At 40.6% G+C, this 117,905-nt stretch overlaps 10 protein-coding genes, 1 long non-coding RNA gene and 1 other non-coding gene across 16 annotated transcripts; 6 read left to right on the top strand and 6 right to left on the bottom strand.

The window, feature by feature from the left end:
- The first annotated feature begins 4,649 nt into the window (after positions 1–4,649).
- On the top strand, positions 4,650–4,756 carry LOC130709636 (small nucleolar RNA R71). The gene has a single exon (XR_009010115.1). It is a non-coding gene; the product is annotated as a small nucleolar RNA R71 (small nucleolar RNA).
- Positions 4,757–18,944: 14,188 nt separating this feature from the next.
- LOC130742718 (uncharacterized) lies at positions 18,945–21,753 on the top strand. Its single transcript, XR_009021251.1, has 3 exons — positions 18,945–19,352; positions 20,142–20,180; positions 21,334–21,753. It is a non-coding gene; the product is annotated as an uncharacterized LOC130742718 (long non-coding RNA).
- Positions 21,754–54,247: 32,494 nt separating this feature from the next.
- On the bottom strand, positions 54,248–54,748 carry LOC130744095 (uncharacterized). The gene has a single exon (XM_057596289.1). The coding sequence runs from the start codon at positions 54,746–54,748 to the stop codon at positions 54,248–54,250; it is 501 nt and encodes a 166-aa protein (XP_057452272.1).
- A 141-nt stretch (positions 54,749–54,889) lies between these two features.
- LOC130744094 (uncharacterized) lies at positions 54,890–55,972 on the bottom strand. The gene has a single exon (XM_057596288.1). The coding sequence runs from the start codon at positions 55,970–55,972 to the stop codon at positions 54,890–54,892; it is 1,083 nt and encodes a 360-aa protein (XP_057452271.1).
- A 3,385-nt stretch (positions 55,973–59,357) lies between these two features.
- LOC130742384 (COBRA-like protein 10) lies at positions 59,358–62,964 on the bottom strand. The gene is made up of 2 exons (XM_057594488.1): positions 62,260–62,964; positions 59,358–61,124 (listed from the first exon to the last, which is right to left on the bottom strand). Exons 1-2 carry the CDS (start codon positions 62,822–62,824, stop codon positions 59,725–59,727), a joined length of 1,965 nt encoding a protein of 654 aa, XP_057450471.1. The 5' UTR covers positions 62,825–62,964; the 3' UTR covers positions 59,358–59,724.
- An 8,553-nt stretch (positions 62,965–71,517) lies between these two features.
- LOC130744093 (uncharacterized) lies at positions 71,518–72,417 on the bottom strand. The gene has a single exon (XM_057596287.1). The coding sequence runs from the start codon at positions 72,415–72,417 to the stop codon at positions 71,518–71,520; it is 900 nt and encodes a 299-aa protein (XP_057452270.1).
- Positions 72,418–82,130: 9,713 nt separating this feature from the next.
- On the top strand, positions 82,131–82,902 carry LOC130742382 (uncharacterized). Its single transcript, XM_057594486.1, has one exon. It carries the CDS (start codon positions 82,204–82,206, stop codon positions 82,765–82,767), a length of 564 nt encoding a protein of 187 aa, XP_057450469.1. The 5' UTR covers positions 82,131–82,203; the 3' UTR covers positions 82,768–82,902.
- Positions 82,903–82,985: 83 nt separating this feature from the next.
- On the bottom strand, positions 82,986–87,054 carry LOC130742381 (DDRGK domain-containing protein 1). Of its 2 annotated transcripts, none has more exons than XM_057594483.1 (8): positions 86,796–87,054; positions 86,604–86,712; positions 86,144–86,250; positions 85,559–85,660; positions 85,301–85,459; positions 85,063–85,119; positions 84,330–84,366; positions 82,986–83,402 (listed from the first exon to the last, which is right to left on the bottom strand). In XM_057594483.1, the coding sequence occupies exons 1-8, from the start codon at positions 86,913–86,915 to the stop codon at positions 83,197–83,199; spliced, it is 897 nt and encodes a 298-aa protein (XP_057450466.1). In that variant the 5' UTR covers positions 86,916–87,054; the 3' UTR covers positions 82,986–83,196. The 2 variants fall into 2 exon arrangements, with proteins under 2 accessions (XP_057450466.1, XP_057450467.1); XM_057594484.1 differs by having other exon boundaries at positions 86,604–86,701; positions 86,796–86,935.
- Positions 87,055–92,767: 5,713 nt separating this feature from the next.
- Positions 92,768–95,737, bottom strand: LOC130742378 (protein translation factor SUI1 homolog). Of its 3 annotated transcripts, none has more exons than XM_057594480.1 (5): positions 95,578–95,737; positions 94,974–95,060; positions 93,843–94,051; positions 93,714–93,767; positions 92,768–93,051 (listed from the first exon to the last, which is right to left on the bottom strand). In XM_057594480.1, exons 2-5 carry the CDS (start codon positions 95,008–95,010, stop codon positions 92,953–92,955), a joined length of 399 nt encoding a protein of 132 aa, XP_057450463.1. In that variant the 5' UTR covers positions 95,011–95,060; positions 95,578–95,737; the 3' UTR covers positions 92,768–92,952. The 3 variants fall into 3 exon arrangements, with proteins under 3 accessions (XP_057450463.1, XP_057450464.1, XP_057450465.1); XM_057594481.1 differs by having other exon boundaries at positions 92,768–92,997; positions 95,578–95,736; XM_057594482.1 differs by lacking the exon at positions 95,578–95,737 and adding an exon at positions 95,485–95,508 and having other exon boundaries at positions 92,768–92,997.
- A 2,371-nt stretch (positions 95,738–98,108) lies between these two features.
- Positions 98,109–98,618, top strand: LOC130744092 (uncharacterized). The gene has a single exon (XM_057596286.1). It carries the CDS (start codon positions 98,109–98,111, stop codon positions 98,616–98,618), a length of 510 nt encoding a protein of 169 aa, XP_057452269.1.
- A 9,185-nt stretch (positions 98,619–107,803) lies between these two features.
- LOC130748903 (conglutin delta 2-like) lies at positions 107,804–108,452 on the top strand. The gene has a single exon (XM_057602154.1). The coding sequence runs from the start codon at positions 107,820–107,822 to the stop codon at positions 108,258–108,260; it is 441 nt and encodes a 146-aa protein (XP_057458137.1). The 5' UTR covers positions 107,804–107,819; the 3' UTR covers positions 108,261–108,452.
- Positions 108,453–110,873: 2,421 nt separating this feature from the next.
- On the top strand, positions 110,874–113,978 carry LOC130742377 (ER membrane protein complex subunit 8/9 homolog). Of its 2 annotated transcripts, XM_057594478.1 has the most exons (5): positions 110,876–111,157; positions 111,829–111,975; positions 112,062–112,121; positions 113,021–113,187; positions 113,615–113,978. In XM_057594478.1, the coding sequence occupies exons 1-5, from the start codon at positions 110,945–110,947 to the stop codon at positions 113,643–113,645; spliced, it is 618 nt and encodes a 205-aa protein (XP_057450461.1). In that variant the 5' UTR covers positions 110,876–110,944; the 3' UTR covers positions 113,646–113,978. The 2 variants fall into 2 exon arrangements, with proteins under 2 accessions (XP_057450462.1, XP_057450461.1); XM_057594479.1 differs by lacking the exon at positions 113,615–113,978 and having other exon boundaries at positions 110,874–111,157; positions 113,032–113,181.
- The last annotated feature ends 3,927 nt before the right edge of the window (positions 113,979–117,905 follow it).

Here is a 117,905-nt window from a genome sequence, read left to right as displayed (position 1 = left end):
TACTTGGCTACAATAAATTCTGCGATAAGGCTCAAGTGGGACAACTAAGGGCAATGTTCAACCAACAAACTCAGAATCTCAAGAAATCCTACAAGTCTCAAGAACGAAGCAAGAATCACAAAGCATGCTATGAGTGAAATTAACGCAGAACCAAGAATTGCAAGTGAGTCAGGATCCTCCAGGGAGTTTTTTTGGTGAAGGGTCAAAGATAGACCCTCAATGGACTCACCTCGACTTCTTTCTCAAGAAACACTCGGAAGACCGAAGTCTCCTCCTCTCTTCCCCAAACATGCAATCACTCATCCCCACAAACAGCAACAAGTATTCACAAAAGCATTTTCAAAAAAACAGCACAAGTAGGGAAGCAAAACTATAGCTAAAAGCATGTCATGTGAGTATAGGGAAGTAAAAGACCAAAAAACAAACACTCAAATAACAATGCATGATAAAAAGAAAAACAAAATGTACAAATTGAAAAATATGCTAAAGATGCATGACCTAAACTAAGAGTAGAAATACCTCAATAAACTCACTCAATGGGGTCATGGTCACCCCTTCCATCACCATAATCTGGATGAACACCGGCATCATGCATCAAGCTCAAATCGATCATCCCCTGCCCCAAGGTATTGAAATCCATGGGGCCATTGTACCTGGGGTCTAATGTGCTACCTCCCCTCCAATGGAGGTCAAGATCCCTGTGTAGGCGATCTTGCCTCAAAAACATCCGCCCGAAAGCGGCCTCCATCCAAGCTGGAGAAGGGTCAGCACGTGGTGGAGTAACCACCTCATTCACCACCTCAACATTTTCTTCTTCCTCTTCTTCTTCTTCTTCTTCATCTTCCTCTTCCACTGGCTCCTCAAGATCCTCTTCCTCTTCCTCCTCTTGAGGCATTCTGGCCGTCCATTCTTTATAAAGTTGAGTGATCCTCTCCTTACTGAGCAGAGGTGCAACAGCCAACCTCTTCTCAATAACATGGACTGGCCTCCTAGCTCTGTCCCTCACTGCATGAATCAAAGAGCAAATCAAGTGAGGAAAGATGGGTCGATGCTTGTCTTTACTCCCGTTGTAGAGGGAATAAATCCGACTAGCAATGATGGTGGCTACGTCCATAGGATGGCCTCTCACAATGCAGTAGATGGCAACCATTGTAACCTCTCTAAGTTCAGATTTGTTAGAGCTAGGAATGAGGGAATCCTGCAAAAATTCAGCCCAAACTCTAGCCAGCGGTGTCATATCCTTCCTCCGCACAAAAATGATCTCATCATCAACTGCTTCCCAGTCCCGCCCAGGCCTAACAATCACTGCCTTCATGTCTTCCAAGATCTCCGGTGACTTCTCCTTTAAGAGCTCATGATAGGTGGCCTTCTCGGGGAAAAGCTCCTTCTCTTGGTCCTCCGTGAGGAGACCGATATGCCTGCGAATGACTGCTGGATTGTAATCAATCACATCTCCCCTGAACCAAGATGAATTCACCGGTGGCCTGGACTTGTCCTCTTGATTGTCACAGTAGGTGTTCACGAAGAACTCCCTAACCATGACCTCACAAGCAAACGGAATGGGGTTGACCCAATTCTTCCACCTCCTAATCTCCATGGCTTCTTGCATTCCCAAGAGGTCTCTCCTTCCCTCCCGATAAAGAACTCCCCGCTCCTTCACACACTCCTTGTGTGCTAGGTGAGATCGGTAAAACTCCTCCTTAATCGATGATAGGAAGCGGGAGCGATCAAAGCTCCGGGAGGTGGAGGAAGAAGCTGCAGCTCTTGTGTTGGTTCTTGATCTTTTTGCAGGCATCTGCAAAATTGTTAGCACATCCACAAGCCACAAACGTTAGAGATGTTAGTTCAAAAATAAAAAGAAATGAAAGAAGAAACTTTGTACAAAAATTAAACTTCCTAAGTGCACCCAACAAGTCTCTTAGTGACTTTGGCAAAGAAGAAAAGATCACCACTAAAGCACTTGCCAAAAATTGACTAAGAGAACTCATTGAGGCATTCTAACAAACACCTTGTAAGCAAAAGCTAAACTAAACTAAACCACAAAATCCTAACTACCCAACTCTCACAAATTCACAAACCCTTTCTAATTAAGCACAAAATCAACCCCAAATGAACAAATATAACCCAAATCCAACTTGCATAAACAACAAATCACTCACCCAAAACCCCCATAGAAGCATGCATTGCAAAGCCCATGAGCAAAAAAATGAAGGAAAGTGAAGTTTGGAACTTACCTTGACTTGAGAGTGAGTGGGTGCCAGTGAAAGAAACTTGAAGCAATGCAAAAATTGGAAGCAATTGGAAGAGCTAAAGTGTGTGCAAGTGAGAAATGAAGAGTAGAAATGGGGTATGGAGATAGTGGGATGCGTTTTTTATGAAGGAATGAGAGTTAAGAGTGGGAAAATGAAAAGGTTGGGGTTTTAAAACCCACAAAGTAGGCAAAAACCCGTACAGGAGCGCTTGAGGGGAGCGCTCAGGCGCTCAAGCCAGTTCCAGAGGCAGTGCCTCTGCCACTAATTGGCGCCTAGGCGCTCGTGAATTGGTGCCTAGGCGCTCAGCCCAGTTTTTTCAAAAAAAAAAAATTACTTTTTTTTTTTTGAAATTAAACACCTAAAATACTATAAAACTAAAAGATAGAAAAGAGCAAAATGAAAGAATGGGTTGTCTCCCATTTAGCCCTAGGTTATAGTCCTAGGTGGACTCTCCTTCCGATGGTGTTAGGAAGGAAATTCTTTTCCATTGATTAACTTACCACAAGTGCAAGGAAGAAACCTTGCACAAAATCTTTGAAGTAGGTCCTCCCATGAGGCTATGTCCTTTTGCTCATCAAACCATGCTCTAACTTCCCTTGTCAAAGAATGAGGGAAGAGTTTAATCTTCACTTCATCACTTGAAACACCCTCAATCTTAGCAAGGGAGCTAGCTTGAGTGAACTTCACCATGTGAGAATGCAAGTTCTCGTACTTAGACCCCCCATACTTGTTACCACTAACAAGCTTGATGAGAGCCGGATGGAACTCATCAACTGTTTCATTAGCCTTGGGGGTCTCTTCCGGAACTTTCGATTTGCTTCTAATCACATCATAAACAAAATTGTTATCATGGTTAGTCTCAATCATAGGATTAAAAACAGAAAACCGTACCTTTTCCTTACCAACACGGAGAATGAGGTGGCCATTGTCAACGTAGATCTTAGCTCTACAAGTAGCTAAGAAAGGTCGACCAAAAATGAGAGGAATCTTTTCATCCTCCTCCATATCAAGCACAACAAAGTCCACGGGGAACACATACTTGTCCACCCGCACCATGACATCCTCCACAATCCCATATGGAGTCTTGAGGGATCGATCCGCCATTTGCAAGGAGAGCATGGTTGGAGTAACCTCTCCTAGGTTCAGCCTCTCAAACATGGTGAGCGGCATCAAATTGATGCTTGCTCCTAGATCACATAAGGCTTCCACATCCGCCATGCCTTCAATTTCCACCGGAATAGTAAAACTTCCGGGGTCTCTTCTTTTCTTTGGCATTTTCCGCTGCAAAATGGCACTACATTCCTCCGTCATCAACACTGTCTCATCTACTCCCTTCAACCTTCTTCTCTTATGCAAAATATCCTTCATAAACTTAGCATATATAGGCATTTGTTCCAAAGCATCGGCAAAAAGAATACTAATGTGGAGCTTCTTGAAAACATCAACAAATTTTGAAAACTTTTTATCTAAGCTCTTCTTAGCCAATGCTTTAGGGAACGAAACCTTGCTAGTTTCAGGAGTAAGATCAACTTCCTCTCTCACCTTAATAGGCACAACTACTTCTCCTTCCACTATCTCCTCTCTTTTTTCTCCCTCTGTTTTTTTCTTCAATTCATTAATCACTCTCCCACTTCTAGTGGCTACAACAGAGGCATTTTCTTGCTTAGGATTAGGGATAATGTCGGAAGGAAACTTACCTTGAGGTATCTCGGCTATTTGCTTGGCCAGCTGGCCAAATTGATTCTCAAGATTCTTGATAGCCGCCTCTTGATTCTTGTAATTATTCTCCGTCCGGTTGATGAAAGTTTCCACCTACTCTTCTAAACTCTTCTTGGAACCACTACCTTCACCTTCTCCTCGCTCTTGAGGTTGTCTTGAGCGCCTTGAAATCCTTGGCTAGGAAACTACCTTTGAAAGCCATTTCCTTGCCCACTATTACCTTGCCTCCAAGAAAAATTGGGGTGATTCCTCCATCCTGGATTGTAAGTATTTGAAAATGGGTCATTCCGAGCTTGACCCATGGCCTTCACTTCCTCCTCCGATCTAGTCTCTGTGCATTCTTTGCTGTCATGTGGCCCTCCACAAGTCACACACTCCAATTTGGCAACTCGACCACCAATCTTAGTAGTCTTCATTTGATTTTGAATCTCATTCATTTGCTTGGAGAGTTGCTTGTTGGAGGCCATGAGCTGATCATAAGCCTCAACCTCTAGGACTCCTCTTCGGGCTTGGCGTTCATTACTTGAGTTCATGGCTCTTATAGCCATTTTTTCAATCAGCTCGTACCCCACTTGTGGAAGTAAGGCATCGAACTCACCGTTTGAAGCTGCATCCAAGCCAAACCTCTAAGAATATTGGAGACCATCATAGAACTTTGCTACTTGCTCAGCTTGGGTAAGGTTGTGTTGAGGACACCTCCTCAAGAGCTTTTTGAACCTTTCCCAAGCTTCATAAAGATTCTCATCGGTGGATTGAGCAAAAGTCATGATGTCGTTCTTGAGCTTTCTCAAGAGGGCTCTTGGAACAAACCTTGTGGTGAATTTCTCAGCCAAGTCTTCCCAAGATGTGATGCTACCTTGGGGCTGTGAATTCAACCATTCTTCAGCAGTGTCCCTCAACGAAAAAGGGAACAAACTCAAGCGGATGGTGTCCGCTGAAACATTCTGAACTCGATAAGTGTTGCAATTGCGGATAAACCGCTCCATGTGTGAATGAGGATCTTCAAGAGCACTTCCACCATACTGATTTTGGCTCACCAAATTAATGAATGCCGGCCTCAGCTCAAAATTTCCCGTGCCATCGGGGGAAACTATGCTGCCCGGATAATCGTAGCTCATGGCAGCCGAGGTGAGGTCTCTAAGAGAACAATTGGCATTCTCTGCTTCTTGCTCTTGAAGTCTTTGAGCAATAGCCTCATTCACTTTTTCTTCAATGTTGGCTTGCAATTCCTCCTCCGTCATATGGACAGCCCTGGTGGCTATCTCAGCAGCTCTTTGCTGAGCTCGACGACGATGGAGAGTACGCTCTGGCTCCGGATCAAACATCAATGGATCCGTGCCAAGTCTACCTTGCATAAACTGAAATCACACAAACAAAGAAAAGGTTAGTAGCACCTATTCAATTCAATGCTTAGTAAAACTAACAAACAAACTCTTTAACTTAAACCGAAAACCACAAACAATCCCTAGCAACGACGCCAAAAAGTTGTTGGTCAATTCACAAGTGTACGAATCTCCGGGTTTTAAAATATCGAAGCACAGGGATTGTGAGTGAGAATTGTTGATTTAAGCCTAAAGTTTGCAAGTTTCTAAAGCAATAAAATTCAGAAATTGATTTTGGATGTTTGTGACAAAAGTTTTGCAAAAGAGCAATGTTGATAATGTTGTAAATAACAATTGATAGAAAGTTGCCTTGGGTTTTTGATCATCTAATCCATTTTAGTCCACCTATCCTATGCATGTAACACCTTGATTTGTCTCTTGTTGTTATAGACTATGTACTTACTAGTTGATTCCTCACAAAAGTAATTCTCTCAAACTGAAAGTTAAGCCCAATTCCTTGTGTACTTAAACATTCATAAGAGGTTTATAAGCATGTTTATTCAGGCCAACAAAACCCTCCCCTCACTCTATGCCTAGAAGCAAGTATAGAAGGATCTATTTCAATTCGTGTCCCTAAATCATAACAAACTTCCGTTTGATTATAATCTAGCCTATAGCAAAGGTGAACCAAAGCTAAACATGCATAGTGGAAATGAAATACAAGATTAAATCAAGAACTCATGCATAGAGATAGGATTTAACAAACTAAAACTTCATAGAATCTCTTAAACCAAAGCAAAAAAGGAAACTTGCCACTCATGGCTAGTGAATTCATATAGAAAATGTAATGAAAACCTGAGAAAATACAAGTTGGAAGCCTTCCTACAGCCCCAAGGTTCTCCTCAGCTCTCAAACTTGATCCAAAATGAGTAAAAATGTCTAACTCCCCAAAGAAATTTGCCTAAACCTTATTTATACACAAAAAATACGAGTCCAGGCGCTCAGGTTCCAATTCAGAGCGCCTGAGCGCCAATTGCATGCCCAAAACATGCTCTCTGGAGCCTTATTGGCGCCTAAGCGCCAATTCCCAGCGCCTAGGCGCTCAAGCTCGCCTAGAAAAGACTTTTCAGCTTCTGTAACTCCTCTTTCAATCCTCTTTAAGTCCTCCTTCAATTCCATGCTTCTTGGCTTTCTTTTTCCTTCAGTTTCTGCTCTGCAAACCTAACCAACCAGTTAAGGAAGAATCTAGAAGCTCAAAGAGCTCATTAGAACAAGAGGTCCTTCATAAAACAAAAGAAAATCATGCAAGTCCTAAACTTAACTTAAAATGCAAGAAAAGTCCCTATAAAACTACAAAATTACTAAAACAAAGTAAAGATTCAAGAAAAGATAAAAATACATGATAATGCATGAAACACTACATGAGACTCAACAAAAAGACTCAAAACAAACAAAGAAATGACCCTAAAAACACTACTAAAATAGGGTCATCAGTAACCTAGAACTCATCAAAAACAAACAGCAACGAGTTCAAACTCGTGTGCCCAAAACCCTAGTGCTCTGGTTGAAGGTATGAAAAACGGTAGAAAGGGGGGTTTGAATAGCGTTTTCAGAATAAAACTTCCACCTTAAGATTTTAACAAATCTTTCGAGACACAAGTAAAGTGCTTAAGATAAGAGATGAGAAAAGCACACAAGGATTTTATCCTGGTTCACTTGATGAATCACTCAAGCTAGTCCAGTCTACCTGTGAAGGTGATTTCTTCCTTCTTAGAATGAAGGCAATCCACTAATCAGAGAATTGTTACAACTGCACTTGAAACCTACAAGTGACTAACAATACACTGACTTAGCTCACACTAAGATTCACTCTCTTAGTCTTCTCTAGGATCCGATCAACCTTGATCTCCTAAAGGTAAACTAAACAACTGTTTAAGAAATATTGTTTACAAAGAAATTGCTTCTTAAAAGCTTGTAGTAAACGCAATGAATTCGATGAAGAAAGATAGCTTAGAAGATTTGAATATTGCTTGCGCGTATAAGTTTCTTCCAACCACATCTTTCAGTCTTCAGCCTCTATATATACTCCAAGGATTAGGGTTTGCACACTGCATGGGAATGCTACCGTTAGAGGGCAGAACTGAGATTTCTAGCTTCTGCTGTGGTTGAGAATGTTAGGTTAGGTCGTCAAGATAGTACATTTGCTTTTTTACTTTAGATAGTGACTTGACCTTTAACCTTGTTGACTCCTGATCAGAGGAATGCTTCGTGTTGGAACTTGTGAAGCTTGTTGATCAGAGTCAGAGGGAAGCATGGATCCTCTGACCGTTGTACCTTCTGATTCTGAACTCAGAGGAGAAGTACTTGGTCTTCAGAGCCAGTTTGCTTCTGGACTTCAGAGTCTTCATTTTTTAGCTTCTGGATCTTCAGAGTCTTCTACACCATCAGAACATCTGAACCTTCAGAGTGTCTGGGTTATCAGAACGTCTGGATCCTCAGAACTTCAAGTGAGCTGAGTCCATATCAGAGCTTGATTAACTTCAGATCTTCTGAAGCTTTTCTACTGTTTAGATTGAACATAGAGATTGCGAAATCGTTGCTAGGGTCACTCTTTAAGCCAAGTGCTTCTGATTTGTGTGAGATTACATTAAGGTTAGAGCCTGTTAAGAGCACACTCAGAAAACACGTTAGAGTACCATAATTGTTCATACTAAAATGTTAACTTGTAATCATCAAAACATAGAGTTGTACTACACGGTCAAAATTTGATCTTACACTGGTTTCTCAACCGGAGCTCTGATACCACAATGTAACGCCCCGATTTCTCGAGTGTCACACAATAACCAATCACATGTATTTTCGTAAAGAGTTTTCGTCGATTCACTTATTAATCTTGCATTAATGATGAAGGTTCAATTATTGTGAAACTCTTGAAAACTTTACGTTTTTAAAACTTGCGGAATAAATAAATCATACATTTATGAATAAAGCAACTCTTTAATTAAAAGCAACAAATAATCCAACAGTACAAAAGTTGAAACCTTGGGCTAAAGCCCTAAACCAAAATACATCCATAATCTCTGAAAATGATACAAATAAATGATAGTTTAGAACTACGTGTCACTCGACCCCCAACAAGACAAACATCAATCACTCCTCGAGCCACCCACATTGTCTCTTCTTTGACGGAGCAGCGACATTAGGACCTGGAAGTGACTTGTAAGGCCCGAGTTTTAGGCTTATGTTAAGTGAATAAACTTTTTATTCACGATTAGGGTTGATGTAATGGGAAGGGAAACCTGAACGAAAGTTTATTAAATGAAATATATTTATGAAGGAGAAAGTTCAGGAAAAGTTCAAGGATTTCATTATGATCGATAAAAGTTATAGCACGAACGTTTTACGCTTAAACCTAGGTCAGAAACCCTAGTATATAGCTAATTTTCACTTTTAGGCACGCTGGCAGTTAATTCCAAAAATCTTCAGAGAAATGTTAGAATTTCTCTTCTTCCATATATAACAATCGTTTCGAGGCGAAACTCTAGGATCTACGAACGTCCGATTCCAATCATCGGAAGTTTGCCGAAACCGAATCCCTGGTATTTCAAAACCCTAGAATTTCCCGACTTTGAGGACTTTATCTATTCAGAGCTTCAAATGAATATTCCACACGCGTACACCCATTTCTCTTGATGATTTCAATCTTTCTTCAGAAGGAAGTTTTCCATTCCGACATTCGAGGCAAAAAGCAACTTATCGGGTAAAATAGTTTTACACCGACTTTGCACCGACTTTGCATTAGTTGCCAAAAATACAAGGAGACATCTTCTTAGCTTGGGAATTCCTTTGCCAAAACCTATCTTAGAATTCATGGTGAATGACGCCGGAAAAATCGGATTCGCGAAACTTTCATTTTCCCGCGAATTTCCACCTTCTATATATAGCAAACAAAGGAAGAAAAAACACAATTTTCCTCCATTTTCTCTCCTCTAAACCGCGGCCAAGAACAAGGAAGAAGGAAGAAGAGTTTTTCTTCATCGTTTGCTTGATCGTCGATCAATCAGTTGCTACTTCAAGGTTTCGAGGTATAGTCGCTAATCCTTACCTCCGATCGCTTTTTCCATAGCTTTTCTGTAGAGTTTTCTGAGTGGATAGTTTATGGGTTTTTGCAAAACTATCCTGAATCTTTCATTTCTGATTCTAAACCTCTTCTATGTATGCCCAAGATCACTTCTGCCGGATTAGATTTTCCGTTATGTCGCCGGAATTCCGCCGGAATCAATTTGAACCTAAAATACCCATTTTATGTAGTTTTTGAGTAAAGTTCCAATCTTTAGGCTGTAAACTATCGCCTTAGCTTAGTGCTAGTAGGATTAGTTGTCATAAACGTCGTTGGTGACGTCCCTGCAAAATTTTATTTTTGGGATTTCAGTTTTGAAAATCCTAAGTTAAAAATCATGACCAAAATACCCCTGCGACAGTTTTTGATCCGATAATTTTTCCGAGTTCAGAATACCCTTAGTTACGGCTTATGAAAGCATAGGAACCAAGTTTGATCGAAGAAAAATCGAACCCTACAATTACCTATAGTGGCCGAGAGCTATTAAGGGGGAGGAAGAAATTTCCTTTTCCGAAAACTTGTCTTTTCGCGCTAGATTATCGTACCTTAGAGTATAGATTACTTCGAGTAACCTTAGTAAGTATCGATAGCTTAGTTTCCGATAGATTCTGATTGATTTTTGTGGTTTTGTTCTAAAGGTGATTTTGAGGAATTTCCTGAGGATCAACACCTTGCTTGTGAAGAAGAGTTTGAAGTTTTTGCTGGAGAACCTTCAGGTGAGGGCTTCTCACTGAATCTCTAGTTAATGCTTAGGGTCGATGTTTCGACATTGTTTACTGTTTATGCACTGGGATTGTGTGTGATTGAAAATGTTTTCTGAGGCTTCGGCTGACAATGTAGATGATTCATCTACTGAATGTTTTTGAAGATTGACTTACATGCTATGTGCTATGTGGGTAATCTAGGATGTGTGGTGCATGCTTTATATGCTAAGTGCTAAGTGTTTATGATGCGATTTATTGATATATGACATGTTGTCGATTGTGATGATTTAAATATGCTTTACACTGAAAATCTGAGATTCTGAATGGTGAGAATAGCGGGCAGGTCATGCCGATTTTATTTTGAGAGTTTTGAGAAAGTTTGATAGGACGAACGAGGTTCGGGCCTTGTATAGGGTTTATGGATCGAGACATTCTCTGGAGTCATTTGGGGATTCGAAGATCCCGAGAACTTATAGGAATTGCGATAAGACTAAAAAGGATATTATTTTGAAAAGAAAATTCATAAGACATTAAACAACCTCTAAATCTTTAAGTAAGGGTAATAATCTCGAAAGGAGGCTTTGGATGAAAATCATAGTTTGGAAAACGAGAAGTGTCGTTGGATCCAAGTGTTGAGTCTGTTGTTGTTGTGCTGTTGGAGCAGCGTTGGTTGTTGTGCTGTTGGAGCAGCTATGTTGTGGGGCTATCCTGGGGATAAGTCCGGGGAACCGTTAGTTCCCGAGTATGTGATACTCTTGTGCTGTTGGAGCAGCGATGTGTGTTGTGAAGTGTGTCTTTTGTCGCAGAATCGACTTTGCCTTAGGGTAAGATTTTAGAGACTTTAATTTACCTAGAACACGTGGCGACGTGTCGAGTGAGGACGGAGACGTTGTTTGACTAATCATCCTGCATTCATGCAACATTAATGGGGTATTAACACAGGACGTACTCTGGACCTCGTCGGATTCCAAAATGGTCATAAGACCCGGATTTCCGTGATAGAGCGTCTGTAGACGTCTCTTGTAGCAGACCGAAATGGCAGACCTACGGGTTACGGCTGATCTGACTACCGTTGTTGTTGGAGTAAGAGGCACGCGGGCCGAAATGGCACCACCGTGGCTGGTGAAGGGCTGATCCGTTGATGTCCATCCGTTCCGGATTGCATATTGGTTGACTGGGTTAACCTGCATACATATCATGCAACATGCATACTAATTTAGTTGTTGAGTGTGATTGCTATTTGATTATCTTACTTGTAACATGCTAAGTGTTATTATTGCGTTCATGTTATTGTGGAACATGCAACCCTAGGAATGATATCTTTAGCTATAAGCCTAAGTGGCTATCTATTATTTGTACCTATTGGATTTATTATCTACATAGTTCTTTAGAGTTGACCCTCGCGTCTTCTGTGTGTGTTTTGGCGGACAACGCCTTTTGTCAGATGAACATTGCGGATTGGTTCGCAATGGTCCACCCTTCGGGGGGGATTAGGTACGAGATGATCGACCAGGACGACCCCGGGTCGTGGGTGGTTGACCCCGCGAGCCACCGAGCGACGTATTCGGGGCGTATCATGGAGGACCACGTGGATAGTGGAGGACTCTTGAGGTCAGGAGTGTTGAGGCGATGCTCTATCAGCTTCAACTTGCCACCGGGCGTTCACTGTGGACCAGGTCTTGGAGGAGCACCGCCGCCACCGTCATCTTCAGAGGAGGAGGATCCCTCAGAGGAGATTCCAGTGGGAGTGCCTTCGGCAGGGTCTAGTGCACCCTCCGTTGCGATCATTGATGATCAGGGTTCGGGCCCTAAGCCCGTGAGTCCAGCATCGGAGAGCGTTGCAGGAGCGAGGGGAGGACGGATAGGGTTGATAGACTTGGTCGTTCTGGATTCTGATTCAGACGACGATCATGCTAGCACATAGTTTTGAGTGTTGGTATGAGCTCCTCGAGTTAGGATTAGTGTAGGAGTAGAGTTTTAGCTCTGACAGTCTTGCTTCATTTGTTACTTAGGGGACAGGGTAGATCCGCCTATAGCTTTTTGTGTGGTTTCCTTACGGGAATCACAGAGAGTTGGTTGGACTTAGGAGGTCTTATTTTCAGGCCATTGGGTCAGCTGATTCTCAGTTTTGAGGGATGGTGTTGCGGGCACTTCACCCTTTTCATTTGGTTTGTATATATTGCCTACGGGCATTGCACTTTTCTTTCCGTCACTGGAGGTTACTCGTGACGAGGTTGTTACTTACAGCGGGGGCTGTTTATATATTGTATATTAGTTTTATTACTTTTCGCATTTGGGTTTTATTTAATTCAGTCTTGTCTTAGTTATTATCAAAAAAAAAATATTCACGTTTTTCCGCATTAAGTTTACTTTTGGTTACTAAAGTGACGCCACCGAAATCGGGGTGTTACATGACTCTAGAGGCGGGACTGGAAAGTCACCAATACGCCCCCAACTTGAGAGCTGAGGAGAACCTTGGGGCTGTAGGAAGGCTTCCAACTTGTATTTTTCTCAGGTTCTATTTACATTTTCTGTATGAATTCACTAGCCATGAGTGGCTAGTTCTTTTTTTTTTTCTTTGGGTTAAGAGATTCTATGAAGTTTTAGTTTATTAAATCCTATCTCTATGCATGAGTTCTTGATTTACCTTGTATCTCAATTTCATTATGCATGTTTAGCTTTGGTGCACCCTTGCTATAGTCTAGATTATAATCAAATGGAAGTTTGTTATGATTTAGGGACATGAATTGGAATAGGTCCTTCTATGCTTGGTTCTAGGAATAGAGTGAGGGTAGGATTTTGTTGGCCTGAATATGTATGCTTAAAAACCTCTTATGAATGATTAAGTACACAAGGAATTGGGCTTAACTTTCAATTTGAGAGAATTACTTTTGTGAGGAATCAATTAGTAAGTACATAGGCTAAAGCAACAAGGGAAAATCAAGGTTTCACATGCATAGGATAGGTGGACTAAAGTGGATTAGATGATCAACAACCCAAGGCAATTTTCCATCAATTGTTAAATTCAACATTTTCAACATTGCTCTTTTGCAAAACCTTTGTCTCCAACAATCAAAACCAATTTCCGAATTTTACTGTTTTAAGAACTTGCAAACTTTAGGCTTAAATCCACAATTCTCACTCACAATCCCTGTGGTTCGATATTCTAAAACCCGGAGGTTTCTATACACTTGCAGATTTACCAACAACACACGTACCCTGGATAAGGTCATCTGTCACTGCAGCTTGTTCGCCATAAATTGCAAACACCCGACCTGGAGCAGAAGGTCTCCTTCCTCTAGTCGTGTTCAGTAGCGGCTCGCCCTTTGCAGCATTGGGGCAATCCCTCTCAATGTGCCCTGGTTTCTGACACTTCCAGCAAACGATCTCCTTACTACATTAATACGCTAGTGCCCTTTCTGGTTGCACTTGAAGCAGACAACCTCCTCTTTAGGAACAGCTGCTCCACCCCTTCCAGCGAAAGGAACCTTGTCAGCAGGGCGTTGGTAAGGCTTCCTCATTGGTGCCTTGCCCCTGTCAAACCTACCAGCTGATCTCTGACCACTGTACGTTCCTGGTTGACTCTGTCCTGAGCGGACTGATCCCCCATTATCAGGTCGCCCTTTCTGTCTGTTTTCCATTGCTTCCACTTCCCGGGCTTTCTCGACTACCTGTTGATAAACCCTGATCCCAAGTGGCCTAACAGCTTTTTCAATCTCATTCTTCAGACCCTTCAAGAACCTGTTGCAAAGGTAACCCTCATCCACTTGCATCTGGAAGAAACGGAAATGCTTAGACAAAGCCTCCAACTTGGCAGCATATTCCCCTACAGTCATTGTCCCATATCTCAGCCTGAGGAATTGGTTCTCTATTTCTTCCTGAGCTCAGGGAAATACTTATCCATGAAAGCCTTCTTGAAAGACTCCTAGGTGATAGCCTCATTGTTGGCAGACATCAGCTGCTTAGCGCTCCTCCACCAATACTCGGCCTCACCTTTCAGGATAAAGGCGGCGAGGTTCACTTTTTTAGCATCAGGAGTGCAGAGAGTCTCAAATATCTTCTCAATCTCCTGGATCCATAAATCTGCTTTCTCCGGTTCAACCTCGCCTTGGAACCTAGGTGGTCCATGACGATTGAAATCGGTCCTCATGCGAATCTGGTCCTGTGTCAGCTCCCTCTCAACTCTTTGTGCCCTTCTGGCATCCTCTTCAGCCCTTCTTGCATTCTCTTCAGCTTCCCGCTGAAGCTGTGCCGTGGATTGGGCAGCAGCGGTGGTATCCTGATGGGTCATCACTTGAGCCATCTGTGCCATTGCTTGAGCAAGCTGAGCAATGGTTGGGTCCTGTCTCGGAGGCATGATGAAATCCTTCTTAGAAGTAGAACCACAACCCAATGTCCGTGCCCTCAAATTTAAAGAAATAACTAAATATGCAATAAATAATTAATCTCAAGTATCATGACAATGATACTAATTTCAGACAATCTCACAGCCAAGCAAACATCTTAGCAAACAAGTCTACCCAAATTCACCGCGGTAACCTAGAACTCATAAAAAACAAACAGCAACGAGTTCAAACTCGTGTGCCCAAAACCCTAGTGCTCTGGTTTCTCAACCGGAGCTCTGATACCACAATGTAACGCCCCGATTTCTCGAGTGTCACACAGTAACCAATCACATGTATTTTCGTAAAACGTTTTCATCGATTCACTTATTAATCTTGCATTAATGACGAAGGTTCAATTATTGTGAAACTCTTGAAAACTTTACGTTTTTAAAACTTGCGGAATAAATAAATCATACATTTATGAATAAAGCAACTCTTTAATTAAAAGCAACAAATAATCCAATAGTACAAAAGTTGAAACCTTGGGCTAAAGCCCTAAACCAAAATACATCCATAATCTCTGAAAATGAAATAAATAAATGATAGTTCAGAACTACGTGTCACTCGACCCCCAACAAGACAAACATCAATCACTCCTCGAGCCACCCACATTGTCTCTTCTTTGACGGAGCAGCGGCATCAGGATCTGGAAGTGACTCTAGAGGCGGGACTTGAAAGTCACCAATACGCCCCCACCAGGCTGGTACCTCATGCGCTCGTGAAGTATCCTTCTCTGCATCAGCCAACTGTGGAGAGTTCGAGCCGGAGCTCTCATCACCTGGGTGCAGAAAGCGGCATGGAGCAAAGGGCATCTTGACCTTGCCCCATTTCATCTTCTGACTCTCGATGATGTTCCCATGTCGGTCTCGTCCGGTGATCGTAGCACTGCCGACGTACAAGCGACGTACCTGGCTAGAGTCGGTCTGCCAGGCATTGTCCTTCCCCTGATCAGGGAGATCGATCGTCCATGAAGTCACCGCGCTCTTGATCTTCACCATCTGGGCCCCCCCCCAGAATAACACATAACAAACATTGCAAGGGTCAGATCTCATGTTCACATATAGCAAGATCATATATCACATAGATAATAAGATTTAAATGGAAAATCTTTAAGTCTCATCTCAGTTAGTCACCTAAGTTCAGTTAGACTAACGTCCTCACCATTCACACAACCACCTCAACACCTTGGCCAAATCACGATCATCCGCAGATGAATAATCACAAGGGGACACTCAGTACAACCCAAGTCACATGGGGACACACAGGACAACCCATAAATCTCGACGAGACTGCAGTCAACCTCATCACGTGGGGACACAGAGTACAACCCACAAACACCCTCACGTGCAAGTAACTGTTTGTCTCTAACGGTACCATCGTTCTCATGGTCCATAGTAATCACTAGACCTATGTTCCAATTACATCACATTTTACTTGCAAGCGATTAAGTTCTCATTTCTCTTTGTTCAAGGCTCTACTAAGTCAACCTAGAGTCTTAACAATTATAACTTCGAATAATGAAACATAAACGACAGAAATAATCACAGCACCAAAGGAATTACAGCTAGGTGAACGACCTTTTGGCAATATCCAAGTTAGGCAACATATAAGCTATACCAAAACACATAGTCGTATTCTCATGTATACGAATACTTAAATCATGGCAAACTCATCAATCAAGTTATCACATAAACGGGTGCATGAATCGAAAGAAAGAAAACTCGCCGACAACCACAAAAGTGGCTCGGCCGAACCCTAAAGGGCTCAAGGGTTTTCAAAACTCTTCCCTTCTTCCATTCCAACTGTACAAGCCAATGTCCAGCCAACAATATCAAGTATATTATCTCAAAAATCCAGAACTGAACATACATCATCTTTCATGCTAAATCATGTGAAAATCTAGTCAAAATCTAGTGAAAAATCATGGAATTCATACCTATGACATGGGGTCATTTGATAAGCATTAACATATTGATCATATCATTATACAAGCATCCCGAATTTGGTACAAATTCCAGTAGCAATCAGCCATAATCAATAGCATCAAAAACTAAAGAAAAATCCACCAAAACCCTTGTTTTGGGTGTAGCCGAGAGCACCATATGCTCTAGGCTTCTCTCTTTTTCTTTTAAAACGTTTTGGCCATTCTCTAGGCCAACATACAGCAGCAAACTCATCATGCTAATCATCATCATATTCAGCCCTTGACATACAATACAATACATAATTTGTTCTAGGCAAAAATATGGCAAAATAGTCGAGTTTGGCAACAATGGCAAGTAAGCATGACATCAAACTTTGATCATGCTTGTGGCTGCACATATCAAACTCCTAAAGCATGTGTTCTACCCTCATCCATCATACATCATGAACCAAACCCAACTTAGATCATAGACATGCTAATCAAGAAAACCTTCATCATGTAGAAACCTAGACTCTACCCACTAGATCCACCCCTTACCTTAGTTGTTGGGTTTGAAAAGATGAAAGAATGGTGATGGAAGTGATGAATGGAGAAGCCCTCTCCTTGCTGCACCTTCAGCATTGACTTGATCTTCTCCTTTCTCTCTTGCTTTCACTCCTTCTTCTTCCTCTTCTCCTCTCCTTTTCCGCCGCCCCTCTCTCACTCTCTCACTCTTTCTTTCTTTTCTGAAGTGTGTGGAAATATGAAGGTATCTGTTTGGGTTTCTCACTCAGCTCCTTTTTGTCTCTCAAAAGGTTGAAAACTCTCCCCCTTTTACCCCTATACCCGCGGCCACACTATGCCAAGCAAGAGCCTTCAAAATTTCACCAATTTGAAAGGAGTCCAAGCATTTATGGCTCATCATTTGCCTATAACTTCCTTGTCCCAAAACTGATCAGCACTTAACTAAGAGACATAACTCCCAAATTTCCCCTTAATTCATGCAATCCTAGTAAAAAACAAATCTTCTTTCTCCTCCTCTTCACATACTCGAGTATGGCCCTCCTTCTTGGCCCTCAAGCAACCCAAAATTACTTATCTTGGAGTCCTTGACCTTACACATAATCATTTCCTAACCCCCGAATATTATCACTTCAATATTAATAATATTATACACTCCAATGCATCAAGGAAAATTCACAATTCACAAGCAAGACACATTTTATCATTTATTCTAAAATAAATAATTTTATTCATCAAAGTAGGGTCTTACACCAAAGGTTGAGGTGAAGGAGGGGGAACTTCCACCACTACAAGGAGAGCCTTGGAACTTGAAGAACCCAAATGAAGACAAGTTGAAGACCCAGAGCTTCTTTAGACTGCTAGTAGACCAGTACTTCCAAGAGAAGGGACAAATCTACCAAAGTCTAAGGGACCATATGCTGAGGGAGTTCACCGACGAGCCACTACCAGATGACGACTACACTTCCGATGAAGAGGAAGACGAGAAAGAGGAAGAGGCCAAGGATAGGGTTGGGTTGAGAGTCATTCATTTTTCTTTTTGGGTTGAGAGTACCGAGTTTTGGAAGCATTGAACCATTACTTTATTTTTCGTTTGGATATTTTGAATTGATGTAATTTACTTTGATTCCAGACATATATTTCATACTATTTCAGTTGGTCAATTGGAAGGTTTTGCGATGTCGTTTATTTTCCCGCCTTTTGAAAAGGTTGAGTTTCAAGAGTTTCGTAAAATTGAACGTTTGTCATTAACTAATGATAATTGAATCGATGAAAATTCTTTATAAAACTTGTGACGTTTGGTTACTGTGTGACACTTGAGAAATCGGGGCGTTACACTATTCATTCTAGGAAACTGACCCCTAAATACCTTTATCCTTGTCAAATTCTAGATCGAATCGGCTCTGTAGCCTATCTTATTTCTCTACCTCTTCATTATCAAACCTCCATGCCGTTCTCATGTGTCACAATTGAAGAAATGTTAGCCTAACTCGTCACGTGTAATCAAGCCCAACAATATTGAGTTTAAAGAGAACCCCACTCAACTAATGGAGATTCTTGGAAAAGAGAGAAAAGCAACACCGTAGAAGGAAAGTTTCACTAATAAAGCTAGCTCGGAACAAGAACGATGATTAAGATGTAACTCGGAGATTAGAAGAGAACGTGAATAAGTAGTGTTCTTCACTCTTCGATAACTTTTTGGTAGAGAATTTCGGGGGCGAAATTCCTAAAAGGACGGATGAATGTCACATCCTGCTCTAAGACTTGCTAGCTTAGATTATAGAAGTAATATTGTATTTTGATTAATTATATGAAAATAGAAATGTATTCTTTTTAGATAGTCCAGATTTTAATAATAATATTTTAATACTTAGGTCCTTGCTTTTATAATAGAGACTTCTTTAGGATTAAAGTATGGAAGTATGACTTTTAAGGGTCCAAAATCATAATTCCCATGCTTTAAACCTCTATATAAGGGCAGGTGTGGGGCTGAATTCATCACACTTAATCAGAAACACTTTCCTTCCATCTCAAGCCTGATCATACCTCTCTTTTCTCTCACGCTCTCCGTCTCTCACGGCCTCACTTTCTCTCCCTCAAACCTCTCAATTTTCTCACCCAAAACCTGAAACAACTCGTCCATGTTGCCTCTGGTACCTTAAACATATGGTCTGGGCAAGAATATCACTGAAACCTGAACCAAAACGCCATGTTCAATGCCCTGTACGAACTCTGGCGAACATCTTGAACCTGTAACTGCCTCTTTCTCTCAGCTTGTGAAGACCCAGCTTGCAAAACCACCACTATCGAGTTCTTGAGGCCGAGACGAAGCCGTCCCAGTACCCATATCCACCCGCCGCCGCGCCTGCCGCCGCCTGCCACCATCTTCTCCGGCGAGCTTCGCCAGAGAAAGTTCCAGAACTCTGTAAAAATAGCACCTTCCGACTCTATTCTGAGTTCTCAGTTCGAATATCACGTTTGTTTCATAAAATTCAAAGTTTTTCATCATGAACTGGGAGCTTTAATAATTTTCGGTTATTGCTCTCTAGCATGCTCTTTTCTTCATGATCAAGAGGTTCTGGACCATCCTCTTCGTCCCTGGACATCTACTTATCATGAAAAAGAGGGATGAACACAAGTTCATCAACCTCTTGTCTCCTCCTTCTCGACAAGAGAGAAGAGGAGCACGAACCAGAGGCTTTAAAACTCTGGTAGCTTCACTTTGACAGCCCTGAATGACCATATTTTTCCTCTGGTGTTGTTAGTTTGTGAAATGAAAAAGAGGGATGAACACAAGTTCATCAACCTCTTGTCTCCTCCTTCTCGACAAGAGAGAAGAGGAGCACGAACCAGAGGCTTTAAAACTCTGGTAGCTTCACTTTGACAGCCCTGAATGACCATATTTTTCCTCTGGTGTTGTTAGTTTGTGAAAGATGATGAATTAGCAAGGTTAATCAAGTTTAAAATTGGTTAATTTTGACTTAAAAAGGCTTAACTTGATAATATGGTCTATGAGATGAAGTTGGACAGATTTAGATTGAGTTAATGAGACATTATTTGGGGTTAAGAATACTGATTATGAGACTTGGTTAATTGATTATGCTAAGAACTTGATGACTAACCTTTAATAACCTATAAAATTAAAGGACTTAATTTGGACTTAAACTTGAACATGAACCTAAAGTGTCTGTGATTGTGATTTGTATAATTGCAGATCAGGAGAATCGACCTTTGGCTTTTCTCTCAAGCATAGGTAAGGGGGGATACAACCTGCGAGGCTATGAATGAATATATAAGATTTTCTGACAGGAGGATTGCTTCTAATCATATTTGATTGTGAAAGTTGTTTGGCTATTGGATTGTTCTTTGTTTTGTGAATTTGGACAGGTTGTGTACAGGTTTATCTATGTTGTTGTGTGCTGCATTAGACAGGTGCAGGTTATAATCTGAAGATTCAGATTGGCAATGAAGGAGATATAATGACAGGTCCTTGAAGGCATTAATTGACAGGAACCAGGGAATGATTATTCAGTGATCAACAGGGCAATGAAGATCTTTTTGAAGAAGAGCTTTTGCATATAGGCAAATGAATTTAGAATCTAATTAGGTGGAAATGGACTTAGATAATTGCATGAACTGTTTATGCATATAACTGTGATTTCTGCTGTCAATCACTGAATAACAAGTATTCCAGGTTATGGTTTGAGTGAGGATTTATGGATGCCTTCAAGAAGATTACTCAGAGTTGAGTAATGTGAGCCTTGTGTGGTCCTGAGGAGTATGGGGGAGATGATTGATGAATACTGTATTATATGCTTGCATGCATCATTGTTTTATGGAGGGGGAATAAGGAGTAGGAACGTGCGACAACTTCCACAAAGCCCCCGGAGTGCACCCGACGTGGATGCCCGAGATACCTGAGGTGCAACTTCAGAGATGAGGTGACCTGGGGATGAACCAGTGGTGCCACTCAACACTAGTGCGTTGATTTTGGGTACCCCGTGTTCCGGCTAGTGGAGTGGGAAGGCCATGAGAGGCTGTGTCATCCCGACTGTAAACTGAAATGGTATTCATGACTCGGTAAAGAAAGTGGACCAGAGTTGGTGCCTATGTTCCCGAGTGACGTTCCGAAGTGAGATAGCTTTGTGTAGCCAATGGGCCCAGTATACATATGAGATATTTATTGGATGTCGTGGTGGCATGCATTACATAACTGCATAGTTATTTTACTTTATTGATTTATAGCTGTGTTTGCAGGTCTTAACTGTTCGTTGATTGCTTACTGTGTGAATATGGTTGATTGATTGCTATTTGAATATGATTGATTGCCTAACTTCTGACTGACTAACTTATATATTTATTTATGTCTGAGTTGTTCTGTATCTCACCCTTACACCTTTTTTTAGATGTCGACGCCTTACCCGACCAGGATGGACCTTCCAGTACGGACTATCGTTGAAGTGTTCGTGAGTCCCGATGGATGGAGTGTAACATTGGCAGCTAGTACGATTCAGCTGAGAGGAGATGGACCAGGAGTAGGACTGACACGACCATGACCAACCCACTGACACAACCATGACCAACCCAATGACACGACCATGACCAACCCTCTTCTAGATGACTCTATACCTGTTAATGATTCCCCATCCATTTTATCCTTGACCAGACTTGATGTTACCCCCTTTATGTATAAAATGAAGTGAAGACGTATCACTTGCTACTATGGGAGGTTCCCTGTAATATAGCTCAATCCTTATGATGTATGATATCGAATAAATAAGCGAGTGATGTAATATAAGTGAGTGTTTCTCAAACTATGACGCTATTCCCACTTACGCTACTATTTCTGCTACGCTTATTTCTTTTAGCGTCTTGAGAAAGAAAAGATAAGTCATGATGAGGTATAGATGAGTGCTAGGAAAGAAAAAGAAAAAGAAAGAAAAAAAATGGTGCAACAAAAGCATTAGTGTAGAGAAGTGACATGTATTAACGTGGGTAACCTCTAAGCAATGTGCTTAGTGTGGCCCACAATCCCTGTGGAGACGACTTAACCTGATACTATACTACGATTAAGTCTTGAAAAAGATTTAATAATAGTTAGCTGAGGACCCTTCTTTTCATCAAAATCCCTTTCATCAGTAAGCTATCAATTTGAACAATAGAGCATGTATACAAGCTAATTGAAACCAAAATTGTAGTTAAACCAACCTATAACTCAAAAGCTCAAGATTGAGGGTTGAATGGGTTGAGGAAAAAGAGCAAGTGTAACACCCCGATTTCGGTAGCGTCACTTTAGTAACAAAAAAGAAACTTAAAGCGGAAAAACGTGAATATTTTTTTTCGATAATGTGAACAAAAACTGAAAGAAATAAAGTCAACAATAAAAGATAACAGAACTAATATACAATAATATTTACAGCCCCCGCTGTAAGTAACAAACCACGTCACGAGTATCCTCCAGTGACGGGAAGTAGTAAAAAGTAGCGCCCGTAGGCAATATGTACAGTCCAAAGGAAAAGTTAAGTGTTCGCAACACCATCCCTCAAAAATGAGAATAAGTTAGCCCAAACAGCCTAAAACAAGACCCCCTAGTCCAACCAACTCTCTGTGATTTCCGTAGAAAAACCACACAAAAAGCTATCGGTAGGAAACTACCCTGTCCCCAACTAGAAGCATGACGGTCAGAGCTAAGACTCTACTCCTACACTAATCCTATCTCGAGGAGCTCACACCAGCACTCAATCCTACATGCTAGCGTGATCGACGTCCGAATCTGAATCCAGATCGACCAAGTCTATGTACACCATCCTACCCCCTCTCGCTACCCCGATGCGCTCCGGTGCTGGCCTCACGGGCTTAGGGCCAGAGCCAGAGCCAAGATCATCGATGACAGCGATGGTGGGTGAGCTAGACTTCGCAGAAGTCGCTCCCACAAGCTCCTCCTCTGAGGGGTCCTCATCATCAGAAGATGACGGTGGTGGTGGTGCTCCCACTCCTGGTCCGCAGTGCACGCCAGGGGGCAAGTTGAAGCTCACAGTGTACCTCCTCAGCACTCCCTCCGTCAGGTGTCCCAGTCGGTCGACGCGGTCCTCCATAATCCTCCCCGAATAAGTCGCACGGTGGCCGGCGGGGTCGACCACCCATGAACCGGGGTCATCCTGGTCCAACATCTCAAACCGGGTCCCCCCCGAAGGGTGGACCATCGTAAACCAGTCCGCCATAGACATCTGACAATGGGCGTAGTCCGCCAAAGCACACACAGAAGACGCGAGGGTCAACTCCAAAGAATTATGTAAATAATAAATCCAATAGGTAAAGATAAGGAGTAGCCACTTAGGCTTATAAGTTAGAGATAGCATCCTAGGGTTGTACAGTTCACAATGAATATAAAAGACGATAATAACAATTAGCATGCATCAAATAGATTTAACAAGTATCAATCACTCTTAGCGACTAAGTTAGTATGCGTGTTGAATGAAATGCAATGCTGGTTGACAAGATGCATTCCGGAAAGATGGGCATCAACGAGTCAGCCCTAACACCAGCCACAGTGGGACTATTTCTGCTCGCGTGTCTCTTACAGCACACAAAGCGTAGTCAGATCAGCAGTGAACCCGAAGGTCTGCCATTTCCTTCTGCTACTAAGAATCACCGCAGTGTTCTTATATGGAAATCCGGGTCTTATGACCATTTTGGAATCCACCGAGGTCCGGTATCCCGCCGTGTATTAACCTCAAAATTAGTGCATGAATGCAAAGTGATTAGCCAAACAACGTCTCCGACCTCACTCGACACGTCGCCACGTGTTCTAACTAACTTATTGTCTCTAGAAAGAATACCCTAAGGTAAATGTGGATTCTGCGACGAAATACAATTAATCATAAAGAAGAGTGCAATCACTCACGATAACTCTTCGAGTCATCAATGCTTTCATGAAGTCTCACGCTTCAGTGAAGTCTTATACAATCACGAAGTCTCACGCTCCAGTGAAGTTTTATGCTTTCACGAGGTCTCATGCCTCAGTGAATTTACACACTTGCACGAAGTCTCACGCTTCAGTGAAGTTTCATGCTGTTCACGAGGTCTCACGCCTCAGTGAAGATTCATGCTTTTCACGAGGTCTCACGCCTCAGTGAAGATTCACTCTTTCACAAGGTCTCACGCCTTAGTGAAGCTTCTCGGCTCACCCCTTGGATGGCTAAACAAACTGCTCAAAGAGCGAAGGAGTATCAACATACTCAGAACTTGCAATTTCTCTAAAACTTGGATTCGATGACATTTCTCATTTTTCAAAACTAAAAGTCAATCCTAAGCTTGCATCCGAGATTGTTATCATTATTTAAAGGTTTAGAGGTTGTTTAATGTCTTATGAGTTTTCCTTGTAAAAATAGTTTCCATTTAGTCTTATCGTATTTTCCTATGAGTTTCAAAGATCCCATAATCCCAAGTAATTCCCAGAGAATGTCTAGATCCACTAAAACATAACAAGGCCCGAACTCCGTTCGTCCCGTCAAACTTTCTCAAAATCTCATAAAAATTTGGCATGACTTGCCCGTTATCCTCACTCTCCAGTACCAGAGATATATGAGTAATAGCATAGTTAAATCAGCACAGTCCAACAATCATAGCTCATATATAAACACATCCTAGATTAACCACGTAGCACTTAGCATATAGAGCAGATATCACACATCCTAGATTAACCATTTAACACATAGCATGTGATTCAAACTCAAAAACAGTCAATAGATGAATAATCATCATTGTCAGCCGTAGCCTTAGAAAACATTTTCCCAGTCAAACACAAACAAGTCCATAAACAGTAAATCAAGTCGAATGCGTCGACACCTAAAGCATTAGCTAATAGTTCAGTGAGTAGCCCTCACCTGTAGCTCATCTAGTGTTCTCCTCACACGCTCCTTCACAATCAACTCCTTGTTCTTCGGGAAATTCCTCAAAAGAACCTTTAGAGCAAAACCACAGAAATCAATCACAATGATTCAGAAACTCAGCAAACAATAGATACTAGGGTTACACGAAGTAGCATATACTTTGACGTACGATAATCTAACAAAATCGGACAAGTTTTCGAAAAAGAAATTTCCCCCCCCCCCTTGATGTGGAGCTCTCGGCCACTATGCACAATTAGGTGGGCCGATTTTTCTTCGATCAAACTTGGTTCCTAGGTTATTATTAGTCGTAACTAAGGTGAATCTAAACTCGGAAAAATTATCGGATCGAAAACTGTCGCAGGGGTATTTTGGTCATTATTTTCAGCTCAGAATTTCAAAATTGAAATTTCGAAAAATAAATTTGATGGGGACGTCAACAATGACGTTTATGACGACTAATCCTACTAGCACTAAGCTAAGTCGATAGTTTTCAGCTTAAAGGTTGCAACTTTGCTTAAAATGGGTATTTCTCATAGAAATTGATTCCGGCGGCATTTCGGCGACATTCGGCAAAATGTAATCCGCTAGAAGTACTCTTAGGCACGTAGGGAAGATGTTTAGACACTAAAATCAAGCTATTTGGACAGTTTTACAAAAAGCTCCAAACTTTGAGCACAGAAAGACATAGAAGAAGTCGACAGAAATGACGATCAGAAGTGAGAGATAATAACTATACCTCGTAGTCTTCAAGTAGCAACGAACTGTGAAGTAATCGGGCAAGAAATGGCGAAAATCTTCTCTTCTCCCTCTCCTCTCAAACTCGCGGCCTCTATGGTGAAAATGGGGAAGTTTTTGCAAATTTTCTCATTTTCTTACTATTTATAGGTTTTGGAAAATGCGGAAAAATGAAAATTTCGCGATTCCGATTTTTCCTGCGCGTTCCTCCGTGAATTCTAAGATAGGTTTTGGCGACAGAATTCCAAAACTCAAAAGAGGTTTCTTGGAATTAAGGTAAACGATTCAAAGTCGATGTAAATCTATTTTACCCGAAAAACTACTTTTTGTAGTGAATGTCGGAAGAGAAAACTTCCTTCTGAAGAAAGATTGGAAACATCAAGAGAAATGGGTGTACGCGTGTGGAATCTTCATTTGAACTCCGAATAGAAAAAGTCTTCATCGTCGGTTGATTTTAGGTTTCTTGAACTATCAGGGTTTTGGTTTCGGCAAACCTCCGAGTAGTAGAATTTGACGTTCGTACATTCCGGGGTTTCGTATCGAAACGCTTGTTTATAGACGAATAAGAGAAGTTCTAACATTTCTCTGAAGAATTTTGGAATTAGTTTCCATCGTGTCTTAAAGTGTAAATTAGCTATTTACTAGGGTTCTTGACCTAGGTTTAAGCGAATATTAGTCGTGCTATAACTTTTATCGATTTTGATACAATACTTAGGCTTTTCCTGAACTTTCTCCTTCATAAAATTTATCTCATTTAATAAACTCTTGTTAAGGTTTCCCTTCACGATACATCAAACCTAATCGTGAATTAGAATTTTATTCACTTATCTTAAACTTAAAAAACTTGGGTCTTACATTACTACCCTCCAAAAAGAAAGTTTCGACCTCGAAACTTAGGGTTCAGTAAATAATTCTGGATACTATTCCTTGATCTTTTCCTTCAGCTCCCATGTCGCATCACCAGTGTCTTTGTTCCAAATGACCTTCACTAACTCGATCTCTTTTCCTCTCAACTGTTTTATCCTGGTGTCACCAATGCTAATTGGCGGCGTCTCGAAAGACAGATCATTCTTCAACTCAATGTCATCCAGCTCGATAACATGTGTCGGATCAGCAATATACTTCCTCAGTTGTGACACATGAAATACATCGTGAATGTTTGATAGAAATGGTGGTAGTGCAATCTGATAAGCTACCGGTCCTACACGACGAGTAATCTGATAAGGTCCAATGAACTTTGGCGTAAGCTTTCTTGACTTGATTGCTCGACCAACTCCTGTAGTTTGGGTAACTCGCATAAATACATGGTCTCCTTCTTCGAATTCTAGAGTTCTGCGCCTTTGATCTGCATAGCTCTTCTGTCTACTTTGAGAAGTCTTCATTTTCTCTCTAATCTGCTTGATCTTCTCGGTTGTCTGTTGCAGAAGTTCTGGTCCTACTAACAGATTCTCACCATTTTGGTACCAACATAAAGGTGTTCTACACTTGCGGCCATACAAAGCCTCATACGGTGCCATACCTATGCTCGTATGAAAACTGTTGTTGTATATGAACTCAATCAATGGCAATAGGTTATCCCAACTGCCCTTGTTGTCTAACACGCAAGCTCGTAGCAAATCCTCCAATGATTGGATAGTTCTCTCAGTCTGTCCATCAGTCTGTGGATGATAAGCAGAACTTAATCTCAGCCTTGTTCCCAAAGCCTCCTGAAGAGCTCCCCAAAAATGTGAAGTAAACTTTGGGTCTCTATCGGAAACAATACTTGTTGGCACTCCATGAAGTCATACAATCTCAGCTATATATATCTCTGATTGTTTCTCCACATTGTACGTAGTCCTCACAGGTATGAAATGAGCCGACTTAGTCAATCGATCTACTATTACCCAAATCGAATCATATCCCTTCTGAGTTCTTGGCAAAGCCACGACGAAATCCATCGATATACTATCCCATTTCCATTCTGGTACATCCAAGCATTGTAGCATACCTGAAGATTTCTAATGTTCCACCTTCGCTTTCTGACAGGTTAAACATGCAGCTACATACTCAGCCACTTGTCTTTTCATTCCTGGCCACCAAAAGTTCATCTTCAAGTCTTGGTACATCTTTTTCATTCCAGGATGAATGCTCAACTTGCTTTTGTGACCTTCGTCCATAATCAACCTCCTCAAGTCAGGGTTGTTAGGTACGCAAACTCTATCCTTACACCGTAGGATATTGTCACTTCCTACCTTGAATTCCGGGTCCTTACCCTGAATTACCAAGTTCCTTTTCCCGAGTAGGAATTCATCTTGTAACTGTTGGTCTCGGATTTCTTCCATCAATCCATTGGCGATTCTGATCATTCCGAACTTCAGTTCTCCTTCGGATAATCTCACATCGAAGCTCAAATCTCAAAATTGTTCCAGCAGTTGCAGCTCTTTAACCATCATTGACGAGATGTGCATCTTCCTGCTCAAGGCATCAGCAACAACATTAGCCTTCCCGGGATGATATTGTAGAGTAAACTCGTAATCCTTGAGAAATTCCATCCAACGTCGTTGTCTCATGTTCAGCTCCTTCTGCTCGAACAAGTACTTCAAGCTCTTGTGATCACTGAATATGGTAAAATTGCATCCATATAAGTGATGTCTCCAGATTTTCGGCGAAAATACGATGGCAGCGAGTTCTAAGTCATGAGTCGGATAGTTCTTCTCATGAACCTTCAGTTGTCGTGAAGCATAAGCCACCACTTTCCGATGTTGCATCAGCACACATTCCAAACCTTGATGTGACGCATCACAATACACTTCATACGGTTCATCTGGTTGCGGTAGGACGAGTACAGGTGACGTCGTCAAACGTTCCTTCATCGTCTGAAAGCTAGTTTCGCGCGCTTCGGTCCATCCAAAAGGTTGATCCTTCCTCGTAAGTTGAGTCAAAGGTCCAACAATCTTGACGAAATTCTCAATGAAACGACGATAATATCCCGTCAAACCGACAAAACTCCTGATCTCAGTCACAGTCCTTGGTCGTTCCCATGACAATACGGTCTCTACCTTTGCTGGGTCCACAGCTATTCCCTCCTTAGAGATCACATGGCCTAAGAATTTCACTTCTTCGAGCCAAAATTCGCACTTAGAAGGGTTGGCGTACAATTCCTTCTCCCTCAGCACTTGTAAAACCTGACGCAAGTGCCCCTCATGATCCTCAGCATTCTTTGAGTAGATTAGAATGTCGTCGATAAACACCACGACGAATCGATCTAAGAATGTATGGAAAGTCCTTTTCATGTAATCCATGAAAATGGCAGGTGCGTTTGTCACCCCAAATGGCATCACTAAATACTCATAGTGTCCATAACGAGTTCTGAATGCTGTCTTCTGGATATCCTCAGTCTTTACTCTGATCTGATGGTATCCCGACTTCAGGTCTATCTTTGAGAATATCGCAGCTCCTCGCAGTTGATCCATCAAATCATCAATTCTAGGTAACAGATACCTATTCTTGACAGTTACTTTGTTCAGTTGTCGGTAGTCGACACACAATCTAGATTTCCCGTCCTTCTTCTTCACCAATAAGACAGGCGCTCCCCAAGGTGAAACGCTTGGTCGGATAAATCCCTTCGACAAAAGATCCTCTAGTTGAGACTTCAATTCTACTAACTCCGCAGGTGCCATACGATATGGTGCAATCGAAATCGGCCCTGTTCCCGGTACGATGTCAATAGCAAACTCAATGTCGCGTACAGGCGGCAATCCAGGTACATCGCCAGGAAAAACATCCGTGAAGTCTCTCACAACTGGGATATTGTTAACTTCCGGATTCCCTTTACTCTCCAAGCTTAGCAATACGGAATACTCTTGAGATCCTTCATTCAAAGAGACGCTAATGTGATTGGCGGATAGATACTCGGAAAGATCCGAGTCATGAAATACCACTCTCTTTCGGTTGCAGTCCAAAAGACAATGATAGTGGGACAACCAGTCCATTCCTAGGATAACATCTAGGTTCTTGAGAGTTAGGTACACTAGGTTAGCATAGTATACTCTATCTCTATAGGTTACTGGACAATACATACATGCCGTATTAGCAAGTAGAGTCGGTGGTAACTATAAGATCAAAGCTCAAAGCATTAATAGGAAGTTTTAATCTGATCGCACATTCCCTAGAGATAAATGAGTGTGTTGCACCGGAATCGAAAAGTACAGTTAGGAGATTACCGTCAATTTCGCAGTCTCCCCTGATCAGACCGTCAACTCCTTCAGTATCTTCACCATCCATGGTGTAGACTCTTGCCTTAGCAGCAGGACGCTTGCCACGAGCAGTGTTGACAGTTGGTTCCGTTTTGGGTGCTCTGTACTGACCGGCAGTATGCCCCAATTTGTTACAATTAAAGCATTTGGGCCTCGTGTCGGGACAAACATTAGCATAGTGCCCCAGCTTCCCACATCTGAAACAGGTCGTCTCCCTGTTTAAAGTCTGACCTCCAGAACCACCAGCAGTACCCACCATGGGTCTGTAAGATCCTGAAGCAAATCCTCTACCAGCAGGACGTTGATACGGCCTCCTGCTCTGAAATTTCCCTCTGCCTTGAAAGTTTTGAGAGCCCGACCTCATCGGCCCTCTTGTTCCAGAACGATCCAGCCTCTTGTTCTTCATCAATTCCACTTCTGTGGCTTTCTCAACCAAAGACTGGAAGCGCATGATTCCCAATGGCCTCACTGAGTTCTCGATGTCAGGCCTCAGTCCATTAACAAAGCGCTTGCACATGTAGCGCTCATCAACATGATCGTTGAAAAATTGGAAATACTTCGCCAGAGATTCCAACTTGGAAGCAAATTCGGGTACAGACATACCTCCTTGACGAAGGGTCAGAAACTGTGCCTCCCGCTCATCCCGAGCACTTGTTGGAAAATACTTTTCCAAGAACACAGTCCGAAAGGAGTTCCAGTTGATCTCCTCATGATTGGCTTCCATAATCCCCCTGGTGCCTCTCCACCAGTACTCAGCATCACCAAGCAGCAGATAAGTTGCCATGCCCACCTTGGCACCCTCACAAGTTTGCAATACGCCAAATATCTTCTCGATTTCCTGGATCTAGAGATCCGCTTTGTCCGGGTCAGTACCAACCGAGAACTTTGGTGGATCTTGCCTCCTGAAGTCATTCAGGCCTTTGTTCTGGTCCAGTGTCACTTCTCTCTGACGTTGATGCTGATCACGTGCCTCCTCGGCAGCACGCCTCATAGCATTATCGTTCGCCTGTGCAGTCACAGCTTGGGCCATAGTGGCCATCATCTCAGCTAATTGGTTAGTGTTCACCATGTTCTGTTAAGTCAAACAAACAGTTAGTACTCATCATAAGATAGCATCTAACATAACTATACAATATGATTACGCAATAACTTCAATCAAATCTAAGCGAAGAATCGCTTGCAGACAATCAATTTTCACTCTTTGCAGAGTCACACAACCTAGCACAGAATACCTATTCCCCAAAGACTCCCGAAAGACTCGACAAGCTCTGATACCACAATGTAACACCCTGATTTCGGTAGCGTCGCTTTAGTAACCAAAAAGAAACTTAAAGTAGAAAAACGTGAATATTTTTTTTCGATAATGTGAACAAAAACTGAAAGAAATAAACTCAACAATAAAAGATAACAGAACTAATATACAATAATATTCACAGCCCCCGCTGTAAGTAACAAACCACGTCACGAGTATCCTCCAGTGACGGGAAGTAGTAAAAAGTAGCGCCCGTAGGCAATATGTACAGTCCAAAGGAAAAGTTAAGTGTTCGCAACACCATCCCTCAAAAATGAGAATAAGTTAGCCCAAACGGCCTAAAACAAGACCCCCTAGTCCAACCAACTCTCTGTGATTTCCGTAGAGAAACCACACAAAAAGCTATCGGCAGGAAACTACCCTGTCCCCAACTAGAAGCATGACGATTAGAGCTAAGACTCTACTCCTACACTAAGTCTATGTACACCATCCTACCCCCTCTCGCTACCCCGAGACGCTCCGGTGCTGGCCTCACGGGCTTAGGGCCTGAGCCAAGATCATCGATGACAGCGATGGTGGGTGAGCTAGACTCCGCAGAAGTCCCTCCCACAGGCTCCTCCTCTGAGGGGTCCTCATCATCAGAAGATGACGGTGGTGGTGGTGCTCCCACTCCTGGTCCGCAGTGCACGCCAGGTGGCAAGTTGAAGCTCACAGTGAACCTCCTCAGCACTCCCTCCGTCAGGTGTCCCAGTCGGTCGACGCGGTCCTCCATAATCCTCCCCGAATAAGTCGCACAGTGGCCGGCGGGGTCGACCACCCATGAACCGGGGTCATCCTGGTCCAGCATCTCAAACCGGGTCCCCCCCGAAGGGTGGACCATCGTAAACCAGTCCGCCATAGACATCTGACAATGGGCGTAGTCCGCCAAAGCACACACAGAAGACGAGAGGGTCAACTCCAAAGAATTATGTAAATAATAAATTCAATAGGTAAAGATAAGGAGTAGCCACTTTGGCTTATAAGTTAGAGATAGCATCCTAGGGTTGTACAGTTCACAATGAATATAAAAGACGATAATAACAATTAGCATGCATCAAATAGATTTAACAAGTATCAATCACACTCAGAGACTAAGTTAGTATGCGTGTTGCATGAAATGCAATGCTGGTTGACAAGATGCATTCCGGAAAGATGGGCATCAACGAGTCAGCCCTAACACCAGCCACGGTGGGACCATTTCTGCTCGCGTGTCTCTTACACCACACAAAGCGTAGTCAGATCAGCAGTGAACCCGAAGGTCTGCCATTTTCGTCTGCTACTAAGAATCACAACAGTGTTCTTATATGGAAATCCGATTCTTATGACCATTTTGGAATCCACCGAGGTTCGGTATCCCGCTGTGTATTAACCTCAAAATGAGTGCATGAATGCAAAGTGATTAGCCAAACAACGTCTCCGACCTCACTCGACACGTCGCCACGTGTTCTAACTAACTTATTGTCTCTAGAAAGAATACCCTAAGGTAAATGTGGATTCTGCGACAAAATACAATTAATCATAAAGAAGAGTGCAATCACTCACGATAACTCTTCGAGTCATCAATGCTTTCACGAAGTCTCACGCTTCAGTGAAGTCTTATACAATCACGAAGTCTCACGCTCCAGTGAAGTTTTATGCTTTCACGAGGTCTCATGCCTCAGTGAATTTACACACTTGCACGAAGTCTCACGCTTCAGTGAAGTTTCATGCTGTTCACGAGGCCTCACGCCTCAGTGAAGATCCATGTTTTTCACGAGGTCTCACGCCTCAGTGAAGATTCACTCTTTCATAAGGTCTCACGCCTTAGTGAAGCTTCTCGGCTCACCCCTTGGATGGCTAAACAAACTGCTCAAAGAGCGAAGGAGTATCAACATACTCAGAATTTGCAATTTCTCTAAAACTTGGATTCGATGACACTTCTCATTTTTCAAAACTAAAAGTCAATCCTAAGCTTGCATCCGAGATTGTTATCATTATTTAAAGGTTTAGAGGTTGTTTAATGTCTTATGAGTTTTCCTTGTAAAAATAGTTTCCATTTAGTCTTATCGTATTTTCCTATGAGTTTCAATGATCCCATAATCCAAAGTAATTCCCAGAGAATGTCTCGATCCACTAAAACATAACAAGGCCCGAACTTCGTTCGTCCCGTCAAACTTTCTCAAAATCTCATAAAAATTTGGCATGACTTGCCCGTTATCCTCACTCTCCAGTACCACAGATATTTGAGTAATAGCATAGTTAAATCAGCACAGTCCAACAATCATAGCTCATATATAAACACATCCTAGATTAACCACGTAGCACTTAGCATATAGAGCAGATATCACACATCCTAGATTAACCATTTAACACGTAGCATGTGATTCAAACTCAAAAACAGTCAATAGATGAATAATCATCATTGTCAACCGTAGTATCAGAAAACATTTTCCAAGTCAAACACAAACAAGTGCATAAACAGTAAATCAAGTCGAATGTGTCGACACCTAAAGCATTAGCTAATAGTTCAGTGAGTAGCCCTCACCTGTAGCTCCTCCAGGGTTCTCCTCACACGCTCCTTCACAATCAACTCCTTGTTCTTCGGGAAATTCGTCAAAAGAACCTTTAGAGCAAAACCACAGAAATCAATCACAATGAGTCAGAAACTCAGCAAACAATAGATACTAGGGTTACACGAAGTAGCATATACTCCAAGGTACGATAATCTAACAAAATCGGACAAGTTTTCGAAAAAGAAATTTTCCCCCCCTTGATGAGGAGCTCTCGGCCACTATGCACAATTAGGTGGGCCAATTTTTCTTCGATCAAACTTGGTTCCTAGGTTATTATTAGTCGTAACTAAGGTGAATCTAAACTCGGAAAAATTATCGGATCGAAAACAGTCGCAGGGGTATTTTGGTCATTATTTTCAGCTCAGAATTTCAAAATTGAAATTTCGAAAATTTTTTTTGATGGGGACGTCAACAACGACGTTTATGACGACTAATCCTACTAGCACTAAGCTAAGTCGATAGTTTTTAGCTTAATGGTTGCAACTTTGCTTAAAAATGGGTATTTCTCATAGAAATTGATTCCGGCGGCATTTCGGCGACATTCGGCAAAATGTAATCCGCTAGAAGTACTCTTGGGCACGTAGGGAAGATGTTTAGACACTAAAATCAAGCTATTTGGACAATTTTACAAAAAGCTCCAAACTTTGAGCACAGAAAGACATAGAAGAAGTCGACAGAAATGACGATCAAAAGTGAGGGATAATAACTATACCTCATAGTCTTCAAGTAGCAACGAACTGTGAAGCAATCAGACAAGAAATGGCGAAAATCTTCTCTTCTCCCTCTACTCTCAAACTCGCGGCCTCTATGGTGAAAATAGGGAAGTTTTGGCAAATTTTCTCATTTTCTTACTATTTATAGGTTTTGGAAAATGCGGAAAAATGAAAATTTCGCGATTCCGATTTTTCCTGCGCGTTCCTCCGTGAATTCTAAGATAGGTTTTGGCGACAGAATTCCAAAACTCAAAAGAGATTTCTTGGAATTAAGGTAAAAGATTCAAAGTCGGTGTAAATCTATTTTACCCGAAAAACTACTTTTCGCAGTGAATGTCGGAAGAGAAAACTTCCTTCTGAAGAAAGATTGGAAACATCAAGAGAAATGGCTGTAAGGGTGTGGAATCTTCATTTGAAGCTCCGAATAGAAAAAGTCTTCATCGTCGGTTGATTTTAGGTTTTTTGAACTATCAGGGTTTTGGTTTCGGCAAACCTCCGAGTATTGGAATTTGACGTTCGTACATTCCGGCGTTTCGTATCGAAACGCTTGTTTATAGACGAATAAGAGAAGTTCTAACATTTCTCTGAAGATTTTTGGAATTAGTTTCCATCGTGTCTTAAAGTGTAAATTAGCTATTTACTAGGGTTCTTGACCTAGGTTTAAGCGAATATTAGTCGTGCTATAACTTTTATCGATTTTGATACAATACTTAGGCTTTTCCTGAACTTTCTCCTTCATAAAATTTATCTCATTTAATAAACTCTTGTTCAGGTTTCCCTTCACGATACATCAAACCTAATCGTGAATAAGAATTTTATTCACTTATCCTAAACTTAAAAAACTTGGGTCTTACAGCAAGGAAAAGAGAAGATGATGATAGAAAAGGGTTCTCTAGGCCTACACCTTTCAAGCCCTCTAATATCACTCAAATCCTGAAAGCATCAAGCAAGAAATCAAGAAATTTATCTTCCTCCCTTTCTCCCTCCTTGGGCGTGGGCTTGGATGCAAGTTATATAGATGAATAATGTTTCTCCTCTTTAAATAGAGGAGAAGGGAAAAAGTTAAGTGGGTTCGGGTGTTTTGGTATTTTTGTCTACTCATTTAAGATGAGTATTCATCGGTAAAAGGTTGATACTGGCTCCGGGTTCACTTAAGTGAGAATACAATTTTATAAACAGTCTACTCCAAAATCTGACGCAAAACTGATTGAGGAATCTTCTCCGGGTGAGAAAACTTCCTTCGCGGAAAAGATTCTTTCCTGTAAAAGGATCAAGACAACGCGAACGGAATCTCTGGAAGGAGCCCCGAACACTTTGTATCGATGACTCAGAGGTCCACTTAAGTCTCTGCGGAGGTTAATTATAACCGCATCGGATTTCCAGAGTGTAAACCCAATCGATATTACCGCCAAAAGTTCCGGAATCGAACATACATCCACAACAAAAAACCCTGAGGGTCTTATTCTCGCGCCGATTTAGAATCGGGGCTCAAACAATGTTTTAGCAGTGAGATATCACTTTTCGAATAATCCGAATCGCAATCGGTTAAGAATATGACTCGGATTAGCATTCGAATGACTATGATTCCACATATATATTTATATAAAATATTTTACATCGTTTCACTTGTCAATTTTAACATACACTTTCTATATTTACTTTTGTTAAATAACACGGTGAAGCCCTGATAAAAAGGAATATTCTAAATTAAAATACTTTCATGTTAAATCTATTAGAAAAATAAATTTATAGTTATTATTTTAAAAAGCTCCCAGAAGAAGGAACATTAAAATAATTTTAATATTACACATACATCAAGTGAAACACAAGAGAAAGTCCTCCATGTATCTTTCAACACCTAGGTCGAGAACCTGATTCCTATGAGTTGCACCTTTAACCTTATTAATACTTTATATATTTTTTGAACTTTTTATAATGGTAAAGAAAGTATCTTTTAATCTTATTTTCTATTTTTTATACTAGAAAAGAACAACTACTATGAACAAATCTTGACACCGTATTTTAAATGATTTGTCATAATTATCTAAGATTTACCTATATTACTCCTTACACCTGACTTTTATTGTAGAAACAATCTTGGCTAATTTAGTAATGTAAATCTTGAGAAAATCTTGGCTAATTTGAAAATTTAAAATATGAGATTTTTTTCTTGACAAAAAATTATTTCCAAAACAAATCTTGAAACCGAATTTTAAAAGATTTGCCCTAATTATCTAAGATATATCTAGATCACTCCTTACTAAATTACCTTGGTTTTGTAATGTGTGATTTTTCTCACGAAGAAGTATTGTATCTTTGAACAAGTTGTAGAAAGTGAGGACGGATGCAATATGTGGTTCTCTCTCTGTATTTCTCTTTCGATGACCTCTACTCGCTGTGATTTGCAGAAGTTCTTTAGATATGCAATTCTTCCCTTTTCTAATTGTCTGAGAAAATAGATTTTGTTGGAATCTTTGTTTTTTCTGAGTGGGTTTGCTCGGTTTTTTTTTTCTACAAGAAAAGATAGGATGAAACCATATGGATTTGATTCACATTTTGTTTGAGGAAAGCATATTGGAAACTGAATTTGATTTTCGTTTTTGTTTAGTCCAACTACTCTGGCTTTACGGACTTGAAGAAATATTCTTAGTTTATTTGGGAGATGATTCCAATGCTGGTTTTGTTGGAGGAACTCTATCAGCTGGTCTAGATGTCCGCTAGATGTGGTAGAAACTCGAATGCAATAGTTGTTTGTTTCTGGAGATTTGGTGGGATCTGCTTTGTCCAAGTTTTTTTTACTTCTACGGATATCTAAAATGTCATCATATTTTCTATCTTTTAGAACTTGCCCATCTTAAGAGTAAACACTAAGAGTATTTATTTCTTTGAAGAAGGTCAAAGGACAAAGTAGAAGAAGCATAAGAGAAAACTTGCATTAACCTAAGGAGAAGCACACCACTCCTCAGTGCTAGCGTGGAGTTGGACATGTGTCATTCTATCTTACATCTGGTAGTAAAGAAGCATGTTGAGGTGAAAGAGAGCAAGTTGAGCTATGATTGAGATGAGACAAGAACTGGGAAGGTTGTGGATAAATATTTCTTTTATGAATATAAGTGCAAGTGAAATTTAGCATCTCAGATGATAGATTTTGGCCAATTTTGGTTTGTGACTGTCTGTAGATTTGGTAAATGTACAAACATTGACTTGGCTCTGATTTGTTGAGAATTATGATTCACTAGATTTTTGAGACATTCTTTGTAATGAAAATATGTTGAATTATAGGCGTAGGGAAAATATGTTGGCTTTTACTTTCTAAGTATTTGATACTAGATTATAATTTTTTTTACTTCATTTTTGTCCCTCTATTTTTCTTTTTGTTAGAGAGTTTGTATTGTCAGTGTTTAGCCTCCATGATGTTTTATTGTAATCCATGATTTGCTATAAATTTAATTAGTTAATCAATATGGTTTGCTATTAAAATTAACACTAAAAATGGTATGGCGGTGATACTGTTGATGTGTCTGATGAAGTTTGTGGGTGGTCAGGGCTATGACCTATGGGGATATGTGACCTAATTGAGTTTGTCTGAGCAAGACCACAACGATGACCGAGTGAGTATTGATTATCATGATTTTATAAAGATATCAAGTTGTATTATTATTTGGTTCTGTAGGTACCCTGCAATATTGACTCAAACTTGGATGACTTGGAATAAACACAATAATGTCATACTTTATGATTTATCTTTCACAATCATGATTTGTGCTACAAGCACATTCATTTTTTATTAAGATTAATATGTTGCTATTATCTTCCTTATATCTATGATTTGTGCTATTATCTTCATGTTCATGAAGAATGTGAAGGAGTTCATGTTGATCTAGATCAGACTTAGAAAATAAGTCTTTTTGTCCACTTTGCTTAGCATTTCAGACTCTTCTATTTCATCTGTTATTTAATATATTTTTAATAATTAAGGGATTGATTGATGTATCAAATACAATAAACATATTCCCCGTGCAACGCGCGGGTAAAAAAACACTAGTAATAATTATTAAAAAAAAGGGGTCTTACAAACATCTCCCACTAACTTCTTCTAGAGGATCACTTGATTCCTTTTAGTCCAAATTTCCTAACACATGGTATACAGAATAATATACGAAATCAATTTATAAATGCTAATCATTCCATTCCACAATTAAACCTATAATATCTCTAGAGATACAATCTTTAGGTATAATTTTCACCCACAATGTCCAAGACTTGAGCAAAGTAAATTCAAGTGATTAATAAATTCTAAAACTTCTCCATAAAGAGAGCCGCGTCCCTCATCCTCTAGCGACACTCCTCTAATTTGTAGATTCTGTTTTGAGGCCACTTTATCTATTCTTGCCATCCACAGAAACAATTTGACTTTAGGGGAAATAAAATTTACTAAATGAGAGGGAATTTGCCAATCCTTTTCAGAAAGAATTATGTCTTCAATTTTATAACGCAAACTTTTGCAATAAATTATTTTTAAGACTGAGTTTCGCATTAGATGGAAGATCACTTGGGTTCGGTTTCCCTTGTTACTATGGGAATGATGGAAGTAGGTCTAGCAACTCTGAGCTCACAGGGAGCTGGGAATGAGCATTTTAGATTTGTATATATTGAGAGGTAAATGATGTAATATCTTTTAAGAGATGCATTTCTTGTGCTCTTATAATATACCATAACAAAATTTATTAAAGGACTATTTTTCTGTTTAGAACGAGAATAAAGGTTCTCTTCTCCTCTGCTAGCTGCTCGTGATTCTTCCTCTTGGGATGTATACCAGCTTCAAAAATGTGTGTTGTAGCTCATTCTCTCTTCTTATGCTACATGTTGATTTCATGCTCTTCGCAGTTCGCTGGTCCTTGTTTCTGTTTTCTTTTGTTTAGTTTTGTGTCCTTAGTTTAATGTCTTTTGCTTAGTTTGTGTAGGCTTTAGCCTGAATTTCACCCTTTACCTTGAGAGGGTTGTTCTTTTGGATGCTTTTTGGTCTGATAAATTTTTCCCTTTTCAAAAAAAAATTTTCACACTAAAATCTCACACACACACAAAGGGATAAAAAAAAAGAGATAAATAAAAGATACAATGTGATAAAAAAATAATAATAAAAGGAAGTAAAAATTTGACGAATGAGAGAATATGGTGTCAATGAATGAATCAGAATCCTTAAAACAAATAATGAAATAAAACCATCGTGAAATTGATTCAACCTATTATTCACTCGAATTTCTGTAATATACACGAGTAAAAACTTGTGTATAGTTGCACAACCTCCTTTTTATCCTTTGTAGTAGTAGGTTAGTCATTTATATTGAGAATAGTTTAAATTAAAAAAATATATTTATCAGTGAATTAGTTAATGAAGAGTGTAGGTTAATTGCAATGGGTAAATGAACAGGTAAGAAATTAAGATCACTCATAACCAACCCATTCAACTTCCAACCAACCACCTCCACTCCACCTCCAAATCTCCCTTCTCCTCTAAATAATACTGAATTTTTTATAATTCAAAAAAAGAAAAAAATTCTGCTAATCGAGAAGATCACCCCGAAAGTTCTTCAACTGGTATTAGACCAGTTGCCAACAGTAAACGCAACCATGAACAACCATCTTCATCAATAGCCAATGCATAGGTCCTTTTGGTTGACACCCTTCTGCATCGCAAGAGGGAGAAAGAAGTTCCAATTGACCCTGAAGGTTAATATTTACTTCTCTAATGTGGGTTCTCCTCTGAATCTCTTCGTCTTTTTCCTTCAGTCTTTTCACCACTTCATTCCTCTGAATCTCAACGAAGATCTAGTTCTCCAGGACGACAAGGAGTTACATCAAGACAAGGAGGAGAACGTCGTGGTGGGTCTAGACCAAAACGTATAGTTCTTTACGCAAATCAAGTCTCCTCTGGCGGTTGTCGTGGGGGTGCGGCTGGATCTTGCCATCATAGCTGCACATGAACTTGACCTTGACGTTTTGATCGTCCCATGGTGGTGGGTTTTTAAATTCGATCTCTCTTGAACAAGGAGAAGTTTCACCTAAATCTAATTATGATGCATGGTATACAAACTTCTCCATTTCTTCTCTCTTCACAAACACTGCGTGCGAATGCGATTGCGAATGGGATGGATAATGATTGATGGGTTTGGTGTGTTTGGGTGGTGCTGTTGGATGTAGGTTTTTCGGATCTGGATTTTTCGCAGAAGGTTGAGGATGAACACAAATGTAATTAACCTAAACCTTCATTACATTTAATTAAAAAAAAATTATCAATGTACTAATCCACTGATAAATATTTTTTTAATTAAATTTATTTCCAAAATAACTGGTTAAGCCACAACAATAGGTCAAAAGTAGGTTGTGTAATTACACACAATTTTTACTTGTGTAGATTAAAGGATCCTATTTTGTCAGGGTGTGTATATGAGAAGCAGAACTATTGATAAAAAATGTTACTTCTCATTAATTATTAATTAATTATAAAAACTAATTGATGAGTATCAAAGAAACAAATGAAATTTGGTATAAATGATTAAATGGAATAGTAAAATATAACATTTCGTGCTTTTTTACAAAATTTCTAAAGTATAGCCATAGACACGAAAACATTTCCAAAACTTTACGCAACAGTTTCTAACGGTCTCATGTTCTAACGTTACCTATTCTCTTTGGTGACAATGATTCGTACTCTAAGGCAACATGGTGAGAAATGTAACCTGTTATATATAATATGCAAAAATTATCACTTAATAACTAATTCATATTATAAAATATGGAACACTTAGTTTAAGTTTTGTGAAAAGTGTGTTGCCTAAAACGAACTATTTATGGCAACAAACATGAATTGTTCTAGATGCATCTTTAGGCAATTTTTCCTATTGCATAACCAGTGTTGTAAAAAACATAAAATATTGTAGCTATATAAACTTATTAACCATGGAAAACTTTGCTTATTCATTATCATCTTATACTGAATTCTACATTCATTATTATTTAACAATGTATAATTCAAGACGGGGATTATTTTTTGCACACCCATTTTTATTATTTACACACCCTTTGTTTTAAAATTTTAAGAGAAAAGAAGGGTTGTAAAAAACAAAATAGTGATGTGTGTAAAATAAGCCCCATTCAAGTTTCCATCAAATTAAGTTTCACGACAACATATTCTGAGCTTCGACGGGCAGCAAGATGGAGGCCACGGGATGGTGAATTTTACATTCATTAGCGGAACACTTGTAATCCAGTGCGTATTTCCAACCCCACCTTGTGCATTTTCTATGTTGTAGTGTGCGCTTTCAGTCTCCTTTATGCTTCTCATCTCAGTACTTACAATGGCAGCAAGAAGAACCACCAACTTCAACATCATCCCCATAGAAACTTTCATCATTATAATTTCACTTTAGTTTCAAATAAAATCAAAGTGGTTAACCTATTGTTTGGTATACTAATGCAATTGGAACTTATTTATAGGCTAAGTGAGAACGATAAAAAATTGCTATGATTGAACAGATTCTTGGAATTAAGTGGCAATCAATAACAATATATAGTAATATTGAATTGACCTCTAAATTAATAATAAGATTTATTAGCTTTTAATAAATTTGTATATATTTCATTATTGGTTTTAGGAAACAGAATAATTTTATTTCATAAAGGGATTTATGTGGCTAGCCAATTACACAGGTGGATGCATTTGGACATCCCCTCTAAAATGCCATAAATTACCTTCCCTATAGCAACCTTTGATTAATATCTAGTAAATCTGATTGCATTCTCTAATTACATGTACCCCATCAGTGCAGATAATTACCCCCCACATATAGTCAATCATTATTCTGATATTTATCCACGCCAGCATAAGAGTGTAATCACTCTCAATGATGTTGTTCTTTTGATTGAAAATATCATGTCTTCAATTGTGAGGCAAAATGATTTCGTAGTGTAATTATCTTGAGTTGACAAGAAACCAAATCAAGAGATCTTCAGCATCCTTCCTAGGATCCACCGAATGAATCTCATGGAATTTTCGCCCAAATCCTATATTCCACACAAATAGTAACTTTTCTTCACAAAGCTTCCTTTTCTCTACCAAACCTCTAGACCCATGATACTTTTTTACTTCCTTCATCTTATCCTAGATAAAAGCCCTTGGCAGTTTTTTACTTTTGAAAGATGGCAACGCACTGACTTCTTGAAGTCACTTTAATAACCTTTTTCAAAAATGTAGGTGAATTTTCGCCGAAATAAAAATATTTTCAAAACATAAACTTAACAATAAAGAAGTAATTGAATAAAACTCATTTTATTTTTAGTAAAGCTTCGGAAGCGTACAATGATTCTATAAAATAATAACAAATTATTAAACTAGTGTTTGACCACCCGAGCCAACACAACAAGGACGTCTCTAGGTTAGGTTCGAACCCTATAAGCAAAGGACAGACTCAATCATCACTCCCCAACCCGACTCAGTCCACATGCAGCCAAAGGCACCTTCAAAGCTCGTAGCACGACATCCCGCTTCTTCCACTTTTGTTGACCCTATAGGTAAACCATCAGTCGCATGGTCGGCGCCCTAAGTCGTGTCTTTGTCCATGGCAGACAGGTACAAGGTCACATCTAGGCTGATTGCACGCACGTTCGTCATCTAGGCGTGAAGCGCCCCAAACAACAAAAAACAAACAAGCAGAGGTCAACTTCTAACACTCACATGTCACAAGTAAGGTATATTACCCTATCAACCACAAGTCTTTCCCTAAGCTAACATTCACAAATAGGGGAACTATATCAAGTTCTAAGATTCATTAATATGGCGAACTATCTCATAATTCTATGTTTAGTTATTCTATGCTCGTGCACATGCATGCAGACTCTTTCGGATATCCATAACGCCAGATACAATAAAGATGGATGGGACAAAATAAGACTCCACAATTGGGGTTAGCTGTAACACCCAATTTATTTTCCCGTAATTAGGCTATTTACTATTGTACTTTAATTATTATTATGATATATGGTAATTATGTGATTTTATTAATAATTAAGTGATTATGTGATATATGGAGTGAGTAATTTATTTAATTTGTATTTGAGTGAGATAAGATTAAATTAGATAAGGTTGTTGGGTTTAGGTGATATATGGAGTGGAGCCCACTAGTACTACTATATTAGGGGTTAGAAGTGAAATAGAAAAAAAAAGAAAGAAAAGAAAAATAAGGATTAGAAGAGCAGAACAGAACACGTGAAAAGGGAAGGAGAGGAGAAAAAGTGGAGAAAACCTAGAGTTGATCTACACGAGGTAAGGGTTTGAATTCATATTTTCTGGATTGGTATAGTAGTGGGTAGTGATAGAAAGCATGATTTATGAACCCTAGGATGTAGATTTTTCTAAACTGAAAGTGGATAGTTTGAATTTAGAGTTATGAATTTTGGGAGGAAGAGAGGGGGTAGCGCTCATGGTGCGCGCTTGATGTGCGGGTTGCGCATGGGTTGCGCGCGGGTGGCGCAGCGCGTGGAGCATGGCGCGGTTTTGAAAAGGAAAGCTCAGCAGAAATTTACGAGCTCTTGAACCCTTTTTCAAGCTGTGTTATTGACAGAATTTGAAGAAGTAGTCTTCATAAAAGTTGTAGCTCATTCTGTTATAAAACCTTTGTCGCTGGTGTCACATCGTTCCGACGTTTGTAGCTCAAGTTATATGCATTTTAGTAAGGATGGGTTAAGCTGTCCTGTTTCTCACGAACTGCTGCTAATGTTACATCTTTCCTAAATTTTATACTTTGAATTTCGACTTGAAAATTTACAGGTGTTTTGATTTATGTTTTTGGAGAATAAATGTGATACCCTCTGTGTTATGAATTTTACTTTGATTTTTGCTATAATATTTACGCGGGGTTTAGAATGTGTTACATTAGCCCACTGCTGACGCACCGCTGCACCACAACTCCACAACCGTGGTTTGCCCACTGCTAACGCACTCCCATCCTTCCGAAAACTCTACGATTGGGGTTAGTCTACACTAACGCACTGCTTCCCAGCTCCATAATCGGGGTTAGCCTATGCTAACGCACTATTGCTTCACGTTTTGCAACTGAACACCACAGATTAGCCCATCACGGTCACTAATCAAGGCCATCAAGCCCATCGGTGTCACCTGATGTTAGACTCATGCCATGCAAGTTAGTCATCATCACAAGGCTCTCAGCCTCACATGTTCATTCTCTTGAACATCATCACATAAGTTTCATTCATATAATAAATAAAGGCTAGCAACCTAACATAAGGCATGTTCATAATAACAAGGCTAGCTTTTATTGCATCAACAATCATATATCCTCTCTAGCATATACAATGAGTGATCAACCGACTATCATGTTCACTATCACAGTTCATAGCATAGCATGGCATACACAATCACAAACAATTATCTAGGCCGAGGCCGAAGTGCCCTTACCTTAAGGTACACTTTCTTAAAAGTCTCGGGTTGTTCCTTGAAGCTAGGTCTACACTCGGAAATGTCCTATCAATTAACATACAGAGTAACGTTACTATATAAGCGATAATATTCCTACACCCATGAATTTCAAAATCTCTTTTCTAAAAACCTTGAAAAACCAAACCTTTCTCTTTCACAAGATCAAAATGTGACTTAGGATTGAATCTTAAGTTTAAGAAGTTTAAGGATTTTATTATAAGTACTTGATTGTAGATGATTAAGATTTGAATCTTTGGAAGTTTGATGACTTCGACGTAGTTAAGCGATTAATCGAGGACTAGAATTTTATCATATATTTATATTGAATTTTACGTTGTTGCATTTCACTTGTGGTGTTTCAATTTATTGCATGCTTAAACTTGTGTATTTTATATACTTGATTTAATTTTTTAGTGACATGTTAGGGATTGTTCCAACCAAGAACATAGAAAGAAGGTATAGTACCTAGAGTGAGAGGATTGCAATGAGAGAATCTAGAGAGAGAGGGAGCGTATAACCGCTTAGAAAGAGAGTGTCACTGAATCTCAAGTTTGTTATTCATGAAATGAGGCAAGAGTCCATTACAATTGGTAACCGCTCACTATTTATAGGCGAGGGGTTGGGCCTGGCGTATCTAACTGTCCTTAGTGGGTCGGTTGGGCCTCTCGGAGAAGGCCCAGACCTTTGGCTTATGCGTCGCCTTTGGGTGAGCATCACTGGGCGAGGGCCTCTGTGGTCTCGCCCAGTCCACAAGACACCGAACTTGAAGCATGAGGGCTAAGAGTGTCTTTAAAACTAAGGCGACAATCATAAGAAAAACTAACTAATGTCAAGGCTGGTGAACAAGATAGGTCGCATAAATAGAGCTAAAGCTAAATTTTGACTCTCTTGATAGACTCCTTCGAGTCCACAAGTCCACGAGTGGGCTTGTGGCAACACCGATTGACTTGCTCGCCCAGTTGCTGCCGCGATCGCCGTGAATCACGGTGGCTTGACATGTGTAGGCCGTGTGTAATATTCTGAGGAAATGCAAATGTCAACGAATCCGCAGAATCCCAACCGCTGCCCTCGAAACATCCCCTCAAATCTTAATAAAGTATGCCAATCCAAATTTAAACCAATCAGTCGTTGTGACTTCCCATTTAATGCGCCGCTCCCACTTCCCCAAAATCCGCGTCTCTTTCCCCAAAGTAATCATTTCACCTTGTCATCATGAGGCACGATCTCCCACTATCCTTACAAGCGGACACGATCTCAACCACTACTTCCTTATAAGACCCCCTTCTTCCATCATCCATCACTTTCAGAACCTTTAAGCTCTGCTTCCTTACTTTGCCTCTCCAATTCTTTCAAATAGCTGATACCTTAACACTACTTCCTTCATCCTTGTGCCCACGCCCGCTTCCGTTTTACCTTCTGCAGTATGACTTCCCAACGCCGTGTCCAGAAATCTTCCCGTTCCCAGAACGTTGTCCCTGCATCTTCACCCTCGGTTGACCCTCCTCCTCCAGGAGGGCTTCCCCTCTGCGGGGAGGCCATCGAGGCCTTTTGGCGCCTGGTGATCGCCACCCTTCCTGATCCCACAGACCAGAGTCCCAATCAAGAGGCCATCTTCCAGCCCTCCGAGCAAGCCTCCGATGAATCCGTCGCCGAAACTTCCCTCCAGGCCGGCAGGCTCTGTTATGAAAAGTCCCTCGAGGACATTCTTGTTACTGGGAAGTGCTTAAATAGATACCGCCCTTGGCTGCGCCGCACGGTTGATCACGGCGTAAAGAAACCCCATTACTTTTACGTCTATGAGTACTTGTTCCACGATCTGGGGATCAAACTACCCTTCTCCCCATTCCCCTGCCAAGTGATGAGGGAGATCAATGTCGCTCCCTGCCAATTGCATCAAAACGCCTGGGCCTTCGCCAGGTGCTTTGAGATACTATGCGACGTCGTCGGATTAAGCCGAGGGTTGCGCACTTCTTTTATTTCTACGCCGTAGAGCCGAAGTCACTGAAGGCCCAAGGCTGGGTTTCTCTAAAATCCCGCACAGGTCGACAGCGCCTCCATCCATACAAAAGCAATGTCAAGATGGGGACCGGACGCCGGTACTTCCGGGTGGTTGTGCATCACACATACCCTGAAGTTTTCACCCTACGGGATGGGACTGCCCAGTTTCCTTTTTACTGGACTAAAGCCCCCTGCGTCGTTCTGCCGCCCTCGGATGCGTCGCTGAGTGATGAAGATAAAATCATCCTCAGCTTCTTTACCAAGCTCCCCATTCTCGAGTGCTCGCAACTGTTAGAGGCCGCTTGCGAAAACACCATCGGTCCACTCCTAGGTTGAATTCCTGCCTACCCCCTCTTTGCATCGCATCATCATGTTTTTTCTACTGTATCTATTGCTAACATTTGTTACGCATATCTCCTTTTATTCTCAGGGGAAATGAAGTTCACCAAGGCTGAATTGGAGAGTGCCCTTGCCGCCAAGGCGATTGAATTTCCCCCTATTTTCAACACCGGTGGGGGCAAGAGAAAATGCGTTGCCGCTTCGGGTGCTGACGACGGGACCGTCACCCCCTCTCCGAAAAAGAACACCAGGGAATCCACAAAGACTTTATCTGTTGGGCCAGCGCCGGTCACTGCCGGCGAGACCGTCCCTGTAACACCCCAACTTTCGGGTGTCACTTTAGTAACTCAAAAATAAAATAAAGCGGAAAAGCAGGTATTTTTTTTCGTTTTCTTTTTAAATAAAAAGACTTGTCGAAATCAAGACTCAACCCATTCGCGATTAACAACGACTAATATACAATAAAAGCACAGCCCTCGCTGCAGCCAAAATCATCGTCACGAGTGTCCTCAAGTGACAGAAAGTAACGTCAAGTAACTGAAAGTAGTGCCCGCAGGAAAACAAGTGCGACCCATAGCCAGAGTCATAAGTTTTATAAATACAGTCCTCCAAGAAAGTAAGTTAGCCCAGGACGGCTTCCAAAAGACCTCTTACGTCCGACAAACTTCTTGTGATCCTCATGGAAGAGAACCACACAAAAAGCTAATAGTCGAGGACCTACCCTGCCCCAAAAAGAGAAATTACAATCAGAGCTATGACACTAACACCCAACCTTAGTAGGCTCTAAACACCCATATCCAATACTTCCATCCTCGACCCTCATCTGGTCATGCATTCAGTCCGGGTCCTCGTCGAAACTTCAGTAATGGTCATTACGCTCCTAGTCCTCCCCGAGTGACAAATCATCACGAACCAGCTTTCGAACGTCTGGCAGCAGGCCGACCGCCCAAACACAGACATACAAACAAAGCCAAGGCGCTAGGGTCAACTTACAGAATACAGTAGATATACAACCAACATGCGATAAAGGGGTATATACTTATATAGGTTCTCAGTTGCCTATCCTAAGGTATATACTTAGCATGTTATGAAGGCTCAAATCAACAATTCAATATAAGCTATCTCGACAGTTAAATAAACAATGGCTCAACAATTCAATAAGCAATATCTCAACAATTCAAGTTAGGGTGCATGTATGCATGCAATATCAATTCAAAAGATGATCTCAATAAATAGGCATGTCAAGTCGATCCAACCCATTGGGTTGAACATACGGACTCGCACACGCAACAAATGACAACGCCAAGTCGGTTCACTCAATAGAGTCGAACATACGGACGTTGCGCGCGTCCAGTGACTATGGATGAATCGATCCAATACATTCGATTGAACATACGGATCCGCGCATTTCGAAAGGTTATCGCTGAATCGATCCAATCCATCGGATTGAACATACGGATTCACGCTTAAATGGCGATCGCTGAATCGATCCAATCTATTGAATTGAATGTACGGACTCACGCGTGCCTGAGTGACTACCGCCGAATCGATCCAATCCATCGGATTGAATTTACAAACTCGCGCGTTTCAAACAACTATTGCCGAATCGGTCCAACCCGTCGGTTTGAACACACAGATTCGCGCCCGCTATGCCGAAGATACACTCTTGGTGTTCTTCGTGAAGGCCCAGTCTTTCGACCGTCCCAACCTTCGTGAAGCCGACCGAAGCCGTCCCAACTTCACCGAGGCTCGATCTTTCGATCGTCCCAAACCCCGAACGTATGCATGATGCAATATGGTTAGCCAAACATCGAATCGTCCTCGCACGTACGTGTTTAACTACAATTTCGATTCAAAAGTACCCGAAGGTCAAAGTCGTCTTGTGACTAGGCTGTGAAAAGCCGGACTACATAAAGCACTCTGTGACATTTCCCTGGTCACTATGGTTCGCCCCCGTGGCGACCATCAAATCATCTCAGGTTCAAAGCTTTTCGACTATTTCCCGCTTTTCACAACCATTTCCAACTCTTAAGTTTCCCTAAAGGTCTCGTTAATTAATCAAAGCATTTCAAGATGAGTTAATCAAGGTATGAGGTTTATTATCGAAATCCAAGTTCCATAAGTTCCTGAGTTCCAAATTCTAACTATTCAAAGTTTCCCAAATCCCCCAAATATAATCCCCGGGAAAAGTCTAAGTGTTCGAAGAGGGCTAGACCTCAGACCTCAGGTCAGGACCTGCCTAGGGTTATTCTTTCAACCCGAATGATCAAAGAGAATCAATTCAAATGTCCTACACTCCGCAATTGCGTCAAAGCGCACGATTCGACAACAATATCAATATCTCAAGCTATAAGAAGCAATACGACAATAATTCTGTGCGGAAGTCATAAGACAGAAACCAGTAAACGACCGAAGCCTCTCAGAAAACGGAGACACACGTCTCATATAAGTTCACTCGGCCGAAGCCTCCAGAAAACATTTCCCAAGCAATATTCAATATCAAGCAATATTCAAGTCGAATTTATCGACGCCTATAAATCAATAGCTAGTAAGTAAGTTGCCCTAACCTCGAGTTGTTCTAGTCTCGCAGTGCAGGTCTCGCTCACAAGCTTGCTTAGTCAAACCCAAAGTTTCCACAACCAAACCTTGGAACAAACAAAGTAATAACCAATCAAAACAAGTCGATACCATCGAAACAATACAAACTAACGTTCGACAAAGCTCAAGAAGCTTCTGTGTACAACATTCTAACGCGAATGGAAGAGTTTCCCCGAATGGGTGAGTTTTGACTTGTGAAACCAAACAGAAATTCTAATATTTACCTTTGCTCACTAAAATGCGCATAACTCGAGCTATAGAACTCGGAATGACATGAAACCAAAGCCAAAATTTCGGCGACTCAAAGGGCTACAGTAAGCATAAGGCCAACCTTGCCCAGATTTGAGTTTCCCCGCTGTCCTAACACAAATAGGTCTCGGCCACTCTCCAATTTAGTGTTTCGGCGCTTTTTCTTTGATCTAGTTTAATCCTTAGGTAGTTTTAGGGTAAAACTAGGGCAAGGAAACTGTCGGAAAAATTTTAGAACGAGCGGGTCGATATACGACTAGTTAGGGGCACTTTGGTCCAAAATTAAAGCTCAAAAACTCAAAGTTAAAACTTTGAAAAAAAAAATTGATGGGGTCGTTCACAACGACATTTATAGCAACTAATCCTAAGGGCACAAAGTCGGATAGTGGCTTTTTAATCAAAAAGTTTCAATATGTGAGTAAATGGGTTTTTATACCATTTCAGATCTACGGCGACTCGATCGAAATCGGCGCGCATCGGCAAGAGATTTAGCTTGTTGGGTAGTCATAGAAGGTAGTTCAAAAGAAAAATCGGGAAAATCGGTTAATTTTACAAAAAGCTCAAAACTAGGAGCTCAGAAAAAGATAAAGAAACGCGATAAAAAGAATGATTAGAGGTAAGAAGTGAGTAGAATACCTCTGTGTCGTGAAGTAGAGAAAAACAGCTCGAAGATCCGTCAAGAAACGGCGAAGTTCTCCCTTTCCCTCTCTTCCTCCTTGCGCGGGCCACACACATGGGAAATGACAAGTTTTTTTGTTTTTTTTCTATTTATAGGAGAGAGAAATCGCGGGAAAATGAATATTTCGCGATTCTGATTTTTGCAGTACGTTCATCTGTGAATTCTAAGCGAGATTCTGGCGACAGAATTCCATAACTCAAAACAAGTCTCTTGAATTTGAAGAAAACGATCCAAAAGCGGTGTGAGTTAAAATACTCCAAAAAACTACTTTTTACTGTGAAAGTCGGATGACAAAACTTCCTTCTGAAGAAAGGGTGGAAACGTCGAAAGAAATCTGGCCACGCGGATGGAAACTTCGTTAGAAGCTCCGAATAGAATTTAGCGTCGTTGGACTTCCGAGAAGTGAAACCTATCGTGCGTACAGTCCAGAGTTCTGAAATGAAACGCTGGTCGAGGGAAAAATAAAGAGAACTTCTTATTTTTCCAAGGATTTTGAATTTCGATTAAACATTGCTTTAAGAGCGGAAATAGCCTTTTTAGGACATTCTCGACCTTAGTCGGGTGTGGAAATGGCTCGTGCTAACTCTTATACTGAACACAGTACTATCCTCAAGCAATTTCCTGAACGTTATTCTTCATCTCGTCCAAAACAGCATTATCCTTTACAAGGTCATTTTGCGGTTAAACCGGTTCTACTCTTGGGTTGGAAAAATAATTAAAAATAATTATTTAAATCCAAGTCTGAAATTTGGGTCTTACAGTCCCTCTCGAATGCGGCGAGCCAACTCCGAGCGCCGCCGGCGAGACTGTTGGTGAGACTGCTCTCCCTCCACTGAAGAAAAAACACCGAAAATCCAAAGTTGAATCTGGCGAACCATCAATAGATGGAAAAGATAAAACTGTCGCCCCCTTGATGAAAAAGAAACACAAAAAATCCAAAAAACCTAAAGTTGGCGAGACCATCGTTTCCCGCCAAGATCCAGTTGCAGGGGGCGAATCAAATCCAGAAGGCGGAGCGAATGCACCGTCCGCCCCTGAGGAGACCATCGCCAGCCAACCTGCGCCCGAGGGCACCACTACCATCACCCCTCAACCAGTCCATGTATCTGATCATTCAACTCAACAAGTTGAGGTGAGCTCACATCGGGCCTCCCCCGCTCGTTCAATGGGTTGCAATGATTAGGATCAGGTTCTTGTCATTCTGTCGTCGTCGCCTCCCTCGCCTTGTCACTCTTTCCCCGCCCCCGAACACTTGGACGCCGAGGAAAAAGAAGGTCCCACGGTGGACCGCCAACTTATCCCTGTCGACTTTATGTTGACCGATCCCTTCTTTGGGAATTTGAAGAAGGTAGAAGATCCTGATCTTGATGGCGTGGCTCAAGAAGTCGTCTTGAGCCTTCTCCGCGCTGGCTGCCTGTTTGCTAAGTTCTCCAAAGATTCGACCACCGCCACGCTTGAGGTTGAAGAGCATTGCCAGAAGGCGGAGGGGTACCGCACCGCCCCGCTTGAAGCGTATGGCGAGCGTGATAGGCTAGTGGCCAGGGTGGCGGACAAGGTGACCAGGCTGAAAAATTTGGGCATCGAAATGTGTGGACGCGAGTCGGACTTGTCCGACTGCGAGGCTAGAATTGAAGAATTGGAAGATGAGCTTGTCGACAAGCAGAAGGAATTGGACGCTCAGGCCCAGGCGATCGCTGCGGGTAGGGAAACCTGCGTCGCCAAGGATAAAGAGCTTGCGTTCCTGCGCGACGAACTATAATCGACAAGCGAGGCCCTTGCCACGGCCAAAATCCAATAGAGGCTAAAGACAAAGCTATCGCGGAGGCGGAGACCCGCGCATCCTCCGATGTCAAGGTCTTTGAGACGAGGCTGAAGATTGAAGCTGCTGCTGAAGTCGTGGAAGAGCGTGGTCGTGGCTTCTTCCTTGCGAAGGCCCAAGTCTTGCACCTCTACAAATAGTTGGATCTTAGCGAGATGGGGGCCTTCAAGAGAGTCACTCCCGAGGGTTTGGTTGGCCCAAACGACCCCCCAGGTTTTAACGTGGAGTACTTCCTGACTGCTGAAAATGAAAGGGAAAAAGAAGATAGCAATTCAGTTTGAGTATTTGTATTTATTTTCCTTACCGCTTATTGTAATTATGACCGCCCGGCGAGGCTGGCTGCTAATGAAAGTTTGACTATTTTTGTCTTATTTTGCTTTTCGTATCGCCATGTTCAATTTTGCATTTGTTTTCGATTTAAGTCTGAATTACGTTTAACGACTTGGAGGGTGTGCCGGGTTTAACTAGGACTTTTGCTCAGTTTTAAACTGAGGCTTTGTTCACACACTTTTTCCGTAAGATCAGGTGTGGCCTCGCCAGTTTTGCTTGGCGAGGGCTTATGGTGGCTTGGGTCACAATGGCCATGTGGGTTGCCAAGGCTTAGCCTAGATAGAAATGCTCGCCCATATTTCGGGGAGTCTTTTGCTCGCCCATATTTCGGGGAGGCTTTTGGGATAAGAAGCTTATCAGCACACGTCGCCAACGGGTAGCAACGTTTGCGCCGGACTTTCCGGAGCGATCCCCAGACATCAAGGTTGTGTTGGGATCGCCACCTTCAGGGAATTTTTCCCACCGAGCAACCGTTACAATTCAGTTTTGAGTTAGGAGTATTGCTGAGAATATCCTTTTGTATTTGATTGTAAAAAGAGGTTTTTAAATTTATTGAGGGACGCCTCATTAAAAAACTCTCGCGATGGAGAAAAAGAGTACATCTTTATTTTTTGTCCTAATTTTTGTTCCTTCCTGCCATACCATTGTTCCTGCCCTCCCAGTAGTCGTCCCCTCTAATTAGAGTATCACGCCCAGCACCTCATCTTTCATCCCCGACGTGCTCGCCACCCATTTCTCACACCTGTGAGGTCTGTCTCCCCACTCGGCCACCCTGCGGTGGAATGGTCTCTTGCCTAGCTTGTTCCCTTGCTTGACGTACCAGGCCTCCTTTGTAGGTCTCAAATTCGCGGCCCCCACTGGTTTCTCACACTCCACCTTCCTTTTCCCTTTGTTCCTGCGACGACGCGCTTGGCACCGTTCCTCCTCGGCCTTCGGCTCACCCCGTGACTGGTCAACCTTTCCCCATTTGCTTTGCTCGTCGAGGATTTGTTCTAGCTTCAACTGGACCGCACCATGTAGCACTGCCCCCTTCTCACCACTTTCTTCTTGACACATGCCCAAAAGGGTTGGCTTTTTTAACCTAGGCAGCCCCCAGAATGTTGCCTCGTTCTGACTCCAATTGAAGAGGTCAAAATTGTCTTCTACCAACTTCTCCAAGCGTCTTTCTTGATCAGTTGTGAGCCTGGACTGAATCGCCAATACTCCCCTACTGAATTTATACATTAACAGGTCCCCGATCACGTTTGCCCAGCGCTCCTCAACATGAGCATCGGTAAATTGTCCATCTTTCCCTGTCCTGCCGTCTGGCCTTTCCTGATTTCGGTTCCTTCTTGGTCCTCTGTACCTTTCACTGATCCACCATCCCTGTCTTCTCGCGCCGTTCTGATCTCGGCCTTAGACACTTCGCTGATCCTGATCGCCTTCCAAAATCTCAATCTTGTGACATCTATGCCCGGCGCCAGCTCCCTTCTTACCATACAAGCTCAAGCAGTTTTTATAGCATTCCCTCGCCCGACGATGGTCTACCGCGATCTTTCCTACCTTCCCGCAGGTCAGCGGGTATTTCACCGCCAGGTGGGCTGTCGATATTACCGCACAGAGGCGGTTCAGCGTGTTTCGACCAATGATGACATTATACGACGCGACTACCTGCAAAACCAAATACCTTACTCGCAAGAGCTTCGCGTTCTCATCAACGCCAAAAATTGTGTTCAAATCCAAGTAGTCGCGTTCCCAAACTTGTTCCCCCGAAAAACCTACCAAAGTCCCAGAATATGGCATCAGGTCTTGATCTGTTAACACCAATTGATCCAATGCGTCGCCATAGATGATATTCGCAGAACTACCCTGATCTAGAAGCACTCTCCGCACATTGTAATTGTTGATCCTCACCATTACCACCACGGGATCGTCCTTATGTGTCTTAATTCCTTCAAAGTCTGCTGACGATATCACTATGTCCGGGTGCTGAAAACCAAATGGAAATGAAAACGTTTGTACTGAACTTACCGCCCTAACATGCCTTCGTCTCGCCGCTTAGGTGTCGCCGCCCCCGCCGAAGCCCCCTGCAATTGTATTGATTGTCCCAACCGGCGGTTCGAGATCCTTGTTGAAGGTTTCTTCGGCTCTTTTCTTCCTTGTCGCCAATGTCTCTTTCTTATCCGCTGTTGGTGTCCGACGGCGGTCATCCCGCCTGCGGTCATCCTGCTGGCGGTTTCCCTTGTAGCGATTCCCCAGTTGGCGCTCGCCCTGCCAGCGATCACCGCGATCATTCATTTGTGAGCGTCCTGCCCTGACCAACCTCTCAATCTCACTTTTCAAAGTGAAGCAATCACCGGTGTCGTGGCCCGTCGAGCGATGATACTCGCACCACTTGGTTTTTTCCACTGCCACCCGCGGCGGGTTAACATCCTTCTCGCCCTCATCAACTGCATGCGTTGTCTTGACCTCCCGAAGTAGTTCTGTCAAATGTGCGTTCAGGTTTTTGCCTGACCCCTCGCGCTGGCGAGAATCAGTTTGCCACGGGCGCCGTCGCTCAAAGTTTTCCGTCTTCGGATAGAGTTGTTCCTTCGCTAGCTTCTCTGATGGTTTGATTTTCTTATCCCTTTGCTTGCTACTTTCTCCCTTCTCCCGACCTCGCCTGCTTGCTGGCGAAACGTCCCTCTGACCGCCATCTTTTTCCGTCTTGGCACGCCACCTTTTGAACGTGTCGTCTTCCTCATCCAGGATGTAAGTGTTCGCCCGAGCATGGACTTCCGCCATCGAACGAGCAGGCTTCAGACTTAGCTTACTGTTCAGCCTCCCCGACAGCAGTCCATTCTTAAAGGCGCGCGCACAGACTTGCGACTCCGACTCCTCGATCTTGACAGATGCTGCACTGTACCGTTTCACATACTGCTTGAAAGTTTCTTGCTCCAACTGGCGAACGTTATACAGATCATCAATCGTGACCTGCTTGATGTTGCTTGCGGAGAATTGAACAAGGAACTTCGAAGAGAAATCGCGGAAGTTCGTGATAGATCCGCGAGGCAAAGTCGTGAACCAAGCCATCGTCGTGCCTTTGAAAGTTGACACGAAGATTCTGTACTTCACCGCATCAGAAGCTGCACTTATCACCATCTTCGTGTTGAAGTAGAGCAGATGATCCTTCGGATCCGTCCTTTCGATGTATGTCTCCAGAATGAGATTTTTCATTTATCAGGAATTTCTACCTCCCTTACCGTCGCCGAGAGAGGCTCAAACTCCGCTACAGCCTCCGTCTCTCGTTCTCCCTTGTCTTGTTGCTCAAGGCGATAATAGTCATACTGCTATTGCAAGTAATCATTCCTCTGCCGTATGTTGTCAACGTTGTGGACCAAACGTCTCCAATATTTGTGAGTGATCGGAGCTTGAGGTAATGGCGATCCGCCTCCTGAAGCTTCCGGCGAGCGTGCTGGAGATCCTTGCTGCGAAGGTGAGCACGGTGGAGTAGGCAATGGAGGCGTCGGAGAAGGAGGAGGATGAGGCGGTGGAGGCGGAGGTGGAGTTGGTTGCTCAGGTTGCTCGCGATGAACCTCCTCACGACGAGGCCTTCCCCTCACACGACGCAATGGTGAACCACGCCTCTACTCCAACGGCTCGCTGCGTCGTCGACGACGAGTCTCCATCGAATTTCAACCGTGACCCAGAAATTCAACCAAAAACACGAAAATCAGAGGAAATTGCACAAAATTCCGAACTTCTCTCAACCAAAACAGCAATCCACGTAGTCTAGGAATCCAAATCTACCGATCCCCACAGACGGCGCCAAATGTTCCAGCCAAGAACATAGAAAGAAGGTATAGTACCTTGAGTGAGAGGATTCCAATGAGAGAGTCTAGAGAGAGAGAGAGCGTATAACCGCTTAGAGAGAGAGTGTAACTGAATCTCAAGTTTGTTATTCATGAAATGAGCAAAGAGTCCCTTACAATTGGTAACGGCCCCCTATTTATAGGCGAGGGGTTGGGCCTGGTGTATCTAATTGTCCTTAGTGGGCCGGTTGGGCCTCTCGGAGGAGGCCCATACCTTTGGCTTATGCATCGCCTTTGGGTGAGCATCACTGGGCGAGGGCCTCTGTGGTCTCGCCCAGTCCAGGGATCCCTGTGGAGATGCGTGGGGACCCGTGGGGAGATGGGGAACGGGAACGGGGTGAAAATCCCCCCACTGCAGGGAATGAGGATGGGGGTGGGGACAAAAAAGAGATGTGGGGACGAGGAGTGGGAAGGCTATCCCCGCGCGGGTGCCATCCCTAACCATTACAAATTAATTATAGAAAACAAAAACATAATATGTCTAACAAACATAAAAATTCTAAATTAGTAATATTTCTTCAAAAATTTCACACACACACACACACGCACACGCACACGCACACGCACACGCACACACATAGATATAGATATATATATATATATATATATATATATATATTTAATATTTTATAAATAAATATATGTCATCGGTTCGCTTCATCGGTTCATTGGTTTTTAATTTTTCAAACGTGAACTGAACAAATCTTTATTGGTTTTTATCGGTTTGGATCGGTTTTTAACTGAATAACAAAACAAACCAATCCAAATACTTTGATTCGGTTCGGTTCGTCGGTTTCATCGGCTCAATTCGAGATCGATCCAATGAACACCCCTAATAGAGATCCAAAGAAATGTGCAAGATTTGGTGAAGAAAAGATGGTATTTGAGGTTTCTAGTCAAAAGGTGCTAAGCATTGGCCAATAGTGCTAAGCACCATTTAGACAGTGAAGAATATCAAATCAGTTAAAATGGTGCTCATATAAGGGGTGCTGAGCACCTGAGGCGGTCTGGAGAGAATTTCAAATCTGTTGAAATGGTGCTGAGTACCATAGAATGGGTGTTGAGCACCTAAGGCGGTTTGGAAAACCTTTGTTTGACGAAAAGTGGGTTCTGAGCACCCAGACAAAGTGCTGAGCACTCAAACTAAGGTGTTGAGTACCCACACAAAGTGTTGAGCATCCAGAAAGTGGTGCTAAGCACCTTGTCCTGACATTTTCATATAAAAAGCCATTTCTCTCATCAGATTTGGGAAATAGACTAAAATTAGAGATTAGAACCAATACCAATCACTTGGGGAAAGGGAGAACTCAAAGGAAAGCATCAAAGAAGAGCTAGGAGGCTAGAGAGAAACTGTTGGAGCTGAATTCATCGTTGGGGGACCGTCACAAATTCAAATTTTCATTGTTCTTCGTCTCTTTATGATTGGAACTAGTTGTTTTGATGCTCATCTAATCTATTTGCAGATTTCCTTTCATACAAAATGCATGTTTCTATGTTAAAGAATCAATGATTTTCTCTTATGCTTCATATTATATCTTTGGTTAATCCCCTTGTGTATCAAACTCACACGTTCTTGAGTCCGAACTAGAGTTAATCATATGTTTCTTTCTCATGATTTAATGATTTTACCTTGTGTTTCATGCTACTCACTATTGTTAATCGATCAAGTGATTGAAGGTTAGTATATTTGAGTTGATAATCTTCTACACCGGGGACTGTGTTGTGAGATAAGAAATGGTGGAAGCAATCAATTTCATAGAACAATAGTTGTATGTGAATCAATATGATACATAGAGGTCAGCCAACGAAACTCTAATCCCATCAAAACTATCTACCTTGGTGAATCCAACTAATTTATCTCCTTTATTTATGTTTTTATGTTCTTAAACAAACAACTAATCTCTTTGTAAGCCATCATTTAAGTATTTTAACTATTGAACGACATAAGTATTACATCTCCTTGTGGATACGACAATTCCATTTACTATATTACAATTAAGTCTAATGAGATTCGAACGTAGAGTGGTAAAAAATCTTTCATCAATCACTAGTCATCTAGTTAATATCATATTTCTTCTAAGGGTTAAATATATGTTTGAGATCCTTGATTTACATGATTAATTCCTCCAATCATAATTATGAGAAATAATAATATAAATTTACATGTAACTTTGTCCTTATTCAATAGCTAAAAAATTTTGGGATGATTGATTCTGACTTGTTATTAGAGCATTTATGACTAAGTGGCTAGAGTTTGATTGTTACCTCCTCAATTCTTCTAATAAAAAAGTTGAATTTTAGCATATGTTATATGGACATGTGCATTGTCCACTCTTCAGGGTGGTTAGAAAATAAGAATATAAAAGCATTCATGCAGTTTTTTTGGGTTAACCTTTACAAAACCGTTTAGATTTTGGGATAATTAGTTTTTCAATAATAATCAAGTTGCCTCCATATATCAATTTACTTCAGAATTGATTTCATCGTTAGATTCAGATAATCAAATCCAATAGTACGTTCCTCCGGATCAAATAAACCCGAGAGAAGAACCAATACCGAGGTTTATAACCTGGCTTATTGCATCTCCCTCCCCCACCACACCCCAGTAATCTTAAACTCATATCAGATGTTGAAATCTGTGATAAGATTTTGGTGACAGTTAGAAAATGAGACAATGAATCAAAAGAGTAGACACTTTGAGAAACGTATCTACTACATGAACTAACAAAAAGGCCATCTAATTTGTAATATGAACTAGAAAAATGTACTGAACTTATAAGTTCCACACACATTCTTGTATCAGATAAACTGTTATGGTACTTTTACACAAAACAGGCTGCATCACTTATCCCTTGGTCTTATGCATTGTTAGCTAGCTATCTCTCCCATAGTTTGTGTAGTTGGCACCCCCATCCTTGATGAGACTGATATATGTATATATATAAAAGTAAGCTTTTGATCAATGCTGGTCTTTAGTCTTTACCAAAGCCAAATGCACTGCAGCAAATTCCAAGTTAGACAACAAAATGGTAACAGCTGAACTCAGATCATCATCAAAAAGGTCATCAAGGCTGTGAAAATGACTACAATGAAATTAATGGTAGATTGATGCCCTGAACTCTTGGTGGGTCTTACTGGAGGAAGAGCACACTCCATTCCATTGAAAAACACCTTAGAAGGGAACGCGTCACGCGTGACATCGAAATCCTTAATGTGCTTCTTATTGAATGAAACCACAGATTGCTGCTTCCCAGGCACTCTAGGATCATAAGTATGAGTCCCATTGGTCTCACCAGACAAGAAATTCAAACCTTTTAGCCCTTGCAAGAAAACAGTTTTGATGCCAGGAATTCTAGTCCCATTGAAGGAATACACATCATCAAACCCATCAAAAGCCCTCTTGAACTGCAAAGCAGTGAACCAATCCTCAAATGCAAATTCCTCCCAATTGAATAGCGTGATCCTCGCCGTCCACCCTTCTTTATGATCAGAGCTCACATGCCAGTTAATGCTCACAGGGCAATTATCCCCACAAGGCATCTTCGCAGGCACGTGAAGATGCTTAAGCTTCGCCCAAGCACGCGCTTTCATGGTCCTGTTCACGAAGGGGACCAGAAGCGCGTCGGGCGGAAGCAGCATCGGAGACACCTTAGAGCTGCATTTTGTAGTATCATGGCAGCCGCAAGCGCAGGTATTGCAAGGGATTGCAGATTCATTATAGAAAGCTGAGAACGACACACAGCAACGATTCTCCTGCGGTTTCGGCTTCGTTATGTTGCAAACCACTTGCCAGCTGGCGACGGCGGTGGAAATCGCCTTGAGCCCAGTAGGATCCGGAAACTCCTGCGGGTCAACCCGGATAGGTGGCCCACAGGTGTATTTAGGGTTTATCACGCCATCGATGTGCCATTTCATCGGTGGCGTGATAGCCGTGCGGTTATCATCCGGTGGCATTTTCCAGACCTGCATCTGGAAAATGGATCTGGCTTTGCTCTTGTCCATGACAGGGGGCAAAACGGTGCCGTTCTTGCAGCAATAGGGGAGTTTACCTACCTTTTCATCTTCCTTTTTCTCGGCGGGGAGGTCGGAGAGGATGGGCTTTTTCTGGCAATTGGCGACGTTTGAGAAATCAAGGTCCCTGTAGTATTTTCCGGCGGGGCCGTAGAGGCATTCTGATTGGTCCTTAATGCGAGCATAGGCGCCTTTCAAGGAGTAGATGAACTCTCCCTTTTGCCATTCCCATGTGAGGTTCCAGTGGTCGAGACGGCCGAGTGGGTGGTTGTTGTCGATGGTGAGTTGGACGGAGTAGCTCGTCTGGAAGGCTTGGAGGACGTCGTAGGCGATGGTTAGGTCGCCATAGCGGCGAGGGAGAAACTTGGTTTTCTTTGCTAGTTTTGCTTTGGCTTTTGGGTCCTTCCTGCAGCATACAAACATTCTCGAACCTGCATCATCATCATATACATGGAGTCATATACATGTCACGTATCAAGCACAAAAATCATATCATGTGTAACCAAAATCATTGTAGTGCACAAGGAAATTTGAATAAATCTAACACTTTCATCTAAATATCTAATCAAATCTTGCATGAATCATGAATGTAATCACTAAAGCTCGGAGATTAGTCTTATGATTAATTATGTGGATCCTTGGTAACTTTTCATCTTTTCTTTTATGAAACATGCAGGCTAAGAAACCGGGAAAAACAAAACACAAAAACTAGACGCCACTGCTATAAAAAGTAGAGGCATTCTCAAGTAAAATCTATTGAACATAACAAAAATTAGGCAAAACTCTGGTTATCTTTCTCATTTCTTTTATTCATCTATAGTAAATGATCATCCCTTGGGCTAGTCTTTAATATGCTTTGCTTATAAAAAAATGATCTTGGTGAATTTTGTTTTCTTTTTTTTTTAACATAGGAAGAGAGAATTTTGCTCTAATAGAAAATTGAAATCTCAATGTTAGGAAACGAATTTTCGTGGTAGTATATTACTCCCTCCGTTCCTAATCTTTTGTTGTTTTAACTTTTGGCCTAAATTCCAAAAATTTTGTTGTTTTACAAATCCAATGCATTTTTTCTCAATTTATTCCATGTTTACCCTCATTTAATATTATATCTCTCACCTACCACCACTTATTTTCACCAATCAAAACCATAACAAATTTTTTAACCAATAACTATCATTCTCTCTCTTCACTCTAACTCAACATTAAATAGGGGCGTTTATGTCAGCAAATATATCAATAATTGCACTCTTAAACAATGTGCATAACCTTAAACAACAAAAGATCAGGAACGGAGGGAGTAATGATTAACCCAATTTTAAAAGGTGTTATATAGTTACCAATCAAAAAACTCTCACGTCAGCATTCGTAAGTTTCTTGATTAATATTTTTCGGTTCATACATAACATAGCAATGCTCAGGGAATTTTTTTCAATTGTATTTCTATGATAAGAACTTTTCTTTTCTAACAAGAGGAAGGGAAAATAAAGAAGAAAGAAGCAAAAATTATGTGAGAAAAGCTACTTTCATCAACAAACATAAAATTTGCATGAGTGATCATATACATACCTTTACGAGAGGCTGCGGGGCATTTGAAGCCATCATTGACGAGCTTGATAGTCTTGGGCATCGGGGTGGCACCTTTGCCTAGTCCAAACTGTGTGCCACTCATTGCGACCGTCACCGCCATCTGCGTGTAATCCCCGGCAGTCTCTATGGCCGTCTTCAGGTCAGTCACAGGGTTCCCGGCTAACGTGGTACCGTTTCCAACCTCGGCCGGAAAGTCCTCCGAGTCAATGGGAACGGCCCCGTCGGCCGAGACCAGAATCTCCCTGTGCTGGAACCCGATGTACATCTTCCAATCCTTCAGCTCTTCGTCCCCAACATTCATCAATGACGCCTCCGCCTTGAACGCCCACGCCTGCTTCGATATGTTCTTCACGTGCGGGTACTCCATCTCACGTGCTGTCAGCGTGTACGTCAGGAATATCCCGTCGCAGCTGTCCATCTCCGTCGCCTTGGGCGGCCCCCCCACCGCGAAAACCTGTCCATTGCAAACCGACGACAACCACAGGATGGTCGTCGTTATTATTAATATTCTCCTGTACGAGGAAGCTGCCAAAGCCGCTTCCATGTCTCCTTCCAAACAACCAATGTGGTTGTGTTGTTTTACTATTTCCCTTCTTTTTCTTTTTGTATTTTGTGTGTGTTTAATTTTTATGTGGCTGCCGCGGCGGAACGCGGCGGAGGAGAGAGGGAAATTGAAGAGAGAAGAGAGGGGTGACATGGTTGTGGTATATATATGAATGGGAGGGAAATTTGGAAGAGAGGGTCAAGCTGGTAGTTGTGTTCCGCTAGTTTTAGCGGTGTTTTCGGAGGACAGGTTGGGGCGTGTGATATTTTTGGAAGAAAGAAATTGGTTGGAATGGAAACTGACATGCATGCAACATTAGCACTGATTGTTTTTTCGTTGTGAGAGGGAACTAATCATGAACGTGTGTTTATAAGGTTAATTGGGTGCAACTTTGTTTCCTAGTATCAGTTTTTCTTTGGCCGTTCGATTACCATCATGTTTGCGGAAAGAATTTGGTTATAATATTGTGGAATGTACCTTCAATTTCAGAGAGACGAATGTTATATAACTTATAGTCAATTAGTTAATATCGTTATAGAATTTTGTACTAGTATATGATGAATTTTTGTCAAAACGATTAACTAATCCCCTCGAGAAATAAGGTAACATCAGTTAATGCTTGTCGAAAAAATACGAATTAATTGAGCTAATATTAGTTAGTTAGTACTCCTATATGTAAATATTTTTTCCCTTGAAAAAAAAAACAAAACACATAATAGTGGAAGATACCTAACATTTGAAATTTGTTATAGTTTTTAAAAGGTGCAAATGCCGGATGTCAGTCACTATTTCATGCTACACGGAGCAACTGTTTTTTATTTATTCGTCTTATTTTTTCTCCTATTAAATTTTTTTTTATTGTCTTCTTTTTTTTCTTTTCTTATCACATTATTAATCATGATCTAACACTCTTTTTTTAACACTTTCTCATATTTCTGTTGAAATTCACGAACCTCACTAAATTAAAAATTGGACTAGGTAGTCTTGTGGGACAGTTGAGAAAACCAACGTAACGATTCCTTAATCCAACAATTATTCACGGAAGGGATTTTGTTCCTTAATACAAGTTCTTTAGACACTCTAAAAAGTTCTTAGTGATCACAGTACTGAGAAGTTTGTATTGGAAACAAAGCTATTGTACTAAGGTAAGAGCGAAAATGAATAAATAAAGGCTTAAAAGGCTTAAATTAAACGGCTGAAAGTTGAATAAGTAAAGCTCTGGAATGGTAAACGATTGAAATGTTGTAAAGAAACTTAAAGGTTGAAAAATAAAGGCATAAAAGTAAAAAGACAAGTTAATGCGCGAAATTTGTAGTTTGATTGATTGACGAGTTGTGTTGTGTACAAATGACTCTTCTTCAGTACCTTAGTTCCACGGTATTTATACAAATTTGGTTAACCTACGACATTTAAAAAACACTTGCCACTACCATATTTCTCAGTATTTACAAGCATTTACAGTTGTTGAGTATTGGCATCTACTTCTCCTAATCCTCCTGAAAGTTTGGTTTAAGCTGATCTCCCTCGCATCGACTGGTTTCTTAAGCAATAATCGTTTTCCTTATATCAAAGGGATGAACCACTTAGTGTATTCTAGTATGTGGGACCTCCAAGAAGCTTGTAAACATCTTCTATCATGGGCTGAGGTCTCTACACTTGTGCTCAAATCTTGTCCAAGTTCAAACCTTTTGTTGTTTCATTATGCGCCATTGGCTGGTCTCATTGTTTTGGCTCAACAACTAATTTGTCACGTTAATTGGGCAAAACGCTTCAATTGCCTCAGTAGTCGTTACGAAATTTCCGGTGCCCGTTAATCATAAGAAATTATATGAATTGAAAGTGTAATTTAATTACTATTCGTAGGAATAACTGGGTGTAATAGCAATTAGACTCTAAAAGGTTGACTAACAACTAACTTCACCTAAGAGTCTAACAACTAACTAACTCAAGTAGCTCAAGTCATAATTGACATGAACTAAGAATGTTATATGAATTTCAACTGGTAAAAGATATAGCGTTAAAATGAGTGTTTTTAATATTTTTTTATACAATTTCAATTTCTATTTGATCGAGTGTAAAATCAAAACGAAAAGTATTGATGGACATACATTTCTTTGAACATTTTTTAGACTTATCCCTTTGTGGTAGTTTTTAACTGTAAGAAAGTGTTGTAGTGGTTAAAAACCGCTACAAAGTGGTATGTCTAAATGACGTCTTAAAGAAAATACATGTTTATGTATCAATGTATCATTACTCTAAAATCTGACATAACTATGTGTTTACAGTGATATTTAGTAAACAAACATTCTCCAAATTCGATTGGAAAAAGTTTAAGAAGTTAAGAATTTTGCGAATTAAGGGCCCTTTTGGGAGAACGTCTTGCCAAAGTGTTGTGTGTGAAAGTTAGAAAACTCGACACCCGCGTGTCAAGGGTAAAATCGATAAGTTAACAAACTGCAAATTTAAAGGTACTGAAATTCCAATTGCATTAAACAAACTGAAGGGTACATCAGATAAGTCGAAAACGGCTAATTACATTAAACAAAAATAAATCGACAGAAACACAAAGTGAAGAAATAACAAGCTTAAAACACTTAAAGGCATGGAACATAAACGGCTGGTTCAGCAACATACTCCTCCATGATCACGTTAGGCTCTTTGAGTCTCTTTGATGCGGACATGTGAGCTTTTTAGTGAGTTTTTAAGAGTTGAGTTGAGAACCTTTTTTCTGAATCAGATTCTCCTATTTATAGAGCTCCATGTCCCGCGTGTCCTTGGCGGTTTTCTTCCTTACTGGATGGTGTTAGTGGGTCTGATTCCCCACGATCTGATGCTTGCCCCGGAAGTTCCATGCGTAGTGGTGTTCTTCAACTGCTTCCTGTCCACGTGGATAGCTATCGTGGGGAGAAGCACACGCTTTTCTAACTGATTCAATCAATGTCGCACGTGGTAAACATGCCCGTGTTTATAGCAACGGTTACCAGTGTCCCTTTGTCGAATTCTGCCACCCATTTAACTTAGCATTTTTTCTTGATTCTCCTGGTTCATTCTTTCGACAAACCCATACGTTTTGGGCCAAATATTTTGGGCCAACAGATGCCCCCCAAAAATGTTGATTCTCGACTACCAGGCCTTGGAGAGATCAAGCATTTTTTAATCTTGAATTTCGAACATAATTGTCATTTCTTGAAACTTCTGATGCTTCTGTAATCTCAACCTTTCATCTTCACGTCCAATCAGAATTCATAGCGTCTGACTTCGCCTGCTACTTTGCAGTCTCCTCACTAGGGTCATCATTGCTCCTTTTTAGCCTATATATTAGGACTCTACAGTTATAATAATAAAATAACCGTTTGGATTTCAAATTTTATGCAATGTCGTACAATGCAGCTTCACATCTGTTTCTTCTTTTGTCTATAAATACACCATTGTTGCTTCCTTGCAAGCTTTACACTTTTCAAATCTTTCAAGTTCTATCTGCAATCATCTAACTTTTGCTTCCCCATTTCTTTCTGGTGCATTCTCTGACTACTTTCATGGCTTCCGACTCTGACAACGTCATCCCATTGGCTGCTGCTCTTGACATGAATGAGGCTAAACGCGTTCCTATTCCGGACCCGCCGTATGAAGCGGAGAAGAGGGCTATCTGAAAATCTCAGGTACTCATTCCTATCTCTGTTAACTGTACATTGCGTGCCATACTAGGTCCCCTGAAGAAAGCGAGAAAGGATAGGAGTACTAGTCTTCCCGATGATTATGAGCAATTTCACCCTAGTATTCGAGGGGAGGAGCTTATCATTGCTTTTCGACCCTCTTATCGCTTGCCCTTCCTAAACGATCCCAAGAGGGCTTTTAGATCTGCCCCACCCAATCCGACTGCTAGTGACGGAGCCTATTTGAAATGGCTTGATAGGGTAGAAGCTAGTAAGTCTGGGCATTAGAAGGTTATTGGAATTTTCGACTTGATTCAATTGTCGAGATCACCCATCTCTTATAATCCTGCTATGCTCTTGAGCTCGCTCTATTTCTGGGAAAGGTCCACCAACAGCTTCCATGTTCCCTTTGGCATGATCACCCCCACTCTTCTTGATGTTGATGCCATCACTGGCCTTTGGGTCGTGGGTGATGATTATCATTCTACTGCTGCCCCAACGAAACCCATAGCAATTTCGACGGACAATATAGCCTTCAGCCGATTCATCAAGGATCATTATGTCGAAGACGGTGAAGTTTCTGATGCTAAGCATGTTGCGTTTCTCCTATATTGGCTCTCTGCTTATGTATTCTGCACCAAATCTCTGAGGATTCCCGCCAAGCTTCTTCCTTTGGCTAATTTACTGCATGAGGTTCGAAAAATCGCTTTGGCCAGACTCGTGCTTGGCAACCTCTATCAGGTGATTAATGAAGCAGTGGCCGATATTCAAGATCCCAAGGTCATGTCTCTGAATACAGCTGGTCCGTTGTGGTTGCTTCAACTTTGGATGAATGCGGTTTTCGAATCGTTCCTTCCGGCCAAGAAAACCCCTCCAGTGGTGTCTAACACGAGGATTGATGCTCACAGGCTGAAACCCTAACTCCTCCCTATGATGCTTCTACCTTCGAAGTCGACTTCAAGAAGTACTTTATCATGTTCTTTGAACTGAAACGCTATCGTTCCAGCTTTGCGCCATACAGCAAACCTACTTATGGCCCACGGTGGTTAAGAAATTCTTACCCCAATCTTCCTGGTTCAGAGGATCTCTCTCAACATCAGCTTGAACTCTGGCAAACCATATTATCCCCTCGGGTGTTAACCATCAATTTTGCCATCAATGATTTTACCCTATGTGGTTACAATCCTCAACTGGTTTCTCGACAATTTGGGTTAAGTCAAGACATGCCCAACACACTATTCGACGATTCTCTTATTCTTTACCCTGGCGCTGTTACCAAACGCAGTGTTTTCGACACGACTGTTAACTACTACAACGAGGAGCTGATCAATCTTAGTCATTTTCGCTTCGTTCCTTCTTTTTATATCACCAAAGCATTTAAAACTTGGTAGTCTGCTTATTGGGGCGACATTTCAATGCCGATCGAGGATTGTTTTCAGCGCATAACAAATGTTTTTCTTTTGCAGAAACAAGCTCCTAAGAAGATCATAGGTACGCACTTGGCCGAGATCAACGTTTTTCAGCAATTCTTCAGTGTAGTGTATTTTCCGGGTCCTCGACTTCGAGAAACTATTGCTAAAGCAGCTCAAGTTCTTAGGCAAATGTGGGAGTCTAAAGCCAGGAAAACTCGGTTGATCATCCCTCCCGATGAGGATGGTCTCTCTTTTATTATTCAAAAAACCGGCTTTAAATTCCCACCTATGCCTACTTGTCAGTATGCTTTGGCCTTTCCCGTGGTACTTCCTAAGTGGGTCGACCATGTAAGTATCAAGAATTTTTACCATAGTGCATTACCTCCTCGGAAGCGGGTGACCTGGACTAAACGCTACCTGTGGAATTATCCTTTCCATGTGCCGGTCGAAATCTTCAACCACATATTGATAAGAACGCTTATTGGTCAAGGTAATTATTTTGACCTGGCATTTTCGTGATATTTATGGCTTGATTCTTTTTCTTTCTACTTTTTACAGCTGGACCCATTCCTCGACAGACTCCTCAAGCCTCTCCCCGCGCGACCTCAGCCACCATTGAGCTTGATGATGATTATAATGTTAGCTTGGCCGACAAGCTTAAAGTACCAAAGGTCATATCTCGGTAGTGAAACTTTGTTCCTTCCTTGGTATATGCATTACGTAACCCTTTGCTTTTATTTCAGAGTCGAAAAAGAGGGGCTACACCTACTACTCCTGCAAGTCAGAAGAAGGCCAGAGGTGCTAGTGGGTCTGCTGTGAACAAGCCTTCCCCGGCTAAGTCTGCTAGCCATTATGAGGAGGTCCAAAAGGGCAGTGACCAGCCTGCTGATAAGGTTCGAAATAATGCTCGTACTCTGCTTTCGTGCGCTTTACGAGTTCACTGACGTTTTATCTCTTGGTCAGGTAGGAACACAAGAACATTCTGCTTCCAGTCCTCCTTCTCATGAGGACGTGCCTATCTTTGATCCTGCCAAGCACACAACTGATGAAAAGGCTTCGACCAAGAAGATTTCCAAGAAGAGATCTAAGTCTGGTCGCAAATCTGGCAGCCCTTCTTCTCCTCTTTCCAAGAGCTCGGCAAGTTCAAGTCCTCACAAAAAATCTGTTCCTAAGGTAACTTATCGTTAGCTATGGCTTAATTCGATTTGCTTTCCTTTTCTTCCCTCAAATATTTCGATTTTCATTCTTTAGAGGGTTGACATGTCTAAAATGGTCGAGCCTTGAGCCAAATTGTTACCTCGTAATCCTCCACGAGTCGTTCTGTTGCGTCCTTTGAGCAGTCAGGAGTCCTCGAGTTCGAGTTTAGACTCTAGCGAGTTAGACCCTATGTGGGATAAGTTGAACTTCTATTTCAATTCGAAACCAATTGCTTGGCAACATCCTGGTTGTGCACCTTATTATACCAAGGAGTGTCGAGATAATCTTTCTAATTTTCCCCCGCAGGATACTCCAAACACTTATCCTCTGGCCAATGAACAAAGCATGCCACATGTCGAAGTTCAACACGGCGAAGACCAAATGTCCCCAGTCACTCAGCCTGAACAAGTGATTGGTGTCATGCCTCCTCCAAAGCATCTTGTGGACGCTGATGCTGATGCTCTAAACTCGACACAAGCTGGCCCTTCTCCCAAGCCTCAACAAGACTCCGAAGCTGCTTTGCTTTCTCTGCATGCCAAAGGAGGTTCTGCTTCTTCAAGGACATCAGCGTCATCTCATGCTTCCGGTGAAAGGCTCAATGCCCTTTTGGTTCAAGACGCCCTCGCCACTATTCAAAGTTTCCTTGACGGCACTCTGAACCTCGACTCTCTGCCACCTCATGCTGAAACTACTGAGACTGCTCAGTCTAGAGGAGTAGCCAATTCTGGCCAGATTGAGGAAGCTTTGGCTAAACTGAAGGGCTTGGTCTTCGATGAGGGATTTGTCGATAAATTCCGGGCTAACCCTCAACCAGGCCATGATGTCAAGGAGCTGCTTACTTTCCTGTTGGGCTAGCGTCTTGACCAAGCTCAGGCTGATGCTCTTGTCGAACTCCAGACTTTCCTGGTTGATCTCTTGGCCACGCTTGACAAAGCTAATACTGTGGAGCAGCTCATCAAGACTAAGGAGGCGCAGGTGACTTCTAGCACTCAGGGGCTCTTGACTGCGAAGGATGAGATCCTCAAGTTGACTGCCAGGAAGACTCTTATAGCAACTGACCTGTCGAGTGTTAATACTCGGCTGGATGAGCTTCAGAGGGAGATGGCAAAGCTTGAAAAGGAGAAGGCAATGTTGGTCGGCGAAGGCCCTGTTGTGAATGCCCGGCTGACCACTCTAGCTGCTGAATGCACAAGCGTGATGTTGTCGACATCTCAGCTCTCCCAGGAGGTTGTAGTAGAGAAGCGTGTTAAGCAAAGCTTGGATGCAAGGATTGTTGCTGCTGGCGCTCAATTTGAGGCCTTTAAGTCGAAGATTTAGGACTTTTATACTTACTTCCCTTCGTTGTCTTGGGCTTGTAATAACTCTATGCGTGTATGGCCCTTGCTGCCAATGTTTGTGATGTTTGTACTTTGTGCCTTTCTCGACAATGCCTTTATTGATTAATTCACGTTAATGATGTCGACATAATTTGTCTACTATCCATTTATGTTTTATTGTCGAATTCACATAATTTTCTAAACACTCCCTCTTGCATGGCTTTTTGATTTCAATACCTTTTAACTTGGTATCTTTCGCAGAAATCTAAACTTCTATCTTCCAAGCCATTAATTAACTTCTTGAAAGTAGAGTAATTTATGACGCTCTTTTACCACGTTCTTGTTTAACAACGAAACAAATTCTTCCACTCACGGTAGTGGCTGACGTGGCTGACTGTGCTTGGGTAACGATTGGCAACTGCTTACCATGCATTAATGCAGCTGTTTGTTTTACTTCATTATAAATAAAGCCGTTTTTACCTTTTCTCATCAGTAACTCCTTTTCTCCATTCTCATCTTCTTCCTGCCATTGCACTCTTAATCTCTGATCATGGACAACAGACTCATTCTTTACCGCATCCGTGAGATGGCCTTTCAACACAACCTTTTTCACAATATGTTTGTGTCTCCCTCTCGCCTTGATGATCTTTTGGAACTTATTAATCAGCTGCTCCAGAGGTGTATCATTGCACGCGTCAGGGTCCCCCTTCAGGAGTTCCGAGAGTTACTCATCGAGGCCAAGCCTCTGTATGAAGAATATAGGGTGCTCTCCCTGATGGCATTCTTTCAAGATCACTAAATAGGTGATTTGAAGGAGAAGTTTGACCTTATCCAAGCTTCCTTGGACCAGCAAGATCCAGAAGGTCTTGTTCGACTAGCTGTCGAGATTGCTGCAGTCTCTTTTGATGACTCAACTGCTCGTCAGGAGAAGGCTCGACTTGAGGGCCAGATGGCAGTGCTGGTGGATCAACTAGATCCTCTGCAAGCTAGATATGATGCCTATAGGGCCAATCTTCCATTTTAGGCTTTTAGTTTCTTTTTGTATTTTGCCATTATTGTAATGTCCTATTTTGATTAATAAAACATTCTTGTTTTGGCAATCGTGACACCCTTGCTTATTTGATCTCGACTTCATGCAGCATTGGCTTATACGCTTTTAGGTACTTTCCATTTATTGTAACATGTCGACGTTGGCCGCTTAATTCTTTAATCAAGTAAGCATTATTAGACAATGATTTCTCGACTTTGAACGGTCCTTCCCAATTGGGGGCCCAATTTCCATAAGCTCTATCTTTTTTATCCATTGGCAAAATAACTTTCCAAACGTAATCCCCCGTGACAAAAGATCGATCTCTAACCTTCTTGTTGTAGGCTTTGGCTATGCGATCCTTTTGCCTGGTCAAGACGTCTAGCGCTAGGAGTCTCTCCTCGTCGAGATTCACCAATTCATCTAGCATCATGTTCCAGTAGTCTTCACTAGGAATCTCCTCTTGTCTTTGAATCCTACACGATTGCAAGTATACCTCTGCTGGTAATACCGCTTCTTGGCCATAGGCCAGTCGAAAAGGTGTTGCTCCTGTCGCTTCCCTTGGTGAATTCCTGTAAGCCCATAGGACTTGGCTTAAAGACTCATGCCAGCTTTTCGGTTTTCGACCCACGTGCTTTTTAATCAGGCTAATTAAAGTCTTATTGGCGGCCTCCACTTGGCCATTTTCCTGAGCGTAGTAAGGAGTCGAGGTCAAAAGCTTTATGCCCCAAGATTCTGCAAAAGTCGCTACTTTTCGTCCTACGAACACTGTACCTTGGTCCGTTGTGAGTGATTCAGGAAACCCAAAACGATACACAATGTGATTCTGTATGAACTCGATTACTGTTTCTTGTGTTACATTATGTAGTGGAATGGCTTCGACCCATTTAGTACAATAATCTATTGCTACGATTATATACTTGTGTTGCCTCGACGAGGCCGGGTGGATCTCGCCAATTAAATCTATAGCCCATCCCCTAAAGGGCATGGCTTAATAATAGAGTGCAACTCACTAGCCGGCACGTGTTGGATTCCTGAATGTTTCTGGCAATCTTGACAACCTTTTGCATATTCGATGCAATCTTTCATGATATTTGGCCAGTACATTCCTTGTCTAAAAAGAATCCATTTCATTTTCGCCCCTGCTTGTTGAGCTCCGCATAAGCCATCGTGAGCGGCTGAAACAGCTATGAATGCATCATCTTCGCTCAAGCACTTCAGCAATGTTCCGTCGACATTCTTCTTGAATAACTCATTGCCCATGATGGTTTAATTTAGAGCTCTATACTTGATCTTCCTGTCGGTTGATCCTACAGGGTTTTGCAAATACTCGACGATTGGCTTTCTCCAGTCATTAGGAGTGAGGCTATCGATAACCATAATGTCGAGATCTAAAGGACTCAGTTTTTCCTTGATCCTAATCAACTCTTTCAATTTCTGTTTATCTATCATGTACCCGGAAGCAATTTGTGCTAACTCATTAGCCTCTTGATTACTTATCCTAGGTATGTAGTTGATTTCTGCTTGGTCGAAATTGGCGAGTAAGCTCATTGCTTTCACATAATACTTTGCCAAATTTTCACTTATGCACTTATACTCTTTGGTAAGTTGTTTTACTACCAATTTTGAATCGCCTTTAATTTCGACGTTTTTTGCCCCCAAGGCCAACAATATTTCGAGGCCAGAGACTAAGGCCTCATATTCAGTTTCGTTATTAGAGCAACTCTCTTGAATTCGAAACATGAATTTGTTTGTGATGCCTTGTGGGGATACTATAAACATTCCAATTCCCGATCCTTCCTTATGGCTTGAGCCATCGAAAAACAACTTCCAGGGTTGTAATCCTACATAAGTTATCTCTTTAGGCAAAGTATGATCTGCCAAGAAATCAGCTACTGCTTGCCCCTTAATTGCTTTCAAAGGGGCATAAGTGAGCGAATATTCGGTTAATGCTAAAGACCATTTACCAATTCGACTATGCAAAATAGGCTTGGATAACATGTGCTTTAGTATATCAAAGTGAGAGAAAACCATTACATCAATTGGCTTTATATAATATTTCAGCTTGGTAAAAGAAAAGTACAGGCACAAACACAATTTCTCGATCATAGTGTATCGAGTTTCAGCATCGTTTAACACACGACTTAAATAAAATATGGCTCTTTCGATACCATCTTCGTCTTCTTGTGCCAACATACTCCCAATGGTTTCGTCTGTTGCTGAAATGTATAATCTCATTGGCCTTCCTTTTATGGGAGGAATCATCACTGGAGGATTTGCCAAATAGTCTTTGAGCTCATCAAATGCTTTTTGGTGCTCTGCTTCCCAGCGAAAAGTGTCTTCTTTCTTCAGTCGAAGAAGCGATGAAAAAGGTTTAGTTTTGTCGCTAAGATTGGCAATAAACCTTCTAAGGAAATTGACTTTGCCCAATAGCGACTGCAGTTGTTTCTTACTAGCTGGAGGACTTTTGTCGAGAATAGCTTTGGCTTTGTTCTTGTTGATTTCGATGCCTTTCTTGTGCACCACAAAACCCAAAAAAATCACCTGCAGTTACACCAAACACACATTTAAGAGGGTTCATTTTTAAGCCATGCATCCTCATTCTTTCGAATGACTTCCTCAAATGCGACAAATGTCCATCCCTGGATAGGGACTTAACCACTATGTCATCGATATAAACCTGCATAAAAGTTTTAATAAAATCATGGAAGATGGTGTTCATTACCCTTTGGTAGGTCGCGCCAGCGTTTTTCAAAACAAATGGCATGACCACCCACTCATATGTCATAAGGCACCAGGACATCGAAATGCTGTTTTAGACACATCCTCCTTGGCAATGAAAATCTGATTGTAGCCAGAATATCCATCCAATAAACTTAAGTATTCGTGGCCCGCTGCTGAATCCACCATCATTTCGGCTATGGGCATGTAATACTCATCTTTGGGTGTGGCAGCATTCAGGTCTCAAAAATCTATGCAGACTCTCATCTTACCATTTTTCTTGATAACTGGGACCACATTAGCTAGCCACTCAACATATCTGGCCGTTCTAATGAACTTGCATCTTAGCAATCTTTCGATTTCTTCTTTGATTTTTACCAGAACGTCTGGATGGAATCTTCTGGGCAGTTGTTTCACTGCTTTCTATCTTCTTTGATTGGCAATTGTAACTCTACCAAATCTCGACTTAAACCAGGCATCTCGTGGTAATCCCAAGCGAAACAATCCTTGAATTCTTTTAGCAACTCTATCATTCTGCCTGGGTCAATCAAGGAACTTATGTAGGTTGGCCTTTTAATAGAGATAATAAAGTGGTGACTCAAAGAAGTCTCACATTGCCAAGATTAGCAAGTGCACAAGTGCATATATAATAAAGAACACACACACCCATTGCCTTAAGCCTAAGGTTTTGTGGTGTGTGGTTCTATAGGATTTCTAACACCTTTTCTTCGAACCATCTCCCAGGTCTATCTCCTCCAAAGGGTCTTGAGCCTCCATTTTCGTGGCATCCACTAAGGGTTTTTCGAATCCCAGAGGGCCATCATCATAGATGCAATCTAACCTTAGATCACATATGTCTTCCATGACCTTCTCACTTGGCTCACCCAAACACAAGTTATCCTCTCCATTTCGAGCTAACATTTCGACAGGCAAAACTGAAGTTTCAATCTCTCCTTTGATGGCCAGGTTCTCGGCCATTTTATCGGCCTCTAGAGCCGTTCTTATCTTGTTTTCGGCTGCGTAAGCCGAAATTCGAGCCAAGCTCGAATTAATCATCATTATGTGGTGTTGCCACAATATTGGCAGTTTCATCACTTGCCACTTCCTTAGCGGCAGCTTCATCTTCTTCATTATGCCAACCACTCATGACATCCACTTTGCAGGACTCATTGAGATGCAGCCCTCGAATTGGGTCTAGTGTCACTGAGTATTCTGAGTAAGGATTAAAATACTGGTTAGCCACTGTATTAAACGAAGCAATCGTGGCCAAACTTTTCTCAAAGTTTTTCTTGTCGACATAGCCCGCTTCTGCCAAGTAGTAACTCTGGTCGGCTTGTACATTCTCGACAACTCTATCTGCTTTCCAGATGGATATTCTCTGATGTAAGGTAGAAGGAACTTCCCCTACTCCATGGATCCATTCCCTGCCAAGTAGCAGGTTGTAGTTGGCCTTTGAAGGCACCACAATGAACAATGTAGATCTGCTCACTGTCCCCACAGTTATATTTAGCATGATTGCACCCATGGAGGTGTTGGTCTTGCCTTCATAGTCCGACAGGACCATATCATGAGGAATCAAATTTGTCTCCGTCTTGCCCAACCTCTTCAACATGAACTTGGGCATTAGGTTAATAGCAGCACCATCGTCGACTAGTACCTTGTTGACCCCTTTGTCTTCCACTTTGGCCCACACGAATAAGGGTTTCAAGTGACTCTTCATATGCTCTGAAGGCCTTTGGAAAATGGCTCTTTCATATTCGACAGCTCCCCTCTGCATAACATAATAACATAAAGGGTTATCATCAGCTTCTTCTTCGACATAGTAATCTTCGTCGCCTTCAGCGACCTCAGATATCCTATCGAAATCGGCCAGGAGAATGGACACTATGCAGATGATGTTGAGGTCTTCTCCATCACTCTCGTCGAAGTCCTCCGGCATGTCTTCATCCTCATCTTCATCTTCAGCAGCCACCTTTACCTTCTCCTGAGTGGGGTTTGGCAGGGTCATTCCTTGTTTAATGGCTTGGTCCAGATGATTAATGATGGAAGCCACGCTTGGCTTGTCTTCTGGAGTATCTGATGGCTTGATATCCCACAGAGATCGAAATTTACCACCTCTTTCTCGTTCCGCCTTTCTTTTCCTTAGGAAACGTCGAAATTGGGTCCTGGTCATCTGCTCTGGCCCATAGTAGTTCCTCGAACCATAGGAATAGTTCCTCGATACCTGAGAGTTATTAAAGTATGAGGATCCTTGGCCTAAGTCGATTTTCTGCCACTTCTGTCTTGGCCTTGGTTTAGGGGGTGCTGACCTAAACCATTGGTTTTTGGGTACCTCAGCGTTGGGGAGGTAAGTTTTGCTTTTCCCCTTTTGGTCTTGGCCCCTATGGCCATAGTGCTCCTGGTGGGTCATCTCTTCATGAGGATAAGTCAATCTTCTGGCTACAGGTGCTTTCTGTTTATAATGCTTCTTCATCTCAAAGTCTTGGTAAGCCTTTGCTGCTGACTTGTTGAAAACAGCGCTGCATCTAGGGCATAGCATGACTTCCTTCTCTCCATCTTGGCTTCGAGATAGGAACTCGACCAGGGTTTCTCCAGCCTTGGGGTAGACTTCCTCCAGACTTGCATTTTCAACTGGTATTTCGACTGCCACTCCTTTGGTTTCCTCTCCAAGAGTCAAACCCAAGTCGAGTTTCTCGGCAATGTCTACCATGCAAATGTTGAGGGGTTCCACATAATTGGCTTCAACCTTCCTTGGTGGATCTGAGTCGACTTTTGCCTGGCCTTTAGTCTTTTCACCGTACTTGAGCCTACCAGAATCTAGCGCTCCTTGAACAAGGTCCCTGAAACGAACACATTGTGAGGTCCAATGGCCAAAAAAATTATGATACTTACAATATTTCTTGCATTTCTTCTGTTCAGAGGAAGGCAATTTTTGGTCTTTAGGGACCACAATTAAACCATCAAATACAAGTATATCATAAATTGCATCACATTTGGTCACATCAAAAGTATAAGTTTTAACAGTGGGAACACTGTCTTTGGGAGACTCTTCTCCCAACTTGTTTTCATAAGGCTTCAATGCCTTGCAAACGTAAGGGTCCCCTGGCTGGAATTCAGCCAAGTTGATGTCGTTAATGTCGACTTCGGGGGAGACCTCATGATATACACACTGGGTTGGACACACAGATTATGTATCTATGTAGGCCACTTTCTCTTTTTTAGGCCACCTGTGAGCTGTCTTAGCCTTCTCGTCGTTCTTTTCTGCTTTGAGTAATTCGACATGTCTTACTCTATCCGCGAGCTGAGACATATCTCGAATATACTGCGTATCGAGTTTCTTCCTGATCGAATACTCTAAACCACCTGCGGCCAAAACAACTAACTCATGTTCTGGGACATGGGTGAAGCGTCGAGATTTTAACATCATGAACCTATTCAAGTAATCGTCAATGGACTCCGCGTTCTTTCTTTTGACGCTAGCTAAGTCCTTCAGGCTCACCTTGCATTCCCCTCTAAAGAATTGCTCATGGAAAATCCTTTCCAACTACGTCCAAGTATGGACTGACCTTGGGGCAAGGGTTGTGAACCATGTAAATGCGTTTTTCGTCAAAGAACTAGGAAAATACTTCATTTTCAAATTTTCATTGATGGCCAAGTCTCCAGCCTCAATCTGGTATCTAGCCACGTGTTCTACAGTGGACTCTCCTGAATCCCCGGAAAACTCAGTAAACTTCGGGACTTTCCAACCTCGAGGGAGCTCTGCGTTGAGAACTTCCTCAGTGAAGGCTGAAATGAAATGGGGTCTATTCGCAAAACCCACATTAAAACCATGTTGGTTCAAAAATTGTTCGACAACGGCAGCAACATTTTGTTGCCCCCCCAGCATTCTGTTGTCGAATTCTCTCCAATATCCCATCAGCATGTTCATTCCTGTTCACCACATATGAATTCTGTGGTGCGGCCTGTATCCCTCCATTTTCTTCGAACAAAGGATTTTGCTCTATATTCGGGTACAGTTGCACAGGCCTACGAGCAGGGACCGCGACTGGCGGGATTGGCTCAATCCCTGGTAATGGCGCAACTTCGACTTGGCCTCCTAACACTGTGGCCAAACGTCCCATTTGATGGGCCAACTGTTGATTATTGGCATTAGCGTTTTGGATCACTGGATTTATGATTTCCCCCATCTGTCGAGATAACATGTTGGCCATCTCGTGATTACTGTCATCGACTTGTTGTCAAATAGCCTGAAGTGATCCTGAGTTCATACCTGTTGGCAAATACAATTGCGAACTCTGGCCCGTAGTAAAGGCCGGTGGGCTTATACGACTCCCTAAGTTCAACATAGTCCCATTTTCCCCAAAAGGGGGCATCCCAAATGGTGGGACGTTTTCGGAGAACGTCGAGTAATTGCCTTGCAAGCCTTGCATCAATGATGTAGGCATGCCAAATGACATATCCCTCGCGGGTAAGGAGATGTTTGGCATAAATGATGCTTGCCCTACGTTGGCCACTCCTCTTGTTATCGTGGGCAGCGTAACTGCTTGGACCGTCGTGGAAATGGGCATTTCCGCTACAGCAGACACTACCACTCCCTGAGGTGGCGTAAGGACGCCGGAACTCATTCCATGAGATAGTCCCTCATGGTGGTTACCACTACTTCCAACAGGACTTCCTTGATTCACCACATTGGATCCCTGGGGGGAGGTTCTGCCTCTATTGTTCGTCATACTTACTGTTCTACCACTTCTCAAGTGCATAAAACCAAATCACGTAAATAAAGAACAAGTAGTAGGTAGCATGCAATGAACACAACACACAAAACACTTCTGTAAAACTTAGTTTTCACAAAAATGGTCCCACCGGGCGTGCCAATTTGTTTGCAGTGATATTTAGTAAACAAACATTCTCCAAATTCGATTGGAAAAAGTTTAAGAAGTTAAGAATTTTGCGAATTAAGGGCCCTTTTGGGAAAACGTCTTGCCAAAGTGCTGTGTGTGAAAGTTAGAAAACTCGACACCCGCGTGTCAAGGGTAAAATTGATAAGTTAACAAACTACAAATTTAAAGGTACTGAAATTCGAATTGCATTAAACCAACTGAAGGGTACATCAGATAAGTCGAAAACGGCTAATTACATTAAACAAAAAGAAATCGACAGAAACACAAAGTGAAGAAATAACAAGCTTAAAACACTTAAAGGCATGGAACATAAACGGCTGGTTCAGCAACATACTCCTCCATGATCACGTTAGGCTCTTTGAGTCTCTTTGATGCGGACATGTGAGCTTTTTAGTGAGTTTTTAAGAGTTGAGTTGAGAACCTTTTTTCTGAATCAGATTCTCCTATTTATAGAGCTCCATGTCCCGCGTGTCCTTGGCGGTTTTCTTCCTTACTGGATGGTGTTAGTGGGTCTGATTCCCCACGATCTGATGCTTGCCCCGGAAGTTCCATGCGTAGTGGTGTTCTTCAACTGCTTCCTGGCCACGTGGATAGCTATCGTGGGGAGAAGCACACGCTTTTCTAACTGATTCAATCAATGCCGCACATGGTAAACATGCCCGTGTTTATAGCAACGGTTACCAGTGTCCCTTTATCGAATTCTGCCACTCATTTAACTTAGCATTTTTTCTTGATTCTCCTGGTTCATTCTTTCGACAAACCCATACGTTTTGGGCCAAATATTTTGGGCCAACACTATGTAATTTTCTATATTTGTCTTAGCGCTATTTGCTTTCTTCATCAAAGCCATAGTAGAAATGTTAGAATGTCATCAGGCATCTATTATTTAACTCACGCGACACATCATTGACAGATCCAAGACGTATTCCTATAGGTAAAAAACGGTAAGGGGGTTGAATAAATATTTGTTTTGTTTGAAGGTTTTTGAGTCCATGGACTTTCGTTAGTTTTGCCGCATTTTACTTAAAGGATTGAAGAGAGATAGTGCATCTAAATTGAGAGTAGACTAAACTTTTTGCTTGATTTAGTGCATTGTAGGAGCACAAATCTCTTTGTAGATTAGAGGTAGGGATGTCAATGGGTACGGGTGGGCATGGATAGTATATACTCACCACCTGCTTCATATATAAAAATTTATACCCACCCGCTTCATACCCACATGGATATCTATTAAGTAGGTTTTAACCGAATTTTAAACCCAACACCCATGAACATAAATGAATTCACATGTATTTGTTCAAAAGAAAATTATATTAAAAGTAAAATTTAAAATTGGACATTACAGTCAATCAATGTGGGAAGAAAAATACTTATTTTCTACCCTTTGCTGGGTCTAAGGGCTTCTTTTCACCATTACCATTGTATAAGTTTATTCGAAAGAGAACTATAACTCAAACACAAATTCACTAGATATTAGATTTAATATACATCTATGTATATATAAAGATATTTTAGTATTTTATATATCCGGTGGGTATCCATGGGTATGGATACATCTATATCCCTACCTGCCCCATTAATAAATGGATAGTGGAAATATCCATTAAATAAATCTGTGGATACTCGTGGGCGCGGGTAATTTTACCCATAGCGGGTTTTTATCCATGGGTATCCACGGATGTGGATAATTTTAACATTCCTAGTTAGAGGTAAACAAAACTGGAAGAAAAGGACATCTTTGATTTCCTTGGTTTCATCTTTGCTTCGGCACTATTTAATATTTGGGGAAAACTTAGATATAGTACCATTAGTGCTGTTATTACTGTTCTCCAATGAAAATGTGACATGTGGATTAATTTATTATTTCTCACTAACTCTGTTATCTCAACGTTATTTTCTCATTTTCTCCGTTACTTCATTCTAGAAACTGCTCCATCTCTCTCCATGGGTTTTCCTCTTTGAACCTGCCCCAATCTCTGAACACCACCGTCGTTGAGACAATCAGGATGTCGACCACCATCGTCACCACCGCTGTGAATGAAAGCCACCACTAACGGCTATTGCTTCCTTCGCCTCCGTCGCGCCAGAGGACCCCGCGAAACCCTCAAACCTGTCACAGTAGAAACCCCACACCGCTGCTGTACGCACCTGAAACTGCCGCTTCCCACCATCTAGCTGTTGCCCATTGTGGAGGCCGCCTATGCCGTCAAGGCCACATGCCTCCTAGGGTTTGGTCGATCTCAACCGTTAAATCGATGTCATAAGCATCCTCTCCTCCCCCTTCCCCTTCTTTTTCCCTCTTCTCCCTTTCCATCTCTTTCTTGGTCGTTGCATCCCCTTTCAAAAGACATAGCCCCTTGAGATTGAATCACTAAGTTTTATGAGGTTAGAACCAACTCAAAATTTATGCTCCTTGTTTGATTAGTATCAAATCCATTCGATTGTTGAATCAAGAATAACAGGAGGAACAAAATTTTGGAGGAAAAAATAATTACCATTGGAATCAATAATAACAGGACCAATGAAATTTAGAATAGCAAGTTCAGTAATCCTGCGATTGAAGAAAAACACAAACACAGGGAGTGAGTTAGTGGTGCGGTTAAAGAAAAACAAAGGGTGCGGGATAGTGGAGAATAACCCAGGAATACGAAGGGTGTGGTGGTGGATCCGTGAGAAAGAAGAGGGTAACGGAGGTGTGACCCCGTGAACTTATTTAGAATTGAACACTTGTGATGTGTAAAAAAATAATCCAGGTGTTCTATTATTATTGGCTAACAGTACAACAGTATGTAAGGCACTGCACCTAAGTTTTTCCCTTAATATTTATGGTCTTTCATAGAGTTACACTAACAGTCACAACAGAGCATTTAATTGTGTTGTCTGTTATGCTTAATTTTGTATTGGCTAGTGCAAAGTAACTAGAGGCCAAATTAAACATCAAAAAGGATCATGTTACTTATTGACCCATAGTCTGGATTTTAATTTATCTATAATTAAAAAATATAAAGAGGAAGATGGGGTCATCTCTATAAATATGTTCATCAAAGAAACACATACATAATCCAACAGAATCACAAGTTTTAACTCGCTGATTTTCCCCCCAATTTTATTTTTTTCTGTTGTTATCCGACACAATCCTAGAAACAGAAACCATGGCTAAAGGTAGGGGCCTCAAAATTTGCTTGGGGGTGTCTTTACTCCTCCTGATAATTGCTACCGTAGTGATTGTGACCTTGAGTCTGACCGTCTTTAAACCCAAGAATCCTGTTATCAGAGTCGACCTAGTTGGCATCGAAAACTTTCAATTTCCCCTCTCAGCCAATTCAACCATGAATGTAACACTGGACACATTGATCACAATAGTGAATCCAAACTATGGAAGCTTCAACTACATAAACTCAACCGCTTATGTGAACTATGATAATACCATTGTAGGTGAAGTTCCAATAGGGGCAGCGTTTGTCCCAGCACGCGGCACAGTTAATGTGACCACTGGTGCAATATTTATGGTGGGAAAGTTGATACAAGATCCCAAATTTTGGTCAGATGTTGTATCAGGGTCCTTGAATTTGACATCAACGGCTGAACTTCCTGGGAAAGCGAGTATACTCAAATTCATCAAATTGAAGGCCACGGCTTACAGCTCTTGTGACATCTCTGTTAGTATAAGTTCTATGCATGCTGTTACTAAGTGCATAGACAAAATCAAGCTTTGATAGTGACGTAACCTGGATTTTCTCTTTTTAATTGGTTAATATGGTGGTTTTAGTCAAGGAAAAGGCGCCTTTTCCATGTTGTCATTTTTTACAGAATATATATTTGTAAGGGAGTACATTTTTTCTTTGCAATTAGACATTGTGGGATACTTAAATATACCGAAAAAGATTGTGCTAGTCATAAAAGTAACAGAAGATTCAAGTGTGAGCGCTATTTGTTGCATGGAAAATTTTCAACTGAATTTCCAATTAATACATTCTCTTTCAATACTAATTTCGGCAGGAAAATGCATTTGCAGGTAAAATCTGAAATTGCAGTTACATACAAAAGTTGTTAACAAAAAGTGTTGAACCAAATCTTAGACAAATCAGATAACTGCCATTCTTTTTCTTATGTACACCACGGGATTTTCAGTCAAAAAAACCTTGTCAGCTGACAGTTATCTCCTCCACATTACTTATGTCCTCAGTGTATTCAACTTTTGGCTCCAAATCAATGAACTGGTTTGATTTACTAGCTAAGTGGGAAATGCTAACCCTCCCTTGCCGCTTAATATAATCAGCAACAGCTTTCATCTCTTCTTGTGAGATGTATATAAATTTGCCCCTATCATCCATGACACCCGAAAGCCGACCTGATGCATAAATGAACTTACTATTATATCCGTCAGCAGGAATAGATGAAACACAAGAATATGACATTATAGTCTTTAAAAAGCCAATAACATTTCAGGAGTATAACAATTTTAATTTTGTCAGGCTGCAACTACATTACAAAATCATCATGGTAATCCTGGCAAAAATATTGATCTCTCCAGAACAGTAAGATGGGTCATCAAAGAGAAATTACTGTTTCAAAGCAACAAGCAAAACTAAGGGGAAGCAGCAGCAGTGCTGATTATAAGCTCCAGCAAGTAATGATTAGAGATTGAAGTCTATAAAAAGAAGCATCATTTCAATTGTTTTCCAAACATTAAAAAAAACCTTCTATGAAATGAATTTGTAGTTATACAGACTCTTTAGGAGGAAAATGCAGAATATAAATTTATCAGATGACAAGGTCAGAAGGCAACTATGCCAAAACTAAAGTAAAATCAACATAAATTACAATTGGCCATTTAATGATGAAAATCATCAGAGAACTCCTAACACAGTAACTTTGACACAGTATATTGTAATGTATGCTCCTTGATCGCACAAGGGAAAAAAAAAACATACTGTTGGTTAAAAATATGGTAAATTGAGTAACATAAAGTGGGATGTGCTATTTAAAATTATGCCTAGCCGTTCTTTGTAGGAAGGTTCTGATATAAGGGCAGACCCGGGCAAGGGACAGCCCATAGCTTGTGAGTTGTGACAATGGGGTATAAAGCATAAAAGATATGAGGCTTCCCAACTGAGTCAAATATTTCTTCCATTTATTGAAAACCTTGCCAATGACTTGGCCATCTAACAATGTAAATTGGCTATCTAGATCCCAACACAGGGTTGGTGATGAAGAAGACAAAAATAAGAAAAATATAAAACAGGAAGGGTAATAGATCTAAAAGAAAGGCTCTTACCCATGCTTTCCAGAGATGTGATGCGATTGATACATTCCTGCATCAGTTTAGTGTGTCATAAGAAGGGAAGGCCATTGACAAAAACTACAACTCATATAACAGTTCAATTCATACTTAAATACAATGATATAGAACCCCCAACAAAGTAAGTAATTAAGGCTTCACTACATAGAAACATTAGAAAAGGATTTGACCAGCTGGTTTAACACCCTAAACCCTAAATACAAGCTGAGCATAGCACTGTAACTCAACTTAAGATACCTGTAACCTTTCTCTGGAAAAAAAAAAAAACCACCAAAGCCTTTTCTCACTAGGTGCGATTAACTACAACACTATAATATCTAGTCATGAAACATTTCTAATGATAAACCCTTTTAAACTAGATCTCGCAATGGTTTGACCTCCCACCATTAGAGTGCCCTCCATTTGGTCTACGGTATTCACCTGTATTAGTGCTGTACTCCAATGAGTGTGTTTGATAATACATTTAAGCTAGCTTAAAATATATTTGACTAGCTTATAAGCTCATTTGACCAAAGCAAGGGTGTAAACGAACTTATCTCATAGCTTCTTAATTTTATTATTGTTATCAACTATATTAATTAAATTTCTCCATTACCCATCTTTACCTATAAGCTCATTTATATTGCTCCTCGAATGAAATATATAGCAACAACCAATACAAGAAAAGGTTGTGATGGAGGGAGTCAATGGGTTTAAAGGGATAGAATACCTGAGTGCGCAATTTAAATTCTGCAGCAAGGTCCTCTAAGGGAACACATTTGTGTTTCTGAATGATTTAAAAAATATTAAATGTAAATTAGAATGGTTATAAAACATCTCAAAAGCAAACATTTATAACTCTAGCTAGTTGAGATAAGGTTTTGAATCTATTGATGCCCTAAAGAAATATTTAACTTTTCTCAAAATTTAGTAAGGAGAACTGAAGGAAAGTAAGATTGTAGAGTAACCTTGATATATTCTACAAAATTGGATAGCAAGTCTTCAGTCTTTTCCTGCACATCTTCAAGGGTACCTTCATCATCAACTGAAAATTCCCCTTTCCACTTGTCAAACTCTAATGCAGCTGCTTCCTCCTCCTTGGCCTTCCGAGCCTTGGCCTCCTCTTCCTGTATTAACCATGAGGAAGCATGTACTTTGCCGATTGATATACCATGAGAAATTAAATCCTGAAACCAAATCAGAATAAGGTTGTGTTGTTAACTCACCAACATGCGCTCCTGCGCCTCGCGCTCTTCATCCTTCAACCTTCGCATTTCTGCATAGCGGTCTTGCTTTGAATTCCTTGACTCTCGCGCAGCTTCTTCAGCCTTCCAAAAAGATACACCAGGATTAAATAACTACTCAAACTTCAATCAACATCGAAACCCCGCGGGGAGGGGGTGGGGAGTAAAAACTAAAACCTAGGCACCAGAATTCAAGGAATACATAAAAATACTGAGGGGAGGGTGTTCAGACTAATACATTTGTCACCCATATCTAAATGTTAAGTCTGACTAGTATTCTTCAAAGCCCTTCTATCATATACTCAACAGTTTAAGACATTAGCTTGAGAATTATATACAAATTAAAAACATCAGTATCCAAATTCAAGCTTTAAAAACGCACAACATCCTTGACATCTAGAAACCCTCCTTTTTGGTAAGTCAAATTCAAATGACTTTGCCTTTTGGAACAGTAAGTAACAAGCCATGCTGTGAATAACAAAATGTTAGCCAAAAGTACATCCAGGTATCTTTAATTACTGAGAAATGAATTGAATCAGTTTTAAACATGTTATAAAGAAAGAATACCTGTCGCCGAGCTTCCCTCTCTTGCCTTTTCATTTCTTTTTTCTTTGATGCTCTAGCCTCATAAGACTCGCCACCACCAGCTTCATCATCGCTTTCACCTGCCGAATCTGTTCAAACGTATACAAACAGTTGATCACTTCAAAAAAATGCAACTCAGTTTCATAATCAACTTTATACATCCTTCCAAGTTCAAACACAGCAGTGCACTTATCATGCTTCCATTTCATATCACCAAACAAACAAAGATCTAACAATATTTCCACATAACAAAAACAGTACGCCAAATAAATAACATTGCCAAATATTTGACCCCAAAGGATGAAATTCTACCGCAAACAATTTACAACAAAGTGCATACGCATCTAATGTAACACAGTGATGCATAATCATCACCAAAACGCAAAAGTTTCTACGCACATGAAAAAAAATTGAATTAAAATCAACGAGTTATGCGAGAAACCTTGAAGCGCTGCAGGTGGATCTGAAGAAGTGCTAGCTCCAGACGCCGCCGGTCTCCGACGCATGCGGCGAGTTGCGGTGGCGCGCACCACAGTTTCCCTGCGTGGAGCCTGCCGAATTTGTTAAATTGATCTAAGAATGGTGTCATTAGGGTTTTGGCGGCGAGATGAGGGGAAAAGTGAAGGTTGCAAACCTGTTGAGGTTCGTCGTGGTGAGCGGAGGGTTGAGAATCCTGACGACGCTTCCATAGATAGAGTGGGATCAGTGCTCCCAGCAGGAGAATCGAGAGTACAGCTACGAGTAGTTCCTCCATTGATGCAAATGGTGCTCCAGTTTTTCCTGGCTTGTTCGGTGGTTTCTCACGAAATGGATTTCGCTGCGAATAGAGATGATCATCACGGTTTTACTTTCACGTTTTGGATGATATTCATCGGATGAAACGACGTCGTTATGTCCCTTTTATTTTTAGTGGCGTTCATATCCCTTTTATTTTTTGAAAGTAATTCATATCCCTTTTTGAAGTTTAGTAAATAATGAAATGAAATGCTACATTTCAAAAAAAAAATGAAATGTTACCAACAAATGTATTTGTTTTTCCAAAATGAAATGTAAAGTAAACCACGTTCACATTTTAAAGTTTGGTAGACATCCGAAGGGTGTAGATCACTAGAGATAAATACGAAGATATGAGAAATAAGTGATAAGTGTAATATATGATGTAATGAAATTGAAAGATTGAGAGAGATAGAGAGAGAAGGGCTCATATGTGTCTGTAGTATTGGGTGTACATCAATCATCACTCACACTAACATGATCCAACAATTTCATGTCATTCATTTGGCCAAGCCGGAGACTAATCTAATTGAGACTTTAAGATCACATTAAATGAGTATGTATTTCTTCATAAATTTTTATTTATATACACTATCCAAGAATAGTATCATCGAAATAATACTTACAAAATTCATTACCAATTGTGATGAACCTTGTTGGTAAAGAAGACAATCAAGGCTCTCGCCTTCCGGCATTGAGAAACTATGTTACAAGAAAATAATCATTTTCATAGGAGTGGAAAAAGACCAAACCGCTCGTAGGAGCTTACATCATACTTGGTAATGAATACTAGATAAATACATAAGAAATGTCTAGGCCTTTTTGGAAGTTGATCTAATTAAAAATGTTAGGCTCAAACTTTTCAAAAAGTCGTATCAGCCAATTAAAGATAGGAAACATTAACGAGCCGTGGTGTTTTTCCAAATCTCACCATCCAATGTTCACATTAATCCCAAAATACCCCAATTTATTTTCTAACCTAATTAGGGATGTCAAAATTATCTACTCTCACGGATACCCATAAATAAAATAAAATATGTGGTGCGTAAAATTATTCACACCCATGAATACACGTGGGTACTTGTCGCTCGATGTTGCTTGGAATTTATCCTGCAATTGATGCAAGTGTTTTTCAGGTGTTGTGCTACATAAGTTTTATGTGTGGTGCACCAAAGCAATTGGTTGCCAGGGTCTTTTGCCCAATTGATCGTCGGGTAGCAATTTAGTTTGTCCTGAATTGTTTTTTTTAAGGTTTTTCTATGTTTCATTGGAAGGGATTATGCTCACTTTGTTGAGTGCCGTTTATTTTATCGACCATTCATCTAATAATAATTTTGCTTTTAAAAAAAAGGTATATATACTGAATAATTAAATAAATGTATATATAAGTTCAACAATGAGAAATTTTAATATATTTATGTTTAAACTTAATATTATTGTTTTGTTATAATTGAAAATAATTTAATTGTTTTAAATTGACTTTTAATTCAGTTTTATTATTTTTTTATTTATTCACAAATGCGACAATGATGCACAAACCGGTGAATAGATCTATTAGTTTCGTCAAGACCATCTAATACTCTCGGCACTTCTTGTCTATCCATGTCAAAGTCATCCCCATCCTCTCACAAGGTGTGACCAATCTTGTTGCATTTGTTTGCCAACATGTCTTGAATGCGTGTTATGCAACTGAAGGAGGATATTGCACTCGCAACCCTCGACACCCAAACAGTTGGTGTTTTCCTGCAACTCATCAAGGAATCAAGGCCAAGACATATGAGTTAGCCGTAATTGATTGTTGAATGATGAATTACATTGAATGTTATGACCGAGCTTGGTGCAGCGTACAAGAAGATCGCCGCTCTCATCCGTGTTCGGGAGAATTATCTCTCATTTGAAGAGCTTCATGACTTGTTGCTCTCTCGTGGAGCCTATCTCAAGAGTGTAGAGGCATCAACAGACAATCTAATTGCCACAACCAAATATGCTCGTAACACTTGCAATTTGTCTAATCCGCACCACAACCGGTCTAACTATTAACAAATTGCAGAAGCGAAAGGTAGAAGAAACTCAATTTGTTATTGACTGAAAATGAATGAGTGAATTGGGTTTGTACAGAGGTTCTTGCTTATATACAATGCAAAGAGTAAAGTTGCTCTTAACCAATCAGCTAACTGACTAACAAACTTACCATAACAAATTGCAGAAGCGAAAGGTAGAAGAAACTGAATTTGTTATTGACTGAAAATGAATGAGTGAATTGGGTTTGTACAGAGATTCTTGCTTATATACAATGCAAAGAGTAAAGTTACTCTTAACCAATCAGCTAACTGACTAACAAACTTAGGAAACTAACCTAACTATCCTAACTATCTCAATTAACCAAGTAACCGACTCAGTAATTAAGATAAGCAAGGTAAAGGTAAAAGTAAAGTTGTAAACTATTTATTCACTATATCTAATAACTATCGCAACAATAGGTCCCCATGAAACAAAAACAACAACAACAATAAATCCATGAGAGGGAATTCACAATATCCAAATAAAGGGAACAATCAAAATTGACATGGACGTCCATACATTGTGTGTCAGTTTTGCGGGCTCAACATATATGATGCTAGTTAGTGCAGCCGTCTGCAATCCACTTCCAATGCGGTCTTTACCCGAATCAGTTTAATAGAAATCAGTGGTTTGTTGACTCTAGAGCATCTCAAAATCTAACTACCGATCTTAACAATCTATCTATGCCACCCGAGTAGGATGGTCCTGATAAAGTTCAAATTGTCGATGGTTCAAGTTTGCCAATCACCCATATTGAGATTACCTTTATTGATCACCCTTCTCCTCCTCTTGTATCATCTAATGTATTGTGTATTCCTTCAGCTAATAAAAAGCTTCTCTCAGTTCATGAGTTTACTAAGAGGATCAAAGTTTTCATTGAGTTTCATTCTATACATTTCATTGTGAAGAATCAGAAAAACGTGGGTGAAAATTCTTCAAGAAAAATGTGATCGAGGGGTTTAGTGTATGAGAATTGTTATTTAGACCCACCCCACAGTTATTCAGACCCCTGAAAAAATGCAAAATTACTTAAATATCCTTAATGAAAAAAATATAAAAAAAATCCCACCCCCTCTCACATTCTCTCTCCTCTCTCCTTACCTCTTTCCTCTTACTCTCACCCCCCCCCCCCCTCCCACCACCACACACCACCACCACCACCACCCACAACCACCGCCACCCCTATGGCCGCCGCCACCACCGCCACCACAAGCTCCATCTTATGTCATTTTTAAAAATTTTCAATTGTAGAGAGTTGTTACTGTCGTTTTTTTTTTCTGCAAATAAACGCACTTTAGAAGTGCGTTACGCACGCACTTTAAAACTGCGTCGATAACGCACGTATAACGTGCGAAGTAAACGCACTTTTAAAGGGCGAATTGCTGTAAATCTGTACATAACTGATGTCATATGATTTTTAAAAATTATGAGACTCCACAGTAAATCAAGTTAGAATATTTTGAGATTTATGGTGAAATAAAAAAATGTTTGAAATTCAAAATAAAATACCAGATGAAGGAATTTGGCTAAATTACACAAATCTTAGGACCTTCAAAGAAGAAGGTGCTAAGTTATGATCGTTTGATTTTTCTCTTCAACTTTGCAGTTGGTCGACTTCATATCCGAGATAAAAAATTGTCCAATTTTCCAAACCGCACCGCTCCTGATTCTAAAGCGACTACTACAAGGTGTCGGAATTTTGAGATTCTGACTACATATTTGAGCTCAGAATGATCCTATTATCTTAATCAATAAGTGTTAGTCCCAAATTTCTTCCAGAAATTAAATAGGAAAAAAAAAATCAGTGCGTTTCGCTCGCACTGTGAAAGTGCGACCAAAACGCACGTTGATAGTGCGTGATGGACGCACCTTCCAAGTGCGTGATGGACGCACTTTCCAAGTGCGTTTTGGTCGCACTTTCACAGTGCGAGTGAAATTTTTTTCATAAAGGGTTTTTTTGGATTTTACAAATTTAACAGGGTCTGAATAGCTGTTGGGGAGTCTGAATAACAATTCCCCTAGTGTATTTTCCGCTCCATGTGCGTTCTCAACCTCAAGTGCCCATAAATAGGAGCGAGGGTTAGGCCACCCAAGGTGCTGGTAGTGAAAAAAAAAATTTATGTTGCTCGACAATTATAGAGGTCGAGGTTCATAAATTTTTCTCTAGAAATACATGCAAGTTCTTCTTAAAAAATCAGGTCTTTCAATTGTTATTCAAAGTTAGTAAAATTAATGCATTAATTTAATTTTTTTTTTCTTCCTACAACTTAAGGTTCTTACTCTCTCGTATTCTATTATAATCCTCTCATCTTCTATTATAAGTCACTTTTATCTATTTCTCTAAAATTAAGAAAATTAATTAGTAACGATAAATTTATAAATTTTTTAATAATTTTCCAAAATTACCCTATTCAATAATTATTTCCCTTTATTAATGTTCCACTATCTCTAAATGATAATGGTCTTAAAAATAAAGCACAAAATTTTGGAAAGGATGATTTTGTTCATTGTTAAGTATTAAGTATAAGGGTTGACATGGAAAAAATAATTAATGCAAAGTAACTTATGGACAGAGTGACGCACATAAGTAGAACCAACTTAATTTTCACCACACGAATTTCAATCATTAATTGTGTTGCAAGCCCTTTTCATGGTTACATTAGTGTTTCCAAAAAAAAAAAACTTCTAAATTCCTATACATCCATCAACAATGATATATACACACCTCATTTTCCACCTATTTTTATTTTTATCTCTTTCCTCTTATCATCTATCACATCTCATAATTTATCTCTCTTACTTTTTCTTTTCTTTCTATCTCTCTTCATTCCACCTCTTCCACGTCAAAAAAAGGGGTGTACCATTAGAGGGGTTGCTGTTTTGTGTTCTTTTTTCGCCTTGGAAGAGGAGAATTTGTTCCATCTATTCTTCTCTTGTCCATTCTCCTCATCTGTATGGAATGTCTGTTACACTTGGTTGGGATCGACACTTGACTCGTTTGTGGATAGCAAGTCCCATTTTTTGCAGCACACAAATGGTTTTTCGAACTCTAGACAGAGGGCAGGTGCTTGGGCTGTTTGGTGCTCTACAATTTGGTCAATTTGAAGCAACCTTTCGCGGAGATCAAGCTGATGTGGAGTCCGTAGTTGTCATGATACGTCGTTCCTTTAGCTGGTTATCAGTGCTTGTGAAAGAGTTTTGCAACTCTTTTTTCGAATGGGTCAATGACCCAGGAGAATGTCTCAGACAATTATAAACCATGGATAATTGGGTACCGCTGTGTAGGAAATTTGGGGGGATCCTTCTAATCCCTTGTTGGGGTCTTTTCTTTCTTTCATTGCCTATTGTGGTTTTATTTTCCTGTACAGTTTGGCACCTCTGGTGCATTATTAATGAAATTTAGCATTTCCCAAAACGTCAAAAAAAGGTGCATAAGTAACAAACAATATTGATACATCCATCAACTCAATTCGAAATGGGTATATTGAAGCTAGCATAAGAAAAAATCCTGGTTTATCTACCTAGGTGGAAATTTTACGTAAAACCAATAGTGTGAAGTTATAATTACTCAACGAAAATCAGAAACTAAAACTATGATCTTATGTGTGTCTGTGTATAGTTATAACAAGCTATTTGATAAGTTAAATCTCACCGATAAATTTCCAACCAATACCTACAATTTCTTATTATTCCCTTAAAGTGAATTCCTCGTCGTGGAGGAATCAAATCCAAAAAGTCATGCACACTAGAGTAATGCATTAAAGTACTTGATAAGCGAAATGAAGTTGTATTTAACTCTGACAAAGTGCTTTGATACATGTTATTGCAGGAGATAGCACATAATGTCATATCCCACATTACAAATGTTAAAACCAGAACACAAGAAATACCACAATCACATATATGCTCAACTCGAAGTGAGCTAGATACCACTTAACTCTTTTGTTCCCAGCAGCTCAGAAACCATGAATCTTAATATGCTCCTTCTTCACGATACCAGCCTGTTCATGTCCACAAGTGGGGGGGAAATTGAATAAAAAAAAATTGTCTCCATCCTATAATTTGAAGGCAAGATCTTCCATAACAAACTTCCAGATATATAATTCAAATGTCAATACAATGAAAGGCATACATAATGTTTATTTGTCATACAAGGCACAAGTATGAGATGCTATCAATTAAAGAATATAAGACAACGACCAGACCCAACTATGACTTGCTCAATTCCAGCTTAAATCAGTGCTCAATCTAGGGGCATAAATTATATAACTCATACACTTTTTAAACTTGCCCAGTCCAATCAAAAATCCATTTTCCAACTCTTAGAAAAAGCATCACTTTTTAAAGGCCAACATGCTTCTCAAATAACTGACCATAGCAAAGATTACAACTGCAACAACATATAACTCACTCAGGATTTTTTGAAAACACATCCAACTGCATTAGTGGATCATTCCCAAAACTGAGGAAACAGCAGAAGGAGGACTGGCATAAACCAAATGCAAAATAACAAATTGATTCTCAGACAACCACTCATGCATATTACAACAATGAAGATTCCATAAACAAAAACAGCAACATAAAGTGCAGGGTAAGTAAACCATTCATATGTCATACCCATGGGGCTCAGGATAGAAGAAAATTTAAAGGGATCAAACAATTCAGAAAGCAAACCAACAAGTAACTGCATAACTCTGAAGATGAGGGTGGTAATTACCTGGACTAGGAAGGTAGATACATTCTTCCTTTGATCACCTTGAAGTTGAATAACCTAAACAAACAAAAATGTTATTTGAAGTAACAAGGGGTAGGTGATCATTGTCTTAAAAAGAGGATGCCAACACACCTGTCCTAGTTCTGGATCCTGAACAACTGTACCATTGCAGCAGAACTCCTTCTTAAGGTCTTTAAGAATCTTGTTATAGCTGAACTCCTTCTTCAATCCTTGGACAGTTGTCAAACTTTTCCTACCATTCCGCTGTTGTATACGAATATGCACGTACTCCTTTGATGACCCAGCACCAGAGTCCTCAGCATTTGCCTCAGCAAAAGGATCTAAAGATTGTTGAAACAACCACACAGCATTCACATATCATTAAGATTATTTAATTGTTAAACCAGATTATTGTAATCATAGTAATCAAATGTCCCACAAATTAAAGGATGTGCAAAGCTGTGAGCATCAATTTCACATAACCTTCACAAATTGTGAAAACCCAAAGGTATTAACTATCAACACATTAAAAGCTCAACATAATACCACCTTAAACCAGCTAAAAAACAAATTTCTATTACAGAGAAAAGTTCTCTACAAGTCTTGCCAAAACTTCTGCATCTGGTTCAACCACGGAATGTAATCAATTGATAATGGTATTACTCAAAATAATGATAACAATAATAATAATAACAACCCTCTGGTAATAGTTACAACTTAAAAAGAAGGTCAAATTTCATGTCCAGGCAATAAAACAGAGCAAAATCAGTTAACAATTACATTTCCAGAGAACAATTACTTATTGTTATGAATGATGTGACCCATGAAATGCAAGAAGTGTTATAAAACACAGGGATGATGTGGTTTTAAATTCAACAAGTCACACGTGGCAAGTGAGTTTTTCAATTTTAAAACTAATAAAACTAATTCTTGGACTGTGTCATTACTACTTTTGTAAGAAATAGCATCCCTCTTTCCAGAGTAACATCCAGATTTTAACATAAATGAGCATAGTACCATGTAAGTTCAGTGTAAACATTGAAATCTCAAGATAATCAATCATAAGTTACTCAGCAAGCGTAGATAGTACAGTAGAATTCTTTTTGAGGAAATATTCAAATAAAAGACATGCTATGTTATTATTCAGAGACAACATTCCCAAAGAACCCAACCATACTTTTGTTCATCCCATCATGAGTGATAGCATATCATGAATAAGACAATTAATCCACAGACAACACCTGTTAAGAAGTTAAAACATACCAAAGGCAGTAGGAATAGCTGCGTCTAGTTCAGACATGAAATTTGGCTCTCCGAAGCAGAAGATCCAACCAAACAAACTATTCAGACCTGGATTCAGAATGAAAATGTTAGTGAATTACTATGACTCCAAACTCCAGAATAATACAGCATCAAAATCATTGTCAACAACAATATATCTATCAGCACTGATAAACAAAACATACTACCTCAGTACCCTGACCGATCACAAACTGATCTTAGTAACAAAAAAAACTCATGTTTAGAGAAACAGCAAATCTAATAAAATCAAATGATTCAAAATCTGGCAAAACAAATTCAATAAGAAAATTCAATGAACAAATTGAATATTCCTTTAAATAAACAAGAATCAGATATATCTGTGAAAGGCATATCGAGTCATCGCAAAGGATAAAAGTAACATCCCAAGTCACAGAAAATACAAGATTTTCACCAAAATCCAATCGAAACAGAATAAAACCCTCAAAATCAATCGAATTCAGACGACAATTACCACGAAAGAAATCAAGCCAAACCCTAAAATTGACGGTTGGAGAAAATAGATCTATGATAAAGAAAACAAAACGGAACAAGAATTGGACGTTACCTGATCCTGATTAAGGGTTTCGATGGAGAATTGGAACCCTAAAAATGGATAAGGAAGAACCTTCTGCGAAACGCTTCGTTTGGGTGGAGAGAAAAAGTTAAGGAAAAAAGTGACTTTGGAAGAAGAAAATATATAAAGAAACGTAAGGTGGGGTTGGGTAAAGTCCAGTTGTAATGAAATATTGACATAAGCGTCACGTGTGAAGATGGATCTCTATTCTCTACGCGTGGGAAAGGGTAATGAATTCACGCGCTACCCGTAGTAGCTGCCTGGAAGGATGATATCTTCTTTGTTGAAAGGAATTGTTTTGTTACCCGTGCGTTGTACGGCGAGTTGATTTACTTGTGAGGTTTTTTTTTTTGAACGTCCTGTGAGTTAAATTTATAAAAAGAACTAAATTAATGAAATAATTTCAAATTAATCAAAATAAGTGATATCATGTACATAGTACAACTGAAACTTAGAAAATAATCCAACAACCTAATACAGCCAATAATGTGGAATGATCACCACAAATCCTATCTTCATACTTGTGATCAAAAAGCTTAGTTTCATACACTGCAATAAAGTAACACATCAATGAGTTATGTTTAGCTTAACAGCAAAAAACAATTAATTCATTTGATGCCAAGTTTAAATAGACCTGATATATCTTGGAAACAATTAGATAATGGAAAATACAGTCACCTCTGAGACATGAAGCAGATTGCCAACAACTGATCACAATCAGATTAGGGTTATATTAAAAAAAAATTAACTGCTGTTGTACTACATACCTTTCACTTACCAAATATTTTTAAATACTTCTTTATACACAACATTATGGGTTCTGTTTGAAACATTTCCTTCTTCATCTATGATTAGAATTTTCAAGCCACTTTGTAACATCTGTTTTTTTAAAACCTGAACAAATTTTCATGTAAAATGTTCCTCCCCGTGGGAGCTCATAACCTTAATATTTTAACATAAATAAATTAGTAGTATAGATCTATTTTTTTTTTAATCCTCATATTATTCTCACTATCAAATTATTATAGTTATACACATAAATATGCACTCCTAAAATTATGAAAAAAATACTAAAATTAATTATATTAAATTTATTTTCCATTAATAAAAACATTACTGGGCGAGACCCCAGGGTCCCTCGTCCAGGGACGCTGGCCTAAGGCGAGGATCACATCAGGGACTTGGGTCTTTGTCCCGAAGGCCCAGCTGGCCCATTAGGATGAGTTAGAGGCGCTAGGCCCAACTCCCCCAACTATAAATAGGGGAGGGATACCAATTGTAAAAGACTCTTGACTCATTTGAGAAATAACAAGCTTAAAATTCAGTTACTTTCTCTCTCTAAGCGGTTACACCCTCATTCTCTCTAGGAATCTCACATCACGTTCCTTGCACCTTAGGTACTATACCTCATCTCAATGTTCATGATGGAACATTTGGCGCCGTCTGTGGGGACCGGTAGATTTTGATTCCCGGACTACGTGGTTTGCAATTGAGTTTGGAGAAATTCGATTTTCTAGGAGGTTTTCTGCAATTTGGAGATTTTTTATCGAATCCTTGCCTCGCCGACAGAGCTTGATGGAGTTGTTTCGCCAACAGTATAGTGAGGAGCCGGAACGGAGCCACGTTTCTTCCCCGCGCACCGCAAGGTTAGATAGGCACCGCCGGGCAGAGGCACGTCGTGCCTTGGGTGGTGACTTGAGACTGCAAAATGAGTGTCTGGACTGGGCGAGACCCTAGGGTCCCTCGCCTAGGGGCGCTGGCTTGAGGCGGGGATTACATTAGGGACTTGGGCCCTTGCCCCGAAGGCCCAACTGGCCCATTAGAATGATTTAGAGGCGCTAGGCCCAATTCCCCCAACTATAAATAGGGGAAGGATACCAATTGTAAGGGACTCTCTTAGCTCATTTGTACAATAACAAGCTTGAAATTCAGTTACTCTCTCTCTCTAAGCGGTTACACTCTCACTTCTCTCTAGAAATCTCACATCACGTTCCTTGCATCTTAGGTACTATACCTCATCTCAATGTTCGTGATGGAACATTTGGCGCCGTCTGTGGGGAACGGTAGATTTTGATTCCCGGACTACGTGGATCGCAATTTAGTTTGGAGAAATTCGATTTTCTAAGAGGTTTTCTGTGATTTGGAGATTTTTGGTTGAATTCTTGCTTCATCGACAGAGCTTGATGGAATTATTTCGCCAACAGTGTAGCGGGGAACCGGAACGGAGCCGCGTTTATTCCCCATGCACCGCGAGGTCAAGTAGGCATCGTCGGACAGAGGCACGCTGTGCGCTGAGTGGCGACTTGAGACTGCAGAATGAGTGTTTGCAGGAGCAATTGAAGTATTATCACCTCAAGCAGTGGAATGACGAGGAGGAGGAGGCTGAGGCCGTTGCGGCGATCAAACCTTTCTCGGCAACAGTGCGAGAGGTGACCATACCAGACGGTATGACAAGCCTCGTGTTGGAAACGTATGACGGAAGAACCAATCCGCAAGATCATCTGCTACGTTTCAATAAGAAAATGGCGATTAGCGCGGTTTCTGATGCGGTAAAGTGTAGAATGCTTCCCTCCACTTTCCGAGGCGCAGCAATGACTTGGTTTATGGCCCTGCCACAGGGATCCATAAAGAAGTTCCGCGACTTCGCGTCGAAATTCCTGAGCCATTTCTCTGCCAGCGAGGTCGAGCATCTGTTTCAGATTTGGCAAGAGGTGCGAGAGACGTTGAAGCAGTACGTGGAACGGTACAGCACCGCATCCGCGAGATTTGAGGAGGCTGAGCCTCGAACATGCGTATGCGCTTTTAGGAGCGGATTGTCGTCAAGAAAGTTGAGCTGCGAGCTGAGTAGGAAACCACCGCGCTCGATGACGGAGGTACGTGCCAGAGCGAGAGACTACATCATAGAAGAGGAAAATGAGGCGCGTGAGAGGAAACGGCTGAGGGCAGCAAAGGTGTCGCTGGCGAGGAAGCGGATACAGGAGAAAGAGGCAAGTAATGTGCGAAAGGTTAAGGAAGTTGGCCAATTAATTTAGGAAATCAAGGAAAGACCACTCTATTCGAAGAAAGATAATGTGGAGCGCAAGCGTTCTCGGCGGGCAACGAACTCTCGCCGACGAAAAAGGTCAGAGGGGGACGCGGGCTAAGAATTGGCAAAGTCACTCCTGGGGGCGATGGCTGCGGAAACAGACGAGGATGGCGAGGACGGAATCGACCCCCGGCACAACGTCAAAGGTCGGACCAAGTGGTGTGAATTTCACAACCTAGAAGGCCATAAAACCAGTGATTGTTTATCTCTGAGGGGCCAAATTAGGCAGTTGATCAAGGCAAGACAACCGCGAGGTCGCAGGACATGGTTTAGACGAGGACAGCATGAAGCGAGCGCCGAATGCAGGAAACGAGAAGATGAATGTGGCGAAAGGGAAGGAAACAGAGGAAGATGTCTACGACAGGGGCGGGGCGATGGCCGGAGCGGTTAACACAATCACAGGGGGCCTTTACGGCAGCAACATCGCATCCCATGCAGATGACCCGCCGGTGATAATGGTAAGAATTAAATGTTTCAATGTGCAGAGAGTGTTTTTGGACCGAGGCAGGTCCGCGGATATCATCTCCAGGGATGCATTCGAACGATTGGGGCTTACAGACAGGGATCTGATACCATACACAGGAAACCTGGTAGGTTTCTCAGGAACGCGGGTTCAGGTACGCGGCTATGCGGAATTGGACACAGTTTTTGGAAAGGGCGAGGACGCCGAGCTTTTAAGGGTAAGGTCCTACAGGTTGTGGCAGTTTATGACATCATCATAGGACGAGACATTTTAGGTCGTCTCCATGCGGTGACATCCACGCCCTACCTCGCGGCAAGGTATCCATTGCTATGTGGGGGAAATGGAAAAATTGCGATGGATCAGAGGGGGGCGATGAAATGTTGCAGCGATTGCATAAACTTGTATGGTAGGAGGGGAGCTGGCGAAGGACACAGGTGTCATGAGCCCGTGGTAACTGAGGGCGGGCAAGAGCGTCCGGCTAAACAAGGCCAGAGTGACGTGGGCAGGCGAGGAAAGCTGGATAGCAGAAAAGAGAATAAGGTGAAGAAGCGGAAAAGTTTGGGTGAGGGGGCCCAGAAGGCAGGGCGAGTAGGACACCTTACTCATACGAGTAGCGAGTTATATGGAGAGAGTTGGGACATGGATGCATCTAGGAGAGGCGTACTAGCGATTGAGCCTAGGCTCACCTTTAAACAAGAGCGGCTCCTGAGTGAGTTGGTAGAGGACAACGTTGACCTTTTTAGTTGGGAATGAAAGGGAACCACTTTCGGGGGGCTGCCCACATTTAGCCCACCCGCGCAGAAGGAAAGAGAGAGGGAAGAAGGGGCAAAGTTAAAGGCAGGAAAAAGGGAAATTCGTCGGCGAGCTGGGACTGAAGAAAAGGGGGAGGCAGAAGGGAAAGATGGCCAGTTGCGGTGTCGTCAGGATTAGAGGAAACGCGGACAATTGGAGGATAGGGGTAAGAGGCCAACGAAATCAGCCCGACGCATCAAGTAGGGCGAAAAGGACGAAATACTGGGTACGATACTCTGATCAAGGGAGCAGTCGCAAAGTGAGAATATGGCGAGGAAACAACCAAGAAAATTGGACTAAAAATAAAGATGCACTCTTTTCCTCCAACACGGGAGTTTTTTAACGAGGCATCCCTCGATGTAAAATTTACAAAAATCAAATACAAAAGGATATTCTCAGCAATACTCCTAACTACTAACCTGAGACGGCAGCCTGGTGGAAAAAAATCCCTGAAGGTGGCGATCCCAACACGACCTTGATGTGTGGGGATCGCTTCGGAAAGTCTGGCGCTGACCGTAGCCCCTGCAGGCGACGTGTGCGGATAAGTTTCTTATCCAAAGAACCTCCCCGAAATATGGGTGAGTCAAGTCTTCCCGAAACACGGGCGAGCATTTTTAACTAGGCCAAAAGTCTCGGGCAACCTATATGGTCATTGGGCCCCGAGCAACTGTAAGACCCCGCCTAATAAGGCTGGTGGGGCCACACCTGCTCTTACGGGAAATATGCGTGTGAACAAAAGCCTCGGTCCAATACCGAGCGAAAGTCCTAGTTATACATGGCACACTCTCAAAACTTTAAACACTAAAAAACATGTGCTACACGACAAGGAAACGAAAGGCGGAATTCATGGTGACACCAGAAAGCATCTCCAAGATAAGAGTGACTAGTGTTGCCAAAGAAACATCAATGCTGAAAAAGAGAAGAAAAACCTGACATTAGGCTTCAATTGAAACCCCAATCTTTCCATTACTGCAACATTAAAGCTTTGAAGCATTGAATTTACATGTAGAGCTACACACAAACACACAAGATTGAATGAAACAGATAATTGCTTCGGCGGACAATCAAAAGCAACATAAAAACCTTTCACATCTAACATTAACTGATACTATAGCTAATATGTACCATACACTTGATTACCATGAAATTCCCCAAGTATATGAAACCCTAAACCAAGCCACAATAGAAGATGTGAAGAAGAAAATTACCTTGAGATGGAAGAGTATGAAGGAAGAGCTTCAAAGAGGAAATCCATGAACCAGAGAACTTCTGGAGAGAATAGTTTTTGAAATTACAATCGCCGCATCAAATCACAACGTTAAACCCTAATCAATGATAAAATGATAAAATGATAAAAATTGCCAAAAAATAAATAATTCTTACTAATCGTAAAGGGCCAACCAAACTTATTACTGCACAATTATCTAATTAAAAGGGAATTATTTATTTATCTTTTATCATGGGTTTTCCCTTTATGATTAGTATGAAGCTTGTGGGTGTGATCTCAGCGCGATCTTACATGTAAAAGATAAATAAATAATTCTTACAAAAATGTACGAATAAGGTATATAATATATGTTGCTCAAATGCTGGTTAATTGAATTAGTACCCAACCTTATCGTAAAAAATTTAGGAAATCATACAAACTAATTGACTAAATGACCCATGATAAAGGGGTTGTCTAAATGTTTACAGGTGCATCGAACGGGCTCTATACTAGTTTATAATATGCACAAGACACAACACTTCCATCTGGCCGTGAAGGACCAAACCATCAAAGCACGAGACATTGCATGAAATAGGTGACGTGGAAGCATAGAAAGAAGCATTGAAGCAAAGCATAGCCACCACAACAATAATTATGGGTGCCCACTAGGGTGGGCAAGTTTCAAATCGGACCACCGGTGGACCATCATCATATGCCGTTGGATCTGAGAATCTTAGAATATTCTTTTATTGGATGGTTAGGATTTAATAGATGATAAAAGGGCAATAGAGTAAATAGACTCTCTTCTTCTCCCTTTCTCACTGTTTATGCTCTCCACCACAACCACCACCTTCCGCCGGAGCCTCAGCTCATACTCCGCCTCCTCCTCTGCGAGCCCCAACCCCGATGTGGCCGGCTCCGCCTCCAACCGCCTCCGATGGTTTCACAGTTCCAGATCAGAAAACAACCAGTAACACAAACACTAACACCAAAGGCAACAACATCAAGTCATCAATAAACCTTGCTCGCTCTCCGCAACCTGTAACTGCATCTGGATCTCGATATGATGGAACCTTCGTTCTACCTTAGGTGATGGAAAAGAGAAAAGGGTTTGAAGCAAGATCTGGGTTGAAGCAAGGTGAAGCAAGAAACATGGAAGAAGATCGAGATGGTTCATCAGATCCCCTGGTTTTGTGTTGCAGAGGGCCCCACTCCAAACAAACACGCATCACGCACGCTGTCTCAATCTTTTTTCTCTGAATCATACACCCATGCGTCTTAGATTCTGATCCTTGTAATCATTTACGACCCTGGCTTGGAGGATCCAGAGGTAGAACGAAGTTCAGGTTTGCTTCAGGGCAGTTTGGGATTGCAATATGGGGCTATTAGGGATTTGTGGTGTTTTTGGTTTTCTTGCTGTTGTTTTTGGGAGAAGATGAGTGTGATTCAGGTTGAGATGGAGTTGTGGGTCGGTTCTCTGAAAGTGTAGCAAGGCGCTGCAACTCTTCGGAATGTCCCTGCTGCAGGTGAAGAAGTCGTTGAAGGCTTGCGAGAGATCGAGAAGGCGAGTTCGCCGACGAGGATGAAGGTGTGAAAAACGACAAGAAGGGGGGGTTGAATAGTGTTTTGAATATAAAAACTTTCCCCTTAAGATTTAAAGTAAATCTTTTTGGTTTATCTAAGATAGATGGTGCAACGGATAAAGATAGAGAGAAGAGAAGAGCACACAAGTATTTTATCCTGGTTCACTTGATAAATCCCTCAAGCTAATCCAGTCCACCCGATAAGGTGATTTCTTCTTTCTTAGAATGAAGACAATCCACTAATCAGATAATTGTTACAACTGCACTTGAAACCTACAAGTGACTAACAATACACTGACTTAGCTCACACTAAGATTCACTCTCTTAGTCTTCTCAAGGATACTGACCTAACTGGTCCCTTAAGGAATCACCACTAAGATACATAGATCCTAGTCTTCTTAAGGATACTGACCTACCCGGTCCCTTAAGGAAAATCAAACAATTGTATGAGGTTGGTGTTTACAAAGGTTTGCTTCTGAATAAGCTGAGTGTAAACTAAATAAGAACAGATGAAGAAAGTAGAGGCTAGAATCTTTTCTTGTATTGCAGCTCTTGGTTTCTCTCTCTCTTCTTTCTTCTTTTCTTCAGCCTTAAATAGTCAAGGTGCAAAGGATATTTCTGTTGAGAGAATATGACCGTTGGAGGGCATTTCTGGAACTTCCAGAACCTGCTGTGGCTGAACCTTGGTAGGTAGGCTTGTCAGAATAGTACACTGCTCTTGTACTACTTGATAGAGACATTTTCCTTTAACCATTTACTTCTGATATGACGACGCTTCATGTTGGAACTTGTGAAGCTTGGTGATCAGAGTCAGAGGGAAGCTTGCATCCTCTGACCTTCGTAACTTCAGAGCTTCTGATCCTTCAGAGCTTCTGGAACTTCAGAGCTTCTGGACCTTCAGAGCCTCTGGTCCTTCAGATCTTCTGATCTTCAGAACTTCTGATCTTCAGATCTTCTGATCCTCAGATCTTCTGATGAATATATCTTCTGGTATCAGAATCAGAACCTGTTTGTCAAAACACTCAAGACAAACGTTAGAGTACCATAATTGTTCATCCACAAATAAATACTTGTTATCATCAAAATATAGAGTTGTACCACATGACCAAATCTTGATCTTACAATCTCCCCCTTTTTGATGATGACAAAACCATGTATTTTGATGAACAACTCTAAACAAATAAACTGAATACACTCAGAGTATAAGGTATCAGAGTTAAAACTTATCCTGATGTGTATAGTTTATCTTGCTCCGTCTGAATCCAAGACTCGAGCTTGATTCTGAGCTAAGCTCCCCCTGAATCTAATACTTAATATCAACCACGTTCGAAGTATCTAGATTCTGAGCTATATTGAAGTATGTGATCAGAGTTAATTGAGTCATAAGATGTATCATAGCATTGAAGGAGATGACATCAATCAGAATGTATCGTCAGAGCATATAAATTGATCACATAAGGGAGTTGTCAAGATACTATTAGTTCTCCCCTTTTTTGTCATAAGAAAAAAGAATGAAGGTGGAAAAAAAAATAGTAAGAGCATAAGACGAAATACTCCCCCTCATAAGGAATACCAAGTGATACTTGGCTTCTGATTAGTATATCTTCTGATGAGAGCAGAAGTGTGGTTCTGGTGACATCTCCATTCTGGACAAAATTTCATCTTCAGATACTTCAGAATGAGAAGCTATGAACCTACTCTTCTTCTGATGACGCAAGTCAGAAGTTGTAGTAGAATCTTCTGATGTTGTTGCAATTGGTTTATCAAGTTCTGAGTCTTTGTTTCTTTCTGAAACAGTCATGCTCATCTCTGCAAACTTTTTCAGCTAGCTTTGACTTGTCAGAGTCAAGCTTATCATTAATTCTAACATGAATAGATTCAGAATATCAGCAGAGGGGTTCTTATCAAAAACCAATGATTCGATGACCAGATCTTACTCTACTGATTCCTCCAAGATAAACTTCACCTTCAGGTTCAAGTTTTGGATCTTGGGACATATGCCTTTCTCCCGTCATGTGTTGCCTGCATCCACTGTCCAGGTTCCATGGTTGGAGTTTCGATGAACCTATTGAAGATATCTGCAACATATATAATCTTATCCCTAGGTACCCACTTTCTGGGTCCTTTCTTGTTAGTTAACCCAGAAGTTCTGACAACTTTGGGTCTTTCAACAGGATAATATAAAGGAATTTGAGCATGATATTTTGACATAGAGAAAGTTCCTTTCTTAAGAGATGATGGAGCAACTTCAGAAGGATTAGAATAACCAATGCCATATATTCCATTTCTGCTTACGCCATAGATCATTGAAAGCCATTAAGCTTCTGACTACGCTTTTAGCCAGGAATCTTTGAAAAGATTTTTCATATTTAGATTCATTCTTACTATCAGAGGCATCATAAGCAATAACTTCTTCTAACTTAATAATTTGATTTTTGAGCACAGAGTTAGAGTTAACTAAAGCATGATTACTCACATTTAATTCAGAAATCTTTTTCTCATGTTCAACAGAGGTTTCAGAGGCAGAAGAGAAATTTTTTTTCAACTTTTTATGCTTAGTCAAGAGAGAGTTATATTTATCCATAATTTCATACAAAGCATCTTTAAGTTCAGAAGTTGAGAAAGAAGCAAATACCTCATTTTCATCGTCAGAGTCTGGCTCTTCCTCTGATGCAGATTCAGAGTTAGTTGCATCTTTTGACTCTGCTTCTTTGTCTTTGACAATAGCCATGAGTCCTTGAACTTCACCATCAGAGTCAACATCCTCTGACTCTGATTCATCAAAAGTCACCATCAGACTTTTCTTTGGTTTGAAATGCTTCTTTGACTTTTTGTCCTTTGATGAGCCTTTGTATTTGCTCTGCCTGTGCTTCCAGATGCAGTTGAGCTTTCTAGATATCAGAGTCAGCTCATCTTCATCAGAATCTTTTGATGCTTCTTCAGATTCTTCTGCTTCAGCTTGGAGAGCTTTTGACTTCTCAGATTTAGCCTTCTCATATTTGGATTTCAAGGCTATAGATTTCTTCCTCAGATCTTGCATCTTTGAGCGCTTCAGCTCATGACATTTCAGTATGCTGATGAGTTCTTCTAAACTCATATGCTCAACATCTCTTGTAAGCTCTATTGAAGTCACTAAAGGCATCCAGCTTTCAGGAAGACTTCTGATGACCCTTTGATCCCGATCTCTGGGATTTTGTTGTTGATGGCTACACCCCTCCTGTTGATAAACATGGTGTAAAGATCCCAAGGGAGAAGATGAGTGAAGATCAAAAGAAGGAGTTCAGAGATCATCACAGATCAAGAGCTATTCTGCAAAGTGCCATTTCATATGAAGAATATGAGAAAATTACTGATCGTGATTCCGCTACGTGTATCCTTGATTCCTTAAAGATGACACATGAAGGAAACAAAAAGGTGAAAGAGACAAAGGCGTTGTCTTTGATCAAGCAGTATGAAGGACCAGAGGCTCTGAAGGTCCAGAAGCTCTGAAGTTCCAGAAGCTCTGAAGGACCAGAAGCTCTGAAGTTACGAAGGTCAGAGGATCCAAGCTTCCCTCTGACTCTGATCTCCAAGCTTCACAAGTTCCAACATGAAGCGTCGTCAGATCAGAAGTAAATGGTTAAAGGCAAATGTCTCTATCAAGTAGTACAAGAGCAGTGTACTATTCTGACAAGCCTACCTACCAAGGTTCAGCCACAGCAGGTTCTGGAAGTTCCAGAAATGCCCTCCAACGGTCACATTCTCTCAACAGAAATATCCTTTGCACCTTGGACTATTTAAGACTGAAGAAAAGAAGAAAGAAGAGAGAGAAACCAAGAGCTGCAATACAAGAAAAGATTCTAGCCTCTACTTTCTTCATCTGTTCTTATTTAGTTTACACTCAGCTTATTCAGAAGCAAACCTTTGTAAACACCAACCTCAAACAGTTGTTTGATTTTCCTTAAGGGACCGGGTAGGTCAGTATCCTTAAGAAGACTAGGATCTGTGTATCTTAGTGGTAATTCCTTAAGGGACCAGTTAGGTCAGTATCCTTGAGAAGACTAAGAGAGTGAATCTTAGTGTGAGTTAAGTCAGTGTATTGTTAGTCACTTGTAGGTTTCAAGTGCAGTTGTAACAATTATCTGATTAGTGGATTGCCTTCATTCTAAGAAGGAAGAAATCACCTTAACGGGTGGACTGGATTAGCTTGAGGGATTTATCAAGTGAACCAGGATAAAATACTTGTGTGCTCTTCTCTTCTCTCTATCTTTATCCGCTGCACCATCTATCTCAGATAAACCGAAAAGATTTACTTTAAATCTTAAGGGGAAAGTTTTTATATTCAAAACACTATTCAACCCCCCCCCCCCTTCTATTCGTTTTTCACACCTTCAATTGGTATCAAAGTCAGAACCTGTTTGTCAAAACACTCAAGACAAACGTTAGAGTACCATAATTGTTCATCCACAAATAAATACTTGTTATCATCAAAATATAGAGTTGTACCACATGACCAAATCTTGATCTTACAGAGGACCTGTGAGATTTGTTGCTTCGGGAGGCGAGTTTGCCGAGGCGGAGGTCGACGACGGAGTCAGTGAGATTTCCCGAGAAGCAGGTGGATTTCTTGGAGTGTGGCAGTGTTGTTTGAGGTGGTGGGCTCTGGTTTGAGGTGGCGGTGTTGTTTCGAGAAGCGGATGGTTTTTTTTTTAGAATTTAATTTTTTTATATATTTTATTTGTAAATTACTATTTTGACCCCTGGTCCACCGGTGGACCGGTTTGAAACTTGCCCAGTGAGCACCATAATTATGCACCACTATGGAATATCATTGATAAACAAAAACCCACACTTCCAATTTCTAATATGCACAAGACAAATATTCTATATTCCAACTGGCCGTGGAGAACCAAACCATGCACACCAAAGCAGTAGACAATGCATGAAACAGTGACGTGTAAGCACAGAAAGAAGCATCGATGCAAACATAGCCACACCATCAAAACACCAAGAACCAACCCATCCACGTATCTCACATGCACCACCCCAATTCCTCAATAAATGCCCCTCCACCATAAACACCCTCCACAACCAAAACCAGAGTGAGATAACATAGCAACTGAAATGGCCGGTCTCAAAGTTTTTCTACTTGCCGCTCTGCTTCTGGTGGTGGTTGCCCATACCGCCACTGCCACCGCCTCATGGAAGGAGGAAGAGAGCTGCAAGAAGGTTAACCTGAAGCCCTGCGAGAAGCACATCATGCAGAGGATCGAGCAAGACGAAGATCAGGATCATCTGAAGATGCGAGGAATCCACTACAAGATTCGCCGATCCGAAGGGGAAGATGAAGAAGAAGAACGTGCTGATCAGTGGAAGCAGTGCTGCAACTCTCTGAGAGACCTTGATTCGCAGGAATGCAAGTGCCGTGCGTTGAACAAGATCATGAACAGGCAGAGCGAGGAATTGGAAGGGAAAGAACAGATTAAAGACTTCAAGAAAGAGTTGTTGTTTTTGCCTATCTCGTGCGGGATGCCTCCCCTCTTCGGATGCGAGTTCGACAACTAGAAAGAAACGAATAGTCACCTGTAAATGATAGCTTATCCTACAAATTAAGCTATCTAGCAAGCTAAACGTGCATATGTAATAAAGAAAATAATAAAGATGATCACTGATATGTATGATCATGTTTATCAAAAAGCAGTTTCTTTCTGTGTATATATGGTTTAGCTTTGCCTATATGTTTTGTGAAATCTTTGGTTAGCTCTCATGAACTGGTTCTGTTTAATTTGCTTTTCTAGTTCACCTTGAGTTTTGATGCCTAGGCCAAACTTAATTGGTTTGGTTGTCAATAAATAAACTACCAATGCTTAGTCTCGCCGGCAGGAATTTCTTATTTAAATACATCTAGAAAATTGAATATTGAATAGAACAGAAATTAATTGTGTTTCTACTCAAATAAGAAATTATTTTCACTCCACAAACACATAAAAAAATTGAATTGAAGTGTGAAAGAGATGTAATTAACTATTCAAATTATTCAAACCCAAAATGCAAAAAATCTTACGACGCTTTCTATTTTAGTTTTAGTTTTCAAGGCAAGTGTATTTCAACTTCGTAAAACTTTGTTCAAACAATTTTTATTTTTATTTTTTGAAAAAGAGGTTTTGAAAATTGTTTAAAAACTGAGAAGGAAATCAGGTAAGCTCTTACTTAGGGAAGATAACAACATCTGAGATGATGGGTCAGAGATGCATGCGAAGCTCAATCCATAATCAAATGCAAATGTCATTTTAAGATAAAGCTTGTAGTAATTGTTATAACTTATAACTATCCATATCAATTTTAAAAGTTTTGGCATTTAGAATTTTAGAAATATTAAACTTTAGAGTTCTGGTGCACTTTCCAACCTCCACAACTCACTTGAAAAAAAAAACGATTTCAGCAAGCGAATTTCAGAAGCTGCCCACAATAACTGATGGGGAAGAAGGGAAACTAAGAGCAGATATTCAAAATTCAGGTTTTGCTATTAGAATTAATTATATAAAACCATTTATGTAACTCTAATCCAACAGTTAAGCGATCTAGAGTTTGATTCTTACCGCCCTCAATTTTTCTAATAAAAAAAAATTAAAGCACATGATGGTGATCATGTGCATTCTCACGCTTCAAGCCGATACGAGCAAACTTAAACAAACTTTTTCAATAATAATTGGTATAATTGGTTGCTTCACAGTTTGATACAATTTTTTTCTTCATTTCTAATGTTTAGACTATATTATGTTGTTTCACATGTGTGAGTAGTAGTGAATGTTCTTCGCACCTAGATTTTTTGGCACACTTTTATTGCTACTCCGCCAATTTTGGAGCGCGTGTGATTATTTCTCTCTCTGACCTTTGTGCAGATATTATGGACTCCGGTCACAATTATAAGTAAAAATCAATTTTTTAGATTCATTGAATAAATGATGTATGTGGTCATTATTATTCAATGAATCTAAAAGTTAATTTTTGCTTATAATAATGACCAGAGGGTGTATTCAATTGTGTATTACTGTTAATTAAAATTGTATACTCTTCTTTTTACTTGTTGAACCACATATAATAAACCAAGTTTTATGTTAAAATATTCATTGTTATTAATAGAAATAATGTGGAAGTGAAAGTTAGAGATTACATGACTTTTGATTTTTGTTTTTCGTTGAATTAAGTGTGGGAGGTTGTCCCTAACTCTTATTGAATTGTTTGGTTTTAGTCTCTAAGACCGACATGGTCAACGGCGGAGCTCCGGCGATCCCACGTGTATGTGCCACATCATCTAATGTGCCTGGTAAATCTGGGGTACACTCTTGTGAAAGGGGAGAGTACTCCGAAATATCGGAAGAACCCATCTCCATCGAAGGTGACATCACTGCATCATCTGTAGGTAGGGCGAATAGGGGAGGGGGATAGGGCATACTCAGCACACCCAGTAGCTTGTCCCTTTTCACAAGAGTATGGAGGGACTAAAACCAAACAATTCCATAAAGGTTAGGGACGACCTTCCACACTTGCTCCGACGAGAGACTAAACCTAAAAGTGGTGTAAAGATTAGGGACAAAAATTTAATTAAGCCTTTGATATTCTACTCTAATATTAATTGAGATATTTGGAAGTGAAAGTGATTTTAAAGGTGCGCGGAGAATAGTTGTTACAAATATGCATCGATTATTATTTGATATTAGTGATTTCATAGTGCCAACTACCTTGCAATTTTTTGCTTTATATAACTTAATCTTTTTTCCTTCCTTCTTCTATTGCAGAGATAGCACTTTGATATTTTTGATTTATGAGGTTGGAAATACCCAATCTATATTTATTTCCTTTCAAAATGTTATACTCTACCAACAAAATCTAGCACAGCAGGTAAATAGTTGGGCTCCTTAAATCTAGTCCAGAGTTTGATTTATAACCGGTGAGTATGGAGAAAGATATGTTGGTAGAGCCCCTATCCACTTTAATACAATCTCTGATGACAATATTGGTTGTGAGATATCCTCGAAAAAACCTACTCGTTTTGGACAATTTTATGTGTTTTTTTTTGTCACTGGAGATGTAAACGCAGGCCTGGACCAGACGAGCCATATTTGGGCTCAAGCCCAAGAAACAGTGACCAGCCTAATACCAACAGCAACAGTGTGATACTTCGTAGCTAGCATCAGAAACTGAACCATCTCTGTAAATTGAGCTTGTGCTCTGTTGAATCTTGAGGCATGGGCAGCGTCGATTTGAGGTACGAGGTTGCACAGAAGGCATACATCAAACTCGTCCTTCACTCCCTCAAACACCCCACCTCCGCTGTCAACGGCATCTTGATCGGCCGCGTCTCCGCCTCCAACGACACCACCGTCGAGATCGTCGATGCCGTCCCTCTCTTCCACTCTCACATCGCTCTTCTCCCTCAATTGGAAATCTCCCTCATTCTGGTCCTCCCTCTCTCTCTTTCTTAGGGTTTTATTTATGCTCTCTCTCTCTTATTCAGTTCTGACCCAAATGGTTATTTGTGATATTATGCATAAAGTCACATGCTTTCTTAAATAACATGCAGTTTAATGAACTGGGTATTTTTTTTCTTCTTCTGGGTATCAGTTGATTGCTGCTTACCTATTCTCTTTAGCTTATTATTATAAATTTATGCATAAACACATTGGATATCAGTTACCCCCTTCTGATGGATATCTGTTTATTACTGTTGACATTGGATTTTCGTTAGTTGATTATTCTAAAATTATGCATAAATCCATATGCTTTCTTAAGTAACATGAAATTTAATCAATTTATGTTTGGGTGTCAGTTGATGATTGTTTACTTTGGATTCTCCTTAATTGGAAATTGTAGAATTATGCATAGACACATGTAACAGCAATTTAATCAATTTCTGTTGGGTATCAGTTGATTGTTGTTTAATTTGGTTTTCTGTAGTTGGTTATTGTTAAATTAATGCTTGAAGACTTGTACTTTCTTAATTAACATGTAATTTAATCAACGGGCTTCATTTTTTTTTCTGTTGGGTATCAGTTGATTATTGTTTACTTTGGATTCTCTGTAGTTTTCTGATTTTTTAAATTCTTTGTTTTAATTATTGTTTGTGGGATAGATAGAGGAATATTTTTCCGCTAAAGGGTTGAACATAGTTGGGTATTTTCACGCGAATGAGAGATTTGATGATCATGAGCTCGGTGGTGTGGCGAAGAATATCGGTGACCATACCTGCCGCTACTTCCCCCAAGCTGCTATTCTCTTGGTATGTGTTGAAATTTTTGCTATTTTTTTGTTAGGAATTGTGTCGTTTTCTTACTATCTATTTGTTCGCTTTTGAATTCTTCGCAGTTAGATAATAAGAAGCTTGAAGGTTTGAAAAAGAGCAAGGAACGTGGTGCTGTGATGCAGGTTAGTAATATAAGTGTGAGGGAATCTGCATTCATCATCTGCTTTAATCATTTGCTATATGAAAACAGTGTTTGCCAACTCTATGGATTTTATTTGGATTTCTCTTGATTATAATAATACGTTTGATCAAATCATCGAAGATATAGAAAATATAAATCTGCAAGGGATTTCTATGAGTGGACTGAACTCAATGGAAACATGGAAACCTTTGAACTCATAACAATATGTGTATCTTATGCAGTCTTCTTTTGCTTATATATTTGGTTTCCGCATCTTAGTTTTAGAGCTTATTTTGTTTCCTTATTCTGTAAACTGGATAAAATTTCTGTATCTAATAGTTTAACTTGAAATTGGGGGGTAGCATCTTGAATGTGTATTAGTAGTAAAATCATGGACCTCAATCTGATGATGGTCAAGATTTAAAAAATCACAAGGCTCAAATATTTTGCTTCATCCCTCTTGCTGTCACGAGCAAAAGTTGAAAGTTTCCTTTGTTTTATTTGCCACATGCAGCATATCAATCTATCTGATTTGAAGAGTGAGAGAATAAAATAACTTTGGTGTGTGATTGACATGCGTTGCTTAATTATAAAGGATGCAACCACGGGCCACTATAAGACTTTTTCTATCATTTGTACTAATCACAAAGATACCATGCCTTTTGTTACTTGTTTTGAATTTTATGATGTCTCCAGAATACACTTTCTTCTTTTTCCCCTTCCTTATATTTTCTTGATAAATGAAAAAAAAGCCATCAATTAAACGTTATTTAAGCCTGATTGTAAGTGTTTATGCTATTATATATGGTTTCCCCATATAAAAAAATGTTTCTCCATATGATCTAGAACGATCTTTTTGCCAGTTACATTAACCTCGATTGCCTTTTTCTTATGATTTAGCTTTATGTTAGGGATGCATCTAAGAACTGGAAGTTGGTTCCGTCAGATGGGAACAGTAGATTCTCTCTCAAAGAGCCATCAGCAAATCTGGTCTTATCAGACTATATTTCATCTGAGAAATGGAACAACATTGTAGATTTTGACGACCACCTCGATGACTTAAGCAAGTAAGTGCTTTTACCTGCAACATTTTGTGTGTTTGGTTTCATGTGGAGCCATATAATCAATTCTCTTCTCATTGACCAGAATCACTTTTAGGTGATTATATAGATGCTTGACTATTGACTTAGACAATTGATTTTAGTGTCAAAAACAATTCTGTGGAGAAGCTAGAGGGAGTAGCTTCTGCAGTAGTCATTATCAATTATGGAATTTTGTAACTGAATTCCGCAACATTACTTCATAGAAATCACTTTCCCCATAAACGTATTCAAACATAAATCACTTCATTCTCAACTCTCTTTTACAATAATCAATTTTACCAAAATCGATTTTGACAGCTCTAATCCGAATACGCACTTATTTATTTCCGTAGATTTTCATATATGCTGTCATAGTTGACTTTACATGACCTATATTCTATTTTGTTTTCAGGGATTGGCTAAACCCAGGGCTCTTTAACTGATGCCAACACTTGGGAATTTCCATCTTTACCCAGTTTACTTTTCAAGTGGATGATGCATATGCCGGATTCTCGATGATGAACAATGAGGGAACAGATTTTGACGTGGGGATTCTGATTCATGAGAAAAATTTCAGATGGATAAGCAGGATATGTAACCGCTCTGTTTGACAATCTTCAGTCTTCCGCTCGCAAGGGTTTTGGTTGAAGAGCCTTTGTTTTTTATGGAATGTACGTACATTACATTGGTGTTTTCTTGGTTTTGCTTGTTTACGCTTTTATGTATTTGGTTCAGATTTATTTGATTAATGTCAGGAGGACTACCAAACACAAGAATCCAAACCCTCAACTAAGCACAGAAGAGTGATACTACAATTTTAAAGAATAAAATACAACAATACATAACATGCTCATAAAAATTACAAACGAAGTGAATAGAAACAGATTAAAAACTAAGCAAGGCCTCACTGACTCTGTCAAAGCTTTAGTCTAGTCATTCACATTTTCTTCCCTCTAATATCAAGGCCTTACTGACTCTGTAAAAGCTTCTACGATAAGCAATAAGCAACTCAACTGCAGTAGGCCAAATTTTACGGATATAGTCTGAAATCTGGTAGGTGCACTAAGGAGATGGGTGGAGATGGGGAGAATAGAAATGGTAGTTGGAGATGGAAGATGAAACAAAAAAAGTCCTACGTAGAAAATAAAAGAACCCTCATTAATTTCAAGGCTCACATTTATGTCTATGCATGTTCTAGTCCATATTTTTTTTTTTTGTCAAAGGTGCAAAGGTTAACATTCAAAGTTTGTCTAACGACACTTACATCTGTGGGACTTTTCTCCCAAGAAGTGATTTTGCAATGCATAATCAGAACATAAATCAAGCTTAAAGCATGCTCACTCATGTTGATCTAAGAAACCAAACAAACTAAGAAAAATCATACAGACTCTTAAATCCTAGGATCACCAGCACAACAACTCAACTTTCAGAACAGTTTTAAAGCTACAAATACAAATTTAAACATCTGCTCACTGCAAATCATCCGACTCTGTCGAAGTTGCACAAAGTGACAGCCTTCAAAGAAGCAAACATAGCTTCAACGGCATGACCAAGAGGAGACAAGTTAGCAGTACTAGCACCATGGAAAGAGGCAGCAGATCTACACAGCAGCAGAACAGAAGGAGGGCGTGGATGCCATCGATGCAGAGAGCACGCAGTTTAGACACGGCGACGGCGGTGGCACGATGACGCATCAAAGCTTCAGGATCTGGAACAACTACAGCCCAACCCTTCTCAACCCAGAGCTTTGCCAGGAGGGGCGTTTGGAGAAGGGGGCCTCAGGCCTGGGTTGAAGGGGCACTCAGAACAGCGATGGCGGCGAGGTGACGGTCGCAACGTCAAGAAACCAGATCTGCGTCTCTGTACACGGTGGGAAATGGAGGAGACGAAAACCGCCAAAGTGGAAGTAGCAACGGAGTGAATGGATGAAGTGGTGGCCAGAGAAGAGGACAACTAGGAAAGCAAGAAAAATCCACTTATTTGGGTAGCAAATCCACCTGATGTGGAAGAAATCCACCTAATGGGGAAGAAGCCCACCTATTGTGGGAGAAAAGACCTAGCAAGCAGGAGAAGAACCTCCCTAGAAGAGGAGGATCCCCCAAGGGGGAAAAACGGCGCTGCACAAAGAAGCAAACCCTAGCAGAGCGTGTTTTGGAAAGTCTCTTAGGTCCATATGTTTTTGTGTGCAAAAAAAGTGGTTGTGTGCAAGAACTGGTTGAGCACATAGTGCTTGTCGGCTGTGGCTAATTTGACATATATTAAATTAACTTAGCATGCCTCGGTTGGGAAAATAGTGTCAAGTCTTATTTTGTATCTTCAATTTTTTGAATATTTAAAGTGATGAATACTATGTTTGAACTTTATTATGTTTTGAATTTCAAAAAAAAAAAACTTTATTATGTTTTGAGAAATTTCATGTTAATAATATCTTGAGGGTAATAGAATACTTGTTCGAAGTTTTTTACTGTTTTGTAATGCTTATTAGCTATGGAAATTTGGATAGTTGAAAATCTCATAACCGTTGAATTCGATCATATGCTGAATTTAAGGCATGTTATAGGACTTTTACTTGAAGCTCCTTTGTCCCATAACAGGTCATTCTCATGACGGATGTTTGAATTCTTGAACACGATAAATTGGGGATTAATTTTGCATTCTGTTTTCTGTGATCTAATGCAGCTGTAAGGTTCTGAAATTCACTTCAAGGAATTGTCTAAATTGTCATAGATTGTTATCCTGATCTGATTTTCCCCTTCTATTCACTTTGACAGCTTAAATTGCATAGTATTTTTAACAAACATGTCATACATTGCTAGGTCTGTGTATCCTCTGTGAATTATGAATGGCACTTGTGTGCATTTGACATTTGATGCGTTGAATGTCCTGATAAGCTTAAGATTTATGACCTTTTGTGATAAAAACTTGGTCTGTGTCTCTTGGATTGCTAGTAAGCAAGAAGAACAAAATTTTAAACTGATATTTGTTTTCCAACTTGATATTTGCTAAAAGTATGTTTGATATCTTCTTTAAGAATATATTATGAAGTTTATCTTGTTGAAACTTATTTGTAGGAGTTAACTAGTATAATAGAAGTTATCTACTTATCATCCCTTTCTATTTTCTTATTGTTCAATGTTTTGATGCCAGACAATTTGATGTGATTAAGTCACTCCTTAAACATGAAGATACCTCCCTCTCTTTTTAGCACCTTGAAGGTAAAAATCCCTTTGTAATTACTTTTGCTGTGTAGTTTGAAAAATCTATAGGTATAGCTATATACCTTGACAACCTAGCTTGTCTTTTATGTTTTATGGTGTTAGCATAATCCATTAAACTTAAAAATGATTAAACCATGATAATCCGGTAGAATGCAATTTTTTCGGGAATGCATATGAACTGTACGATATGTGTGCTATAACACGACTTAGGGCTAAGAAAGTAAATTAGATGGACCCTTGATTCTGGTTTGTTAATTTTAATTTGGTCAACATATTCTTTGGTTGATAAAATTAAATTTCATTTCATATGCACATCTATTTCAAGATCATCAAATATGCGTTGCAGTTAAAATACTCTTTTAACACCTATATAGAAACTTGTGGTTTGATATTTACTCTTTACCTGAGTACTTGTTAAGTAATCACTAGGATGCTAGAATAATCTTCTAGGCAAGTGCCCAACTCTACTTATTAGCAATGTGTAGAATGTCGAATCAAATCTCATTATCCTCTTTTCTAGTTCTTCATTCTTGATTACCTTCTAGGATATTATTTCAATGCCAAAGTAATCATCACTTCATTCTTATCATGTTGAATTCTTTGAACTGAAAAATACTATTTTAGTTGTTTCAATTCTAAAATTTAAAAGTAAATTTTAATCTTGCAGAGAGCCATTCTTGCACATGGTATTTTCTTAAGTAATGTTTGAGTATTTACTTACTTGCTATTAAAAAGGAAATTTAGCTGAAATTGTTTTTGTTTGTTCAAAGTCATGATGGATCGGTACTTCAAAGAATGCCATGCTTGTTTTGATTAAAGATTACCTTAATGAAATTACTCGCCTATACATTATATAAGTATTTCCTTCTGTTAATGAATTCATATGAGATCAAATGAACTATACATGATTATGCGCTGGAAAAGAAAAGAAGTAGGGGCGTACTCATACAATGTACAACCATGGATCTATTTACTCCGGGAGCTGTGTGGCATTTGACCAAATGGCAATAATCATGAGCATCAAGACCCCACCAAGCTAGTCAAAAGATATGATAGGATTGGGGTGAAAAATGGAGCAACACATCCATAAAAGTAACGTAAGCATCCAAAGCAGCATAAAGGATGTAAGTGTGTCTAGCCCACCATGCCTAGAACTTGTCATAAACATACAAGTTGAAGAAGATTTCAACAATTCCCTAAGTGATGTTGTTCACAAATTTTATATGTGGGATGCTACTGGCACCTTGAAGGACACATGATGCCAACCCTAGAACCCATGTCCTGAATGTTAGTGTTGGCTGAGTAGGGTCGTCGACTGGGTATATATGCCCCTCTTAATTTACCTCTTCCTTGTGTCAACGAATTCATATGAGATCAAATGAAGTATACAAAATTATGTGTTGGGAAAAGAAAAGAAGTAGGGTCGTACTCCTACAATGTACAACCATGGGTCTATTTACTCCAGGAGTTGTGGGGCATTTGGCC

The sequence above is a fragment of the Lotus japonicus genome, chromosome 3 (assembly GCF_012489685.1).
Source record: "Lotus japonicus ecotype B-129 chromosome 3, LjGifu_v1.2".
Lineage (NCBI taxonomy): Eukaryota > Viridiplantae > Streptophyta > Magnoliopsida > Fabales > Fabaceae > Lotus > Lotus japonicus.
The sequence above is the reverse complement of the archived record's forward strand: the minus strand, read 5'-3'. Positions and strand labels throughout refer to the sequence as shown.

Coding starts and splice junctions, on each gene's coding strand:
- LOC130744095 (XM_057596289.1), bottom strand. CDS start 54,748: ATGGTGAGGATCAACAATTACAATGTGCGGAGAGTGCTTCTAGATCAG.
- LOC130744094 (XM_057596288.1), bottom strand. CDS start 55,972: ATGGTGATAAGTGCAGCTTCTGATGCGGTGAAGTACAGAATCTTCGTG.
- LOC130742384 (XM_057594488.1), bottom strand. CDS start 62,824: ATGGAAGCGGCTTTGGCAGCTTCCTCGTACAGGAGAATATTAATAATA. Junction 61,125..62,259: donor CCCCGCAGCCTCTCGTAAAG/GTATGTATATGA, acceptor ATGATGATGCAG/GTTCGAGAATGTTTGTATGC.
- LOC130744093 (XM_057596287.1), bottom strand. CDS start 72,417: ATGCCCTTTAGGGGATGGGCTATAGATTTAATTGGCGAGATCCACCCG.
- LOC130742382 (XM_057594486.1), top strand. CDS start 82,204: ATGGCTAAAGGTAGGGGCCTCAAAATTTGCTTGGGGGTGTCTTTACTC.
- LOC130742381 (XM_057594483.1), bottom strand. CDS start 86,915: ATGGAGGAACTACTCGTAGCTGTACTCTCGATTCTCCTGCTGGGAGCA. Junction 85,661..86,143: donor AGAGGGAAGCTCGGCGACAG/GTATTCTTTCTT, acceptor TCTTTTTGGAAG/GCTGAAGAAGCTGCGCGAGA. Junction 85,460..85,558: donor AGGCGCAGGAGCGCATGTTG/GTGAGTTAACAA, acceptor TGGTTAATACAG/GAAGAGGAGGCCAAGGCTCG.
- LOC130742378 (XM_057594480.1), bottom strand. CDS start 95,010: ATGTCTGAACTAGACGCAGCTATTCCTACTGCCTTTG. Junction 93,768..93,842: donor AGGATCCAGAACTAGGACAG/GTGTGTTGGCAT, acceptor TTGTTTGTTTAG/GTTATTCAACTTCAAGGTGA. Junction 93,052..93,713: donor TATCTACCTTCCTAGTCCAG/GTAATTACCACC, acceptor TTCAAATTATAG/GATGGAGACAATTTTTTTTT.
- LOC130744092 (XM_057596286.1), top strand. CDS start 98,109: ATGGCGATTAGCGCGGTTTCTGATGCGGTAAAGTGTAGAATGCTTCCC.
- LOC130748903 (XM_057602154.1), top strand. CDS start 107,820: ATGGCCGGTCTCAAAGTTTTTCTACTTGCCGCTCTGCTTCTGGTGGTG.
- LOC130742377 (XM_057594478.1), top strand. CDS start 110,945: ATGGGCAGCGTCGATTTGAGGTACGAGGTTGCACAGAAGGCATACATC. Junction 111,976..112,061: donor CCCAAGCTGCTATTCTCTTG/GTATGTGTTGAA, acceptor AATTCTTCGCAG/TTAGATAATAAGAAGCTTGA. Junction 113,188..113,614: donor CACCTCGATGACTTAAGCAA/GTAAGTGCTTTT, acceptor TTTTGTTTTCAG/GGATTGGCTAAACCCAGGGC.